Source organism: Onychostruthus taczanowskii, unplaced genomic scaffold (genome assembly GCF_017590055.1).
Source record: "Onychostruthus taczanowskii isolate IOZ18803 unplaced genomic scaffold, ASM1759005v1 scaffold5, whole genome shotgun sequence".
NCBI lineage: Eukaryota > Metazoa > Chordata > Aves > Passeriformes > Passeridae > Onychostruthus > Onychostruthus taczanowskii.
Genome location: NW_024502568.1, coordinates 2,978,859 through 3,100,754, shown reverse-complemented (window position 1 = coordinate 3,100,754; position 121,896 = coordinate 2,978,859). Strand labels below are relative to the sequence as shown.

The 121,896-nt window shown below is 39.3% G+C and overlaps 3 protein-coding genes across 4 annotated transcripts; 2 read left to right on the top strand and 1 right to left on the bottom strand.

Moving 5' to 3' along the window:
- Window positions 1–2,242: 2,242 nt before the first annotated feature.
- On the top strand, window positions 2,243–10,401 carry ANKRD1 (ankyrin repeat domain 1). Its single transcript, XM_041415664.1, has 9 exons — window positions 2,243–2,394; window positions 3,552–3,731; window positions 5,490–5,627; window positions 5,717–5,824; window positions 6,450–6,548; window positions 7,637–7,735; window positions 7,878–7,976; window positions 8,202–8,300; window positions 9,491–10,401. Exons 1-9 carry the CDS (start codon window positions 2,365–2,367, stop codon window positions 9,599–9,601), a joined length of 963 nt encoding a protein of 320 aa, XP_041271598.1. The 5' UTR covers window positions 2,243–2,364; the 3' UTR covers window positions 9,602–10,401.
- Window positions 10,132–30,334, bottom strand: RPP30 (ribonuclease P/MRP subunit p30). Its single transcript, XM_041415665.1, has 11 exons — window positions 29,826–30,334; window positions 28,817–28,872; window positions 28,442–28,498; window positions 27,666–27,740; window positions 27,060–27,131; window positions 22,428–22,517; window positions 20,217–20,333; window positions 16,709–16,738; window positions 16,260–16,297; window positions 15,050–15,129; window positions 10,132–13,703 (listed from the first exon to the last, which is right to left on the bottom strand). The coding sequence occupies exons 1-11, from the start codon at window positions 29,905–29,907 to the stop codon at window positions 13,594–13,596; spliced, it is 807 nt and encodes a 268-aa protein (XP_041271599.1). The 5' UTR covers window positions 29,908–30,334; the 3' UTR covers window positions 10,132–13,593.
- A 5,615-nt stretch (window positions 30,335–35,949) lies between these two features.
- Window positions 35,950–66,255, top strand: HTR7 (5-hydroxytryptamine receptor 7). 2 transcript variants are annotated; one of them, XM_041415663.1, is made up of 3 exons: window positions 35,950–36,864; window positions 58,315–59,061; window positions 65,271–66,255. In XM_041415663.1, exons 1-3 carry the CDS (start codon window positions 36,338–36,340, stop codon window positions 65,305–65,307), a joined length of 1,311 nt encoding a protein of 436 aa, XP_041271597.1. In that variant the 5' UTR covers window positions 35,950–36,337; the 3' UTR covers window positions 65,308–66,255. The 2 variants fall into 2 exon arrangements, 1 of the variants encoding a protein (XP_041271597.1); XR_005953466.1 differs by having other exon boundaries at window positions 35,959–36,864; window positions 58,315–59,759.
- The last annotated feature ends 55,641 nt before the right edge of the window (window positions 66,256–121,896 follow it).

Sequence of the window (121,896 nt, the reverse complement as noted above, 5' to 3'; positions counted from 1 at the left end):
AATATTAAGCAATAGTGATAAGCCAAGAGTCTTAGCTGATACAAACTGGTGCATTTCTGCTATTTCAATCGTGTTGCCTTTGTTTACATGACATATAGCTTAAAAGCATTTACTGTTAGGTTAATGTAGACCCCAGCCTTTGGTTAAAGTGGGTTTCTGGGTGCCACGATTTCAAAATAGAAAACCTGGGATAATCAAGGAATATTCTATTTTTTATTATTATTATTTTAGTCATCATGGATGGGATGCTTTAAAGATGAATAAACTGTGGTGTTTCGGTAGCACTCATGAGAATTGGTTTCTGTTTCCCCTCAAAGCACTGAGATTTCCTGTAAAACTACTCTAGCTCTTGATTTATGTACCATTTGCAGAGGAAGATCTATCTCCTTTGAACTTCCACATTAGGTTTTGCTGAGTCAGTTTTATATATCAAGCTGGTTAAAAAAAACAAAAGAGGGAAAGCAAAAAAAGGGAAAAGTAAGCTTCAAAAAAACTAGTCCAGAGGAAGTCCACAGTTCCTTAAACAGTTTTTGTTCTAAAGGCAAACCTCTACATTTGTCTTTCTGCATCAGGTCTCTGCTGTGATCTGTTTTCACTAAACTAGAAGCATTCTATGCAGCCATCCTATTAGGTTGTAGATTTCAAGACAATCTCCCAAATAAAAATCAGAGAACTGAATAGACTGAGGTAAGCTGTTAGAACGCAAGAAAACGCCTGAGCTGCCTCTTGTCACAGAGACATTTAGCAGGAGTAAAAAACTGCAGTGAAAAAAAGCCTGGCAGTGTGATTCAGAACATACCACTAGGGGGGGAATGATAGCGTTGCTGTACTTAAGTTTAGAAAAAAATGTTCTGAAAGGTTGTGTTACTAGCACATACTCTATTTTAGTTCTGGGACTCATTCTCTAATGTCATATATATTCTGAGTGGTAAAGGAACCACCTGATGTCCAGCTTCATTTCAGGGAAAGGGAGGGCATAGGTATGATGGGCACTAGAAGACAAGTTTGGATGTGCTCGGATTACTGGGGGATAGTTCAGAGGAGAGACACCTTGAAAGGTCAATGTCAGGAATGCAGCATGCTAATGATGCTGAGGTATAAACAACACCCGAGATAGGTCCGGATTTGGTGAAGCACTGGCGTACATGTCGTACTTGAAGCACCTGAGCTGCTGTATTCATTTCAGCCAGGTGACCTGCGTGCCTCACCAGGCAGGACCTCCAGGCATTGCACTGTCACAGAACTGGTGTGTCTTGGCATTTACCCACACTCTTTGAATGCAAAGATTAGTGTGTCTTCCTCCTATAAAACTGCCTTCTGCTGGTGATCATTCTCCTGATTCCAGACAACTCTGATTCATAGCACAAGAAAAGCTTTCCCAAAGGATTCGATAGCTCTTTTCCCTCAAAACACACACATAATCTATATATATTTGTGTGTATCTCATCTCATCTTATCCTAAAAAAAATAAACAAATCATTTCTGGGCCTCTATTCTCTCATATCTCATATCCAAAATATTGAGAAAACAGTATTAAGTTTTCCCCTTTTCTTTTCTTTTACAGAAACATAATATTTGTCTAATAATCATTGACAAGGGTCCAAAAAAATGCAAGTCTTACTGTTTTGATATCTTACACTGATTGTAACTCATCATGTCATAGGCCCTTTTAGCACCAGAGACATCATTCTGGTATAGTAATCCCTTCAGAGAATTCCTTCCAACAAATATAGAAGACTGTCATCATGATGAGAAAAAGCCTTTCCCCTAAAAGTGTTTATCATCCAAGAATAAATAGCAATGAAAATAATGGCTTTGTGAGACTTTAGAGGTAATAATCCATTTATCAGGAAGATATTGCTATAAAGACTGTACATAAGTCATTTAACCTTTCCAGTGTCTTACAGTCATCTGAATGTCAATTAAAAAAAAAAAGAAAGAAGAAGATGAAGTTATAATGCTGCATCAACAGACAGCTGTCCTAGTGGGCACTGGGAGCACAGAATGGCTCGCATTGCTGAGCAGTGCAGTCATTGCCACAGGAATGACGAGCTCACATTTCGTTCTGATTCCCATGGTGTGGCGCGGCTGTGGGGCTCTCACCCCTCCTGGCCCAGCTGACGCCCCTCGCTGCCTGGACACCAGATCTGGCTCGTTAACGTGTCTGGAATGAGCGTGAGCCACCTCTCAGCTGGCAAGCACAAGGGGCATACTTGGATTCCCAGGTTGGAAGATTATCTCATTCAAGCCCAGTTCTCCCAAAGATATATAAGTGCCGTGAGCGTGGTGGCCCCTGCAGAGCTGGCCCCAGCCCTGGGAGGTTTCAGCCACACAGGAGCACAGGAGCCTTGGGTCACAGCAAATATGACGATGATGATGAAAGTAGAAGAGCTGGTAGGTGCAACCTTCTTTCATTTACTCACAATGAATTATTTTCTAGACTGTCACTGGCAGAGAGAGAGGACCTTTGTGGATCGCTGATTTAGCAGGTTACCAGCACTGCTATGCTCTAGGTGAAAACCCTTAGATACTGTTTGATATATTATTATATTTTCATTGTAAGTTTTCCTTGGGAAAGGATCTTACCACAGATACAACTATACAGCTGTTTGGATTTGGCATCACAGCACAATTCACCAGGAAAAGATCAACCGAAATTTAGCTACTTATTTGACTCTGTCCTTGATTTTAATTCATATATATTTTTAGAAGCCAGTAATGTTATGATCACACTAAGTAATTCCTATATAATAACATATTACTGCTTAGAAACTACAGTATTTTATAACACTATATTAGCAGCTTAATAATAGTATTGTTTTCTAATAATAAACTAACAGTTCCTACAGCCACTGCTGTTCATGATGTAAAAGTCTTTGAAAAATTAGGTCTAGACCACGACTAATGGGACATTCCACTGCAGGATTCAGACTAAGAATGTCTGATCTGATGGAGAAACTGGGAAAACATGAATGATTCAGTAAAACACTGATTTTCCCAGATGGTTTTCTTAAGATACAACTGCCTAAGTAGTTAATGCTGTCTTAAATTCTTTGGCAAGGTTCTCACAGTTTCTTCTGCATTAGACTCTATAACAAATAGAATTTTACAAGGTAATCAAACAGAAAGGCAGTCTAGGCCACATGAACCACTCTCAAAATACACATCTGCCTCTACTAAGTTTAGCAAGTTATCTCTTCATACACACTTAACTGGGCATCAGAAATATTTCTGAAAACTATTGAAAGCTGTGCTGCTGCACAGCACCACAAAGCTTCTGCCATTCTACTATGAATGGGACTTTGGTACTGACAGCAACGGATAAAACCAGCCTTGAAATCCCTCAGCAGCCTGATTTAACTGCATGGGAGATGAGCCCCAGGCAGCTGCATCCCCAGCTAAGGCAGGCACAGGCAGAATGGCCTGTCCTGGCTGTCACACACTGAGAGAGGGCAGGAATGAGAGAGCCCTAGAGGCAATCCATGTTTCCAGCCAGTGGCTACTGCAGTCAAAAATCCACTGATTGTATTATATCATGTTTGCATTTACAGGTGACTGGGAAGAAGGTGGATGATAAAGAGACTGGCAGCTTCCTCCCTGAGGACTTCAAAAATGGAGAGTATGAAGCTGCTGTAAGGTTAGAGAAGCAGGAGGACCTAAAGACAGTCCCTGAGCACTCGTTGACCCGAGGTGATCTGGCTTATGAGAAGGATAAAAAACTAGAAGCAGAGGTAGGCTCTTGAGTTTTCTGCTTGGAATTTTATCATCATGTATGAATTTCCTGCTGCAGTCCTTGAAGTTCTGCCTTTCTCTAAGTTAGAAATGCATGGTGAGCTAGTAAAACCCTTGGGACACCACCACGAAGGGGGGCTGGTATAAAGTCCACTGCAGACCACAGAGCTCTGCACACCTGTGTAGCCTGTGGGTGCAGGCAGTGACACTTTGAGGCAGAACCTAAACCACCCCTACCCTGTGTGCCTGAAACGCTGAGAGTTCCTGTGCCCAGGGACAGCTGCTGCTGGCTGTCAGTGGGGGGAGCAACCAGAGCCAGGAGACACCTGCAGCTTGCACACCTAATGACTGCTACCAAAAATAACTAACCCACAGAAGATGCTAGAGTGCATTTCTGAAGCCAGAAGCCTTAATTAACATGAAAATGTTCTTTTTATGAAAACAAGGCATTACATTTACTAGCACATTTGGGAAGAACTAATGAAACTCATACTGGTCTACAGAAAAGTACCAATTTCAATTCCTGGAGCACGACAATTCTCCCTAGGTCCTTAAGAACAGATGGTTTTTTTCCCCCAATAACACAGTAACTATAATATTTTTTTTTTCTTTTGTGAATAAGCAATGAACTGGCCTAAAAATGTAAAGTGTTTTGGAAATTATAAAGTTTAAGTAGCAGAGGAAATAAGACTTTGTTCTAAAACATGAAGAGTGAGAAAGTCAGTCTCAGAAACATTAGAATAAAAACTACTTATTAAACTTCAACAGAGACCTTCACAGTAACTATAATATGGTGGTTTTTGTTTTTTTGTTTTTGTTTTTTTTTGTTTTGTTTTGTTTTTTTGTTTGTTTGTTTTTTTTTTTTTTTTTGGTTTGTTTTTTTTTTGGTTTTTTATTCCTTCAAAGCAGGTTCCTAAGAACTTAGTGGGTTTCCAGTTATCCACAGTCAGCATAATTATTTTCCACTATGCCAGTGACCTGTAGACCAAACCACAAATACAGAGAACAACAAAAAGAAGAGGTGGGAATAACTTGAATAAGAGCTCAGTTGACAAAACTATATACCATATACCAGTGTATTCACCTTAATCACACCCTGGGACAGAATTTGTCATCTGTGTTCAGCCTGAGTTAGTCCCTGTTTGTGAATTTCCTGAAGCCAAGGACACCTCGTGGGACACCTCAGTTCAGACAACATATCTGCCCTTGGTGTCAGCAGTGCTCCACACTCGCTTCATGCCCAGATGCTTTTTACAAGCAGGTCTGGAGAAGTCTTAAACATTTATTGAACTTCCCCGTCAAGGACACTGAGGATATTCTTTGTGGTTTCCCAGAATGTACAAACACTTGGGGACTGAAATGCTAAGATCATTCTAGACCTTGTTCTTCTCTTGAGGGTATGTTTTTAAGCAAAGATAATTAAATTCCAATAATTTAGGAGCTGCATCATTAAAAAAAAAAAAATCACTTGGTGGAAGTCAGTTGAAACTTCAGGAGCTTTCCAGCTTTCATAAGCTGCACATGAGATTTTTAAAATTGTTGTGCCAGAAGAGAATTTCTCACATAGTTAGCAACTTATTGTAATGGTCAATTAGTCCTATCTGAAAAAAAAAACAAAAAAAACCCAAACAAACTATTTCAAAGTTCATCCAGTCTCAGTTGAATTCAGCTGAATAGTATCACATTGCTGTCCTGCCACTCTGAACGTGAGAGGTGGTCACACAGCTCAACTTGCTACTTTCCCTGATTTGTTCCAGCTGAAGAAGAAGAAATTAGAGGCCAGGTCAAAACTTGAAAATTTGGAGGATCTTGAAAAAATTATTGAGCTGAAGAAGAAGAAAAGATGCAAGAAAGTGAAAGTGCCTATTTTAAAGAAACCTGAACCAGAAGTTATTGTAAGTTACTTCAAAGTAGCTTATTCTGGGAAAGTATTAATGGGGGTTTGTGCCACACACATTTATGTTCTCTGTATTCTTTCCTTCAGACAGGACCTGTGGATATTCCCACATTCTTCAAAGCTGCACTGGAGAATAAGTTGCCAGTAATTGAAAAATACCTGTCAGACAAAGGGGATCCAAATGTCTGTGATAAGGTACAGTCTTCTTGCTAATGCAAAGCCTGCTACAGAAGAGAACAAAACTAACTTTTACCATAAAGTTTTGTAGATTCCACCCTCATGAGAGGCAAAAAGGGGTGGGGCAAAGTAAATAAATGCTGGAAGTTAAGTACATCAAGTTTTCTAGTGGCCACTGAGACCCTTCAAAATCATATTACCTCAAAAGAGTCTTTATATTTAAAAGAAGGCTGTTGGTGCCCAGGAGAACCTGATTTTCTGTAAAAGGTGATCTTCCAATGCTATGAAAAAAGAGATAAGAAATTGTTCTGCAGAACAACAGAAGTAAGTGGCTTCCCTCTTACTCCATGATGCATGAGTTTCAAGACACAGTGTAGCATGTTGGATGGGGAACTCAACAGGCATAATTTTAAATCTGGATGCCATACTGCAGATACTTCTCTCATCCTTTAAAATGCTGTGTAGGCAGCTCTCAGCTATTAGGTTGCTGTTAAAATTTAGCAGATTTCAGGTCTCAAAAGCTCTTTAAAAGGAATCAGCATGGAGTGTGTATTTGCCATCATCTTAGGGAGGACGGGAGAAAAGATTTAAAGATATTTTGTGCCATATGTAATATCTAACTTTGCCCTGCTTCAATTGCCAGTACAAACGCACTGCGCTGCACAGGGCATGCTCTGAAGGACATCTGGAGGTGGTGAAGAAGCTGGTGGAAGCTGGAGCCCAGCTTGAACAGAAAGACATGGTATGCACATCCACTCACACCTCTTTCCAAAAGCTGCTCATTGTTTTATAGGTGCCAGGAGAACCATTTATAGAAGTGCTTCTTAGAGAGGAGGAGTACTAAAAGGCCTTGCAATGCCCTTGAAGTTTATCCTTAAAATAACATTGTTGAGAAGAGGTTTCAGCAGGGAGTGTCTGCCTCCCTGTGCCAAAATGGTTGTTGGAAAACAGAGAAGGGCTGTCCAGCAGAGTGCCACAAGCAGGAAAGCCTGGGGCAGGGTAGGAGAGCTGAGGTCAGGCTCCCAGCCCAGCCTGCCGGCGGGTGCTGCCAGCGCTGTCCCACGCAGGTCCCCAGGGGCAGCAGGAGCACCAGGATTTCACGGCTGCGCCCGGGAGAGCCCCCTGCTCCTCTGCAATGCTGCCCACAGGGGGTCCTGCAGCTGTTCCTGTGCTCCTCTGCCCTTTTCCCTTGGCTGAGCAGTTGGCACTGCCAGCCTTGCTCCCCCTCGCTAAGTTAGAGGGGCTCACAGAGGGTGAGGAAGAGGAGGAATGACAGGCAGAGTGCGAGCATCGAGGGACTCCTCCCAGCACAGCTCAGGGCAGAGATGCTGAACCTTGTAGAGGAGAGGGGTTTTAATTCACTTTGTGTACTTGCATAACTTGGGGATTTGTTTTTTTAAAGAGAACTATTCTTTCCCTTGAGTTTAATTTTCTATGCATTTTAGAATCCTAAAGGCATTAAATAAAAAATATTAACTAGCACATACCAGCCACAGACCTGCCTAAAGGTAACTTCTAAACTCAAGGAATAAACAAAACACATCCTCTCTCACAGCAGCATTGCCAAGATCTCTGTCTTTAGGAATAATATGCAATGAATGTGAAGAGTGAGGAATTCACAGTACTGCAGAAATTAGGGCAAAATAAGAAAAGCTGTTACTAGAAACAATTTTTTTTTTACTAGAAACTGTGATCACTGTGTGATCATAGTGAAGTGCTCTAGGTTAAATCACACAAAATTAATTTGGATTAATTTAGCAATTTGATTAAAATAGTGTTTTTAATATAATGATGTATTAAAATACTTTTAATTTCCTTTTCCTATTAAAGCTTCATTCTACAGCTCTGCACTGGGCATGTCGGGGTGGAAATCTGGACGTTCTGAAATTCTTACTGGACAAAGGGATAAACATAAATGCAAGAGACAAGGTACGTGCTGCTGGAACTCTGCAGCTTTTTAAACTGGAGACAAAAAGCTGACCATGCTCCCAGTAGGCAACTTCTGGCAGCTGTTTTTGAAGCAGCTTTCACCTGTTCCATGGCACTGACCATCTCCTGCCCTGACCCGCAGCTGCTCAGCACGCCCTTGCACGTGGCTGTGCGAACAGGTCGCTACGACTGCGGGGAGCACCTCATCGCCTGCGAGGCAGACCTCAACGCCAGGGACAGGGTAAGGACCGGCAGCTGTCCCCTGCCCCTCCGCCAGCACCCAGAGCTGCCCGGCCGGGGAGCACCCCCAGCGGGGCCGGGGAGCAGCCCCAGCAGGGCCGGGGAGCAGCCCCAGCAGGGCCGGGGAGCAGCCCCAGCAGGGCCGGGGAGCAGCCCCAGCAGGGCCGGGGAGCAGCCCCAGCGGGCCGGGCAGCGCCGGCCCTGACGCTGCGCTCTGTCTCTCCAGGAAGGGGACACGCCAATGCACGACGCCGTGAGGCTGAACCGCTACAAAATCATCCGGCTTCTGATCCTGCACGGAGCAGATCTGACTCTAAAGAACTGCGTAAGTAATAGCACAAAATCCAAGTAATTTTAAAATGCTTTAAAATAAGTTTCCCACCAGAGCAAAGTTTCAAGACCGGGAGAGACTATTTTGAACAGGGTTAATTAGAACACTTCAGAGCTAATTAAAGCAGAGCTGAGACAGGGAAAGGGTAACTTGGGGGAGGTCAGGGAAACCCAGTACCTTTTTTAAAACCAGAACCCACTATCTCCTACTTAGATAACATAACACCTTTTCATTATTTATTTTACTTACTCATATCATGAAAAGATGCAAGAGACAGGACACTTACTCTGCACAACTCCTGGGCTTCAACCACCACTGAGACAACAAGGGTCTTAGCTTGTAAGAGAAATCTTTTTGTTAAGCCCACAGCTGAGGGCCAGCCCCAGCCCCACAGCTGGCAGACTGGCTATTAGCCTTTCTGCTGGCCAGCAAATCCCTGTGGCTGAGCAGAGAGAAGTCCCACACCTGGCTGTGCTCAGAGCCACTGCAGCATTGCTCAGGCTTATTAAGTGACCACTTATTACAATACAGCACCTGACAGACCTTTTGTCCCAAATCCAAACCTAGCAGCAGTAGCACAGGTTTTACCATTGTCAGTCAGTGTTTTTGACTCACAATCAATCAAAACCCCAGGTGACGAGGAAAACAGTCACTGGAGCACTCTGTACTCCCTACTCTCTGCCCACCTCCCTGAAGTGTGGCCGCTCCTGGCATTATCCCTCATCAGAGTATAACAATTATGGAAGGCACAGCCCCAAAGGCCAGAGACTTGCCCTCTCAGATGTTGTCTGCACACAAAAGTTGGTCCTACTTAATTCCTGTGGCTCATGCTGTAATTAAATTCTTATCTGAATTCTGCATTAAATGGAAGAGTGTCTTACTGAGATGGCACCTAAATATATTTTTAATCACTTCAAATTAAAACTAAAGGAACACCTGCATGTTCTGCTGGTCACAGCATTTGCTTAAACCCACTGAAACCCAGGCAGTTTTCATCATGGGTCTGACCAGGAATGGGACTAGATCTGTAGAGCAGGAGTACTCTGACCCCAGGGGTGCAAAAATAAGTCTAAGCCTGTGTGTGCGGAAGGGATTCACATCATGCAGATGCACTGAACAAGGAAAGAACAAGGACTTGGCCATCACTGGATGAAATTAAATATTCTTCTATTTCTTTTAACCAGGAAGGGAAAACCCCTATGGATCTTGTTCTTCAGTGGCAGAATGGCACCAAAGAGATATTCAACAGCCTGAAAGACAATTCCAAAAAGAGTGCCCATCTAGGTAAATTCTGAAGAGAGAAACCAGACCACGCTCTTTTTGCTGCTTTTAAATACTTCCCACAAACCTGGATGAAAATGTCCTTGAACATCTATTGAAAATATTTATGGCACTGGATTATTTAAGGTGCCTTCACTGAAAACTGCAAGAAACCTGCACAGAAATTATTTTAAAAGACAGGTTGAGTGTTGAAATTCCACTAGCTCTAAAATCGCTTTATTTATTTATATTTATTATTTATTTATTTAAAAGTAATTTTTAATTATGTTCATTATTTAAGCTTTTTTTATAGGTGCAATTGGTCTAAACACAATTTTTGCCAGCAACATAAATCCTTTGGTCTTAAATGGCAGAATTTTCAGCTATAGTAGCAACTTTTCTCAAGCCTTCCAATAGCTCTAAATAGCAAATACTTGCAACTGTTGCCTTGTCTCACTGCAAAAATAACCTGTGAATTGAGTGGTGGAATGTGGAAGAGCACTGGAAGGAGGTATACTGAGGTGCCAAGTGGATTTAATGAAGCAGTTGAGTAATGGTGTTTACACAGGGTTTGGCAATCATGGTTGATAACGAGCTCGAGGACAGAGCTCCAATCACCATGTACCCCTTTGGACTGAAGGATTCAGATATAATGTTGTGAAGGTGAGAGGAGACTGTATCAGGGAAGTGAATTTTTTAAAAACTAGACTACTACCAAAGCATGATGATAGAAGAATGCAAAATCAGATGATGTATATTTGTAAATTTGTACTGCTTTTTCTGTACATTTTGAACTGATCCATTTCAGATTAAATTAACTGAGTGGTTCTTTTTACTTGCTGGAGTGGATGATGGAGTGGTGAGCATGCATGGGGTAATTTTATCTCTCTTTAAAGGAAGTTCACATGGTGTCTGCTGCAAAATTCTTAAAAACTTAGAAGTCTCAGCTGCCAAGAGCAGCCATCCCTTGCGCTACCTCCCTGCCACTGTTAGATAAACCCCATCTCACTTATTTTGTTAACTGGAGGCACATGTGAAAGCAGAAAGACAGTATTTCAACTAGCTAGTAAAAGAAAGTTACAGTTCCTTTACTGAGTTTGATTTAAAAAATATCATCTCTTAGTTAGTCACTACTATGTGGAGCATGAGACAGCTCCAGTTATCCAAGCCAAGAGAGATGCCAAGTTCTGTTAGGAAAGGCAGACACTTCTCCCTTTGCTTTAGCAGAAGCAGGACAAGCTTCAAGGCTGCCAGCCAGAGCATGATGTCCCATTTCATAGAATCACAGAACAGTTTGGGCTGGAAGAGACCTTTAAAGCTCATCTATTCCAACCCCTCTGCAATGAGCATGGACCTTTTCAACACGATCAGGTTGCTCAGAGCCCTGTCCCACCTGGCCTTGAATGTTTCCAGGGATAGGATATTTACCACCTCTCTGGGCAACCTGTGCTGGTGTTTCACCACCCTCATTTACCCAAGTAAAAGACTTCTTTCTTGTATCCTAACTAAATCCATCCTTTTTTAGTTTAAACCCATTATCTTTTGTCCTATCACAACAGGCTGTGATGAATATTCTGGAGTAATCTTTCTTATAAGCCCCCTTTAACCCCAGTAAGGTGATGCTGGAGCCTTCTGTTCTCCAAGCTGAACAACCCCAGCTCTCTCAGCACTTCCACACAGAAGTGCTTCACCCTTCTTCCCATCTTTGTGGCCCTCTTTGGACACACTCCAACAGCTTCATGTTCTTCCTCTGCTGAGGACTCCACAGCTGGACACAGCACTCCAGGTGGGAGAGTTGAGGGGTATTTAGATGCTGCATTCAGTTGAATTCCTGATTATCCATTGGGTGGCCTGACAGACAAATATGCCATAGGCTCTCACACTGCTTCACCAACCTGTGCCAGCTGGCTTTAGTGTCTAGCCAAAGCAATGTCCTGGGCACTATCCTGAGGTGGAGTTGGAAGTAGGCAGCAATGAATAGCTTTTCCTGGAATGCCAGTTTTGGAGTGAATTTGAACAAAACCCAGAAGAGCAAGCAGAAGAACCACCTATTGTGTCTGCAGGCAGCTCTCCTAGAGTAAGGCTGAGGACAACAGCTTCAGAGAGATGACACTTTTCTCACCCAAGGGACCATAACTCACGAGTGCCACCTTGCCAGCCACAGGCCTGATTTGTGCACACATCCTTCTCCACAGAAACTACAGCTCACCTCCACCTGCTGCCCTTCACTGCAAGCCATGACCTCCCTGCTTGTTCCTGCCCAATTGCCTGGACACTGGCAGCAAGACTGGCAGGAACAGAAATGACATCAGTGCTGGCTAACTCAGTCTGTTCATTACCTAACCAGCAGCAGTTCAATCATTCAGGCACCCAAGTGGCCACACCAATGTGCTTCAGGAAACTGGGGGAGAAGAAACTTTTCAATCAGCTCCTGAAGCATGTATCTAATAAAGGGCAATGATGAAGAGTTAAATTTTAAAAGTCAAACAAGTAGCAAGAAGGATCTCAAGCATTCAAAGCCTCCTTTCACATGTTATTTACCAAAGAACTTATATCAAGCCCAAGGTAGGTTATTCTCTGGCCAAGGCAGGACTAATGTGTCATTCAGAAAACTGCACCAAACACATTTTGCTTCTTCTCTGGTTAGAGCACCCTTTTAGACGTAAGTCCATAAATGACAAACTACATTATGCATATATATATATACATATACACACACATATATAAAAAATTCCCAATACCTATAATAAAATGGACTCAAGTCACAAAGTCAACAAGTAATAACATACAGGAAACATATTTCATATTTGTTGAATGAAGCAAAAGCTGTTGTGACTTAGACCAGCATTATATAGAACTGTTAAATCTATGAGAACTTCATGTATTCTGCCCAGTCCAGTTTCCAAGAGCTCAGAAATGACCCATTGTCAGATTTCTGCAGTGTGTTTTACATGTTACAATTTCTACTTTTCAACTTGCTGTTAGGTACCAGTAGAGAACAATCACAGTAAAAATGGCTGAACAGTATCTCAGTACAGTGTAGTGTATATGATTTTTATATTCATTTAATGAAAGGAATAACCTTCAGTCAACATTTGGAAGAGCTCTGAAAATGCTCTGCTGGTTATATCTGTTTGATTGTTTTTTTGGCAGCCAGATCGGTTTACTGAGACATTAAAAGGAACGAAAACAGAAATGCAAGAGGCAGCAAAATGACCACGTGCATAGATAACAGTTCCAGAGCAGGAAGTGAAGAAGAAAATGGTGATGTGAGGTGGAGGCTGCTCAGGCCTAGGTGAGACAGCTCCTACACTGCAACGTCCCCTGCTGAGCACTCGTTCTGTGTAACCTCAGGCTCTTCCTTCCCACCTCTGCCAAACAACTAATGGTACAGTTTGATTTTAAGTTCTGAGGACACAGATGGCCTTTGGGGATATGCATGTGGCAAGTCAGGTCAGTTACTCCCACTGTAACCAAATCCAAGATACCTCTTAGGAACTGACAAATCCTGGGATCTTCATTATACCCACTGATTGAAAAACTGAATAGCAAGCAATTTTAAAAAAATGTATTATTATTCTTCTTCACAGGCCACTTGAAAGTAAACTTCATCTACTGGCTTGCAGTTGTACAGAGATATGTTTAAAACCTGGGAAACCAGAAGAGCTAGACTATGAAGGCATGTGTTCTTAGACATGTTTTTAATAAAAAAGGAATGCACGTGTACAAGTGAAAATTTCCACATTAGAAATGTTCTGTTGAGTTTGCATTAACTCCAGGACACCTAAGGGAGGGTGAAGAATCAGTCTCCTGCCCTTGGCCAGAAGCCCAGCATGACCTTTCAGATGTGGTGAATACTATTCACAGTCTCATTCACACAGTTTTCCTCACTTGAATGCTGGAAGAGTAATTCTTCTGCAGGCAAAGCAAGGTAGTAAGCGAAAAATTAGGTTGGCTGGAGGTTGGAGGAAGACTCAACCCTGGGTAAAGAAGAGATGGAGGCTTCTGTTGACAACTTGTTCAGTCCTCAAGCTTGAGTCTTAGCTTTTTTGCAGGCTGGCACTGCTGTTTCTTCCTCCTCAACTTTGCGAGGCTTCTTCACCGTGTACACGACGCCACAGGCACTCTTTCGAGTTTCTGGAATACACAAGCAAAAGCTGCAGTACCAGTACCTCAAATACTGAAATAAAGTGCATTTAAGGCATACTCAGTTCAGGTGTCCATGCCCCAAACCACAGCTGGCTATGTTGAGCAACCAGCTAGACAGCACATACAAGCAGGGCTCCTGCAAGGACAGGAGCTTGGGATTCACTGCATTACAGAGTGGAGAAACTACCGGGGGAAATACAACAGTGGGTGTAGAATTATAGCAAACCAAGGAAAACCAAGGTCTGCAGGGGCTGAGGAGCTGCAGAGACATAAAACCATTGGAAACCAGGCTTAGTCAGTTCAGTAATCACAGAAGAACACATTCTTGAAGCACTGTCAAAAGCATTCCCGAGTCAAACATCCTGTTCTTAAAAAAACACTAAAAATGCATTCACATACCCCAGGATTCTTAGACTATGTGGGCACAATTGTATTGGCAGACGATCCCCAACATACCAAGGAAGTATTTTACGGTATTCAATAATTTTATTTACCAAACTCTCATCATGAAATACTGGTCAAATAACCTACTGAGTCCAATCCAATTTTGTAATTACTGGTGGGAAGCTTCTCTGCAAAATTTGAGTTAGAAGAGATTCTCTACAAATACTTTATTAGCAGAGAGGCTCTGCAAGATCCTTGACAAAATATATTGACTTATTCTGGGCTAGTATCCTCTCTGGGACAAGGGAAATGGCACTTGCTATTTAATTTCACAGATAAGATAGACAACAGGCTTGAGAAATCCCATATAAATTGGATAAACTCTGTATTTCTATGTAGATGAGCAGCAGGCTGGAGGAGAACCTGTTGATTTTGCCATGAGTTTGAAATGATACACTCTGAAGAGTGAGTCAGAAATAATCCACATATTAAAACATCAGAAAGGGACATGACTAAGGTTGCTTCTGCACACATGCTGCAAACAGGCAAATGCAAAACACATGCATACCCATTTTTTGACATCAGTCCCCGATGTTTTTGTCAGTGTCACCAAGATGAGAGCATTCTAACCTTTCTGAAATGTGATAGTTTCACTATGAAGCACAGCAGCAGGTTACTATTTTGGTTAAACTATTTATGACTCTTTAATGTGGTTGCACAAGTCCTCCAGCACAGACAGCACCATCAGTTCAGCCACTGATTTGCCAACATGGCAACAAGGGAAAATAAAACAGCCTCGCCACAAGAGCTTCTCTTCATGTATTGGACAAAGAAGTAAAACCCTGATCTGACTTGCTCTGTAAGGTCTCAGGCCTTTTAGAGAATATGCATCAACAAGAACTCAGTTTAACAAATGCACGCGTTACTTAGAGGAGCTCCCAAGTGCTCACCTCCATGCAGCATGGTGGCTCTGCAGTTGGTGGACACAGCTGCCTTTGCTTCACCTTCTGACAGGCCAAACAGCAAACCTCTGTCACTGCTGCTCAGGATCAAAACACACAGGAAGCAACACACACAACAGGGAAGGCTCTCTGCACGACAGGCTTGCTTACTCTACAAATAACTGGGAATTAGCGAAGCTCTAACTCAAAGTGACATTTTGCATAAGGTTACCCAGAAGCAGAGAAATGAGGCACCCAATTCTCCTGGCTGCAGTTCCCCAGCAGCCCTCCTGGAAAGCTCCTGGCAACATTGCTTCTTTCCAGACAAGAAGCTGTACTTTTGAAAATGAAAGTCTGTCAACGCAGAAACATTTTAGATATGCATAATAAAGAAAAAAAAATTACCCCCCAGAAAATTTCAGTTTTGGGGACAGGGCACTGTCTGATACAAAAACATTATGTGAAGTTTCCAGCCACCTTTAGCAGGGATGATACCACCTTAGCTATGTTAATTTGGCTTCAATCTGACTGCTCATTTTAAGAAGGAAGAAAAAACATTGAGCATAAAATCCTTCCAGGCCACACAGCCTCTCACATGATTCTCATGACTCAGAGCATGCTCCTTCCCTTCCAGGGACAGGCCAAATATGTGCCTCAGGGGTGGGGAGAATAATAAAAATGCATCTGAACTCCTAAAAGAAGGGAAGAAAAGACACTCTCCTTTGTTTCTAGAACACAACAATGTTATTTAACTTTACATGTATAACTAAGGACTGGAAAATCCAGAACAGAAGGAGTTACTGCTCAGATAGGACCTTCTAATTTTACATAAAAACAATTTTATAGCTTCTGCTACCAAAAATGTGACACTTTGGAGATACTAAGTAATAATTTCTCATTTTGTCCATTGTGCCCTTAGACTTTTATGGGTTTTATTAATTTCTCCATTTACACCCACACAACATTAATGCACATCACAACACAACATTCCTGTAGCTGAACACAAACATTATTAGTTACAGTGACTTCTCATGCCACCCCATGACCAAGATCTCTTGCTCTTTCCACACACACTCAGAGCCCTGATTCATTGAATGCGCCACCAACAAGTACCACTGTATAAAGTTCAAGGACTGTAAAGGATGAAAAGAATTTCAAAACCACTTTAAACTTTCCAGTGTCACCACTAACTGCTGCCTTTGACTTTGGGAAAGGATACAGATTAGCCACATCATAAGGACCTCGGAGCTCTAGAGGCTAAAACAAAACAAAGAAGTTTGGATGCGTGAATGCCTTTGCTGTCAGGCTGACAGTGTGAACAGGCAGGGCAAGGCTATCAGATAGGCAAGATTAAATGCTATATAATAGCAAGCTACTGAAGATAATAGTAAATCAAGCAAATACCACTATTTTGGCAAACAGAGTGTCCAACTGGGAGAAAACTGTCATGGAAAACACCACAGCAGCAGTAAAAAAAATCCCCCAAAAACCAATAAAACAAAACAACCAACCAAAAAAAAGTCCTGAAACCCAAAATACAATTCTTTGGTAATGGCAATCATATTTAACTCACAATTTTTATATGCTTAATGTGTAATTAAAGCTGTACTTTCAGCCAGACAAATATTCAAATTTTTCTGACTTAAAAAAAAATCATCTGGGACTTACCCTTTCAGCTGCACTAGATATAACAATGTTCTGGAAAACAAAAGAGTATAAACATTCATCTGTCAGACAGCACCAAGAAATGAAAAAAAAAAAAAATCAGCAAGATGCAAAAACTTTTTGAGGATTAGCTAAGTTCAAGCTCAGAGCCCAATTAAACATCAGAGTATCTGGTGCCCTCAGATGAACTCTGTCAGGGTGGGAATATTAATTTAGGGACATGATAAACTTAGTTATTGCCCTGTCCCCTACACAGACACGGGCACAGGCACAAGCCCTCCCTTGCAATTACAAAACTCTCACAGCCAGAGAGGAGATTAGTAAGTACATCTCATTTTAGAGGGATAGGCTAAGCAGTGTAAGTGTCCAGAGTGATGGCATTAAGCAATCACCTGTCAGCCTGTACCTCTCACAGTGACTTCAAAGTGCCCTTAAGGATAAAGAAAAAACGCAGAGCAGAAGGCACTGTGTTAAGAACTGTTCCCTTTATTTACAACAGCTGAAAAAGGACCCACATAAACAACAACTCACCCTGAGCTGTAACAGAAATGGATGTAGGAGTGCAGGATCCCCCAGAAGCAGCTTACAGATAGTGCCTTGAGACAGTTCGGCGCTCCCAGATTTTCAGCCTACATTGTTGCAGTACCACTCAATGGTAAGCGGTCACGTCAGCCTTGACCATATCCACACTGGTTCAGGAAATCTACACTTAGGCAGTGGCAGCCACTTTGTGCCACACACTCATTTCCCTCAACACTGACACCCCTATGAAAATCACCAGGCAGAGAAATCCTTCTCCCTTCTCTCCCAAAAGGTTTCTGCAGAACAGGTATGTGACTACACTGGGATTGGAAGATCTCATAGCTCAGCTGCCAGAGCTCTTCTGATGCTAAACTCCAAGGATGCTTACCTAGGGGGAGCCTGTTTAGCTCAGGTGGTAACTCTGCCGCAGCAAAATCTCCTTGCACCTTTTATTATACTGAATAAAAGGCTTTGGGAATTCCTGCTTGAGTGGGTGAGAATTAGAACTGTGCTGAGGCACAGACAGACTTTCCCTTTCTGACGTCAGCACCACCAACACATCACCCATCTCTGGTTTCAGGGTGAGGCTTTAGATCCCTTCCCTACACTGCTCTGCTTCCCCTGCCACCTCCCCAGCACAAAGAGCTGGCACTGGAAGAAAATGCCCTGTGTGCAGCTAGAACTCAACAGCTGAAAGACCTATGTAAAACTGACTGCATGTTCACGGTGTGCCCAAGGGTTTCCTCATGTGCTGAGGAGAAGAGGATGGGAGAGGTGACTCTGCCTCACTACTAGGAAAGTCAGAAGCAGAAGCAATATATACATCAAAGTGACTTAAAAGCACGCATCCTGATGGAGCCCAGGACACTGTTTTTTTCTGAATAGTTCACCTTTAAATCCACTGCACTATGGATCCCAAAGGTGCTTTTGAGCCTGCTGACTGCAAGAGTTTGCTCGGAAAATTCAAGTGACCTGCTCCAAACTGTAGCAACTAATAATGCCTGTCACCCAGGCTCAGAGAAGCTCCCAGAGCAGCTGTATGAGACATCTGAAGCCAGCACAGGATTGTGGATCACTGCTGTGCATTGGAGATACGCTCTGCCTGGTTCAAAGACTTTCACTAGGGGATGGGTAAGATGGAGCAGGGAGACAACAGCAGGTAAGAAAAACACTGCTGGCAAGTAAAGGAGCAGCAGGCAAAGGCAAATCTAAGGCAAGAGCTAAAGGGAAAGCTAAAAGGCAAAACACCATCTCCCCAGGTAAAGCAGACAGCAGCTGTTCAGTACACTGCTCCAGGCAGCCTCCAACTCAGTTACCAAAACACGGGAGGTGAGGGACTGAAGCTATACACACCTTCTGTCTGGCAAGGCAGGGGAGTTTCTCCTTCATTCCCTGCATTAAATGTTTTATTTAAAACATTGAAATGTTTTAAATACACTGCTCAGTGCCAGCTCTGAGAACACAAGTAAATTTCTGAAGGTTTCTCTGCCCTGCTGTAAGAGAGGAGGAATGAAAGTATCCAAAAGCTACTACAGGTTCAACAACTACCCGTTACAGAACGTGAGTGTTGCATGCCAGGTGCCAACAGAAGCAGCCTATGGACCAGCCATCCCATTTTTCATTTAAACAAGGGCCTCCACCTCACTGACAGAGGCAAGCTCTAGGAAGGGCTAATAATCATCTCTGCTGGTCCACAGCCTACTGAGTCTGGAGGCAAAGAACAAAGACAAGCTAGCAGTCCTCTTCCAGTGCCTAACAACTTGTCATGTGCAGCTCCAGCTGATTTACCTTCCAGTCACAGATGAAACCCTAGACTGAGAGATGCAGAATGAAAGGGCACCGTGCACAGACTGAGTGCCTGAACATCTCGCTTGCCCTATCCATGACATCAACTCAACTGGTGCTCTCCAGTTCAACAACCGAAGCACATCCTGAACTGCACAGAGGAAGGAGGAGCAATATCAAAAAGGAAATTCCAAAGGCAAGTGGTTTGGTGTGTACAGAAGTCATGTCCAAGTCAGTACTTCATGTCATTAATTGGCAGAGCTGGGCTTCTCAGGAGAGGCTGTGCAAATACTTACCTCCTCTGTAGCACCAAGGAAATGAATCTGTTTGACCCACCCTGCTGTTCTATAAAAGTTGCCATGCTTGAGGAGAACTGAGGTAATGATGGATCTTTTAATTTACCTTCCAAGCTCTACATCCCACTTCAGATTTTCCAAATCCAGCTTCTCTAGACTAGCTACATGTGGCAGAGGCCATTTACAATACAGAAGGGGGAGCTATAATTTCTGTTAAATTTGATATGACCCCCTATTAAAAAACATGGCCTGAGAGGACACAGCATAACAAACAGCTTAACCTGGTAGCCTGGGAGGAGGTAAGTTATGAAAGCAATGGGTTACAGGCATCTCAAAGTTACTTCTTCCTTGGGTTTCAGTAGCATGGAAGAATGCAGTTCATCTGACTGCAGCAAAGCCTTGGCTGACAGTCAGCTAGCTGTTTGGTCTATTTTGGACACAGAGAATTTACTTGTTAACAATACAAAGTTTCTACTTTTTGTCTTATTGTTTTTTAGCCTCCACATTCAAAGCAGGCAGTCAAAAGAGCTTTTGATCAATGAGAGATATGAAGTGGAGGATTTTAAAGAAATACATGGATTTCAGTTCTAGGGCAAGCCTTATATGTCTGGCACTTTAATCTCTCTCCACCCCCTCCCACCTTTGTTTTGGGAATTGCATACCATAACAACACATGGGCTGTTCTGGAAAAAGAATCTAACAGCTTGACAGTTCAAGAAGAAAGCATGCAGCAGTGCAACACTGGAAGTATCTGGAGCTACAATGACTGTGTCCTCATGTTAGTAGGCCAAGATTCAGTCACAGCTTCAGATGTCCCAGCATCTAACTCATTTAAAATGGCTCAGTCTGTACAACTCCAGAAAAATTTGAACTGATTTAATTACCTTGTTTTCACTTCGAGAGCTTACCTTTCCTTTGCAGATCTGCATCAGGCTGATGGCATTTGAAATTGTGTATCTTCTCATAGTAGAGTCTTTGATGGCAGGCGTGTAAAGAAGTTCAAAGTAAATGCCTCGATCTATTGCCTTCACATGAAAGAGAGCGATCAAAAATCAAAAGGAGAGGAGCCTAACAATCTAACAACTGCTGTCTGTTATTGATGCAGCTTATTCTCAGTTTAACTGTGTCACACACCAAAAAATTAAGGCAGAATTGTTCCAGTAAGAGCACAGCATAGCATGAAAGGAGAGTGGGGGAAGGCTTCACTGTACACCAGATACATGTGCATAAATCTTGGACGACAGATAAATGAGGTTTAACAAACAAATACTAACCACTTATTTGCTGTAATTGGCTATCACTAATATAGACACACAATCAGAGTCGAGGAGACAGAAAACCACTGCTGGTTATCTGCTGTCTTGAAACTTTGAGGACTACTCCTCTAGTCCCACACCGTGCTGTAAGAAAGATGATCACTTCCCTCAGCAGCCATGTGTTGCAGATGAAGAATTCCTCCTTGCACAAAAGCAGCAACAAGGACCCTTCTCCTGTCTCACAGCATACTCTGGTGTTTGTGACAACGTTAAACAGTGAGTCACAGAAGAGATTTCAAACAGTAATACTGGTTATATTTTCAGCTGCTCTGACATCCTTTGCTATCTGTCACAGTGCCTCACCAAAAGCCCAGTATTCTTGTTTTGGCAAACACAGAAAGGTTAAGCAACTTGCACACAGTGTGCTAGCGACAAAGACACAATGTAAGGCCCGAGTTCTTTGTTCCATGGCAATCCTGCATTTGCCTGAAATGATACTCTTACACAAACATTATTAAAATATGCTGCAATGGCAATACTGTAAGAGAGTTCAGTAACTGAATACAGCTGGAATTAATTCAGCTCCCACCTATGCATGACCTCTGTATGCAAGCACAACAGAAGGTATATATGCATCAAATGCTTTACACAGAACTGGCCTGATAGCTGCAAACAAGAGAAGCCTGAATTTATAAAAACCAAACAGCTGATGGCAATACACCAATTTCCAGTCAAGGTGATTTTTAACCTCATCCCTACCACTTCAGCTGCCTGCCAATCTGTCTGGCATTGTAACAACCAAAACTTACTGCCCCAGAATGCACAGACCAGTCCAACAGACAGACTGCCTTGATGCTGGGAATGTGGAAGATGAGAAGTAGCTTGCAAGGAAAATGCCTCCTAACACAGGTCTCTAAGAGCCACACAGCTCCTTACCTGGGCCACCTGCTGTAGTTTTAGGCAGCTAGGGTACTTTCATACAGTGTTTCATACAAAACTGTTATTCCAAGTGGAATATTGAAATCCTCAGCTTACCATAAACTCCAATGTATTATTTTTATTCTGTCTCAGAATTAATTCTAGTTCATTTTGAATTTTTATTCTAGGTCAAACTTTATAAAAAAAAGGGAAGTAGGATCACTAGCCAATTCCAAATTTAAATTTTTGAGAACGAAGTTCCACATCAGCCAAGAATGCCCATGTGGAATGAACCTTTACATATACTCAGAGGAGAAAACAAGTTCCCATAAGAGCATGTTTAGATTAAATTTTCTAGCAAACTACCAACAGCAGGCAGAACTATATTTCATCCACACTGATAGCCATCTTGGGTCCCACAGCATGTATTTAGCGATGCTACATTTGGTTCATTTACTCAGACATTCTTTTCTCCAAGCATGGATTCAATACAGTTGTCTTTCAAGTAACCAGCACAACATCCTTCTCCTAAATTAACACTGCCATTCACATTTCCTGTCTTTTAAATCAAAGGGCTGTTTATCTGTTTTGACACAGCTGTACCATTTCTGGTTTGGGAAGCAGCTTTGTCAGCAATTACACCATATCTCCCTGCTTAGCAGCACAGTGGCCTTAAGGCTCTGTTTCCACTCCTTGGGAACACCACTTCTGCCTTCTTAAGTGGGGGACAGGAGAAGAAAAAGAAAGAACATACATCACTGTGTATTAAGTGCTGCAGTGGAGGCCCTGAAGTGAAGGACATTTGAAACAAAACTACACATTATGCAAGAAAATAAAAGAACCACTTGGATAGGAATGGTGGGTGGAAAGCAGTAGGGAATTCAACTCAAATTTTGTATTTAATGTCAGTCTAACAGCAAGAATACAATTTAGATGTAAATTTACCATATTCACAGGGGGCCTTCTGAAGTAGAATGGCAGCTTTTCTGTTACATTTATGCAGACCAGATCCACATCTAGTGTTGTGCAAGCAATCTACAGCAAAGAAACAGGAACAGATTATTAGATATGCCAAAAAATGCACAACCAACTTGAGATGCACTAATATTCTCCTTCATTTCTTAATGCAACAAATGTCTCTCCAGGGTGAGTTCAGTTTTAAAATTAAGAGGTACTATGCCTTGCAGGTATGCCAATACAACAGCAGCATTTGAGACTTAAAACCCAAGTCTTTCCTTTCTTACAGAACTAATTTTCCAATAAAATAATGGTCAACCCCAAAGCAGTACCTACTTCTTTGTTTTTATCTGACAGAGGACACACAGAAGCAATGCTGGCTTTTGACAAAAGAACTCACAGATAATAGAGGACAACCCCAGTTTAGAAAGGGAAGAGCCCCCAGGAACTGCCCCTTGTCCCATCATGCTCTGCTTCCAGTACAGCACCTGTTTGTTTTCAGGATTAGTTACTTTTACCAGAAGCAATAGAGAAGAGAATGAAAAAAAGCAGAATGTGACTGTTGGTGCTGCATGCCATATACTGGAGACCAATGCTCAGAGCCTCCCTTTCCTGGCTGGGTGCAGCTCCTCCTGACAGCCAGACCTCTGGCAGTCTGGACACAGCACTGAAGGCTACAGCTTAAGAATTTAGCTTTGAATTCACACCACAATTTACAGGTTGCATTAAGAGATGGAGGAAGTAAACAAGGGGCAGAGGCTCCTCACACTGAGATACAGGGAAAATGAAGGGAACCTAAAAGGGAGTCCTTTAATCCACAAGTCCACATTAATCTCATGCACCCAAATTAGGAATTATATATGCCTACTCTGTAAGGATGATTACACATGGCCAGACTAATGTCTGCAAGCAGTGCTGTAACAAAGAAGGTAAGACAGGATGAAGAGGCTGAAAAGGAATTTTCTGTGTGTAGGGGAACTCTCTGCACTCAGCAACCTGGCAGCAACTGCTCCAAATACACCTGGGCCAGGTGCCAACCATTCATCCCTCCTCCCACCGGCACAAAAGCAGTGGGGGCTGTGAGGAGCCCCTGGGGAAAGGGCTGCTCTAACACAAGGCACACTGCTGCTTGGCAAACTGGTCTTCTACCAGTTTGTTCACATGGAATTTGGACGGAGATGAGAGCAGAGGCCCAGCTTTAGGAATGTTTCCTAGCTGTTGATAGCACTCTCTTCTAGACAAGACAGCCACAAGTACACATGCAGGCAAACCACAAGGTTTTTGAAGTTGAAATGTCTCTGCCAGGACATTCAGACTAAACCATTTCTTCATGCCCTATCTTTATCCTCCATTAGGCAGGACATGGGCTGCCTGTGGAATCTATTGCATAGATTTAGATTTGCAAGAGGAAGTTCAGCCCTGCTACAGTCACCTTCCCTCCTTTTCTTACATGAGGTACAAACTACTACATAGAGGTGATTTATGGGAACATGCACAGAACAAATAGCTCCAAATCATGTCCTAGAAAATATGTCAGTGAAGTCACAAAAAATTCAGGAAGATATTATGGCAAAAATTAAGGAAGCAAGAATAGAAATCAGACACATGCAAGTTGTCCTATTTGATGAGACATCAAGCCTTCCTAATCAGCTCCAGAAACACTGGAAAACTCTAGACCATTTTGTAAATTAAGCACAGTGGGACAAGGAGTGACTCAAAAGCCAGGATATCTGCAGGATTCCAGTGACATGAACATTTCAGAAAATACCACCAAGTAAAAACAAACTGCGAGTCATATTCCTCGCATATGAGGAATTCCTGTACTGTACTGGAGAGCAGATTTCTCCAAGAACTCTAATGCTCAGCCTAGTTCTGGCTCCCAGACAAATCAAATATCCAGTCAAGCTAAGGTTACCCCTGCCTGCTGAAAAGATCTAAAGTGCAACAACTTCATCCAGAAAATGACACGCAGAAAGTTGCACAGCCCAGCAGCTGCCTGGCAGCACTGTGGGCAAGAGCCCCATCTGCTGGGAAAACTCCAGCCAGCCATTGATAAATACATCTGCCACTGTCTGGATGCCCTGAAGCAAGCTTTGGCAAACATTTTAGGAACAAACATTGAAATCTGACTTTGCACTACATCTTCAGCTGTACATACATAGGGTTTTTTAGATACTAGTGATGTGCTAAGTGCTTACAAACAGCAGACAGAACTAACTAATATTATTAAAACAATCAGAAATCTTAGAAAGCAAAGCTTTTGAAAAGCAGCAAGTACAGACCCCATTACCTGCATGGAGTGGGCATTCCTGTTGCAGGCCAAAACAATCTTTTTGGGAGACTTGAACAAAGAGCCCATTCTACAACTGGTGAATGTGGCTTCCTCATCCCCTTAAGGATATAAATTATTTGAAGAATTTAAGAACATTTTTCAGTACATATCACTGACACACTCAGCCACAAAAGAGCTTCCCTGGCTTTTGACAAGAGGGCACAGACTAGTTTTGGGCCATGCTAAAACTGGAGTACATCTCCAGTGGTCATGTAATTTTTTCACAAAAACATACAAAATCTTGTTCTGTGGAGAAAATGTAAGTGCCAAATTGTTGGTAAGAAAGATGATGCTCTTGAGCTAATGCTGAGTTACCAAAAGCCAATAGGAAGTTAATTTGTCATGCAAGGCCCACTCTTGAAGGCTTTATTCTTAATAATGAAATATCCATGAGTTGTAAGAGGCAAACTGTACATGCTGAAACCCCCTGAGTAAAGTCCCTTTCACCTGTGTGATACCTCTGTGAAACTGAATCAGCTCTCCACAGCAAGACATTCTAAAATCTCTAAAGAAAAGACAACCATACAAAGCTCCCTGAATGTGACAGATGAATGAAGTCTTTCACCTCATGCACTTTGCAAGAAACACACCTGGGTTCCATCCCCAGCTCAAAGTGCTGCCAGCATGGAAGCAATGGAGATAATCTCACTGACAATCCTGCTTCTTTCCTCACACCCTGTCCATCACCTGCCAGAGTGTCAGCTTAACCAGGCACTGTCTGCACTGGCCTGCCAGAGCACAGCCACCCGCCCTGCGCTGGCACAACTCTCCGCGTGGCTGGCTGCTGAATCACTCTGGGAAAGGGGATCTGCCTGGAAAATAACTTGGCAAAACCTCTGGTTACTGCTCAGCCAAAAGCAGGCTCCTCAAAGCAAAGTGCCATACAGCTGAACAAGCAAGCAGCCTCAGCAGCAAAGCAGACAGGGACCTGCAGAAATTAGTGGCTGTTTATGCCAATTTGAATGTAGTATCATAAAATAATAAATTAGCCTTCTGAGAACATGGAGTCAGATTCATCATTCCTTCCTGCCACGAGGGACCCTGCAAATACAATACATGACAAACTGATTGAGCTCACTGGAGAAATGAGATTTTACACTATTGCCAGAGATCAAAAGAAAGAAGTGGAGAGTGGCCTGCAAAAAATATTTTAAACCATTTGCCTCTGTCACACCCCGAAGAGTCTTAAAGTCTTTCAAGGGAAATAAATTCAGAAATTAGTTTCATTTTGCCATAACTCTTATATTTAATGCTTGAATTCTGCTGAAAAATTCTTTAAGGCTCATATTCTTTGACAGCCTCTTGCTTTGTAGTTTACTTGGACAAGTCGTGAAATAGGAGGGGAAATAATGTAGAAAAGCAAAACAGAATAATGCAATTCAAATGTGGCAAAACAGGTACTCAGCAGTACTAGGAAGTGGCTTTAGCTTATTTAAAAAAAACAACCACCAGACTCAGTTTTAAACTGAGAAGCTCCCTTTGAAAGTCATTTCTTCAAACAAACTCGCTTTTTTTTTTGCTGTCCCTCCTTCATGCTGCTTTAAACTGCATGCCTGCCTCCTGCCTGCCAAGGCTAACAGAGATGGAACATTTCCACCTACTCACCCAATTCAGACTTAATGTTAAGATTTACAAACTTAGTCAGACATCACAATTTTGGGTTTTGTAAGAAAAATTCTGACAAAAACACGACTTGTTTCAAGGTGCTCCACCCAATCAGAACATCAACATCAGCTGTTATCAAGTATCAAGAGAACAATTTAAATAAAATATGAAGGAAATGGAGGTGAACAGCCATTAGTGAACCACATTAGTTCCACTTTAAAATCCTCCCTACCATTTTTGAGACCATTAATAATTAGTTCTAACAGAAGATCATAAGTACATTTTTGGGAAGTTGTCAAGAGTTTGAGAAGTTAAAGCTGAAGACAGAACTTTTCTACATGATGATAGCACACATACACTGGGGGAAAAAAAGGATGTTTTCTCTCCTCACTAGAGTACAAGGCACAAAAAGGCAACCACAGTGCAAGGCATACAAGTCCCTTCATCAGGCAAATGAGGTAGATGTTTCAGACTTTAACCTGTCACCTCAAGGTCCTGCAGCCTCCTGCAAATCCTCCCAAACCCCTCAGCCTATCAACTGCCCAGGCAGCCTATAATGTTTGATTAACTCCATGAGATCTTTATAAAATGGGAAATAAAATCAAAACAAAGCATGTACTTAAATTAGCACAAAGCACTGGATGCTACTGAATGAGCATTACTGATGAGATTATTGTACTTACATGGAACAGTTTCTCAGTTTTTGGAAATACTGCTATGATGTCATATAACCTTATGTTTGCAGATGTTGATCTCTATAAAAGGAGGAAACAATTACTACTTTGAATTCTGACAGATGATGAAGACATGCACAATGATTACAACCAAAACAATGAGAAGAAAAATCCTTTTTCCTTGTCAAGTACTAAAACAAAGCCAATAATCTTCTAATTACACAGCAGGTTTCTACAGTGAAGTCATTTATTCTCAGTTTGAGGCTTGTCCCACCAATTTACTAAGACACACTTTTTGCTTTGATCTTGTAGCACGCATAAAAACATAACCAGATGCAAGGGTTGCTCATGGTCTTCTAGTTTATACACAGAAGTCCAGAAACCAAGGAACAGAACTGTTGTTCCATATTGACAAATGACCAACAGAAGCCATATACAGTCTTGTAAGTCTGCATCTCCTCATGATCACACTGCTCATCAGAGATGCAATCTCAGAAATCACTGCTGAGTGCCCTGTAAATTCCAGGATGTTGTCCCCATAGAATTTCCAAAGTTTCATTTATTCATTGAGAAAAAGAAATAAAAGTTGCAAAATTGATTGCTGAGTATACTTACCAAGAGGTTACAGTGGGAAGGATCAGAAACAACAAGTGTTAGCCGGGTCAAGACTTTAATTCTTTTAGATGTCCCCTACAGAAAAAAGAATAATATAAAAAAAATTTATTAACCTACATCAAAAATTTGTGGTAATTTCCACCCAATTTGCTAAAAAAAGAAAATTGGTGTCATCCTTATAGTCTTGTTATACTAATTTTCTTAAGTCTGTAGTTACACTTCCCTAATTTACATTATCCCTTTGATATTATACCTGTCTTTACAAAGAATGACTTACTGCATTTCCCTGGAAAAGGATCAATAGAAAGAAGAAAAAAAAAAGAAAAACAACCATGCAGAAAAATTGAATATGTTTTACTACTGCTATGATTGCCCAGGCAGGCCACAACTGCAAGGAAAAGCAGTACTTGAATTAATCAATGTCAGCGACCCAAAGCACATTATTGTATTTCTTTACATCCAAATTTTGCTCCATCAAAACCACAAAGTTATTTCCAAAACTTAAATTTCAAGAATTGTACTGTAATTATTCAACTACAAGCAAATTCAAAATTCACACAAAGCAATTTCTTTAATAATTTCTAAAATAATGAATAGAGCCTACCCTGATGTGAATTTACTATTCTTCCACTGCTTGGAGTTTTAACCATGAAATAATGGACAAATTTTTGTTTTTTGATTAACACCTCATACATGAAATCACATATACAAACACACAAAGGGAAAAAAGGGTAACTCAGAATAACAGTATATATATAGAATGTAACTAGACATACTTGTACAATAGGTAAAGATGGAAACAACTCTGAAGGGGATACTGGCTTGCTGATTTCCTTGAAAGAGAACAGAACAAAGTTATTAAAAATGTCATGGGTTATGTCTACATGTAAACAAAAACTGTGTTCCAATCTTAAGAAGAAATTCACCACACTAAGAAAGCTATTTTTGTGGGACAGTACATGAACCATATTAAAAATTAATCCGAAGGCAGTTCTAATGAAATATAAAATGGGAGTTTTGTTACAAATAGAGAGATTTGTACTTGTGTCTAGATGTGCATTCTGCAGCTAAAGCTATCTGGAAACATGCAATAAGGCAACAGGTTTACTAAAGAAAACACAGTAAGAACAAATAACTCCAAGAAAAATTACCTGTTTCTTTTCTTTAAAGTCGATGACATGATTAAGTGCAACTGCAGAATATCCCACTGAAAAACACACAGTAGGAATATTTTGTCCAGTAAACAAAAAGGAAACAAATCCAATGAGAAAACTGTAAAATGTTCATTAAATGTCTTGAAGTTAATAATCACGTGCATGTTTAGATTTCACAGTTTTTTAAGAAGACTTGTTCACCTGAAAAGTGCCTTAAAATAGAAAAAAAAAAAGTGTTTGGCTTTTGACATAGCCCAGGCCTGACAACTCTTACTCAAGGGCAGAGCTTCACGAACACAAATACATGGGTTGGTGTCCCCAAAGGTCTGGCCTAGCTTGGCCCTGCTTATGACTTTATGTAAAACTGCTAAGTGTACTCAGGACAGCTGTTCACACTGCAGACACGGCAGCGCTGGCAGAGACACAGCTGTGGGAGAAGGCAAAGCGAGCAATCCAAAGCCCTGCCGACCAAAGGGAGGAGAAGGTACGGTTCAAAGGGCCCTGAGGAAGGTGACAGACCTGCCGGGGCATTTAAACCACCCGCCCCAAACTCCGCACAGGCAGCACGTGGCTGAACAGCAGCTCTGCAGGAGAAGAGCCGGGCCCTACGAAAACTGCAGCCGGAAAAACTTGTGCACGTCGGGAAAAAAAACAACTGTTACACTGGGATAGGCAGGCAGAGCCAGAGCTGGAAGGCGCATCAGGAGCTCCCCTGACGTGCGGCCCGTCCCGGGCAGACCCAGCCCCGGGCAGACCCAGCCCCGGGCACTGGGCTAGAGAGGGCTGCGGGCTGAGCCACACAGCGGGGAAACGCGGCGGGGCGGGGGCGAGGGCCGGCCTGCCCGCAGGGAACGGAAGGCTCATCCCGGGGAGTCCGGCTATGCCCACCCCAGCCCGCAGGCTCCGGCTCTGCCTCCCGAGCCCGGTGAGCCACCGCTTCCTGCCCTGCCTGCCCTCCCCAGCTCAGCCCACCGAGCTCCGGGCCGGCCCCGCTCGCAGGACTCACGGTGCGCCGCGGCCTCCAGCAGGCTCTGCAGGGACTTCTTGTCCGTTCCCTGCGGCAGGTTCAGGTCGGCGAAGCCGGCCATGCTCACGGCGCGGCGGGCGGGCCGAGCCCCGGCACGGCGGCGGCGCACGGCGGCGGCACCGCCCTCCCGCCCGCGGCAGCCTGGGCCCTGTAGTCCCGCCCGTCCCGGCCGGCGGCTCCCGCAGCCCCGCGGCGGGGCGGGCTCCACGTGGGCCGGGGAGAAGCTGTGGGCTGATGGCTCAGGTCTCAGGCGGGGCCCTGAAGGAGATCCCCCGTGGTTGGTTCCCAGGCAGCGCACCCCGGGCTCTGAGGGACATCCCCCGACCCAGGGGATCCCCGGCTCGGCCGCTCTCCGCAGCCGCAGCGCCGGCGAGGCTCGCCGCGCCCCTCGGAGCCGCCGGGTGTCCAGCAGGTGGAGCGGTAGCCCTGCTCCAGTGGTGTGCTAGTGCCCTGTGAAACTCGTTCAGCTCTGTCTGAACGTGGCCAATAAAAATCAAAATCAATCTCTTCTATTTATAGTGTTGTAGTTATTCTCTTCCCTACAATGCCCCCAGCTGCCATGTCAAAGATATCCCCTGGCACGGAAAAGGACTGAGGAATTCTCACAGGCTGATAATCCAATACATGTTCGTTGTGTAGCATTGCCACAAAAAGTACTAATATTGTTCTACTGCTGGTAAATAGCACAGAATATGTAAAATACAAATGGAAATTCTCAGCAGGTGGTTTTTGGTGACTTAGAGTGGCTGCTGAAGACAGCAAGTCTGCAATTCCTGTCCAACTTCAGCTGGCCAGACCAGGGAGTCCTTCGCCTTTTCCATCTTCAAATTGGGCTACATGCTCACCAGAGGAAGTCTGCGGAGTATCTGGAGCCCTAAATTCTTAATAAGTCAAAAATGCTTCTAACCAAGGCCAAGGCTGCTGCCAAACCCTGAACATCCCTCCTTACAGGGTCTGACCTTGATGCAGCTTGTGCCAGCTGTGTGCACAGGACTTGTGGGGAGCTGGGACTCATATCTACCAGAGATCACTTGGTTAACAAAGTATGGCTGAGAAACAACAGTGCTTTCTTGGCGTGTTTCTGGACATCCTGCCTGATGAGTTACAAATACCTGGGATGGTGGTAGCAGAGAAGCTACTTGCAGGTTGCAGACACTGCACTAGGAGTTGAAGCAGTTTTGAGGGTCAGTAGAAAATAGCTCCCACATCTGTATGGCAGGAAAAATCCACATCACTCTGAAAGGGGTAAAACCCCCCCAGCTAGTAAACCATTGTCGTTCATGCCACATCTATGGCAGCATTTTTTTCTTGACAGTATTAGATCAAGATACTTCAATAAAGAAGCTCTGTTTGAGCCCATCTGCACCTGTAAGGTGCTTGCCTGTTACATTACATCAGCCAGTACTGCTTCTCTGCCAGCCATTTGAACAAGCAGCACAGCCTGAATGGTATTGCCAAGGTTTTTCTTCAGTGTGTGTGAAAATGGAACAGCTCGAGATATTATTCCAGGTTTTCTTTGGCTCAGTGTTTGATGTAACTTGATTTGTCTTAATGAATGTAAAAAGCGATCCAGAAGCATGTATCAGTTATTTCTGAATGGCCCTACTGCAACAGTGTTCAGAGATACCAAAGAAGATTAAGCAGCCTTTGTGTTTGGCAATATACAAGCAAAAGAAACCTTTCACTGATGTGCTTAAAATGGAGGACATTTAAACAGATCTTCATGTATAAGATCTGCAGAACCCTGTTTGCTGTAATGGTGTAAGAATCTCCATACAAAGCACTTTTAGCACCAGGTATCACAAATCATGTACTCAGAACCGTGCACAGCTTTATTTCCTAGTTATTCTTTAGTTATTACTGCTTTTATTTACACCAGCCCCAGTGGTCTGGGGAGAGCTTCCTTATGGTTCTCACTGTTAAGCTGCAAGCTTCTAACTTGCTTTGTTTCATTACTGTCCTGAAGTTCTCCTTGGTGAAAACAGATCTCCTCACTCCAAGTGCTTCTTGATGCACTTAGACCTCAAGACAGGCCTTTCAGTAAATTTTAATGCAGAAACTGTCACAATTCTTCTAATATGTTTTCAATGGGAAGCCCATGGTAGCAACTGTTAAGGTTTTTTTCCTTTGGTTCTGCATTTGGCACTTTTTGGGCGCTAAGATTTTATTTATTATTATCTGCCTCAGCAACTCAGTAACATGTCACAGTCACTTTTATCATAACCTCATAACCTCCATAAACTCCAATGTAAAGGTACAGGTGGAATTTTCAGAGTTGGGAGCTCTCATTTTGAGTGATACAGAATTTTAAGCATAAATGTCACCTTAATTGTCCACTTTCTTTTCAGATGCAAGCTTGCTGTTGTTAGTATTTGCTGGTTCCAAAAAAGGGAAGACATAATTTCATATTTAAGTTGCACAGATGAAAGTATTTATTTTGACAATGGTAAGAAATGGCCAAATATGGAAATAGTTACCTCTCTGTTTTACTGCCACAGAATGATGATGATTTATCTTCACAAAGGCAAGAAAAGGCAGAAAAGAACAGTGCAGCTGCAACATATTTGCTAGAAATTAGACAAGTGTTATTTGCTAAAGAGTACATGCTGGGAATAAAAATCAAGGTTTCAGTAATAAAGCAAAGCAAAGCAAAAAAAGGAAAGGAAAAAAAGAAAAGAAAAGAAAAGATGACAGACAAATGAAAACAACCATTTAAGGAGATAAGCTCTCTTAGGCAAGGAAGGACAAAAGAGGGGGTGATAAGAAAGAACAAAAGAATAAGAAAAATTTCTGATCTGATTGTTTATTGCATTGCATACTCATGTTACCTTCCTGCCATGTGTACAATATTGAATGGTTTATGGGGAATGTAGCAGTGTCTTCAACTTTTTCAGCTAAGAGCAGGGCTATTGTTTTCTAGAGGCAGCTGTGTGAGGGGAGGTGTTGCCGTGCTGGGCTGTCAGCGTTTTCTCCTCTGCTGCTGATGCTCTTGCACTGTGTTCCTTGACCCATTTCAGTCAGGATCCTTCAAGTTAGCACAGACCTGCTGTCTTGCAAGCATCAAGTCCTCCAGAGAGGGATGAAGGATCCAGGATTTAATGCAAGGTTTTTCAACATAAACACTTTGATAGATACAGTCTGGCCCCACTAAATCAAAATTTGCTTGGGAAACTGTATTTCCTTGGCTATCCTTAATGACCTGTCTTACCTTATCTCACTAACGTGACAGCAAAGAATTGATAGCGATAGTCACTGCTATAGTATGCACTTAGTATCAATAGCAAATGCTGAAGATGTTATGTGATTAGCACTGTTTCTGGAGGAGGGGAAAAAATTAAACATAGGAGTTAACTACTTAGGGAGAGGGAAAAAAAATCAAAGTAAAAAGTTCTCTTGCATTTTTTTATCTTTTTATAATCTGAATTTTTTCTATACAATAATAATAAAATACCAAAGGTGAGATTTGCAAATAAAGTTCATTATCAAATATTAACAAAATAGTTTAGCTTCACTAAGTGCAGAAAGAATGGGGAACAAAGGACTTAGCACAGAATTGGAGGTATATGGAAATATTAAGAGGCTTTTATGCATAGAGAGCCTAAATTACTCAAAGGACGGGATTTTACTAAACCCAGACAGAAAAATGATTTGATTCTATTTTTTGAAGCCTAATGAGAGGTGAAAAAGTAATTTCTTGGGTAGAGAACAAATGTCAGCTTGTTATTCTTGACACCTAATTGGACATTTGTTTCAATTCTGTATTCTGTCTGGAACAACATGTTAGAATTTTTAAATAGGATCACTGAAGACAAAAGTGGGATGTACCCTTGGAAAGATGGAGTCCTACTTTCCTTTGCTGTTATTTTAAGTGCCTAGAATAGATGTCATCTCATGGAGTGATGGACTCTCTATGCTTTTCCAGACACTGGCCATGTGAAACCCTCTAAACCCTCGTGGAAAGCAGCTCACCAATTCAGCCCAGCATGGGAAACTGGAAGTTATTTTAGGTGTGTCCTAGTAAAAACCTTTCAAGGAGCATATTTTAGAGAGGTGTCAGCTGCTTTGTCTTGCCAGGGTTTTTCACATCTTCTCTGCAATAGTACATAAATCCCTCTCTATAATGGCACCTAAATTGATTTAAATTGTTTTGTTTCTTCAAAGGTAAGATTACAACAGCAAATTTAAAGAGTGGTAACATGGCCTTTGAGAAGGAAAGAAATCAGGTGATTAACTTGGAATGAACTGTAAGGGAATTTAAGATACAGAACAAAAGGTTCAGTCCTACTTTTGGGTTGGAATGGGTAGGAGTGATCCCTACCCTACCAAATGATCCTGTGTATCATCCACTGAGAACATTTAGAGCCACATCCCAGAAGTGTATTGAAAAGCTGTCAAGAAGAATGACTGATTTAATGAACTGTGTTAATGCATTTGCAGGAAGCACCAGATTATAATTTGCTCTGCCTTAGTGACATTTTAAGCAACTGAAAAATTGGTTTTACTGGGAGTATTAAACTGTACAATTTTATCAGCTTTTGTGATAAGAATCTATTTTGAACAAAATTTACTAAGTTTCTAACTCCTTAGCTGTGCTTCAGACACTACTTTTGAAAAATATGTCTAACCAATAAGGAAACATTCTGTCTCCAAGTTTTGCATTAATGTTTTAACTTAGATATATCCTTGCAATTTCTAAAGACCTTTTTCTTCCTAATATTTGCTTAACTGAAGAGGACAAAATACTTCATTTATCACCTGGTGGGCTAACTCACCTGAAGCTCAACATATTTTGGGTGGTTAAACAGGGATTTTTATTTTGTGATTTTGTTTTTTTTTTTGTTGTGATTGGACGCAATAAAGCAACTAACAAAGTGTGGGGAAACACTTGACTGAACAGGAAATGGTTTCAACTTGGTAATGGTCAAAGAGCTGCCCAACAAGATCTCATCCTTATCATTGCTTATTTTATTATCTTAGTCAAATCAAGATGTGGGGTGGTAGGGAAGGGCAGCAATTGAACTACCAAACCCTCCATTTCTGACCACAGGAGGCATTGCCTGTGCTCAGTCTGTGTTCTGTGAATCAAGTATGCAAGCCTCAGTTGCTATGGATTTGTGTTTCACTAGTCTGTAGGGACTGTTAGTTGAGGTTTTTGGTTTTGTTTTTTTTCCCCCCAATAACTGGATATTAATTAGGTTTGTCTTCAAAGCAGATTTTAAAGTCAGTATAATGTGCAACCATCCTAGAGCCTTTCTTACTACTGAGCCACACAAACAGTTCTTCCCTGTCCTGCACATACTTAAATAAAACTTTCTTTCTTTCAAGATCTCCCCTCATTTAAACCTCATGGTAATTGATACATCTGGGACCAATGCTTTCCATTCCCTCTCCTTCTCTAGTTCACCTGGCTTCTGTCTCATGTTGACAATGTGAGGGACACTCAGGAACAAGTGTTTCTTGGTTTTAGTCCTTACTGTCTGGCATCATGTTGCTATATCACGGGGTGTGATCTTCTGCTGGCATCCCATGGGTAACACACAATTCAAACAGTTAATTTTTACCCCACTTGGAGGCAAGAATAGAACTTAAAGAACTGAGAAAGCTAGTGAATCCCAAAAATTGGCTTGTATCTAAGAGTCCAGGGAGCCTACAAGAAAAGCAGGTAATTCAAGCAATAGGAGTTTGTTGGTTTTAGCTTTACAGAAGGAATTACACACGGAGCACCGAGTAAATTCAAAATCAGGGTACAAAAATGTGAATAAAAGAGAAAATATAGGCGATGGTATTCACATCAGCTTATTATGAAGAAGAATCTGCAAGCTTGGATACACAGAGAAGAGCTTACATAGCCGGGACGCGCCGCAGGGCTGTGCCGGAGCCGGCAAACCGAGAGGCTGGAACCCCGCTCCGGCCGGAGCGCCTCCGCCTGCGGCCGCCTCTGCGCCGGCCGCGGCACCCGCCCGCAGCCTCCCGGCGAGACCTGTGTACACACACACACACACACAAATATATATATATACAGGGGGTTCCCAGAGCGCCCCTCGCTTGGGGCGGCCGCGAAGGAGAAGCCTCGGGAGGAGCCGGCTCTCCGGACTGCGGGGAAGGGGCGCACCGCCACCTGCAGCTCAGAGGGCAGGAGGGAGAGAGAGGCGGAGCGGTTCCCATCCCGTCGCCTGTCGCCTTCGGGAAGCAGCCGCGGGTGGCAGCGGGCGATGGGCGCGGGTGGGAGGGAGGGAGCGGCCGCCACCCCCGCCCGCCCCTCTGCCCGCGGGCTGGGGGCGATAGCGCCGTGCCCACCCCGCGGCCACCCGGGATGCGCCGCGGGCGAGCCCGGCTGCCCCGGGGCAAGTTGAAGGCTGGGTCCCCACGGGCCGCTCGGCCGGCTGCGAGGGGGCGGGCGGCGCCGGGCGCCCGAGGAGGAGCCCGAGCATCCCGGCGCCGGGGACAGCCGGAGAACGGGCGGAGAGGCTTCATGGGCTGCTCACGCCAACATGGTGCTCGCCCTCAACGGCAGCCACCTCTACGGTAACCTGCGGCCCCTGGTCCTGGAGGAGCCGCGGGCGCTGAGCGGCGGCAGGATGATCGCCGGCTCCTGGCCCCCGCGCAGCCTGGCGAAGCTCGGCCCGTCGCCCCCCCCGTCGGCGCTGCCCACGGCGAGCCCCCTCCCCGCCAACGACTCGCAGTGCGGGGAGCAGATCCTCAGCTACGGCAGCGCGGAGAAAGTTCTCATCGGGGCCGTGCTCTGCCTCATCACCCTGCTGACCATCGCCGGCAACTGCCTGGTGGTGATCTCCGTCTGCTTCGTGAAGAAGCTGCGGCAGCCCTCCAACTATCTCATCGTCTCGCTGGCCCTGGCCGATCTCTCGGTGGCCCTGGCCGTCATGCCCTTCGTCAGCGTCACCGACCTTATCGGCGGGGAGTGGATCTTCGGGCGCCTCTTCTGCAACGTCTTCATCGCCATGGATGTCATGTGCTGCACGGCCTCCATCATGACCCTCTGTGTGATAAGTATCGACAGGTGAGAGCGCCCGGCGCCCCGAGCCCTGCCCCGGCCTCCCGCCGCTCCGGGGGACCGGCCCGCGCCGCTGCCCGCAGCCCCGGGCGGGGGACCCGCACTGAGCGGTCCCACCAGCGCTCTCCTGCCTCCTCCTCCGGGTCCCTTGGAAATGAGCCGTGCTCAGAGCAGGGAGCGAGGCGAGTGCCGGCCCGCAGCCTCTCTGTTCGAAGGAGCCCGCCGGAGCACGGTGAGCTGCCGCCCGGACGCCAGCCCGGGTGCCTGGCTGTCCCCCTGGGTAACTTCCTTGCTGCCACTCGGGAGCCAGGCTGTCAAAGCCAAACCGGACCTAAACTGTCAGCGTTTACCATGGCTCTATGCAAGTAAATAGGGCATTTCCAGCTGCTTTAAAATTTGGAACATATGTCTTTAAATTGCTTTATACCACAGGTAGATTTGAGCTGATTCTTTCAAAGTGGCAGTGCAGCCTCACTGGGTTCAGCAGAGTTTTACCAGACCAGAGAAGATGCAGTAATTATAGCTTCCTAAGTTTTATCTTTATTCTAGGACAATCCCAGAATAGCTCAATTTAATTTCTGACAAATAATGTTTTGCTTGAAGGAAAAATTGCTTTCAAACGTTTGCTTTTTAAAAATTTGCATCTGTTGTCTTAAAATCCAAGTTATGCTCACTGGCATTTAGCTTCTTGCAAAAGATACAGTCACTGGAGCAACAAGGAGGTGTGTACACACTGCAGAAGAGTATCTTAGATGTTCAGTTCTGATGGAAAGCCATACTAAAGAGCCCACGTTTGCCTGTGTCAGTGCTCTGCAGAGGAAGGCTGACAGATCCTTTTTTCCATGCAGGTTCTATTCTAAAGTAAGTTGCAGCCTGTAGCTTCCCTTTTCCACAGCCTAAATTCTATGACAATAGTTTTAACAGCTAGAAGGTAATTTTTTCATTAAAACTTCACACAATTGGCTGAAATTGAAAAACCTTGTAACTAGATTTTATAAGTAGTTTACCAACTCTATATCCAACAGCAGCCTTGACTATTTACTTCAGAAAGTTTTAAGAAAAACTCTGCATTAGGTTTCTGCAAAGCAAGAATCTTTCGAAAGATATTCCTACAGTAAATGGAAGTTGTTTCGTATAAGGAAGCATCACAGTTTGTGTTAATTTCAGAACTTTAATTTCTGTACAAGCATCCTCTACTTTCGTACTCCTTATTTTGTGACCTCTGTATTGGCCAGCAGTTATCTGAATGCCTCAAAGCATCTTGTGGCAATGAAATCCATATTCAGACTTTGTCAGTATCAAATGATCTGTGTTCTTGGTGTTGCTTTGATTTTTAAAATTGCTGTTACATTGACATTTGCTTAATTTTAATTTATCTAAGTTGATTTTAAGCTTAATTCCTGTATTGCAAGAGAATATGGATAGGTTTATCTACCTTCCCAATGTTATTCTCTGCTTTTCTATTCTATTAGTAAGATAGGTGATTTCATTTTTACACTCTCTCCCCATTAAGTATTTCTATTCTTTTATTGTTCTTGTGTCCATCTCTGAGCTCTCCATCTCCATTTCTACCAACCTTTTGAAAACAGGTTAACAAAATTAATCTTTCTTAAGGATGTGTGATGATTCACACTGTAGCACTGGGCTTTTGCTCTTTTCTATTTCTTAATTTAACATTGGAGGTCACTGCTGTGTGCTGAACAGGGGCTTTGACTGAACTGGTCACGTTGATGACTGCATCTCTTGTTCTCTCAGTTCTCTCACCACTCCCCTCTCCTCCTAAAATACTAACAATAGATATATCTTTGTATTGAGAAAGAACATAACCTCTTGTAAATGGCTGATTTTCACCAGCTAGTGCTGATTTAAACTAGAATTATTTTCTCATCTTTGTGTTCTCGGTTCTTTCACTGAATGTTTGTTGAACACCATCTCTTCATAATTCATTATACTGTTGTCTACTACCTACTTGAAATTAAAATTCTGTGACTTATGATGCTTAACCTCTGTCACCCAAATCCATTATATAGTTGAGATAGTAGGTATCACAAATAAAAGGAGACAAGCCAGCAATTCATTAACAAAATGTCTCTACTACTCAGCAGTAAAGAATTAAAAAATCTCCATGATTTGTAATCGTATTTAAAAATAATTAATCTTATATTGCTGTAACACTGCTAAGCCAGGCCAAATATTAGTTTTGGATATTAAGAAATCTTTGAATAGTGCATATCTACAAAATATGCAAAGCAGGGAGGCAGTATGAAAAGCAAATGTGAATGATGAAATGTTGCCAGTGTAGCTTTGATGGTAATGGTGCTGTCATATTGGCAGCTGTTCTTACACATGTGTAGATAGAAAATCCTTGAATGATCGCTGAGGAAAATTTATCTCTGAAAACACATACCTCCAGTTTAAGTTTTGTTTGTGGTACAGGAGCTGCAAATCACAATGTATACAGTGCATAAGAGGTTCAGACCATTTTCACGAGGTCCATTTTTCCAAGGCTTTGGTGAAACAACTTCCATGTTTTCTATTATGTAGGAGAAGAAGATTACCAGTGATACCTCCCTTACTAGACTTACTATCTCAGGGCAACTAATACAAATACAGGATTAGGAAATTTCAATCAGAAATTCAGAAGCAGAGAATGTGAATGAAATTCACTGTCCTTCAAGTTGGCCACTTTCCTCAGAGGCATTTAGATGTACTTAAATCTTGAATATCCTGGGGTTACATGGGGGACATTTCTTTAGGAAGCAGGGTTAAGACAGGACAAAGAAGGATTTTTGAAATATAATTAGAAATTGTGCTGTCACCTGTCTCTTTAGGGCACTATAGGAACCTTTTGTTGTGATCCAGTAACATCTCTCCTGAAGTAAAAGATGAGGCTGTTGCAAGCAGTGCAGAGAGAACAAATAAATTGACTATTTAAAAATTTGTTGAATCTCTAGATTCTTCCTGAAGCAGATACGAGAATCAGGTATATAGTTGATAGTTGAAAGAATATTACTATTGAAATAATCTTAAAGAATCAAATTTGTTGCAAACCGCTAGGCAGGGTTTGTGAAGAGAAATAATACCTTCCATTAAACAAACAAGTTAGGAAAACAGAGGCTTTGAGGAGCTACCAAGGATAAAATGAGTAAATTGAAAAGGCTTTTTGATTTGTTTCCCTTGCACAAATATGTGCTACTCATCTTATGCCACTGAGAGCACTGAAATGCCAGCAGCTGGCAAGCCTATTGCTCACAGAGAGATTTTGCTGCACAGCCCTTAGTGCTGGATGTGGTTTTTAGCTGAATATATCAGCTTCTGAAAGAAGCATATTAGCATAGGGTATACAAATGGGCTGGTTTCATCCTGTTGGAAAACCTTTTTTTTTCCTAGTTAGACACACCAAACACTTCTTGTATGTTTTAAGTTGCTTCTATTCTAAGTTGTGCAAACTATAAGGGTGCAAAGTAGATGTTAGTGTGATATTATGTGCATATCTAACTGTGCACAGGGTGCACAAGGAAGCAGCTAGGTTGGAAAGGTTCTTTGATTATCCACAAAGATCTAAATTTGTGGAGATTTGGACTATTGTGCTTTTCTTCAGATAATATCTTCCCATTTGTTCCACAACATAAAAACCTTCACAGATCTTTGTCAGGGGGACATGAGATGAACATATATTTTAGATATCTCTATCTTATTGAAGCCCTCACTTTGGAGGAAGGCTGTCTGCTTGCAGGCAGGTCTGTCAGAACTAAAACAGATGTAATGGAGAGACAAGGGTATTTATGCCTTTTCAAATTTTTTGAGGATTAAACAGGCAATGATACTCAGCCAATGATTACCTTTGCTATTCCCTCCATCTGTGATACGAGTATTAGCTCTGTAGTACGAGCTACAGAGACTTTTGCAGGAAAATGGAACAGAATTGAATTCTTCTTTAGGAATTTCCTATTAGTGTGTTGGGATATTTTTTTCTTTTGCTCTTAAGGCTCCGCTTTTCTGGTTCTGAATTAAATAGATTATATCACATCACAATTCCTTTATGTTCTTTATATTTAAGAGTGAGAAAACATTAGGAGTAAATTATGAGGGGTGGATACAAACCACATATTAGTGGGGAATGAAAAAATAAAGGGAATTAATTGTGTTTGAACTGGTGGTGTTTTCATGCTGATTCATCATGCTGTTCTGACCCAAGATAGCTACAGAAATGCTGTTTTGGAGGGTATCCACAAGATAACTGCATAAGTAGCAATTTTTAATTCAATTTAAAAATAGTTTTTTGGCTTAGAAAGTGATAAAGAAACGTAACTACTCAGATGCAGTTGAAGAATTATAACACTTTCTCCACACCCACACAAGTAATGAAGCACTTTTTTGGGAACTTTTCCAAATCTATCTTGGCCAACAATTCACGAGTATTCCAGGCTTCCATTAAATTGATGAGGATTTAGAATTTCTATGCAAATAAATGTGCCTTTTTGTTGATCTTGAGATTTTTTTCTACAAGGATCAGCTCTCTTTCTCTGCCTGTGTTCTCACAATCCAAGTATGAGTACTTATGCTTCTCCTTAGAATGTGTCAGTCCCAAAAGTTCACTGGCTTATTGAGTCCTCATTCCATGTCTAGGAACTGTGCAGATCTCAAATTTCCTTAGAGGAAGAATTTGGAACAAAATTTAAATAAAGATTTAAGCACTTTCAATAGAATCCAGATGTCTAAATTCTACCTACATCCCAAGCTGACAATATGACCTGAAAACTGTTAGCAATTTGCTAAATCTAATGGCATGGCTTCCTATTTGCTATGAAGACTTTTTCTGCCTCAGTGCCATGGGTGGAAAAGTCAGCAGTCTGTTGTGCCAATCCTGCTCAGATCACTCACAAAATCCATGCAATATATATGCAGAAATAGCTATGAAAAAAACCTCTCTGTAATATATTTTGGATCTAGAATAAGCGTAGACAGCCACCAGTAGTGCCACTCATGAGATTTTGTTTAAAATATATATATATTTACTCAGAAATAACTGAGAAATGAGGAAAAACCTAAAAGGAACTATAGGAAAAGTGTGTGATGAAGTTATTGCAGTTAAAGTCTATACTGCAGAAAAAAGTTTTGAGACCAGTAGAGCAGCTAATTGCTAACAACAGCCACCCTCACAAGAGCCATTTTCTTCATTGTTTAGCCTGATGAACAACAGTACTCTTTTTGTGCCTATAAATAACTTGCCTAGCTTATGAAAGACACAGCATTGATAAACTAAACTGAAGTGAAAAAGAACAGATTTGGTCTTACTCCTTTCCATGTAGTTTTTCTAATGCAATCTGTTTAAAGAATGTTCCTTAAGCTGATGTAGTTTCTTTTTTGCAGAGAATTTATTGCTGAACACTTAGCAGTCTCCATTTCATTATTTATGTGTAAAAAACCATACGACATAAATTTTTGGTCCAAAATTCAGAGATGAAGGAGTTCAATTGGAAGTTGGATGCATTAAGCAGTATAAGGCTGTTCAATGTTTATCTGTCACTGAGAGCCCACTCCAAAAGCATAAATTAATCTGGGGGGTTTTGTTGCATTACCATTACCCCATTTCTTTAGGTACCATTCTGTGACATCCTTGGGTATTGTTTCCCACGTCACAGGAAAGAGATGCAGTTACTTACAGAGTAACCAGATTTTAGCCACAAGTATTGCTTTATTATGTCTATGCAGAGAAATTATGCTTCACGAGCACACTGCCAGATGCACAATAAGCAGGTGGGAATCAACAAATAAAATATATTTTCTAAAGCAGATGGGCTATTTTTTGAAAGCTTGACAGAGGAGAAAGGTTTTGACATCAAAACGAGTGGAAGTTTTGTCCTTTTGCAGAGGAAAAAGGCATAAATCTGAAGTTTGCTGGATGTGTCTTGTGTCTGCAGAGTAGAGGCTGACAAAGTTTGGGAAGCTAAAAGATGCTATAGAAAAAAACCCTATGGATTGGTTATTCTCTTGCTGTTTTACACTGGATGCATTTAAGCAGTGTTACTGCAAGGGAGTAACAAAGTGTGGAGGTGCCAGATAACCCAGAGGTGGCAGTGCAGAGGGGACTGCAACTGGTAATTTTTGAGGTGCATGAATGGGAACTTATAGCTCAGTGAATTTCAGGAGGTTTGAGAGTAAACCACATTTATCTGAATGCCTTTTCTTGAAACTGGATGTTGCATTTCCCCCCCACATTTGAAACTATCTTCTGTTTGCTCCTACCAGGGTTTAAGACTGGATGAGTTTTCAGAAGTGATTTTGGGGTCTCTAATTCTTGGGGGTTCATCCAGACATTTCAAAGGAGCCTGATAAGTCAGAGGTAAGGGAACATTAATTCACATTTTTGCCAAGCAGGGCACTCTGGAGACATTTAAAAAGTGATTTCTTTCCTATCAAGGTAACAAAAATAGTTTCTGTAAGGTTGGATTTGCTTCAAGATTCACAACAAAAATGCAATTCCAGAAACACTTCTCTTTGTTTGTGAAGGGAGCTCTCAAAAACATATCCAAATATAGTAAAAAAAAAATGCAAATGCTTATCATACTGGCATGATGTGTCATGTAACCTGATTACACTGGTATCAAAATATATTTTCTTAGTGTTTTTCTTGAACTGGATGAGTATCACAGAATGAAACATCAAAGCTTTTGTAGTTTTGTACACTGAAACAAGATTACTATATCAGTAGTAGCATGCTCACACAAGAGTCTAGAATAACAGAAATTAATCAGGGGATGTTTTCACTTTCCTGAATTAATTTTCTGTGAAAATTATTTCTAAACCTCCCTGAAAATTATATAAAGTATCTTATTCCTTTTAGTGAGACACAGTGTTATATTTGATATTGTTGTTGAGTTTGAAATATTTAATCAGAAATATTTGTGTCAAATTTTGAAACTTTCTTCATCTGCAGTTGATAAGTACATATGGCACTGTCTGTCAGCTACAAACACCTCTTTTTTTTTTTTTTTTTTCTCTCAATATATAACACACAGATCTGGTCCTTCCTCTGTGGATCAGAAAGTCTGAAGAAAGCTGGCCTTAGTAGGTCTTGTATGAAAATAAAGAGCTTTAGAAATCGTTGAGTCTGCTGAGGTGCAGCTGTCAGAAGAAAGACTGGGCAGCAAAATCACAAGTTCTGGTATCTGCATGCCCAAAGCACAAGTATCAGAAAACAGTGCTCACTGCAGTTCTGGTCTAATGGTCACTGCTGTCTGTAAGGTGAGGATAATTTCTTTCACCTGGAAAGCTTACAAGTTTTAGTTTTTCTTATTGTCCTGGACAGCCAACTATTTCTAAAGGATTGAATAGTATATATATATATATATATTCATATATATACTGGAAAGAGGCAAAAAACAGCTACATTTTTTTAAACAATCTCTTACTGCAAATTTTCATTTTCAAACATCCCAGGATTAAATATGTCATAGTGAAAATTTGTTTTTATTCTGTTTGAATAGAGCAAAATTAGACAGTGAGCGTCATTGATTTTCTTTTTGTACCTTGCTGTTTATTCAAGGCTTTGTATAGAAATCTAGATTATCTGATACATCTGCGTGGTTCTGTACATATTAGCATGTATGCAAATCTGGTGGTGATTCACTTCTAGCAACAAACATGGCTTTTGGGTAGTGCACAGACAAGAATGAATTCTCTAGTAGTGCAGAACAGAGATGTGCATGGAAATCAAATCAGTACTGAGCATATTCTTTCTGTCTATCGTGGCCTTTGTTATCAAATGGGAGCTAGCACAAGACACCGCTGAAGGGGCTTTATTTCATCACTGATAGCTATTTCACTGCTAATTGTCATAATTCTTTAAAAACCAAACCAAAACACAAAGCCAAGAGGGATATTACAAAAATAACTTTTTAAAGTTAAGGAAAACCGAGGTGAAGTCTATTCTTAGAGGTACATTGTGTCTTGAAGAGAAAATTGGCAGCAGAGCTTTTTCCTGAGATATATCGAGGAGAAGGGTGGGATTTTGGTACAGTTAAAAACCTAAACCCAAGTTTTTTTAGCTTGTAGAAGTTTAAAGTGTAACCACAAGGAAGGTTTGTAATCTGACAAAAATCCATTTTTGTGTACAGTTCTTATGTCTCTTAAGGAGATTATGGGAAGGGCAGGCAGACCCATATGAAAGGTAACGTTTTTCTCACACTGGAAATTATTTGTCCTGCAGAGTGTGACAGCTTGAGAGGCAAGCAGCAGCTTGCCACATATTAGTAGTGGTGGAAAAACTGGTCAGGGACCAAGGGAGAATGGACAGAGCTTGTTGTATCTCAGGGTAAAATCAGAACTGGCAGCAAAGGCTTGCCTGCAAGAACAGTATTTTTGAGGCAGACTTATGTACAAAATTTTGCCTTTTTTTTTTTTTTTTTTTTTTCTGAAAACTCTCCAGTCTTTTAGGAAGAGATTGTAATTGGAGATCCAGGCAAACACATCATGAGGATGTGGTCTCTTCCCAATAACCTGGCATGGAGCTGTGCCACCTTCACTGCCACTGAATAATACTGATGCCTTGGTGGCATTCAAATAATAATTTCTTGTCAACCATATAAGTATCTGTAATCAGAAATATGGCCTATTGCTGCTGCAAGTGAAATTGGGCCACCAATAAAGAAGTTTAAGTGCCTTATTTATAAACTGTTTGCTTTTCATGAGATGTTTTGGAGACTGGGGACAATGTATTTCAACATATGGTTTGCAGATCTCTAGAGAGGGGCACAAAAGGTAACTGCAAAAATTCCAAGTCTGTAGCAGCAGTGTCTGTTCACTAGAGGACTGTTCCCATGAGAGAAAATACAGGAATTTTTAAATCAAAGTAAAGAATAGTGCCCTAGAAGATTTACTCTGATAACAGGTGTTCATTCAGAAATTGTCAATCAGTATAAATATGAGAAGGTAAAAATGGAAGGCATAAGTACAGATAACAGAGGTGTATGCTATTATCTAAACTTATTGCAGAATTTACAACCTGTCATCTTGAATATAAGCCATGAAAAGATGTTGTGATTGTCACGAAATATTTCAGATATACAGTACAATTTGCCAGAATAGTTTTCTGTAAGCAGTTCTCCATCTGTGTTGTTAAATTTTGTTTATTTTCCACAGAAGTGGACATTTAGCAAATCATTGAAATATTAAATTGCTGAACAAAGAATTTGTTGTCTGGCCATAAATTAGTTGGAAATATTTATACCCATGGCCCAAAAGAGCTGCTGACAAGATGCAAAGCTTTCCTTGAATAGTCTAATAAGATGTTTTGATGCTAAAAGTGGTACAGCTTTGGCTCAAAAGACTTAACTTTTGAATTGTTATGTACTGCAGTTTTCTTTTTACCCTAAATATCTGCACTTGAAGATCCACTTCTTATCACAAGCAGTTTCAGCAACAATAGTGATTGTTGTGTCTCAAGAGTGTATTGTCCCATATGAAAAAGCTATTTTTGCAAAATGAATATGGTCATTAACAGAACACAATATTGTTTTCTTAAAAAAATAACTGAAAATAAAATAGCATTGTGGACCATTTGTCTATGAATTAAACAACACAAGGAACTTAAAATTTCCAAAGCCTGTTATTTAACACAAAGCTTCTGCACTGCTACTGTTGAAATAAAGGGAGGACCTTGTCAAATGTCTCAAACACCTGCAGCTGCAGTGAGCTACCTGAGATGTCCAGCTGTGGTGATTCAGCCCACACTGATGCCAACGTTCTGCTCCTAAATTAAAATGAATGTTTGAGGTTTTCTGCCTGGCAATGAAGCAGTTATCATTGGAGGCTGTAGTCACAGAAATAAACCTTAGGTTTATCCACACAGAGTTGATGCCACCATATCTCAAAAGAACCTTAGAGTTGCCAACTTGTTGCTGAGGAAAAAAAAAGCAAAGGAAAGATATACTCACTGGGAGCTGGGAAGAGGGGCTGCATGCTTTCTGCTGATCCCACTTTTGTGGTGTAGCATCCTGTGTGGTGTAGCATCTGTAAAATGAATACAAAAGAGAGTTCTGGGATCATTGATAATCTTTACATCCTGCTAGCTTTAAAGATTTGGAGGAGGACATGATCTATCGTCAGCTGTGTTTCTGTTTTAGCACAAATGTGTAATTTTAAATTCTGAGGAATGTGAAAAGGTGTTGTGAAGGTATTGAGACCACACAATCACACACTGAGCTGGAAAAATGGGTATTTGTGAAAAATCAATACCTGAATCTGTCCTCAAATTTTGTCATTCTATATAGAAAGCCCAGGGGAAGAGAGCCAGAAACTCCTTTTTTGACAAGAAAAAAGCAAGAGGTTAATTTTGTAGATTGGATGTACTATATTTTCATGTCTGTGAAGTTGGTGGTAGCAGTTTGTGTTGAGCTGTGTTCTATATTTTAAAAATATTTAGTGTTGCAGATTTCACATGATTTTAAAAAGAAACAAAAACATGAAGGATGTTGCTGATAAAAAGAATACTCTGTAGTGGAAATTTGTTGTAGACAGGCCTGTGTTCATCTAGACAGAGAGGACACACTGTCCTGGCTAATCTTTCCCCAGGTTTCCTGTCTAGTGAGCTGTGAGCTTACTCGCAGCTGCCTTTACAAAGGTAGACCTGGTGACATCTTCAATGGGCAGTATGGACTCTTGGGGCTGGACTAAATGTTACTGTGCCAGCTGAAAACAGCCACACGTGTGGAACCTCAGCCTGGCACGTCTGAGCAAGACCCAGGAGATTCAAAGGTCGCTAGAGTGGAGCTGGATTTGTCAGCTAGAAAGAAATAGTGTCCAATTGGCCATTACTTTCTTCATTCCAAAGGCTGCTGGCAAAAATGAATAAATATTATGACAAATGAAGGACTAAATACTGAGGTTGGGAAAGGCTGAACACAGTTTTGTTGACTGCAGTTTGGGTTTTGCTGCAGTTACTTCTCACTTTCTTCATTCCAAAGGCTGCTGGCAAAAATGAATAAATATTATGACAAATGAAGGACTAAATACTGAGGTTGGGAAAGGCTGAACATAGAGTTTTATTGACTGCATTTTGGGTTTTGCTGCAGTTACTTCTTATCACTACATCTTTCTCTCCTTCTCCTTCAGTTAAAGGGCACCTGGGGCTCTGTATTTAGGGATTCTGAATGACTGCAAAGGGAAGAAATAATCATAAAGTAATATTAAATTCCTGAAAATGTTCTATTTCCCATTTATATAGAATAGCTCAACCTGACCAATTTATTTATTGATACTAAATTCCAAAATATTACTTAATGAGACATTTTGTGAGGAAAATGACAGCAGGCAAGAGAATTACACATGAAGGGAGAACTTGAGACTGGGTGTTTAAGCATGCTGTAAGGGAATATGTTACCTAAAATGAGTGCTAAGAAAATAAATGACATAGGGTTGAGAAGTGTGGTAGCTACAGTAAACTTTACATTCATTGGCATGAAAGATGATAAGACATGATAACCTCATTCTGTACCACATACTGGGCAGAAAATATACTGCTAAAATAGCGAGCTATTACACAAAATCACTGTTTATATAAGTTACAGGGGAGGAATCACCTTATTAATGATAGGTCACTGAAGCAAAAGGTTCTGCTGAAAAGGACTGTGAGCAGCAGTTTTCTAAAAGGTTCTTGAACTGTAGACACAATTTGATCTAACCTCCTGCCTTCCTTCCTTGATAGCTTCCCCTCATGCTGTGCTCTCTCCAGCCCACAACCTCTGTTCCAAAACTGGATATGATTTTTCCTGTGTTAAGACTTATTCATACTAGGAAGAGAGAAATTATTTTCTAACTGTAGGGGAAGCACCTCCAGTGTGCGTCTTTAAAAACCAGCCAGATAAACACTATACAAGATGTTTCATATGTCCCAAAGGTTTTGAAAGAATATTCTTGATGAAACCTGCTTTAGACTTGGGTTTTCCTCTGAATCTAAAACACTTTATTGATACAGTTTGTTTTTTGTCTGGCCAAGCTTGGGCAAACAAATAAAGCTTGAGGTCAACATTTATAATTTTCACATACCTGATCCAGTGGAACACAACAAAACTTTTGTGTGATTTACAAAAAAAAAAAAATCAGATCTGCCTTCAGGCCAATACAACTATGGATAAAGCCAAAAATGTCCAAGTAGTTTAGGTCTGTACTGAGACTCACCCATAATTGTACCAGTATTCCTTAGGGCTCTTGCAGAATTACTGTCATGAAGAAGCAAAGAGGAGAATTTGGACCTGGTCTTTCCAGCATTTTTCCTGTCTATTCAGAGAGAGGAAAAGAAAGAAGGGAGAGGGGGGAAGAAGTATTCTAGAGGGGGTTGTTCCTTAAGTTCTTTATCTGGAGACATTATGTTTAAACTGTTTGTATTCAAGGAAGGAAGAGAAGGGACGTAATATCAGCACACTGAAATAGCTATTCCCTGAGGATACTTTGTTTTAATATACTGGTATTAGCAGCTCAGTGGGCTGTGGTTTTTCATTTCATTCATCACTTATACTATGGAAATTTCTGAAATGTTTAATTTAATTGTATTGAAGACATCAGTCATGATTTTCTAGTTAAAGTTGTGGGAGGCTTTCATTTTGAAACACTATTATAACTTTCAAAATAATTCCTTTTAAGCTGATGTTTAGTATCAATCCAAGCGTGACTCATGTAGTGAAGTTGGAGAAAATCACCTTAGCCATTTCTGCTTTATGGTAGTCATTGATTAAGAAACAAAAGACGGTTTTTCATAGCTCTGAAATCGAGCTTCCACACATTCTCTGACAATTCCCCTGGGTGTGGGGGACAAGAGAGTTGAGATGGGGAGAACACAAAAGGAAAATGAGGATTTTCCAGTTCCTACCTGCAAAACATATTCTTTTCCATTTTTATTTTTGTTTATTCAGAAACTGCCTCTGTTGAAAAGAGTACTTCTCTTGAAGCACCAGCTCACTTCATCTGAGCTGGTGCTTCAGGAGACCAGACCTTTAAAGGGATCTTTAAGTCCCCTGTAACACTATTGAGCAAAATTTCAAGTCAAGCCTGATCCTCCCCCTGTAGCTTTCGGCCTCTGCTGCTCCTCAGGCTCACTGACAGCACCACCTCCCTCCAGTCATGCCACATCATTTACAGATTCATTTTCCCTTTTCAGAGTTACCCAGTTCTCCTCTAACATACAAAAGGCCACATGAGATAAAACCTCTTTCCTAGCTTTTTCCAACCTATTTTCCTGCGTGTTCAATTGCTAATGAACTCTGCATCACAACCAGACAAAAATAAACAAGAATGCAATTCCTCTTTAATTCATTTTCTAGAAGGGAGTTTTTCCTATGTTAGTCTCCCAGTGAGTACCAGAAGGTTAAACATCTTCTCTGCCCTCTCAAAAAGAGGCCAGGCATGTTAATAAAATGAAATACTGCATCATACACACATAAAAATGCATGTAAAAAACCCATGTAATTAGATGCTCAGGTATAACAGTTGACACGCTGTTGACAGATGCAAATGCACTGCATTTGTTTCTATGGGTCTACAATATTTTGGGATAATAAAAAGGGTCTCAATGTAGAATAAGCTGAAATGTGAATTGTGATAGAAATAGTGTTTTCTGATATAAATCCCCTTATTGAAGATAGCAAAAAACTGCCACCTTTGAAGATGTTTCAATTTTCCTTTTTCTCCTTGATAAAATGACTTAACAACTATTCTGAATGATACCACAGGGTATGAACCTGGATTCACAAACTTCTGCACTTGTGAAGCAGCTTGTGTATATATATATGATTAATTTAATGAAGAAATTTTCAGTAAATTAGATATTTCTTAAAAAGCCTGAGAAGTCTTTCTATAGGGGATATTCCTAAAATGTTACTAGTATGTGTTGTAAATCATACTTTGTTCTATATTTTGATTAATATAACTTTTTACTTAGGAAAAAAATTAGGAAAAACATTTTGACTTTCTTCTCACTCATTCCACAAAAATAAACATATCTGCATTAAATAAAGGATCTTGCAAACCTGGGAGCGGGTGTGTTGTGTGTGTGAAAAGGCAGAAGTGGGTAGTATGTCCCTGACACAGTTACACATTTTCTTTTAGAAAAGCATGAAAATATTTTTTATTTTCCCTCATCATTCCACATTGTTGAATAGTGTAAAGAAAAATGATTCTTCCATTGTGTGACTTGCCTGGATTGGAGAGCTTTTGAAGTGTTACAGATTATTTTCAAGAAGTGGAGTGAAAAGCACTTTTGAGCTCTGTATATAATTAATCCTGTGGCACTCAGTAAGCAAACCACACTTGTATACAGGAAACAAGCCATGATGAAACCCACAAAGCTGGAGTTCAGACATTTTTTAAAAATTTAAAAATAGTAAGTCTTCCATTACAGAATGCAACTTAATTCTAAATAATTTGTGTCCAAAACCTTTTCAGTTTTCAAATGTATCTGGTTTCTAGGAGGCTGGTGAGGGATTAAACAGGCTGAAATCCACCTCCTTCCTTATATCTCCTACATTAATGTCACTGGTGATGGTAGAAAAAGGAAAATATACAGGTACAATTCTCTTCAAAGAGTGTTAATAAAAGCATTTAGTCTATAATTTAGAATATTTATAAGGGTAGTTGCAAAATATTGGGTAGGAAATACATATTATCTAACATTCAGGCAGCGCTGCAAGGTAAACATCAGCAACTACATTTTGGGACTTTTTCTTCCAAGCAATGTATAATTTGCAGTGGAAAATGAAAGGCTAAAGAACTGGTTTGTCATGGAGCTGAGAACAAGATGTGACAGGTGATAAATGCTTTGACAGGCATGCAGGGTGAAAATGAAAGGCAAAGGGTGAGGGCAGGTAGAAGAAATTTGCCAAGGTCTGAAAGTAAAGAGTAACATGGTTTCAGAATTACAAGTAAGGTAAGAGAAGTTGAGTGGAAGGATGTTACATGCATTCTGGCAGGATGGGTGTTGTGTATTTCTTAGAAAGAGAGCAGAATGCATCCCCCTGTCTGTGGGGTGGATATCTAAGATTAGTAGGCGAAAATGAGGAAGGAAAAATACAGAGCTAACAGAGAAAGAGAAATAAGACAGCAAGAAGAGGAAATAAAAATGAGTAAAATAAAAATGAGCAAAAATAAATAAGAAAAATATGAAGCTGTAGAGTTATACAATATGAAAGGAAGAAAGCCCAGGAAAGCACAGAGAAACTAAAAGAAATGTATGAGAGGAGAAAGCAGCCTTCTACTATGCAAATTGCATTCCTTTAGAATGAAGTTATTTAATTTTGATTGACTTAATCCTCCCCCACTGCCAGGAAAGCCTACACTTCTTGAATTAATCAAAAATAACCCCCTACAACGATTTTTGAGAAAAAGAAAAATCAAGTCAGAACATTTACTATGTAGAATAAATTAAATATGTGCCCACTATAGCAGTGGAAATGAAGGTCATTCTATTATAAAAATAATTTAAGAAAATACATTTCATTAAGAAGAAATTAAGAAGAAAAAGGGGAATAATTTAAGGTGTTACCCTTAAGAAGCAAAAGAAGAATAATGTAAGAAGGGAGAAGAAAGAGGGGAATTAAGAAGAAAAAGAGGAATAATGTAAAGTGTTAACCTTACTGAAAGCAAAACAAGTGTTTTATTCTCATTTTTTCAAATAACAAAATTAACACATCACCATTTCAATTACAATAATGTTGAGATTTTATGAAATGTGAAGCATAAGCATCTAGAAGAATAGATATCAAAACATACATTTGAGATCTATATTTGTTGATTCACCATCAGCTGAGAAGGATGAAGCAGAGCTTTCTAGGATTTCTAGCAATTAAGATGTGGAAGCTGACCACTGTGCTAAGAATTTATAAATTGTGTACTAATTCACAGCAGAGGAACAATGCAACATTTAACTACAAAGAACATAGAGCTAATCAAAGTATTTTTCTCTCCACTGTGTTTTGATTTTGTCAGTTCTGCTGTCTCACTCTACCATTGCCTGATGTTTTGTTTAGGTTTTAAAGTGACCCAATTAATATTCTGAGTGGTTTCATATATGCATATAAATTAGTAAATTTGAGCATTTCTGCTAAGGAGAAAAGTATTTTACTGCCTCTGAAATATCCTCCTCTTCCCAGGAAATGAACTGGCAGTGATCATGATGTGATTTTGAGCCAGTCTGTATTGCAGAAAAGTAAAGTACTGTTGTAGAATAATGAACAAGGTAATTGTCACCTTACAGCACCATAGCTGTGCACTGCAATACTCATGTCCCCCATTTAGACCTTTCCATGCTTCTGTTCTTTTACCTCTGTCTCAATTACTTAAGTATATGGTGGGAATAGTATTTCCCTGATCAATTTGTATGTTTGTATACCTTGTTTTATTTAAAAGAAAGTCCGAGGGACAGGGCATCTCTTGCATTGTGTAAATATATTTGAAAAGAAAACAGTATTTGCTAGGTGTTTTGACACAGCCATAACAGAAATAATAGATTTGGTATTTGTTTCAACTTGTTACATTTATATTTGAAGGAAAGGAAAAAAGTTATCTAGATATATTACTATACTAGAGAGAATATTTTGCAATGCTGGATAGATTTTAGGAATGGCATTTTGCTCCTATTCTTGTGAAGAGTCTCTCAATGTTGAGCTGAACCAAATAGAAAAATAAATTATGAAAAATGATGAGAGAATCATAGCCAATGAAGAAAAGCCAGTAGATCAGCACAATTCTTCAGAATAAGTTATTATTGCAGGTGAAATACAGGATGGGAGTCTATAGATGTGGGTTTGCAAAGAATTCCTGCAAGGAGATACATATTGAAGACAGAAAGCTTCTGTGCTAGAGAAACAGAGCAGCAAAGGAGGAAGCATTGTTGTGTCTTTGGAATAAAGCAGTTTTATGCCTCTTAAAATACAATGATAGGAGAACTGACAGAACCTCATATTAAGCACAACTTCTAATCAAATGGTAAGTGATAAAATATGTTGTGATTCCTGGCAGAAATAGCTGTAATACTCATCTGTATCATCTCCAGTATAATGTTTCTAGCGTTATTCCATTGCAATCCAATCTGCTTCATAAAGCATAGTCAGACAGTGAAAGATCTAATTTGATTCTGGAATCTGTTAGATCAAGTCTGTGAATTCTGAGACATAAATGTGGGCTAACTAGACTGGAATTCTACCTGTCTATAAAGTACATGGAGACCAGAAACAAAGGATTTACATGTGTGTACAACATTTGCATAAGTGATGCTGATGTCAGAATGCATTCAGTTTATTATTGAATTGGGCAGGAAGCTTCAAAATTGTATTAATTCTTTTAACTGTACACTTTTCTATTGCTCTATGACTTTGCTCATAGTGACAGGCAAGTCCTTGTGCTCTTTATATTTTAGCCATATAATGGAGCTAGGAAAGAAAGATTTAGGACACATGATCACAAATTGGACCATCCTGTTACTCTTTTCTTTCTGTTGTTTAAGTCAATATAGCTGTTAAGTCTCAGATTGTTTCCTGGATATTTCAAAAGGTGTGGGGACTAGACCCATCTGCCTATGTGATCATAGGAGTTTTTTTAGCCCTGTAGGACAAAAACTATTCTCTGTGGTCTTTGTAATGGATTGATAGCAGAAAAGGCAGAATGGAAAAGCTCACAAACTGAATTGTCTCAGGAACAGACCTATATAGTTGTAATGGTTTTACATTAAATTGTCTGTGACAATTTTTTGTCATTAAATGCTAACCATTTAGAGATTCCAGGGAAGAATTCCATATCACAGGGAATCACATTTTTGTAAAGCAAAAGGAAAGGATTTGTTCATTTACCTTTTACATTGTTGGTGTTCATCGTGTGTGGCAAATGGCAATTGTGTGCAGTGGCTGAAAGGAAGGAATTTTTGTCTACCCCTTTCCAGGTTTGAACAGAGCTCCAGAAAGAGGATGGGGTAATTTCTCCTCCCCAGAGCTGGGCACACTGTGTATGCCTCACACCTGAATGGGGCTGCAGCAGAACCCCCAGTGGGGAAGAAGAGACACTGAAGAAATCATGAGAGCAACCCAGGGCAGGGATGTGCCCATGTGTTTATACACATACACTTAACAAAAAGTTTACTCTGCCCTTCACCATTTGCTGTCTTTTTTGGTCTCTGCTGTTTACTATGAGCTCCCCAAGCAAGGGTCTGTTTTCCATGTACGTGATGCAGCAGAAAAGTGTTCGCATCACCCTTTTTTGCTGTATCAATTAGACAGCAGTGCCATCTTCTTCCTTCTCAGTGTTTTCCACTCACCCAGCACCTTTGGAGTGGCAGCAGAACGTGACTGCTGTGCGTGTTGTGCCTCTTGTAGGGCTGAAACAGCATCCTGCACTTCAGTGTTCTGCATGCAGCAGCAGGCAGTGCTGAATGGAAAATGCCATGACCAATTTAGAAGAAATAAAGGCCATTCATCTGCCTTTGGGGAGTAACCCAGATACAGACCTCACTGTGCTGGGTGTAACATGGAGAGATGCCCTGTCTGGCAGAACCACTGAGTCAAGAAATTCAGAGCAGGAAGAATACAAAATAGCATTGCCCTTCTTTTAAAAGTGAGAACCCAGGCACAGTTTCTTCTCCACCAAGATCAAAATGAACATCTGTGGCATGTGAAAGAAGCAAATCTCAGAATAACAAGTCTGAGACACTTCTTTCATGTGGGGGATAGTTGAGACACATTAAATGGGCTTTTTAGGGACTCTGACTTCAATCTTTCCCAGTAATAAGACCTCAAGGTGTTACATACACTTGAATATATTAAGTTCAGCTGATTAAGTATTTTTTATTAAAGTACCAGTTTAAGATTAAGCATTAAAAAGCATATTTTCCCACTGAATTTGACAATATTTTTGAAGTTCATGAATCTATTAAGCCCTGAACACTCTCTAGTGTATTAGACAACAGTAGTGATTTACATTATTTTGACGTTGCAAATGAGTTTTCAAGGGTAATGGATTTCATATAGAGAGATTAAAAGATAACATTCCTTCATTTGTGCCTGCTGACTTCTTTCCCCCTATCATACTACATTTAGCAAAATGAATAAGGCAGAAGAGATGCTGGTGTATTTTTATGCTAATTAACATATTTTAATTTCAAATAGCATTTCTGAAGAAAAGATACACTCCAAAAAAAGTGATGCCAGGGCAAAACTAATGAATTTTCATTCTTTTCAGTGTACTTATGCTTTCATGAATTCTTTTTGTTATATTCTGGTGCATGAGAATGCATCACTAGGCACTCAGAATATGCAGCCCACAGATCTGATTTTTACAGAAATCTAGCTTAACGTTTTTAGCTACATAATAAAGTTCACCCCAAAAGTGTTATTTTTAGTGACCAGTTGGGTAATAGCTATAGGAGTACATACTTCAGGAAGGAAGATAAGGATTTTTTTGACAACAACACACAGTAAATGATAAGAAGCCTTTGCACACAAAGGATGTGTTTAGCTGTTTTGTACCTAAACTGGGCTATTCTTAGATGAATTTTAAGGGTAGGCCACTCTTGTCCCTGAAAGTCTGCAGCTGGGAGCTCACCCTTGCTGCAGTTGCATTGCTTAAAGCAGTGTGATGTATACTTTAATTAGTTAAACTGAAGTTTCACTGCACTAATTCCTCTCTTCCATATCTTGGAGCACCTTGGAAAACCCTTGGCTCCTTGGGAGTGAGGATGGTTTTGGCCATGGTGCTATAACACAGAAATCTCCATGGTCTCTGCACGATGCCCATGGCTGCTGAGCCAGTGGTTGATGCTGATGGGCACAAGAAGCAGCCCTTTTTAGCAGCAAGGTCCATGGACTGCACTGCTCTGATCCCAGACAATTCCAACAAGAATTCCTTGATCATGGCCCCTCCAGGCACAGATTCACTGGCAAAATACTGACCTGCTGTAATTTACTTGTGCACCCTGTCAAGAATAGGGCACAATAAACCAGTCTGTCCTTTGTGTAACACTTGTCACAACAGCGATATCAAACCAATGACATGGTTGAACAGGATTGTTGATACTCATCAGAACAGATCAATAAATGATGTTTCTTTTACTTCCATAACTCTAGCATATCCATGTGCTTGTATAAAGCAAGAGCACTGGCCATGATCTACTGCACTGCAGTAAAATTAACAATGCATTCCACAGAGCCAGGCAAATCTCGTGTTTGTTCTGCAAAGTGAATAGACAGAGAAAACATGCTCCTCAAAAATATTTTAAATCACATTGCTATAGTTCTTGTTTGTAGCAATCCACAGCTTTCACTATATGAGTAAACACTGGTAGCTCTTGAAACCAAAGCATTATTCAGGAACTTGATTTGAAATAATTTCTATTACAAATAATAAAACAAATCACACTGATTTTCTCTAAATCCTTATGGAAGAAGAGAAAAAGAACAATTTGAAAAGTTAACAATAACTGATAGGTAAGTTCCAGTTGAGCAGAAGCCAAAATTGAAATTAAACATCTTTGGTCTAAATAAAGACATATGATTCCATCTAAGAGAAAATTCCCATTGTTAGAGAGGAAATACAGAAATTTTCTATAGTTGAAAGTAAATTCAAACTTAGGATGTTCTTACCCAGCTATATAGAGCCATAGTAATACTTTTGTACTTAGATAAAGATACTTAGTTTAAAATACCACAAATTAGGAAATAGAAAAGTTGCCAAGAGATGTAATTTTTTTTTTCCATGAGAAATTGACCTATTATAAACATTTTTAATGTCTGTAAAACTGTGTTTTCTTCCCCGGTCTCCTTGAACTGGGACAGATTTTTACTTTGTTCAGGAAAAGTTTGGACCTTGAATAAATATATTTTCTTTCTAATTAAGTGATGATAAAAAGAATTATTTTAGTACTGAAATAGTCTACTCTTGGTATAAGTTCACAGTTTGCTGTTCCTGCCTGAAACGTGAAGGAAAGAAAGACAGCTCATCATCTCAGCTTAGTGGCAGGGCTTTTCCTAATTTTTGAATACATAAGAAGAGTGAAGATGAATGCTTGCTTGTTATAACCATCCACTCAATACAAAAAGTGATAGACTTCATGGAATGAGCACTCTTCAATACTCCAAGATTTCTTAAGGTAGCAAAATAAAATTTAGGTTTCAGAATTTCTTTAAAAGCCGAAATGTGCTTTATGTGCATGAAAATTGAACAGATTCATAGAAATCACAGCCTGTTAAGGCCAATGGGAGTTTCCCTTCTGGAATAAAAGATCTCTTATATAGAATACTAACATTATAAACCTCAACATGAAAGACACATGAATTTACACGTTGGAAGTACATGCAAAGAGAAGATTGAAAATTATGAAATGGAAAACTTAGCCAAAGATTTTGGTCTAGGGCAGAATAAGTGAATAACTTTTGATAGTTAACCCCTGCCCTCTGTAGTAACTCTGTGTTATCCTTCCAGGTACCTGGGAATAACAAGACCCCTTACGTACCCTGTAAGGCAGAATGGGAGGTGTATGGCCAAAATGATCCTGTGTGTCTGGCTTCTGTCTGCCTCCATCACCTTACCCCCGCTCTTCGGCTGGGCCCAGAACGTGAATGACGAAAAGGTTTGTCTCATCAGTCAAGACTTTGGCTACACCATTTACTCCACAGCAGTTGCGTTTTATATTCCAATGTCAGTGATGCTTTTCATGTACTATCAGATTTATAAAGCTGCCAGGAGGAGTGCTGCTAAACACAAGTTTACTGGTTTTCCCCGTCTGGAAGAAATGGAAGGGATTTCTGTGAATGGACTTGTAAAAATGCACAAGGAATCTGAAGAATGTACTAATTTTTCACGACTCCTAAAGCACGACAAGAGAAACATTTCCATCTTTAAAAGAGAACAGAAAGCTGCCACCACCCTTGGGATTATTGTTGGGGCATTCACAGTCTGCTGGCTGCCCTTTTTCCTCCTCTCAACTGCAAGGCCCTTCATCTGTGGTACAGCGTGCAGTTGCATCCCACTCTGGGTGGAGAGAACATTTCTGTGGCTGGGCTATGCAAACTCTCTCATTAACCCTTTTATCTATGCCTTCTTCAACCGGGACCTGAGGACAACCTATCGCAACCTGCTGCAATGCAGATACAGGAACATCAACCGCAAGCTCTCGGCCGCAGGCATGCACGAGGCTCTGAAGCTTGCAGAAAAGCCAGAATTCGTTCTGTAAGGTCACTCATCCTCTACTGTCATCATTTGTTGTTTTATCACATTGGCTTTTCCCCCACAGGTTCGAAAGAAGTGTTGTAGGAAGAACCAGTTGAGCACAGTTAATGCAGTCATCGGGAAACAAGGTAGAGCCCACCAGACCTAATCAGCCTGGAAAAACAAGACCACCTTCTAAAGAATTTGGGTGTAAGAGGTATATAAAAAAGGATGGAAGTGAAATGTAGCACAGGATGTTTGACCTGTAAGTGAGGAAAAAGCAAAGTTGGCCTAACCTATTTGTTTGGCCCAAAAAATGTTTAGTAGGTCTGAATGTTGGATGCGCCTTGTGTCCCAGAGATTCTTTGCTGTAATAAAGACCTGAGAATGGTGGAAAGTTAATTTCCTTCTACTTCAGTATGACAAAAATAAATCATTAAAGAAGAAGCTGAATCAAAGAACTTCTATTCCTTAGAAATATTCTTTATTATAAAACCCCATATGTTCATTAAACATTAATTTACTGGATTGCCTGGAAATGAACTATGTTGTGAAATTTGTGAATATTGCCTTTGCACAGCAACTCTGGCACTGAAAGAAAATATTACATTTCCAATGTGATTAAAAAAGTTTGAGTAAAGTCACATGGACCAGCATCTGCTGCTGCATACAGCCCTGCAGCACAGTTAGCTGCAGTGCTGCTGTGCAAACCACACCAGGTAATCTTGTACTGTAATTCTAACATAAAAAATATGTCTGATTGCAGTTTATTTCAGGATCTGTCTGATCTTTGTCCATCTCTTCATTCTTTAATTCTCTTGGCTTTCTCAGCTGAGTACTTCTCTAATCTAGATGGAGACTGTCTGTGCACAAGTAATTTCTGTGATGTACGGCTAGTCCTTGTTCCACTTCAGTAGTTAATTTATTGTCTATTTGAGAGCTATTCTACTTTCTGGGACTTCTTTCTCTTCTGAAGTCAGTAAAGAAAAAACAAACATAAGACCTTATAACTTCAGAGACATCTGGACTTTATCCTTAAAAACTGATTTTAATCATCACTTGTGCTTAAAGTGATTTAAAGCCTTGCCGTGTGTACAAATAAAGATAATTTACTTTTCTGGTTCTAGCTTTTTCTACCATCATTGCAGTTTGTCCAAGTATGTGATCTTACTACTCCTGACTTTGCTAAGATCTCTTCTGTCAGTGTAGCAGGGCCAAATAGTTCAACAATTTTTTATTAAAAATTAATATTAATCATATTGGTTATATTAATATATTACTCATAATGTATTAATATAACATGCAGTGATTTTGTAGGATCTATTATAAGATAGATATAAGATATAAGATATAATAAGATAATATCTCTATTATTTTAAGAGCTATTATAATAGTTTAAAATAATAATAAAACAACTCATAAGATCAAGATGAGTTCTTTGGCCCAAGTTTGCACTGCACACCATGTTCCAACTGAAGCAGAGGACAAGGGTATATAACTGAACAAAGACTTCAAGCTGCAGAGCTTTGTCTACTTTTTCAGGTATTGGAACATCAGTGAGGAGATGATGTGTTCATTATCAAATTGCCTCAAGTCCCACTTTGGGCTGACTTCTGTCCCTGCTTTCTCAAGTCTGAAGGCAAAGTGACTTCAATGAGGTCAGGGATGCTCGTTTGGGCCAAGCAGGGGGCACTCAGTGCCAGACCCCTTGTTCCAAGCACAACGATGTAACTGCAAACCCTTGAGCCTCTAGCTGGCACATGGCCAGGGCTGATGTGCTGAGCCATGTGTACTGAAACACGCTAAAGCAATTTTAGATGCATTCCTACACTGCAGAAGGGAGTACATTTTGGCCTCATTTTCAGAACAGAATTGTAGAGTAAGAGGCTGTATTCCATTTTCAAAAGGGTTTTCTGAAGAAGTTTCAAACTGATTTGGGACAGTCTAATTTCTTTTAAATGTTCCAGTATTATTCACAGGGACAAGAAGAGATTTGGGCCCAGAAGATCCACAAGCTCTGGAGTACAGAGTTAACTCAAGCATATTTTCCATATTAAACATGAAACAATTGTTATTTCTTTATTACTTATCAGAGTAGCTTTTTTGTTCCTTTGTTTGTTTCCAGCATAAATGAGAAGTTTCCATGGCCTTCTGTACGTTTTTTTTTTCCTATATGAGGACATACATAGGAATATACAAATGTATCTGGGAAGACTCCAAGTGGGACTGTAAAACTCTGAAGGTGATTTTAGAATCTGCACAGAAGTTTCAGCATTTTTATTCTGAAGGAATGCCTGAGAAGCTGTGTTTCCTCCAAACACAGCTCCTTTTTTTCCTTTTCCTCTTTTTTTATTTTTAATGGAATATGTGCCTTGTGAGTCAGAAATTGACATTTGCCCAGCTGTCACTAAATACAAATGTTTTCCTCTGGGAAAACATCCTGCAGGAGTCCAGCTTTCCTCTACCATCTGTTTCAGGTATTGAAAGCCCAGGAAGGAATAAGAGTTGTTAGGGTGTTTATACCAATCCTTGAAGTTTTTGGAAATAAACATCCATATTTGGTCTCTGGATGTGTTTGGAAAGAAAAGAAAAACCAAAGAAAAAATACTCCAAACCCCAAAACACTACAAAGTTTCTTCATACACCCAAATCAAAATATAGACAAATGGAAGGTGTTTCTAGATGGAGCTGTATTTGAGGGGAAAAGTAAAGTTGAGAAGATTAGAAGAATGCCCCACTGCCCAAGCACACAAAGAAGCTGAGAAGAAGAGAAAGTTTGCAGGCAGAATTCTAAAGGAAAGAGGCTTTAAGAAGAACAAGAAGGATGTAATTGTTTGGGTTTGTGAACAAGACATTTTCCTTTTTTAAAAGATAAATAAATTGAACTGCATCACAATATCTAACCTTAGCAATAGCATTTTTTCACTTAGATAATTCACTACAGATCTGACAAGGGGGTAATACAAAAATGGGTGAATGAGAAGTCTGTGTCAACATGTGCTTGTAGCAAATCCAAGAAGAGACGGCGCTCTTGGTCTGTGTGTTCCTCCGTGTGTTTCCAGAGGAAAGCCAGAAGGGTGAATCAAATAGATGGGGTTATGAAAAAAATGGAAATAAAAGACTCCAGAAGCCAGCCAGAGCACAGGCAGGCCAGCATAACACTGCCCAAGGGAAGAGAAAGTGAGAATTGTACCCCCCTGCCTGCTTAGCACAGTTTTTGAGAGGGAGCCTCGCTCCTGACACTTTTCCCAGCTCCCACCAGCTCCCAGCCTGCACATCTCACACTGTAACACACTATTTCTCACACTGTAACACATTACTGGCACTTGAAAAACTCCTCTGTTCAGCAGCAACTGTACTGGGGAGTAATAGAAACAGCAGAGTAGTAAAACATGTGACTTGATGATAATATCTTATTGTGCCTCTATTGCTTCACATTTCAGTTTCATAAAAAGCAAAACAATGTTTTTCATGCTCTGTTCAGAGCTAGCACCACCTGCACAAAGATGTGTCAAAGAGTGGCAAATAAATCTACTGCAATGAGACAAAGAAGGGAATTATGTATCAAATTAATACTGTAAATAATGCAGACAAAATCCACTCTTTTGCCCCTTCTCCCTGGCAGGAAAACAGATTTCCAGGCAGCCATTGCTCCAAATAGTGCAATGTTATTTAAAGAACATTATTGAGTGAAGGTTTTGGATTACTGACCAAGATGCTGCAGTTGCAGAACTGGAAGGCGTTGGAAGAAATGCCATTGGTTTTTCTGCTTTCCCTAGCTATTAAATTTTCATATTATTTTTCTCATCTTTCAGGAAAAAAACCCTGTTTAAATTACAGTATTCTCAAAGAAAGTGCAAGATCAATGTGTCATCAAATCCTCCTCACAATTTGCTTAAGAAGTAATTATTGTCTTTTAAAATGTTTCTCAGGAAGACACAGAGAAAGAGAAAGGAGAAGATTAAGAGAATTGGGGAATGGTTTTAATATGCAAAATTATTCATATCTTGGAATAGAAGACACCTCTTGTTTCAAATGCTGATGAGGTAGGGATTGTGAGGACAAGTTTTTTTTTTTAAGATAAGGACTAAAGCAAATAAATTTAAAAATAGCTTAAGAAAAATTGAATCAGAAGAGTAATCTTTAAAATTTGCAAGAAATGCAAACTTAGGTCCCTCGTCATGGTTTTAAATCTTCTAAGGTTGTTATCACCACTAAAGAGTGGGTTCAGCATGAGTCTGAAGTGAATTATATTTTCTATATCCACTTACTAAACTTTTGCCAAATGGGCCTGTCATTGTCCACACCCAAAATTCAGCTGCTCTGCTCTTTCACTGAATCCCTTCTCACATTGGGATAGTTCCAAAAGGACAGAATGGCTTTTATTTGCTGAAAACTGAAAAGATGCTTATGATTCCCAGATTCATTTCTCAGTGCTGCAAGCTAAAAATCCCCCATTGAGCTACTTCTAAAAGATATTAATATATGGTGATTGCTGAGAGTAATATTTTGATGATTTGTGTAACACTGTCACTTTACTGATTGAAATTATAATTTCTCTCTCTCGCAATCTTTCGGATACAGCTAGTCGAGTTACTTCAGAAAAAAAAGCATACAAATGTGTCAAAGTTTCCAGAAGAGTTCATCCAGTTTTAGAAACCAACATACCAGACTGAATAAATATTTTGCCTTTATTTTTCTATCTAGTCAGTCAAAATCAACGATATTTCTTTAATTCAGTAGTTGTGTGGTCTTGCTAGTTCCAGGAAATTGTGTTTACAGTATACTTATTTTTACCTTTTGCAAGAGAAGAGAAAGCAAGCCACTGAAGTATTCTTAGTTCAACCCTTTTGAAAAATCTCTTTTGAAGCATGGAAAAACATAACAGAATGCATCTGGATAAACTCATTTTGGCCTCAGAAAACTTGGCATCTTTGGCTAAACTAACCAGGTCTGTGTAAAAGCAACAGGGATTCCTCAGTAAAATCTACCATCCTGAAGATGGTTGCAACACAAAATAAGGCAAATTAAATGAACATTTAGTTCCCAAAACTAGTTGCAAAAGCTGACAAATCCATGAATTTTTTTTCTGTCTTCAAAGAAAGCAGCAAATGCAGCAAGTGAAAATCATGCTAAGGACCTTTCGCTTGTCATTACAAGAAAAAAAAAATATCAGAAGTTCAATTATGCACATAAAGCTAATGCTGCAAAATAACATTTTTTTTTTTAATATTAGTATGCTCTTTCTGAAATAGTCTCCTGTCAGCCCACAAAAGAGAGAAACAACAATCTCTAGGGAAAATTATATAAAATCCAGAATTTTATAATGGCATTAAAAGAAAATCTACAATTGCCTGAAGCATAGAATTTAAAATGTCTTTGTCTTTATATCTAGTTTTGAACTTGGATATGATTACCAGCCTTCCTTTAATTTGGATATTTTTTTACTAGAATGTCTTTTAAGGTAATAAAACATTTGAAATAAGTGAGAATGCGGGTTTGTCTGTAAAAATGCCTGCTCCTGAAACAATTAGAGGTGTGAATAATTCCATGGTTTGAAGAGGGAGGCTATAGCAAGACAGAAGAGCACCTTGCTGCAGGACTGGGGATGGATGCCCTGAAACCCTGCCTTGTAACCTTGCAGATGTTTGTGTTCTTTCAGCCAGCTGCTGTACAAGAGTGGTTCTCCCCTTCACCCACCTTGAGGAGAGAGGCAGGAATCTGTAAATTCCATGAAAAGGTTTTGCAGAAATGCTTTGTCTACAGACAGTTTTATGGAAGCCAGGCAGAATTCTTCGTTACTGCTCTGGCTCCTTTCTCTGTCTCTGTCTCTCTCTCGCGCGAGGTCCCCATGAGCGGTGGCAAGTGGAGCTTTGTGCTGCCACCAGAGGCTGGAAGGCTGCACCAGATGCAGGGCTCTCAACAAACTCACCTGTATTTAGTGAAGGGATTTAGGGGTTTTGCCACTAAACTGTGTAAAACAGACTGAGAACTTCCTCACTTCTCACAACAACCCGAAATACGATGAGTACAAGGAACTGAAAGCCCCCAGAATGCTCCGGTTTCCCCCAGCTTCCTCATTTGTGTGGGATTTTGGAGAATTATCTCAATAGATGTGATCTAATTGCCTCTTGAGAAATGTTTCCATTTATTTCAGTGGTATATTTGGTCAGAGCTTTCAGTTGCTCCAGGATATTTCTCATCTAATTCATCCACTTTTTTAACAACAGGAGAAGTTCTGATTTCTCCAGGGAAAAAGAGTCATGACCAAATGTGCTTCAAAGCAGCCAGAAAAAGTCAAGCCAGACCAGGGAGAAGAAAAATGAAGAATTGGCTTCTGAAGAACTGGATAGATTTATAAAATGTACTTCATCTTCCTTTGATGGGAGTGTGCTAAAAATATTCCGTGAGCTCAATAGATTACATTGGATACAATTCTATTGGAAGTACTCACATCTTGTTTGTTATGGAGGAAAATGCTGTTACATACAAATGAAAATAGCTTTCTGCCTGAGAAAGCCAAATAATTTCAGCAATAAGTTTGACATGGGGTGGAGGGAATGACACTAAAACTTAAAAATAAAGACTTGTACAGATTTCCACCACATTTAACTATGTAGAAGAACATTTGTATGTTTACCATGCTTGTGGATCCCAGTAATGGTATTCATATTCAGGGACTGTCAGTGATACTGAATGTATTTTGCTGTACTAAAAAAGAGAGGTTTTCAGGCAAATGCTGTCTCTGTGGATGCTTTCAGAGCTTGTGTTAAAGAGATGCTGTACACCTGCAATGGGATTGAGAATGACAACAATAAAAAACCAATTTTTGTTAAAGATTTTTGTTGCATTAAGTAAATGTCTGTTACTTGTTACATACATGTGGTTGGTTCTCCCAAACTTTTTTAAAAAGCTGCTTTCAGTTATGCAGTGAGGAAAGTTAAGGGACAAAATTAGAATGCACATGTATTACACCACAGCTAATTTACAAATATGATTGCTTTGCTTTAATGTAATTTTCATGACCTGCCAATTTATAAATTTCTGTCACTTCAATTCAAATATGTATAAAAGGCTGGAGAATTTCCACAGCACTTTGCTTTTTGTCTTACTGGCTAGCTAGAGAGAGAATTAATTTTTTTTCTGAAAATGTGTTTAAGAAATGTTATTTCTGCCAGTGGTTTGTTATAATTAAAACAGATCCCTTTGGCTTGACAAAAAATAAATAGGTGAGTATAAATAACCATTTTTCCCAGAGAAAATGGATTCAAGGCATCATTCCTTAAGCATAGCTTTTAACATTTTTTTTTGTTTAGTTTGTTGGGGTTTTTTTTGAGCTTCTCATATTCATCTCCCTTCAGAGTTTCTAAACTATGCACGGTTATACAATGCACAATGCAGGAGCCGATCCCACTCCCAAAGTCTGTCTTCTTTAAAGGTACACCTCAATGAGCACTTGCCTTATTTCCATAGCTGTGGGATTTGTGATAATTTAATCCTTGCAGTTTAACCAAAAAGCTGCTGGTAAATCATCCAGTGGCTACGTGTTCCATTGGGGCTTCAATTTCCTTTGTTTATTTCAATACAAAAGTTCACCATAGCTGCCTAAATGAGGAGTCAGACATCCCTGAACAGGCCAATTAATTTCTTATTGGCAAGGAATCAGCATAGGAAGCAAAGCAAATATATGTGAAGCCTATGTAAAACCTAGAACAGAGAGCCTAATCCTTATTCTCCACACGATCCTGACACCCTGAGATGACTCCTGTGGTTACAGGAGAGCACCAGAGGGGCAGATTTTCATTTCACTCAGTCAGCAAGGCTCATTTCAGTATCTTAATGATAGAACTGCTCACAGTGAGCTCTGCATCTGAAACAAAATGAGTTAAACAGTTTATTTTCTTTTCCAAAGGGAATGGCACAGAAATGCTTTTTTACTTGGTCAGCCTGAAGGATTTAACAGGAAAAGGGGCAGTTATTGGCAATGGCCAGTGGACCAGTTCTGGCTGCATTTCATGAGAATACATTCAGAGGAACTCAGCTGCAGGCAAAACTACATTGACAGATAATATTATAACTCAACCTAGTGAGAAAGGGAGATAATAGTTTCACAAATGTGACAAGAAAAAAGAGGAAAAAAGTGAGGGAGGGGTTTACTTTTTAACAAAAAACAAACCAAGCCTTAAAATGAAGGGCCGTGGCCATACTCTGAAACTCATTTTCAATCTTTCTGGTCTCAGCTGCATGTCCATTTCACAAAGGCAATGAAACAATTTTACTTTGATGAATTAGACTGTCATTTTCCTTGTTCATGATGCTGCGTCAAGACCTTAACTTGAAGTGAAATGGAAAAATTATATGTTATATGAATATTTTAAAGGATTTAAAAAATACCCAAATAAAAAATAGCTACCCATAAAATTTTTCTGTGAAAATTTGAGGTTTTTAATGTCATTATTTTAAGCATAAAGGAAAATGTGTGTTTTAAGAGGAACTTAATAGAAAGCAAATGAGTCAGAGCTTTTGGCTGCTAGGGAGCTATAACTCTAGGCAGATGTATCTATATATATATATATATATATATATATATATATATATAAAACACACGCACTTATGTCCCTTGTATTTTAGGGTGGCACTTGCTCATGAAAAGAAGGTAGTGAATCTATTATTACCTGATAAACATTTGTTTATTTCACTACCTATTACATTCCCAGAATCTCACAGAAATTATGAGGCTATCTTAGGACAGGTTGTGGCATCACAGAACTATAAAGTTGCAGTTCTACCTGTTCTACCACAAAAAGTTTTTCACCCAGGGTCTTTCAGATACACAAACAATGCAGAGAACAAGAGGGACCACACAGTTCTAATACTTTGCCATAGGAGATGAGGCTCATTTTTTTTCCTGCTGTAACTGTCAGGTCTGTACATTGGTTTGAGAGGTGACAAACTCACACAGCAGCCAGGACAGAGACCCAAGGCTGAGTGCAAATACCACCAAATAATGCACACAATATTTTAGAGGATTAGGAAAGAAATAGAGCTGATCAAAAGAGGTCAGGAGATGAGGCAGCCTGGTGGGATAAGGAGCTGAGCTTTCAGCAGTCCCTGTAGCCCCCACGACAAGGGCAGCACAGGGACTTGCCTCACCCTGGGACGATCCAGGTGCCCAGGCTGTGGATACAATGGCAGCAGAGTGGATGATGCCAGCAGCAAGGCTCAGAACCACTATTCTGGGTCTGCAGAGAATGCCTCTCTAGCCCTGCCACTAAAACCTGCTCTGGGATGTGGCAGTGAGCAGTTTGCATCTTCACAGGGCTGCCCTATTATTACCATTGCATTTATCAGTTACCATTGTCATTTAATAAAATAAATTACTTTACTTGCATACCTCTTGATCTTTCACTACCCACCTGACCCTGACTTTTCCCCATATACTCTTGTGATTAACAGACCACTGACATATTTAGTGGACAAGCCTACTACACCTTTATTATATTTCTCCTGCACTTCCCTTATCATCTGGTTTTTTTCCAGATTAATCTTTTTTTATTCTACAAACTTAAAGCCTTTTCCTAGCTTTCCCCTTGACTATACTGTAAAGTTCTTATTGAATTATGATTAATTTAGTGATTAACTTGCTTCAGACCTGAGCAAAAAATAAATTCAGTGACAAAAGAAGAAAGTTTCTTTTTATTATCACAACATACACTGATTAAAAAGTTACATGGAAGCACAAAAATAATATCTACATATACTAGGTAAACAGTCAGATGAGCTCAATTTTAAAAGATAAAAGTGAATTCTATGTATTATTTCAGCCAGCTGGACTTTTAATATGCAAAACTCACTGGAGGACTGAGATGGAACTCCATTTTAGGTCATATATTTTACCTTGACAAGGTCTGGTAAAACATAAAGATGGGTAACATAAGAGACTTTTTTCCCCAAATACCTTACCAAGAAATACAAATATGATGAAATTAAGCTCTTCACAGTCTAATTAATCTGTGCTGAAAACATAGAGTATCTTTTGTTGTAATATGAGTTTATTTGTAAGAAAAAGAATTGCTGCCACTTACATTGCAAATTATTCAAATTTATACAGCAGACTAATTTAGCAGAAAAGGAAATAGGGTTCTTCTGTATTAGGTACCAAGTTATATTATGCTTTTAAAATGTATAAGCCTAGAGGAATATTAAAATGTTAATTTGGATAGTATTTAAAAGGTAATTACTTTTATACAATAAAATAAGAAGTCTACTGAATACTAATCCCTGTTTCGTGTGCTTTTTTGAACTAATGCTACATTAAATACAGAATCCATTTGTTTAAGTGATTTTAATTTAGATACATGGAAGACATTATCATCTACAAAAATGTCTGGGTTCTTTCAGCTCAGCTAATGGAAAATCTTCACTGTATTAAATTCAATGCTAAAGAAAGTACCTATACTTGTTGGAGAGCACTGAACTGAAAGAATGAGAGCTTTTTAATGACTCTCCTGAAGAAAGCGTGGTTTGGTTGCTCAGCACAAGTGCTGCTACAAAGAGCACTGGCAGGGGCCGTATGGAGCAGGTTGAGACTGATGGCTCCTAAACAAAAGCTGATTTCATCTATTCCAGCCTTTTCAGGGAAGGTTGAATGTGGAAAAAAATTTACAGGCATTTCAGTCCAGAGAAGACTGCTCAAACTAGCCAGCATATTTTGCCCAACTACTTGAATTATATAATATAAACCCTTGCCTATAATAATCTTCTCAATGCATGAGGGCATCTATCTTGGGACATCCTCAGAAAATTATATTCAGGTGTTTTATAATGTACTTCATTCTTGCTAGTGGGTTTTTAATTTTATTTTTAAATTTGTCAAATCAATGCTTATTTCTTTAGCCAGGGTCTTTTCCTGTGGTTGACAGAAATACCTATATGAATTGTTTTGTTAAAAATACCACTTATCTAAGTTAGATATTTAGCCAAATAAATATTAATTATTTCTAGCTGAATCGAAAAAGCCAATAATGCTCTTTAATTTGTAAGAAAGGCAGAGATGATATTTTGATTTTTTTTCCACATATTATAAAAAAGATTTTTAGAAGACAGCGTGTTTTGAAACTGCTCTCAAAAAATCAGTTTCCCATGTAACATCTGAGTTGTTCCGAGCAAATCTCATCTCTTATAGTTTCAGTTACCAGATTCAGGAAAGGTGAAAGACACAAACAGCAGCAGGAGCCGTGGTGGGAAATGCCACCAGAGAAAAGCTGTACTTGAGACGCTGAGCGTGTTGGCGCAGCTCTCCGGAGCAGAGGCGAAGCAAGCAGGTGACAGCTGTGTCCTCAGCCCGTGCCCCTGCCCAGGCCTGAACGCGGGGTGTGCCCAAGGCAGGATCCCCCCCAGCAGCTCCCCTGAGCCCGTGGGGAGGAGCAGAGGGCCAGGTGAGGCTGGCACACAGCGGCGCATCCCTGCCCTGGGCACGGCGCGGGCACGGCCGCCCCGGAGCTCGGTAGCTTTACTCCTCTCAAGCTGCATTTCCACTGAGCAGGACTTAATTTTCAGCAAGAATATGAAGCCCTTTTAAAAATTACTTCTGATCAAGTTACAGCCAGTGCAGATGAAACACATAAGAGTCTTTCACACAGTGAAACTCAGGTTGATCTATGTTTAAAATGAGAAATGTTAAGAACCTCTCTGTTCCCCTAGGTCATTTACATATGCCCACTCTATATTCATTAGTTTGACATTTACTGCTTTTATTCTGTCAGCAGAAAGATGACTTGATTTTCACTGTTGTTATTACAATGTCACAGGTATAATAGCACTATGAACAGTGCAATAGATTTACAGAGTGAATAAAATACGATTTCTGAAGAGTAATTGCTGGTAGGAAACTAAATTTTAATAACAACTTACAACAGGTTGGCAATTAACTAAATGGAATTATTTTTATTATCATGATTTATAGATGAATCATTAGAGACAAACCCCCAACAAAAAACTTATCTCTCATCTAAAACATTATGAAAATAAAGATATGGTAAGTGATCACTTTCTTGGAAATGACAGCAAAAGCAAGATGCAAGCCAAGGGAAAAATGGTAGAAAATTTGCTGCCTGTTTCAAATCACTAAGAGCTTTGATACTGGTAAAGCTTGTTTTCAAATTTGTATGTGATAACAAAGTGAAACAAAACTCTTGTTTTGATGCATATATGACCAAAATATAGTAATTTTTGAGCAGAAATACTATATATCTAATAAAAAACTTACCCTGTGGCAAAAGTTTTGTGGGATTGAATGAAATATTTCTGGAACTGTTATTCAATAAAGCCCTACCCAGCTGCAACCACAGTGTGGGTACCTCTGAGCTGTCCCTTCTCTGAGCTGCTGCAGGGCACAGAGGCGTGCAGAGGCAGAGCCAGCCACACCATCAGCTGTGCCTTGCCAGGCCAGCTCAGCCTGGGAACAGGGACCGTGCATCCAGCAGAGCCAGAGCTCGGCATGTCACTCACCACCTCCTTGGGAACATGCTTGTGGCAGCATCTAGGTTTCCTATGAAGTGCTCAGAGCACTTACTCAGCACGTGGACAAGCTGTGACCGAGGCTGACAGCAGATCCACAAGCCCTTCCTCACCTGGAGACTGAGAGCAGCAGCAGGCTGTTCCGAGGGACAGAAACACTGCCTGGCCCTGCTGGGGAACACCTTGCAGAAAGCAATTCAACAATAATTGGACCAAAATGGAGCTGAAGGAATGCATGACTCCACAGTCTACTACTTCAGATGCTAATTTACATTTAAGGAGTTCTTTAAGCAGTGAATTTATTGTAGTACAGCCAAAGTTGTGGATAAAATTCTGGGAGCAGAAAACAGGACTCAAGTTAACTGTTTCCCAGATGAGCTTTATATCATCCTACAGAATCATTAAGCACATCCTCAAAAATATAACTTTTTTCTCCCCCTAGGGAGGGCTTCAGACCAGAGGCACTTCTTCAGCCATAACATACTGGTGATATCACACCAGCCTCAGTGAGGCCTTATGAAGGATGTGTGACATCCTAACACCCGGCAGCTGGAATTAGTGAGAAATTGGGCAAGCTCCGTTATTTGGATTTGTCATAATGAATTTATCCCTGACTCCCAGCTATCCACAAAAGTTTAGATGGCATAAATACTTTCACTTTTACAGCTTAAGCTAAAAAAGTACCTGTTGCATATAATAAACGAATATTTTACATACTACGAGCTTGGATTTTGCAGGGGAAGCCTATGTAAGACTCAAAATGCAACAGTGAAAACCTGAGAAATTAAAATTACTTTTATAATGTACAGTCTCTTATTCTTCTGCTCCAATATGACTTTTCTGAGTGAAAGATTTTCAAACAATTGAGCATAAAAGCTTTTGTATAAGGCAAGTTTTAAAATGTTATTCAAAATTACTCTGTTACCACAAAGGTACATTCTAGTCTTTATGATGCTCCCTTTAGAATGATCCCAGATAATTGGCAGGACAAAATTGTTTGTTAAATTATCACCTAGAAGTGGTGGTGAATAGATTATAATTTCCTCTATTTCCAGGAACTGGCCTACCTAATTTACTAGTTAAGCAGCACAGCAGATTGCAGAAGAAAAATAACCTGAATGAGCACCAAAAATATATTTCTCTTTATCTGCTATAGTTCTATAAACAGCAGCTCACACAGATAAATCTTTTTCCATTTAAACTTCAAACTCTTATCTTCATGTTCCAGTCTGTAGAGCCTCAACTGTGGTTTAGTGAACAAAGTAGTAGAAAAGACTGACTAGTTCTGATAAAACACAGAGAAAGATTAAGGCTTTATTGCAGAAAATGGTCCTGAGATTACTTGGGACACAAACTCATATGGGTATCTCTGTCCTCCAAGTGACATTTGATAATATTTCAGCCTTTCTAATTTGTAGTACAGATTTTGCTTCTTGGCTAGCAAAGGCTTTGAAAGGCACTGGAAGACATTGACCCTTTGTGGAGCAAGCAGCTCTGCCTCTTGCTGGTGCCAAACAAAGATCATCACTGACTGCCTAATTTGGATCCATGAGCATCCATGAAGCAATTTTTTTCCAGTTGTTGCTTATTAAAAGATGAAAGATTAATTTTTTCCCTATAGGAAGATAAGCCAGAGCATAATTATTTTTTTAATATGGATTTTCTCCCAGCCCACAACCAGCTTAAGTTGATGAGCCTGTGATTAATAAAACATTCTGTAGGTTGCATAGTTGAATCTGGTGCACCACCCTGCTTCTCTGTATACCAGGCCAGTAGTTAGTAAATTTTAGTGTATTCTTACAGAAAGGTTACAGAGGTCAGAAAAGTTTATTTCCTATACTTTCTTGGTCTTCCATGATGATTATTCAGCTCAAAAAAAATTTGTACTTTCATAAGTTCACTTTTTTGAGTTATTTTAAAAATCAGCAGTTAGACCAATTCTTAGCTATGGTGCAATAGAGGTAAACTGAAAGTTTCAAACAGTCTTTTTGCTCAAGATTTAAGCCAGCAAAAAATAAACCCAAAGTCAACAGATCAGTTTTAGTCTTTACATTTTTACTTCCTGCTGTCTTTGAAAAGGACTAATTCTCATTAATTAGAAATTATTGATATCTACAGATTCACAGATAAATTTACTTTAAGTAAGCCTTTACAGTAAATTTGATACTTGCCTTTGCCAACCAAAAGGATATGATGCAGGTGTTCAAGAAGTTATATAATTTAATGTTCTCAGAATCTTAAAATTGAAGTGTTGTAACTGGTGAATGACATCTCTAATTAAATATTAGCAGATCCAAGCTACAGATTAAAGCTGTTTTTAACTGGTGGTATGCATCCAGCTGTTTTTAGATTGGAAACTGAAATTTAATGGATTTGAAGAAAAACAACATTTTATAATTGATTTGTTGAGTAACACAAAGGAAAAGGGATTTGGCGTGTTTTGCACTTCAAAAACTTTTATTCAACAATAAAACATTTAATTACCTATGGTAAAAGGACCAGTATTTGAATGAGCTGAATGAAAATTTTCTCAGTCCCTCTGTTCCTCAGTGTTTCAGAAGTGATTAGTAACAAATAATTGCACATTTTATCTATGGATTCAAAGAAGAAAAGAAGCTTTTTTAGCTTTACAGAGAATTCAGCTGAGAACACTAAAACCAAAGCATCTTATCTGAGATCATATTTATTAAAAGCTGGCCTGGCAGTTAAAGCCACAGTGGAGTCAGATTTGTAGTTTGATACTTCAACCTACTCAATAATATCACCCTTTGAGCTTTGATCCTAGATCAATGCATTTTTAAGGAGCAACTTTGAAAAGAAATGTCAGCAAATATTTTGTCTTTAGTTTTTTTCACTATTTTTCTTTCTCTGTAACATTTTTGCATGTATCAGTTCACTCCACTCACTTGTAGTTTAATGTGTTATTCAGGTTTTTCATTTAACCTGCAGTGTAACAACAAAAGCAGGGAGGCAACATTTTATGTATAATCCATATGCAGCACATCTAAAATTAATCAGGAACAAAAAAGTACAGATGGAAAGGGCCCAACTGTTGCTATTCTGATGCTGACAGCTTTCAGAAGAATATCAGCAATTTTTGAAAATCATCCTGGCTCTTTTGATTGGAAAACATTTTCAGGCACCATCTGAACCTGCTGCAATGTGGTTAAGGTGGATAAGCCATGGTTTTTCAGTGCAGAACATTGCTGGCATCCACCTGAAGGTGCACTATTAAAACAGCAAGCATACAACATTCTACAGCTTTGGTTTAGAAAGCAGAGGAATTTTTCTGCTTCCAGCTCAATTTTTTCCAGTATAGATTAAAATGTTGGGAAATTTGAGACATACTAAGCACTATTTCTGTCCTGCTCTGCTCAGCCAACCTTACTAACTGATGCTTTGGAAAGTAAAAAAAATATGAGTGGTTGGCAGAGCCAGTGACAGAGAATTACATGATTGTCTCTGTCTTAAATCCAAGCAAGACATGGTTGGTTTTTTGTCAGGCACTCACATCAAATTCACACAATGCTTAGAGCATACATTTGTTTAATACATTAGAGCTTCACTGCAAAGCCAGGATAGATCATGCAAAGAAACACAACTGGAAAAAAACCCCAACCAGTGGTAAAATAATTGTACTCCTGGAAAGGAGAGGCAAAAATTGAGAGAATGGCTCATGCAGAAAGTTACAGAGGTAAGAGTAACTAACTTTGCGCTTACTGTTTATTCCATGAGGCAAAATTAGGGAACATACATAAATTTGAGAATGTCACAAAGTCATAATGGTCTACAAGTGCAAAAATTTCTCTTTTACACCCTTTTCCCAGAAGCTCATTCTGAAAACCAGGCCAAATGCTCCAATGCCCCAAGCCTCTCTCAGCCCAGCAGAGGACAGAGCAAACCATCCCTCCTTTCTGGCCAGCCCAGCTCCAGACTGGGCTGGTGCAAAGCAGCAGGGCCCCCAGACCCACCAAGCACAGCAGTACAGGCAGGCTCTGCTCCATGTATCTCCTGAATCCCTCTCCATCACTGAGTGTAAGGAGAACTTGTATGTGCTAAGCCTGACAGGAAGGAACAAGAGCGACCTTTGGCTCCTCTCCACGATTCCTTAACATAACTGCTGCTTGTTCAAACATTTGAATTCAGCAGTGTTGCTGTGGTACCTCCTGGGTAATACAGCTGGCTGCCTTCTGATCTTGTCCTGACTGTGCCAGGTCTTTATGCATGTTATATTTCCATGCACATTATGTTTCCATGCACATGGCAAAGGAAGCGAGACACATCTGGGAATGCCTCTCTGAGCATTTGTCAGCTACGTGGGCCACCAAAACCCCCGAGATGTGAAGCAAGTAAAATACAACTCCTCCAAAGCGTTACCTCAGCACACTCCACTTGCAGAATCACAGGAGCCTTTTGCATGCACAAGAAGCAGCAGTTGCTGGGGGGAAAAAATTGCCAGAAAAATATAGTTTGTCCAGCACTACACAGAAAGAACTGCCCCTTTACTGGTGGTCCCCTGCCTCCCATGCAGGAATCTGCAGCAAGGGAGATGCAGCTGGTTTTTCCCTTGCTTGGAAAGGGCAGAGTCAGATTCTGCTGTCTTCTAGGGAGGCTGCCATCCACTCTGTGTCGTGATGTGTTTGACCAAGAACTCCTGGACTTGAGAGGAGCTGAATCATTTGGACTGTACTTCACCTCCTTCATGCTTGGGAAATTCAGCTGAAGTCCAATTCCTTAAGCAAGAATAGTCCTTCTCAATACGTGTGTTCCTAAATCCCCCCTCTATTTGCATATATATTGCTAGGCTGGATAATTTGTTAACAGTAGCAACCGAAGTTAATATGAAAAGGCTGCAATTGAATAATCTGTTTTGCTTTTGTGCTTGGTTATTACGACTAGTACTTGTATATAAATCATGAATCACTCCATGGCCTGCAGATACCATTCACACCCACAGTGAGCCATACATACTTTGAACATATTTTTTCACAGGCAACAGCCTGCTTATCTTAGAGACCTCTGTTCTCCACAGAAAGTCTGACCTCAAATATTGCTTGTAAATCACTGAACTTTCAAAACAAAGCTCATTTACAGTGATCTGCGCTATTAAGTTAGAGATACTCCAGTAGTAAGAAGCTGCATTCATATTTTTACAATCGGCAAAAGAAAATTATTCTAGCAAAATTATTTGTTTTACTATATTTTATTATCTGGGAATTATTCCAAGTGAATAAATGTTAAGGAGCTTAATTAATTTATCATTCTGCAATTAGTTTGATTTTGTAAAGATTTCTAAATCATCCCCAGGGTGATTTGCCCAGGCAATAGTAATTCAACTTTAGTCTCAGGGCAAACCAAAATAACAGACATTATCAGGATAAAATATTCATGGTCAAAATGAGAGTTAGAAGCTTCAGGAATGTCTGGACAAAATATAAAAGCTTATTTAAGGGATTGTCATCCTAATTTTGCAGATCTGCTCTTCATCTTTTTGCCTCCAAACAGAGAAATGTGAAACACATTCTACCAAATGGTTCTGTTTATAAATGGTTGCAAAAAATTGTTTATCAACCACCATTCTTTGGGTAAAAATGTCTTAATTTCAGCAAATAATAATTTTATTAGTTTTTTAAAAATCATGTATTCTGGTCAAAATATATGATCACTTCTTTAGATTGACAGAAAAAAGCTACATTTTTCTATTTGGTCTATCAAGTCCAGAACTTTAACTGAAAATTGCAGCGTCTCCAAATGCCTTTAAAGCCCTCAAAATACCCAGACCCCATGCAAGACAATTAAGAAATGTTATTACCTAAACCCTGATTTGTTAAATCTGAGAAGTTGGCATTAAAACCAAATTACTTTCAAAATAAGCTCTTTCAAAAAGAGTCAACAATCTGCAATAAAACAACTTCTTTGCCTGCAAAATGTAGTTATACAAAAAAAAAGTTCTGATATCATAGTGGTATTTCCAGCTTAAAACCTGTCTCCATAGAATACAAACATGGCAACAATTCTTGAAAAGAATTTAGACTGCCTTAATGCAAACCCACGTGCATTATGTAAAGAGAGCTTTCACCTGTTCATCCAACACCATTTAATTTTTTTCCAGTTACAGCAACACAGATATCCTTTTTTGTGTGTCTGTGTGGAACCAGAAAGGGATGGCAGGCATGAGCATGGCTCAGAGCTCACTGACTAGGGCACTCCTCTAGAAGCAGAGTGCTGGTTTATGGTTTATGTTCCAGGAACGTTTAATTTCATTTCCAAACAGGTACTCAAAGAAGGAACTAGAACCAGTGACTCTTGTCTCCAAGGTTAATGCCCTGCTGCTTATAATGCTTGGATCTGACCTGACTGCACTTCCAGGCCACTGAATGATTTTCTGCTCAAGAGAACTCAAAGTGGGCAAGGCGGGGTGTTCCCCCCTTGCTGTGTGACCTGGTGCTCTCAGAGATTGAAAGAGGGGATTTTAATTATCTCAGACTTATTTAAAAAATGAGCTTTTCTTTTCTATGTGAAAGTTCTGTAATGCCACATCAATGGATTTTGTGACAGGGAGGCAAGCAGGGGGTGCTCTTCCATACTGTTTTGAGAGAAGCCCAGTTCTGTCAGCAGACTTTAAAGCATTTTCTGAGAATGATGCATGGAGAGATTTGCAAGACCTGAAAACCACACTATACATTTAAAACACTTTTAGAAAATCAAGTAAATATGTTAATGACTTTCAAGGCAATTTGATTTAGGAAGGGGGAGCTCGATGAGACATGCATGGAATTGCTGTTAATGAATCAAAACGCTGTGCTAGAAAAGTTTCACTTACAGAGAAGCTCTGAGGCATTAAATTAGCACTCAGAGGCACTTGTTGATGTCCCTGAGTCGGCTTTCCATGAAATACAATGTCCTTTGCAATATACTGAGCTGTCAAATAAAAGTCAGTGTATCACTTTTCCCTAAGGTTCAGAACTCCTCTTCCTAAAATATTAAGTAGATAAATGTGATTAAACTACATTTGAGAGACATATCAGAGATAAGAGATGCTTTAACAAACAGCTGTTGTAAATGTGAGCTCTGCTGAAGGTTTATAGCTCAGAGCTCAAAGATGAGCTATTCTTTTTCTCACTTCATCAGCTGTACTGAGTATTTCTGTCAATCCTGCAGTCCTCAGGAGAGACTAGTAGATCTGGCCCTGACATTTTTCTAATTTCTTTTGTATGGTTTTATTGTTAAAGGCTCATTTGCAATCAGAAGTCAAAGACGGCAATCAAGAGAGTGAACTCAGCCAGAGCACAACGCTGGCTGTGATTTTATTCCCACAGAGATTGCAGTGAACACTGGTAATCAGATATTCTTGGGGGAGCAACGAAAGAGAAAACTATAAATTTATGTGAGAAATGACAAAAGTGTTATTTTAAGCTGAACTTAAAGAACTATGTGCAAGAATAAGCTCAAGCAATCAATCCACACGTGAGACAACCGCAGAAAGGCTGAACTGTAACTATATTACACATCATCCCCAGCCAAGTCCTTCAAAATAATCCTAAATCACACAATTCTCTCTGTTTGCTATGTTAACTCACCCAAAACTCCCCGAAGTTCTCTCAGCTCACCTGTGCTGCCTGTGGCTGCCAGGGAGCCTGCACGTCACACCACTCAGGGTGACCATCCCTGCAGCAGCCTCTACACGCCAGTGCCCACAGGACCAGAAAACAGGAGTGCCCTCATGCCACAGCAACCCAGGGAAATAAACAGAGCTGCTCCAGAGTGAGACAATTTAACCTGCTTGAATTCCATGTGCACTGTTTTACAACAGGAATTCATGAGACCTCGTGAACTCAGAAAAAGACTTGGAGCTTATTTGTGTGTCCTGAATGCCTCTGTTTCTGGGGGAATGGAGATTAGCAGCCTTGAGTTTCAGAAAACACAATATGTTTTATTATCTCTGTTTATTCTGGGGCTGGGGGTGTGGAAAGTAGGTTACATACCTAAGCTTTACTTCCTACAAACTATAGAAATGTTGCAATTAAATTATGCATATTTCTTCCAAAACCACAAGCTAGGTCAGTCCCTAGACAAAGGCTTATGCAGACAGCCAATAAGGAAAACATAGGGTATTGAGATTCATAGCTGAAATCATGGTTAATCATGAGTCTCAAATCTTGCTCTCATGTGAAAGACTGGACCAGAGAAAACTCCTTTTGCTTAATGCCAAGATCAGTCTGGGCAACTTGAGGTGATCAAGCAGAATAAAGTCTTGCTCTGGAATGTGCCACATGGTTGAACTGGATATTGTTTTCTGCTTATTGGGAAGGAACGAGCACATATTCATAAAAAACAAAACAGCAGCCAAACAAATGCAACCCTCTGAAATCCTAGAAGAAGCTCTGGCTTTTCCCAAGATCTGAACTCTTCAAAGACCTGTGAATCAGCAGAGCCCTAACACAGCTCTTGAGAACCAACCAGAATATATTGCCAAATCTGAAGTAACTGTTTGACAGCTCTACATCCAAAGGGTATCCAGCTCTTGGGAAAAAAGTTACAAAAAAAGTCATAAACCAGGTGTTACTGACTGTTATCTTGGGTATATAATTCACAGGTCTTGAAGCCGTACATATAAATAGGTGACTAAATAATTCCCACAATGTGGAAGTATTACAAGAGAAAGTTAAAAAATTATTAGAAAAGGATATTTAAAAAATATAGAAGGGCTGGAAAAAAAATCTTATCCTGGTTTACCTTTATGAAAGAATATACTAGCTGTAGAATTCCTTTCAATAACTTGAAGCTTCAACTAAACAAACACATAGTTACTGTTTTCTCTTTCTGTTCTCTTAGGGGTTTTTTTAGTAAAAATACCCAAGCAACCACCCAGAATGCCCACATAATTTGGGAACAAAAACTCAAACCCCAAGGCACAGTTGGCAATATGCAGTCCTCTAATGCTTTTGTTTATCAGTGAAAAATCAGAGAGGTGCAGTATGATTTATGCTTATTCTATACAACAGTTTCCTAGCAAGCCAGATACACTAACATGTGGAAAATGTACCTATAGGGGTCTTAGATGCAGTCTTTCCTTCCATAGCCATGATTTAAAATATTTAGGTTTTGCAAGTGCACGTATGTTTAAGTGTCTTTATATTAACAAACTAGTGCAGAAGGCTTTTCTGCACATCTTAAGCACTGTGCCAAATACCTTCTCTGCTCCTTCTTTCAGTCCTGCTCACTTTGGGAATGAGGAGTGAGCTTCACTCTCTACTAATCAGCAAATGACTTGCATCCTTTAAACTGTTGGTGATAACCATCATTCATTCAGCCCACAGATAAAAGAGAAGAGATTTCTAAAATACCAGTAAATCTGGCAACATCTCACCCATTGATCCAAAAAAGCAAGCAAGAAGAAATAGGAAATTTAGAGCAAGTGTTCTTGCAGGAGGTTTCAAAACATTCTCCACATATATTCCTGTAATAGAAAAACCCATCTGCTCCATACAAAGCTAATGAAATCACTTGGCATAATGTGTCTTTACTGCCCTCCTCATTGCCCAAGAATTCCTTCTCAAATGATAAAGAGATATTTCTACTGTAAAGTTGGCATCTATTTCAAATAAATTACCTTAACAGATAAATTCTATTAAGATCTTAAATATTTCAAAAATTTTCTCATTTGAAATATTAGCAAAGAAGGGAAGATAATACTTATTTATCACGAGATCCAGGTCATTATGAAATCAGATCCATTAACAAGGATAATAGTTTCTTTTTTAGTCTAGATGAAGGCAAATTATGAGTGCTAGGAAATTTTGCAGATTGCCTGTGGGTAGAGCTTGGCATCTATGTAATTATGTGGGATCTCTGAAGGCATTTAAAGGCCAATTGACTGCTTTTAAATCATCTCTTTAAACTGGTGACAACTAGGATATAAAGATTTTGTGGCCAAATGAAAGAACATCATTTCAGTGTTGCCAATTCTGGCCCAGCAATTCACGAGCCTTGAAAGTTCATACCCAGATATATTTTATTTGGTATATACTAAAAATTAATCATAAAATTGATGTTGGAAAAGACTAATTTTTAAAGAAATTAAAATATTCCAGAGCCATTGGAGAAAAATTAGAATTGGTGGATTCTTTAATTACAGGAACTAACTCACAAAGCTTGCATGGTTACAGGGATCAGATCCAGGAAAAGAACATTTTCTTGGCCCATTCTTCATGTATTTCTTCGTGCATGCCTGCCACTATTAGCATTCTGGCTATCTGTCAGAAGGGAATTACTGTGCATACAACTGTCAATCTGCTCATAATTTCAGACTTCCCACACACACTCCCTAACACATGCACTGAATCATTCCCAGCATACAGGTTTACTGCCTATTGTATTTTAAAAGACAGTAGAAGCCATTTCCTTCCTTCCTCCCTCTATAGGGTTCATATTACATATAATAGAGAGATTATCTCCCTGTCACCTCTGGATTACAATAAGGTTATATATTATAAGGTTCCTACATTGGTTCAGTTCTTCTCTATTCCTACATAACAACTGAGCTGTGCATTTTTATGTGGTTGCTAGCAATACCTTTGGTTACATACATTAATTAAAGGGAATTAAGGTATGACTCCAATAGATTTTCAGTAAATGCTGTTCTCAATGAGTGGTTCAGTGCACCAACAAGTAGAGTTGCTAATTTCCTCACCTAAGAGACGCTGAGGGAGACCATTTCTGACTGACCATTTCTCCTGGCTTTTGCATAGCAGGAGTCACAGCATTTAGCATTTAGCATTGCATAGCACAGGGACACTGAAGGGCAGGGTTTAACTGCTAAACAAGCACATTGCTCAGACCTTCTGCATCCACTCATGAAATTCTCCTGCTTTTCACAGCAGTCCCAGGCTGTGAGCAGCCACTAAACCACAGACCCTCCTGAGCGAGCTGGTCTAAGCACAAACCAGAACACCAGGACAGCTCTGCATGATGCCAAAAGGGAGAGGAAAAAACAATCCCTTGAGGACACTCCCAAAAAGGCTCTCATTAACTGTATCAGACGTTGCTCTTTCCTGGAGCTTTCTGTGCTCTCTGTTATGAGCTGCATCAATTCACGTCTTTCATGCATTACAAATCTGATGAAGCCAGAACATTTTCCACCAAAATGTCAGCAGAACAGACTATTATAGAAGAGATTTTTCTTCACAGGAAACTGCAAATGCCTCTATTAGTTCTGATTAGAGCATAAAACCTAGGGCTCAGCGTGTGCAGAAATTAAGAACTACTCTTTGCAGTAGGAAGAAAAAAACATAGTTACTAATACTGCAAGTATAGTTTATTTCACTATGATTTATAGAAAAAAAAAGTATCCTTGTCTTTATACAATGCAAAAACTTTTACTTGTATTGAAGAGCTAGGTTTTCAGTTACTCCCATTGATCTATTAGTTATTTAATCACATAATTACAGAATTGCAGGCAACAGTAAGAAACTGTTGCATGAATTCTACTTGCCTTGTTCCCAACAGATTTTTTGTGCATCTTGTTTTTTAAAGCCCCTAATTATGAGGTTTCTCTATCTCTCTTAGGCAAGGTATCCCTATGCCTAATTGCACCCAAAGCCATAGAAACAACAGGTTATGTTTACATTGTCATTTCTGTCTGGTTCCCTTCATCAGTTATTTAGCAAGGTGATGGTTATTACAAAGAATCTGATCTCAAAAATTCAGGTAATCAGTTTGTTTCTCTCCTAAGAAACAAAACCCCTCCCATTACCAAAGTGGCAATTTTTTACCATTACACATTATAATTTGCAAAAACAAACTGACTGCAAACAAGCTGGGGTTTATAAGATGTGCAAGTTGCTAAATGGCACTGTAGCTACCTAGCAGGTATTTACAGAAGTCAAGAGCATAAATCAAGGAAATGCATAATTAAACAGAACTCCAAGGTAAGAGAATTCACTCGAGCTCAGAAGTACACATTGATTTAAAACACTTCAACAACTCAGATTATTCCTTCAGCAGTGATATTAAAACAGCAGTTATATTAAAACGTCTTTTAAAGGAAATGAATTGGAGATTATATCTGCCCACTGTGGCAGATACCATCGGATCTGCTAATGCACCTTTTGTTTCTAATCTACCTATTTATGTCATGTTCCCAATTCCTGCTGGAAATTCTTGGACAAAATATTGGTCAGTTGAAAAATTGTGTAAGAGTTGATTAAAAAATAAAGATACCTAGGTTCCAAAATGAAGTTAAAATTTCTCTCCCTAGCAGTTAGAAAGGTTTACTGAATCATTGCCCTAGATGAAGCAGATGTTGAACAGTGTCAGTATTCATTTACTTGGAAAGTGATGCAAGTTTTCAAATAAGCAAGTATTTCCCCTCCTCCAGTTCAGTTTCAGTACCCAGGATAGGCTCTCCAGAGGTACTGGTTTTACAGGTGAGGTCAAATTTCTGATCTTATGACATCATCTGTAGAAACAATCTTAGAATAGCATACAATTTAAAAATGTTCTACAGATTTTGAGTCTCTTCATATACTCAGGACAATTTCCTGGCATGAACTGACCACAAATCATTTTGAGGCACAGACATTCTTTACTGGGAAACTGGCAAGAGCAGGTTAATGTCTCTAAACAAACAAGAAGTTTGACTATTGAGTTTTAACTGGGAAAAAAAATAATGCTTAGATGACAGGTATTTTCTACTGTATGCCATGGCATGGTCCTGAATTATTCAGAACTATGATTTCTTTCAAAAAAATGGAAAGGGGGTCCTCAAATTTAGCTGTATTTTCCCCCTCTATAGCTACAAATTATATCTGAGCTTTTTTATTTAGCAGGTAAAGGATAAAAATAATTATTCAGAAGGTTTTTTGGTTTTAGTGAATACCTTTTGAGAAATTGTGTTAAATACTTATATCATTAACACAGTTCTACAGCAGCAAGTAATCCACTGTCCCTAGAAAATGTTGTTACATATCTGATATTAAATAAAGTTGAAAAAGTTGGTTTTGTATTGTATACTGAGAAACATTAATATCTTGCTTGGTAATGTTTCTTGCATGTAAATCTTAGAGTTCTCAGACACATGGCTTTTCTGAATACTCTAAGATTTATATGCAAGAAACACCAGTGAACACAAATCAGAAAGGTTGTTACACGGGCTAAACATCCTGCCCAGCAAACCTTAACAAGAATTTCTTTGGCTCCTTTCAGATATTTCTCTGCTATTTCTGCCTGAAGCTTCCCAAGAAATTTAGAGTGCTGCCTGTTTAAAAACTTCCTACCATAGCTAAGGTTTCTATCTGTAGGATCCCTGGGTTAAACTGTGGCCACGTAGAAAAGCTGCTCTGAGGGTTCCATCACTAACTGGGACTAACCAGGAGAATGCTTTGGGCAGCAGGAAGGCAGCTGTGGTGGATGAGGACACGCAGAGTCTGCCCTGTATCAGAAGGTGTTCTGAGAGATGTCAGGTGCCGTGACTGGCCGCTGTTTGCTAAGCTGAGGACTGGTCCCAACGTGGGAATTTGCAATAAATAACAAAGAGAAAACGGCACATAAAGAACTTTAAAAACTAATGGCGTGACAAAAACGCTACTTAAAAAGCTCATGCTGGAGAGTTCTGCTTTCTTCTTAAACTTTGAATGAAACTTCAAGGAGCTTTGGTGAATCTGGATCTTCTGAACTAAATGAACAGTGCAAAGACATCAATCATTTGCCACCTGCCCCAGAAAAGACCAAGCATGGAAAAACAGAGTAAATAAAAGATGCTTAATAACAATTGACAGATCTGCTCTGGGCGTTTACTGCTATTTTATTGTAAACACAAATCCTACAGAGCAACCTAGGCTTGTTGCTGCATTTCTGATGTCAATTTTTTCCCCACTTGCTCTGTAGTAGCACATTCAATTCAGTAATGTTTTGCATACCCTGAAACAGAGGTAGCAAAAATGCCCATTGTGCCAGAATATTCCTTGTTTTTGCTGTTCCATATCTGCCTGAAAACCAGAAAAGTGGAAACTGGGAGTAATAGCACCTATAGCTAGCTTAGGATATTTTCTTCCTGGAAACAGTCATGGTATAGTTGTAGATGAGTATTCCTGCTTTTTATAGCAATAGTATTTCTGTGGGTATGGTAATGTTCTGTTTATTTTTTTTCTATAGAAGTAGAAATCTTTTCTATTTAAATCAGAATTCAAAGCCTGTTCAGATTTTTTAAACACAAATGAAACTACTGAAAATGACAGAGGGATGAATTAAAAGCAGATCATTCTGCCAAATGCCTAGATATAGAGCTACTCTTACTGCAGAATGCAAGCTCAGTAGGGAAAAATTACTTAATTGTGAATAAATTTGAGTGTTAGAGATGCTGAAACACAAGAAAGAATGTTACAAAGCAGCTACCATGAAGTTATGACAGCAGGAACTTATGGGCAGCAAACAGGAGTTTATTCCCTCACCACTGCTATAAAAGTTTCACAAGAGTCAAACATTATTCAACTACTTCCTAAATGTGGTTTTAACAAGCATTTTCTTCTGAAGTTATGCACAGTGCAATGAATTGATGCTCTTCAGTAACTACACTGAACCAAATATCTCTCACTAAAACACTGTCTTAAATCAGATCTTGAGGAGAATAGATCATGCTAGGTTCGCTTGCTAGGAATTGTAATTGATCACAACTGACTCTGAAAAAAATTCAACCATCTCACTTCTTATTTTCCACATGCACTTTGCACATGCTGACTGCTATGGTGCTTCTCTTAGAAGCATGGGTGGGAAAAGCTTTGCCTTTGAAGGGTCATTATCTGCCTGAAGATGTAGACAGCTAACTAGGGGGATTTTCAGGTGCTTGAGTGTCTTTAGGCAAGTAATGAGCTCTGAAAAGCTTACCTAAACATTTTACTTACTGCTTGCTTTTTTATTCCAGAGGGTCAGCTTCATCTACATTTCAAATTCATTTTCATCTCCTTTTCCCTTTCCACAGCTTTTTCCCTTCTAGTTTTATATGCAGATTTCTCTGGAAAAGCCCAGAACAAATGCCACATTGGTAGAATAACTCACTTCAGGATTAGTCACTCATGTTCCCAACAGTATTTTCCAAAACAATATTTATAGCCACTGAAACCACCAAAGACATAGAAACTGTCAGCTTTAGATGCTTTGGATTTTTTATTATTTTATAAATATATATAGAAATTCAGCTCTGATGCAATTATAGCACCTGATAGTCAAAAAAGATGGCCAGCTATTAACATTCCCATTCTCATGAGGCAGTGCCTTAGAGAACCTTCCCTCTGATTTCAGCATTTCCCAGCAGAGTGCTCTAAGAAGCCTGGGGGTAGGATTCACACACTGCAACAGAGGAATCAGCATCCTTTTCAGAGCTGTTCTTGCTGATTTGAGAAAAGCTTTGAGAGGAGAAAAGCTTGGTCTTAGGACCAAAACATCCACAAAGCCTTCCTTCTCCACTGACTCCTCTTAGGAGTTGGTTCTTTGCATTGTTTCTACACTGCCAATCCAGGCATTTATGCCAGGCTTCTCTTGTAGAGTTCAATTACGTTAATTTTTTCCCTTGAAACCTGTTTTTTCCTAAGTAAGCTATAATTTCTCTGCTGCAGCTTCAGCAGCTTCTTTTCCTGGCCTTCTATCTGAAAGAGATCTAATAACTTGTACTAAAATCTGTCTCTGGTTGCCTTTGGAAAACTACTGAGGAAGTTTAATGGCAGTAGGAGAGAAAACTGCACATGGGGACATGAAGAGAAATTCTCTGCTGCTCTTACACGTGAAACTTGGCACACAGCTTCTGGGCCAGCTCAGCAGCTCCACCAAACAAAGGAAACTGAGCCCTCAGTGACATGCTGCAGCAAAGTTGTACATCCTAGGGAGCAAATAGGATATTCAGAAAATTCCTCCCTCTCCTTTTAGCTTTGCAGGGAGACCCACCATGTAAAATATTCCTATTTCCAGAGTCAAAATAGAAAAGTGCAGAAACGTTTTAAGATGTGTGACAGAAATCTGATCTACTCTGCAGGCAATCTTCAAAGCTCACAGCTTGGATTCATGCTGAAAGAACTCCTCTGGTGGAGAAACAGCCTGAATTACTGCAATTAGACTCCTTCTGGAAATTAAGCTTGCTTTAAGTATTTCCATATCACTCTACAGCTCATAGAGCAGTGTCACAGAATTTCATTGAAGCCCAAGCAGATGGAAGAAGAAATATTTCTATCAAAACCAGTTAGCTGTTGATAATAATTTTTAAATACTATGAACATTTAATATTACTTTCTGTTTACTATTCTTGTTACTGACTCATGATAATACAGTACAGCAGCCTGGTTTTTGGTTACCTCTCCTTCAACAGTTTCTTCCTGCACTCCTGGGCTACATGAAGGTGCTGATATGAATGCCAGTCTGTGTAATATGCATTTTGTGGTAAATCATTGATAAGGATGCACAAAACCATTTTTGTGTGAATATATTACTTTAAAAAAGCTCACAGTGCAAAGTGAAGGAAAAAGATCTCTCACTAAATAGCTTACAGCAATTTTTTCTGCATTTTACTAACAGAGCAACACTAGCAGAGTAGCAGCACAATCTAGCTGTAATAGAAAATTTATCCATCAGAAATTTTCTGAAAACCCCATAGTCTTCCATGTAACACCCTATTTCTAGTTGAAAATACCAGAAAACAAGAAACCTCAGAAATCTGTGGTTATCTCTTGCTATCAACCTTTACAGGGTAAAAAGGCATCACTCAGGATTTGGTAGAAACACAGAGCGGACCAAGAGGGTGCTGCTGTCTCAGACATGCCAAACACAAACCTCTGGTTGGTGCTAAAGGCTGCAGAGACTTTCAGTGTCAGCCAGTGTTTGAGGCAAAATTAGGATGTAATCAACAAAATAAGATAAATTACAAATATACTAAATTCTATGAGAATAAACACAAAACTGTTGAAATTAAAGCATATGTAAAAAAAAGTTCTTGCTTTTAAAGCATTGAGAGAGGAATCCTTTTAACTTCTGTTCAGCTGGTTCCTCTTTCTACAATACAGCATGAGCAGTTTCTTAGTTTCCTAAGCATTACATGAAATGCACACACTGGAAATTTGGGTGAAGGTAAAAACTGAAAGAAATACTAAATATATACCAGGCAAATACAAAAATACTCTGTTCCTGAGAGTATAGGCAGAACTGTAAGAAAAATAAAAGACAGAATTAGTAATGAAATGGGCAGAGAATGTTTCAAAGAACTTTGCTCTTTGTAGTCAGATAAAACTTCCTGTGAGCCCCAGAACTGCTAATATCACATTATCTGGTATAACTAAAATTTTGATAAGTGTCAAGTCACAGTCTCTTGAAATTTCTCTCTTCCACATTAAACATAGATTATATTAGGTGAACATTTCAGCCATTTTTGGCAAGTTACTGGAAATTTTCAATAACATTTTCTAGGCAAAACAAAACAAAGGCTTCTAAAAACAATAAAAAAGTATTGTGTCAGTTATATGAGAAGCAACAAATGCAACAAGCATCACTGTTCCACAGATGCTTTAAGTGTAAACCAAACCGTGGTTTTGAAGCAGGGCTCAGGGGGCACACAGCATTCCGCGTGCCAGGACGACAGCCTCTTTGCTTTCCAGTCACAATGTCACTGAATATTGAGCTGGGACAGAGGAACAGATCAAATGTAATGAGAGACAATGTTTACTTACTGAATTTGTAAATATTATTCTATTACCCGGCTCAGCTGCCTGTTAAAATTTCAGGGACCGTGTTAAATGACCTGGGGGTTTGCAAACAAAACAAAATGCTATTTATCCACATAACACAGGCTGCAGCTGCATCAGGAAATCTATTTGCCAGAGGTATTACTGCAAGCAATTCTGAATAATAATAGGATGCCAGTACAGATGATACTGGGCCCATAGGGAAGAATAATTTATTTAGTTTCATATATCTCTTACAAAACTCTCTCAGTCTTTCATAAATCCTGTTCAAGGTGTACATTGTCTGATTGCTCCACTGTACCTCATCAGACACCTTATGTTTGAAATCCCACTTATGCCTCTGGATAGGTAATTTTTGAGGAAAATGATTGATTTTTTTTCCATTTCATTTTTCCATGAGCACATGTCACATTATTCCAATAATATGCATGGAAGACACATAAGTCTATATAATTTTTAAATTAAGAAGAACATCTAGCTCAGAAACACTGAACAGTTTGAAAAACAACTGAAAATCTGTCAGGGTATAACAATTTTATTGATTTTTTTTTATTTGGTATCATTAAAATGTTTAAATTTTTCTTTAATGCAAGCCACTCCCTTATCATATTGAAAAAAACCTAGAGGGTAAATCTGGTAGAAAATAGCTGCACAACTCAATGATTACAAGTAACTTTACAGAATTTACAAGATGTATGGGAAGAATGTCTGAATCTCACAATCAAAGGAAAAGGAACCACAAGGTTTAATTTTGCAAATTCATGTAGGATTTTAGCAGAGTTAGAATTCATTATCATTAGAAATCAAATAATTTGAATTTTACTGTGTTTTTAATAACTGGAAGTAAAATGACAGTTTAGAAACATACATCTGTCTTTAAAGACGTGTACTGAATTAAGAGTGACGACTTCTACTGTGGAATTCTTCTGCCTAAGAGCCATTTCCAGGATTTAAGAGTTGGAGTTGTCCTTTGCATCTTTCAAAGGATGAAAAGCATCTCCCACCTAATTTCTGCACTTCTTGATAACTGTGGTATAGCGGCCCACAAGCACACAGCCAGTTCCTTTCCACTGCAGGTAGATACAGACTGCAGCCACCACGAGTCATCCAGCTGGGAGTGCCCTTGGGACTCCAGTGCCAACATAAAGCCAATAAAAGGGGGTCAGGGCACTCTCCATCCCTACTGTGAAAACGAGATGCTTTTTTGTTTCTGAATTAATGGATCTTGGTCCTTAACCTGAAAAACAGTGCAAGCAAGAGTTTCCTTTTATTAGAGGAAATACTAACAGGATGAAACCCCTTCCCTTATCAACGTGAAATTTCAATTTTGAGAAAACGCTCCACAACTTATGTTTTTTGGCAGGTTTGAGCAAGAATTCTCTTGAAATCTAGACAATTTTCACAGATCATGACAAAACCCATGTTAATTATTTGGATGAGTAGATACCAAGATTCAGAGATGGGTCAGGACTGTTCGATAGCATAGGCATCCTACATCTTTTGCCGTGTCAAGCATTATGTTGTCATCTCCACAGCAAAAACATCTTTGGGGTTTTGCAGTAGTGCCAGAGCAGGCACTAGGAAAATAAGGCTTTGCAAATCTCCAAGGTTACTAGTTGCAATAGTAAACAGAAAATTTTGCTGCTTTACGTTCATATTCAGGTAAAGAGCAAAGTGGGAAGAATACACAACATCTGCAGAGGAGCTTGAACAAATGGTCTTGGTGGATTTCCAACACTGCTTTAGGAAAAATGAGAAGGGAAAACAATGCATTCACAATTGCTGTTCAAGTATCTTTCCATTTGATTTATTAGTATCATTGTTGATAATAATAAATGCTGAGGATTTGTTGCAATGATGGCTCTTAGACACACACTTTGTAGCACACACTTCATGCAGTCAGCACTGCTTTGAGTGTTACCTCTGCTCCTGAGTTAATCAGCAGGGATCCAAATAAGAAAACCTTCAGAAATATCATTTAAAGGTCTAAATTAAGCTGTTGGTGCCTTACAAACTGCATTGTAATAATGGACAGATACTTAAGGACTTTAGTTGAAAGAAATGTATCATGGCAGCATATTTGGGTTCCTTTTCTTTCTTTTAGCTAGATCTGTCACATTGTCACATTTTGGATTTGCTTCATGAAACATTCAAAGTGAAATAGATAGGCTACATCTTCCCTGGTCATACTCTGAATAAGAATTACATAGTTTCAAATCAGATGTCTAATGGACTCCTTAATGTACTCCAATATTTCACTGTCAAAATTATAGTGGAAAGAGGAGAAACAAAGCACCATCAATCTTTTTTTGACAGAAAATTGCGTGAGAAAGATTAAAATTAATTGTGTTTTGAAGAGTATCATGTCAAAATTCTCTCTGAATGCATAATTTGTGATATGCAGCTGTTTTAATTTAGCTTGAAATACACAGAAATAGCTTTGTGAAGAGAAAAGAAAGGGTCTTATAATCTACAGCCTCAGTTCTTCAGCAAGATTGATAGATTTTCAACCTAAGGTGAAAATTGACTGTCTACTGCCATAGGTTGAACAAGTGCTGAAGCATTCAGTAATTTTTTCCACTAAAAAATATTGTTTTCTGCTGAAGAATGAAAAAGTCAATTTGTGGTAGAGGCAGATAGACTTCTAAAAATTTAAGTTTAGAGTATTTCTGCTGAACCCTTCTATTGCAGAGCACGCAGAACTGTCATTTCTGCTGTTATTTTGCAGTGGACAGAGTGCAGATGGAGATGAGGCAGTCTCCCAGTCAGGGGTCAGGGCAGGGTGGTCCCTTTCCTGTCCCTGCCATTCTCTGCGCCTTCTCCACCTCCAGGGAATTCTGAGGCCTTACATGGGCAGTTTTACAACATCTAGAGGCTGAAGGGGATAAGTAAATGAGGGGAAGGCCACTGGGAGACATTTACAGCATCCACCACATTAATGAAAGCTGATTGTATGGAGTAACATAAAGATGAAGTTGTGTAATTTGACATTTGTGCTTACTCCCCTGCCAGCACTCTTCAAATATGTGCCATACATGACAGAGACATACATTGACTCAAACTCACAACTAGTGGGTTCACACAGAGAAACTTGAATTTTAGCTATATAATAATATATATTACACAACTACACATTAATCCCACACACAATTACATTATGCACTCAGTATGGCTTCTGATAAGGGTTTTAGTAAGGATTAAGTTTACTCACCAATCAAAAATCCAGCAATGCCTGTGTTATGGGGAGATAAGAGTAATGATTGCTTATCATGCACTGGAAATATTTTTTACACAGTATTTGAATAAATTCAATAAACTTCTAAAAGCCAAAGCTAATTTGCATATAAGCTTGTTGTCTTATCTGTGCTCATCAATACAAATAAAATTGTAATGGCACACTGAAGATGTAAGGATACTGGCAAAAAAGTGAGTGCATATGCACACCTAAACAGAAAAACACATACAGACTATGTATGCTTGCACAGATTTTATATAGTGTATATATGCTTGCATATATACAACAGAGTTATGTCTATTTTTACACAGACATTCAGCCAGATCAGAGGCAAAGGATTTCACCATTTTGTTTCCTATTTGAGCAATTAGATTCCAATGGAATCCAATTTATATTCCATTTAAAGGTTTTATCAAATCTCTTCTAATTCTAGGAGACTGTTCATGAAAGCTGGCAACATCAACAAGTACCACTAGCAGATACAAAGCTGTATTTTCTCAAACACCAATTAAGATTTTAAAAGGAAAAGGTAAATATTTTATATTTTCACTAGAAGTTATCAACAGGCTCAAAGCAAAACAGACATTTTCTTGGCAGATTTCCAGGCTGGAGGGGATGACCCATCACCAAAATGGCCAGGATTTGAAGGCTCTGGTTTGAGCAGGAGCTGGGAGGTGACGCTGCTCAGGGTTAGTAACAGAGTGGAGTTTCAAAGGCTCAGCTCCTTTCTCATCCATCTCTGCCAAGCAGGGCAAAAGCACATGGTGTTCCACTCCTCCTGAGCTGCCAGGTGCATCCTTGGCTGGCAAACATGTAAACTGCCTAATACACAGCTCCTCTGCAGTTTGTAAACACGGACAACCAATGCTGCTAGCAACTCTGATCACCATTTAAAAATACCTATAAAAGACTTGTTAAAATGCCCAGATGGAAATATACAACCTGTGACCAACACAGACATAACTGATAATGATTTAATAAACAATAGCCAAACACCCACACCACCACTGCCAACTCATCCCCCAAGATAAAAGGGAAAGTGGAATATTAGCTAAAATAAAAACAATTGGCCCAGCTGTTCTGGCTATTCAATTCTTAATGCCATAAAAATAGAATTGTGGTGATGTAGTATTCGTTATGGAAGTAATTTTTAACTTCTTTTTTTCAATAAAATTTTGCATCAAACATTTCAAAAGCCAACACATAGTTGTTTTCTAAATGGGCATATTTTATCTTAGTTAAATTAATGAAACCCTTACCACTGGAAGATCTAGACCAATATGCTGAAAACTTTTATTACAGAAGAATTCACACAAAATACTGGGCTTTGCATAATGTATTATACCCAGATGGAAGGCTACTGGGAAAATATCAGGAAAATTCTAACACTGGAAAACACAACTACTTAAAAACAATTATAAAAGTGGGGTCAATTTCAGTAAATGTTACATTGATTCTGCTATACCTCAATTTCAATTATTTAACTAAATTAAATTAGTTAAAGTCTAATTAGTAACTAAATTCTGCTTATACAGAATATTCAATTTGCACCTTCATTTACTAGGTTTAAAAAGAGATATTAAGCAGATATTAACTTTGCATTAAGTCAAGGCTTTCAGTAGAAATGTCACTGGCACAGCAGAGTAAATTTTCCTCTTTAGCATTGCTAGACAAAATCTCCACAGAGTAAAAGATATTAATGTCAACAAATATCTGCCTGAGATTTCCTCCTTAGTTTTGTGACTCTCACCAAAGCAAACAAGCAAAACCCAAAGCTAAATCAACCATACTTTTATGTACTGTATGCAATTATTAATGTGTGTGTATATTTTTTATTGGTAATCCAAAAACAGGAGAGAAAAGTAAATTAATGCCTTACATTCGTTGTCAGATGATTAAGGCAAGACTTGCATATCTGCAAGTCCAAATACTGCCCATTTAACCTACCATGTTCCATCTGTGAATTGAGTTTAATCAATTTGTTGCCATCTATTTAACCACCTCATTTTCAAGATGAAATTATGTCATTCTTCTTAAACAGAACATTAAACAGCTTTTGGAAAACTACTGCTTTCTAAAATGAACATACAAAAAAGAAAATTCACTATGAGTTGGGAACCTAGACTCATTTAATCACCAGTTTCATGGGGTTATACACCATTTTAAGTTTACTGGTGATGGGAGACTTTTTACTTCTTGATCTTTGGCTTTCACACCACTGCTCTGTTTATTCACAGTATGGGCACAGGCAGTCTGGATAACATGCAGGACCCAGGCACACAATCAAATTGAAAAGAATATCACTAGTGGCCATATATTTATTTTATAGAGAAACTCACATTGAAGAGTCATTAATATACTGAACATCTGTGGAAGATTTAATCCACTTGTCCTGTTATTCTAAAGGGAGCTTTATTCCTGATTTATGATTTCTTTTTTAACAAGGCTTATAAATATGCATAATAAAGCGAAGAAGAATTTAGTGTCTTTATAGCAGAAGTACAATTAGAAATAGATTTATCATTCAGAGATTGAATGAGACTTTTATAAATATTTTCCAAATTTCAGGGCTTTCATGGCTGTGCAGAGAACAGCTTTGCTTCAAAACAGATTCCCAGGACCTTCAAGAACTGTAGATGTTTTTATAGTTACAGCTGCTTTAAAAAGCTAAGAGATATCCTTCTTAAATAGATACTACATAATTCAACTTAATCTTAAAAATAGTTTGAAACTTTTTAGAAAAAAAAAAAAGCCAAAAAAACAAGCGTGTACTCCTTTCAGGAATTAGTAAGAAGAAAAAAAAAGAAAAACCACAAAAAACAAGCCACCAACCAAACAATGACACTCTAAATGTTGAAAATTTCAAGATGAAATGTGCTCTGCACCATTGTAAATCTAACTTATATTAAGTTTTGATCTCCAGAAGAAACAATTATTTTGCTGAGTCACATAGCATGAAAAAAATTCTCATCCTAGCATGTCAATAATGAAATCAGATCAATAAATTATCTGAAATAGGTATTAGCACTCAGCAGTAGATAATAGTCTATTTTAATAATGATATAAAAAAAAGCAAAATCCAGTGTTTTAATGCCTTCAGCATTGGTCAGCCCAACTCTGAGTACACAGAACCCCTCATTGCTAAGCTCTAGTTGAAGATTTCTACATGCATAACAGTATTTTAAGATTTATTAAAATAGCAAACTAAATTATATTTTCTTTTTAAAAAATCAAGACAAATTAAAGTTTGTTTTATGTCTTTAATGACTAATGGAATAAGACTGTGAGTACTTCACTGTGTTCACAGTTATTTATAGATCTGCTTTTGCTTGAGCAGAGACACACATCAGGAAGGGGCAAGGCTCTCAACTTGGCCCAGAAAGAACCATATCCTATAAACCTGAAGAATCAGGTAGAACCAGTCTTCTGAATTAACTATTCCCTTTGACTTTCCAAGGGCTGCTCTTGATAAAAACCCTGCAATTTCATGCAAGGAATGGGCCATGGTTTGACCCAAAATCCTACTTATGGCATCATTTTGACATCAGCTTTCAAACTGAAAGATAAGAATAGGTGGTATTTTCCTAGTTAAAAATAAGTTCTTTTAAGGATTTAAGTCCCTTAAAGTCGCAATGGCTAAAACTTTGGGAATGAAAAATATTTTATTAGAAATGGTTCTTGCTATTGCCACCAACTAAAACAGGAGACAGTACTTTCTGAGAGCCACTGGGAATGATGGCTGTCCCCAAAACTGCCTGTAAACATAAATATAAACTACACAGCTACACATGGTAAACACACTCGTGGGTAACTTATGAAACACACTGAATAATAACTATTAACAAGCATTTTAAGCCTCACTCTAGAAACGCTGTAATGACAACTCATGTGAGTGAAACTGACATTACATCTTTGACCTTGGAAATTTTGTTTCAGCAAGCTATTTAAAATGCAGATTACCTGAGGCCAGATTGCATCATTAATTTTAACCTGACCACAGATATCAGCAGGGCTAAGCTTAAATCCATGTGTTCATGATTAAATTACTTTCCCTCAGGCATATATAAGATTTTACATACTTCATATTTTTGTAACTGCTGATAAATTCCTGGAACAAGAACAGCAGATGCAAATGCATCTGAACATTTTTGAGTGAGATGAAGATCTCATCCTGTGTGGACATTCATCTTTTTATTCTGCACTTTTCTAATAACTGATTAACTATGTAAATTAATAACACAAACCAATCAAATTGGGAAAAAACCACCACTTTCTTCCCTCAACACACAAAACAGTATTTACCAGGACAATAGAATACCTTCCATGAGCTTAAAAAACCTGACAGCATTCTAGGAGAAATTAATGACTTTCACGACTAAGCAAATATTTTGAATTTGAGTTGCTGACTCTCAGATCACTTCACATAGCTCCAAAGATACCTCCCATTAATTTTCTCCAAGTGAGAGTAGATAAGCAGGCAGACTGGAAGCCAAGAGAATCAGCTTTACCTGAGACACTGAAGAATAAGCAGCAAAATAATTAAATAAAAACCCAGAGGTTATGCTGTTAGAATAAAGTAGAGTCTCTTTTGCCCCCACCCCAGCTTGTAAATAATGTTAGATAAAGGGCAGGAATTCTTTTTCCTAAAGCAAGGCAGAGGAGCCTTGCTGAGAAGGCAGCATTGCTCACAAGACAGACCTTCAGCACTGTAACTGTGTTGCTTTAGAAGATGCTGCTGGTAAAGTCTGACAGCAGCATTTCATGCAGAACGCACTGCTGTAACATGTGGGGTTCTGCTCACTGTCCAGATCTTACATTCAAAAAAAAAAAAAAAAAAATTAAAAAAAATCCTTTTCCATTTCTCGTGCTCTATAAATCCAGTATGGTCCAGTCACATTCTGCGTGACAGCAGCTACCCTGTCAGCAATAATGTCACCCAATTCAGGCACTGGCCTTTTCTCCAGAAGGGATTCAGGCTGGAAAGGGGTAGGTTATCATCAGCACTGCTGTTCCGTGCCAGCAAACTGCAGCTCTGCCTTGCAGGGTTAGGAGGGAAGCTGGCCAGAGCGTGCTCTACAAACATGATGATCAGCCCACAGCCCGTCCTCCCGTGTTTCATGGGCTTCTCACTCAGCTCCTCAGGGCTTCAGTCCTCCTCTTCTGCTAGATAAGAAAGTAAAAGCACTTCACAGCTCCCAGCTAAGCCAGCACAAGGACACCTACTTCGTAAAAGATTCGGTAACATCATGTATAGCTGAATTCACGCCACTGTTTCAAAAGTAGGCAAACACATTGAGTACATCCATTCCTGAAGCACCTCTGGAGTAATTGGCAGTATTTCTCTTTAGTGCTCCAGGATCAAGACTTGATGCCTGTGTTCTCCAGGTACTTGTTTCCTGGGTTTGCTGCTGTGCACCTGCAATAGCTTTTGGACCACTAAATCAGATATTTTTTTCACTTTATTTCTTTCCTCAATTAAGCTAATAGCAAGTTTTGCTTAGAACTGCTGGCACAAGGTATAATTACAATGACAAAACAATTTTAGAAAGTTGCTGTAGCTGTATTGTGTGTGGTTAGCAAATTAGTTATCTCACAAATCAGAGTGCCCATCAAGTATAAGCATTTCTGGATTTTCTGCAGTAACTACCATTTTCGTCTTGCAGCAATTTTTTCCAAATATAAGAACTTGTCACTGGCATTGCAATTATCAACAGGGGGTTACTTGAGTGCATTTCCTCCTGATTTATCATAGGAAATGAGTAGTGAAAGTGTGAAAAAAATTAACTACTGATAATGGCAACTATATAGACATAACATCTCTCGCTGTCTGTTTTAAGTAAGGACTTAAAGATTATTTGAGACATTCTTAATTCTGTCTTGTGAACATTGTATGTTAACTGATCAATAATACTTGCATGAAAGTACAATAATTCCAGGGAAAAAACTGTGTTGCAAATCTTCACAGACCAAATCTCAGCTGGAGCAAAGTAAACATTAGCAGCTTTCCTAGTCTAATCTGTATTTTGGCCTTTTAATATCTGAAATTCTGCAGACTGTGCTGCTCAGGCCTTCCCCACCAGTTCCAGATACAGCTCCATTGCCAAGTAGGTTCCCTTATGAAAGGCTGTCCTTATCCAAAATCTAAACACCTTGATTTTGTTACTGACAGCATGAAATCCTTGTTAGAATGTTTAAACCTGTTCAGCATTTTTGAGCAGATGATTTAGAGAAAGATTCTTTTTTGATATTCATCCTGTAGTATACAGATAAACAGATTCTGTTTTTATCTCAAGATGCAGCAAATATACATGGCTAAAATGTTATGCTATGGAAGTCCCTTTTCAACAGCATATGCAGGATTTAATCAACAGGGAGAATGCTAAAATCTGAGCCAATTTTAAGGCCCATTTTTGCCAAAGCAGTTGATCTTTCTTAGAAGAATTTAGCCATTAAAAGTTGAGAATTCATTTGCTTTTTGAATAATAGTGGAATGAAATCCTGAAAATGGAGCTGGTTTCCTTCTGTCTTTAGGGAAGAGCCTGCATGCAGAGGATATCCCTGTGAATGTCCATCACTGTAGCAGTAAAGGCAACTGTGGCCATCCTCAGCCAGCTCCCCTCTGGCTGCTGCACCAGGGTCTGGGTGTCTGAGCCTTTTTTTCCCCACAGCTCTGGTGCTAAGATACTAATTGATGCAGCTCTGCAGCAGATTATCAAACTGGTACCTTTCCAGCATTCCAGTTTTCAGGCATCTGACAGAATGAGCAAGGTTTTTTCTAAAACACAAATCCAGGGTGTGTGCTATACTTGGCATAACTGCAACATCTGGGGGACTTGGACCTGGGTTCATTGTGCATGTCCACAGGAATACTCTGTTCACTGCTCTGTTGCCTCGATATCAGAACTGGTGCATGGTTTACAAAGAACAGATGCTACAAGTGCTTGCTGATTTAACACATGACACATTTGCAGATTTACCCATTTCTTCATAACTGCTTTCTTCCCCTTTCACCATACTGCAGCTATTTTCACTCTGAAATTTGAACCTGCCTAGTTTTTTCCACCTCCATAGGAGACAGAAGATAACTGTCTCTCTGTCATAAAGCAGAAATCAATACCATCATGCCATTCCAGATGGATGCACAATGATGATCTTCAAGACATCATGATTTAGCAGTCTCCCTTGGCTGGTAAATGAAGCACTTTCCTTTCGTTCCTTAGAGCTTTTCTCAGGGCCTAATAAAATTACTCCTGTTCTAATTCAAGCACCTGCTCATTATTTGTACACAGAGAGGTTTCATCCCTTCTTACCTTTCACTTGTCTGAAAAATGTAGTGCCATAGATCAAAATTGTCTTCTTGTCTCAGGACAAATTTGGCATCCATCCCTGCAACCTTTCTTCATAAGATATTTTCTAGAAGTTCTGTGTAGCCTTTGCTTTTCTCAGCAGCACAGCATTGTAGGTTCCTCTTCAGCCCTTCATCCTCTGTACATCTCAGTGCCTCTGCACAAGTCCCATCAACCAGATAACCCCTGCTTCAGCTCAGGGAGGTGAAACAAAAGAAGCTAAGCAGAACACTTTTTGAAATCAATTTCCTATGAAAACAGCTGCACATGTATGGATTTTTGCAGCATATTAGGCGACCTCTCCAGACTGTGCTCTTAGCACAGCTCTGCTTAAACAGTTTGTAGTCAGCATTCTCCAGGAGACACATCTTCATTTTAAGGTATCGATAGTATGGGGCAGTCAAAGTACACATCTATAGACTGCAAAGACAGGTGGGTGTTCTAAACAATATACAGTTCACTTTGTACACACACTAAAAAAATCAATGATATTGAAGTGAAAAACAGAAAACATTGAGATATTTTCACTTAGAAAAGAATATGTCATAATAAACACTTTTTTTTGGAAAATGCTTGTTGTAAGTATGATTTCAGAAACAGACTAAAGGGTAATGCAATTATTGATATTAATTAAAGAGACTGAAATCTTCAGAGTCCCTGACTACAAGATGACTTCACCTGTGGAAAAAAATACAATTGCAACTTCCCTGTCAAGGTCTGTCATGGGCATCTAGGCTTTTCTAAATGAAACGTGTATCACTTCCTTCTCCACAATCAAAAGATTGGTATGAAGAATGACTTGGTCAAGAAAGCATGGAAAAGTTTACAGATCAGTTTAGAAGTGAACCAGGTCTGAAATCCAGAGAACACAGCTTCCTTATAAAATGGTAAATAATGAAGACCTTGGAAAAGATCATGCACTTACAGTTTTAACAGACATTAAGCATCTGGAAAAATCTAACTCCAGATAAGTTTGGCCAACAAGCATTTCTAGAAGATGCATCCTGGAAAAAAAATTTTTTTTTACTCCTTATCTGACAGCACACTGAATCATAGTTTCCCTTAAGTCTGATGAAAAACAGTTTCTGAGAACATATCTGTGCTTCATGTTATTGAAATCAACAGTTTCTTAGTATTTTCATATGAAAACCCAGCTTAATGGAAAATTCACTGGTTGATGGAAAAAAAAAAAATCTCTAACTACTTCAAGATGAAAATTTTGCCCACTGCAGGCCTTGGAAAAAGGAAAGAGATTTCTGGAGCTTTAGGTCTGCACTTTTACAGTTAATGCCCTTCTTACCCTTTGAAATTGATTGCACATTCAGCTTTCTCTGAAACACCACACTTTGCAGCAGCATCTGATGGAAGTCCTGCTACCCACTAAGCTCACATTCTGTTATGATTGAACTCCCCAAACATCTGAGGTGGAACAGGGTCTTTTCTACAAAGAGAACATGGAATATCATGGAAATATCTGTGCCGCTTTTTACAGCAGTCAGTCAGCATGGGACCCAGTGCAAAGTTGTAGGCTGACTGGCTCTTTGAACTAGACCTCAAAATATGTTAGCAATAGATGTTATTATTACATTCAAGGGCATATTCTGCACCCTGCATACTGTGCCTGCCGTGGCTGTGTCTGCCTGTCAGCTACTAGGGCAATCATTGGGGTCACTGCTGTTTGCAGAACATCATTTCCCCTTGTCTCTGGCAATGTCTATATGTGTTTATTTCAATAAGAGTCATCAAGGATGAAAGTAAACAGCATTTTCTCTTTTATGTAGGGAAAACAGAGCCATTATGAGACTGTCATAAATCAGAGGATTTAGTAGCAAAGCAGCAGCTGGGGGAAAATGCATATACATAAACACACAAATATTCAATTCCAAATAAAAATTAGGTGGTTCTCTCATGAGTAAGGAAATGCTGATTTGTATTGAACAGATCAGCAGCAGTTTCTATTGAATTGATCTGAATAGGAGTTTTGTAGAAATTGGAAATACTGAAAATGTTGAATTAAATGTATTGAGGTGAGTCTGCAGAAATATCTCAGTATAATTAAGCAAAATGTATAAATAACTTTTGTAGATCTTACTACATGGAGCTCGAGGACATAACGGAGAAACATTCTAAAGAGATTATTTTTCTGGCCTAAGAAAACAATGATCTTTATTTCTCCCTATTTTATAGGCACACAGTCAGGATAGATCTTGACAAACGAACATCCCAAATGAATTTGGTCAAGTGTAGTAGAGCTAAGGAAACAGAGCATGGTTTAAATGTATTGCACTAAGTAGCACAGGCATCCTTTTCAGGTTTGTTTTTCTGTCAACTGCAGAAGCTATGTTAAAAGCAAATGATGCCCAAGCCTGTCAGATGTCACCCAGAGGAGAGAAGAGCAAGAGAAAAGTCACTAATGCCTGTAAGCCTTTTGTTTAGTCAAACACTGAATTACCCTGAGATACACATCAGTGAGCCAGGCTTTGGCACTTTATCCTTTACATTCTCATATTGTGCTAGAAACTGTGCTAAAAATTAGGTAAAAGTTAAAACCCCCCTTTGTACAGGACTCAGCCTTGCACTGATAATAGTTATTAACTCCTGGGGCTGTGCAGCATTTGCCAGAGTGATGCTGCCACTGCCTCAGTGCTGGAGATATTCAATACATGCTTCATAAGGCAACATCTGTTCTGCCCCATGGATATGCCATAAATGCTTTTATATTGAGGTTTCAAGATTTATAGCCTGGCTTTAAAATGAAATTCATTTCCTACTTAAAGCACAAGTATGTCTTCTTACTTCAGACCTCCTAAGTGCAGCCCCTAATACTTTTTCTTCTGAGAGAAGGACAAGGGAAAAAAATTACATGGATGAATGCAAACTTATCTGTTTGATCAACTAAAAAGGATTATAAAGTGTTTTTAACCACACTAGTTATTAAATATTTCTGTGATTATTGATGTTTATTTCTGCAACATAAACTAGTCCTTTCATACCAAAGCCTAGATACTTCTAGATAGTTACTTAGAAACTTCTATACAAACTCACTACTTTTAGATTTCTTTTTTTTTTTTTTTTTTTTCTGGATGTATTTCAGATTATGGTCTGTTTGAAAGGCCACTAGGAGGAAAAAGAGAGTAATGACAAAAGGAGGAAATGTTTTCACATACCAAGCATGTTCAAAGTTTAAACTAATCAGTGTTTCCCCAACAGGGATACATCAGGCTGCTCATATTAGGTTACTCTAGATATGCCAAGCTCACACTCATTGCATTTCAAAATAATAATTTTAAATAAGTATCCTCTTCATACACACATTGTTAATGATTCATGAATATCCACTGGGTTGCTTTACAGCTCACTACTTTTTATGCATCTACAGGCAGTGGTAAGTTCAGATAATAGACAATATTCTGAGGCATAGAGCTCCTGGCACTGAGCAGCTACTGTTCAAAATTGGCCACAAAACTCTACCAGACATAAAATATTCAAAATTGTTTTATGTTTTTTCTTATTCTGCCATTTCAACTTCAGAATAATTTCCAAAAGCATTTCCAAAACCCATATGAAAAAGTAAAGTGCTGTAAAAATATCTGGTAAGCTGAAGGTCAATTGTGCTCAACACCTCCTGCCCAGAATTTCACTTCTGTCTACTCAGTTTACCCTGCACACTGAATAGTGACAGTTTTGGAAGGTGCTGCAGTGAGAAAAAAATCAGACATCCAACACAACTCTATAAAACTGAGGAGCAGTAAGAAGAGGATCTTAAGGATATTCCTGAAAACAGGTAGCTTTCTGCTCTGCATTTCACTACAAGCACACATGATGCACTGAAAGATAAACATATCTGACCAACAAGGTCTAGTTGAAGACAGGTTTATAATCATGAGAGGAATAGTTCCCATAAGTCAGTGTAAAGAATTTATGTACTTGAAAATACAATTGTGGCAAAGATTCATTACTTACCATTTACACCAAGTAGTATTTCAGGAACAAAACAGTGCAGCCAATTTCAGATGCCTGAAGGCAAAACAAGAGAAGCATCAATTTGACCCTGGTTATTCATGTGGTTCAGTCATTTTCAAAATCTGTGTCTTCTGGACTCCAGGACAGGTAGTCCAAGAAGGACCAGGACTTGGAAGAACGAGTCCACAAAGTTTGCAAAACCACCACACATCTGGAAATGTAACTTCAGTATAACACAGTTTGGTGCTGGCTGTCAGGCATCAGCCTGCGTGCACCTGTAGGCACCCAACTGCTCCTGTTTCCAGGAGCAAGTACAGATGAACACATGAACCAGGCTGAGTCCTGACTATTGAAACCCACCTCCATAACCATGTTCATCATCACTGTCATTATTAATGTAGTAAACATGCCACATTAACTTAGCATACATTTGCATTAGTTAGGAGCTTTCAGTACCTAGGTGAAATTCAAATTATTGCCCATCTTCCTTCTACTTCAGTAAATTCAAAGGCACCTGCCTGCCTTTTTCTGTAGAGGAGGAATATAAAAATGCATCCACAGCTTTTCTAATAGGCAACAAGAGGTAGCAAATTTATAACTATGAATAGCTTGGGCTACACATTCCCATTAGCACTGAAGAGACGTTGCCATCTGAGGTTCTGTCCAATATTGTCTTCATTAAGCTGTAGTCACTACTACCTTAGACAATTATTATTTTCAATACTTATCCCATTTAAGCCCTAAAATCACAATATGTAGACATGATGTCATAAACCAAGAGGCTTCCCCAAATACATTTGTTTTTCTTTATGCACTTCACTGAAATTTAAGACTTCAAAATCCAAGCAATCAAATGTAGTTCTTACTTTCAGAAACCTTGCTAAACTTTTCCAGTGAGGATACTCTTAACACACAATGATTTGAAAACTGTCTTGGAGGAACATTTAGGTTTTTTATGAAACAGGTCCATGAGATTTAGAAATTTATATGTATTTATATATGTGTGCTCATCATATGCACATATAAGATAGAAATTAGAGTAATAAGTAAGTTATATAGTTTAGATTTTTATTATAGATAAATAGTTGTAAAATACTGCACTATCTTAGCAATGCATTGCTTCATAACATGCAAATACTTAAATTGCTGAGGAGATTAGAAAATAATTTAGAAATTCCTTGGGTGACCTAAGCTAGTAGTAGTCATAGGTCACCTTTGCAGTCTTGGGTCATTCTGCCAGTACCTCACAATGGTTTAAAGTGGTTTTGGATGTGTCTCATCTGGAACCATGTTTCGCATTCCCCTGCCACCTTCCTTCCTTCAGCGGCCATTCAGATGGCTGTGTGCAAAACTGACACTTAAAACAGGTAATGAAAAAGTCGGAGAATTGATGAGAATCTGCTTCTGTTCATTGGGCATGATTGCTTGTGCTGATGGATAGGAAGTAAGAAGAAAATACACTTTTGGAAACTTTTAAAGTTTTTAAGGATGACAGTGAAGCCGTTCTCCCTGCATTAAAAACTCGCCTTTCCTTGAGAGAGATTTTAGCGAAGTATAATTCCCCTTCCCATGCTTTAGCACCGACAGTAAATCCAACATTATGCATTGTTAACACCGCAATTACACTTTCCACTTCATGAGGCAGGCTGTCATCATCTGGAGCTCTGTGCCATCTGCGGGGCCAGCTGACAGCGGGGTCGCCTGGGACCGGCAGAGCGAGCCCAGCCGCAGCCGAGACCAAGCACCAACTCTGTCAAGCCATTCTTAGTGCCTTGTACTGAAACCAAATCCTGCCAATTAAAATAGAATGATGAATGCTCCTTCATTTAAAACAGGAAAATGAATTATTCATGCTTCCAACATTCCTTTTTCCAGACACTTTGTCTCTTCTCATCTCGAATGGTTAGAAGCAGCCTCAACTCCCAAGTGAAACACGGCCCTGTATGTAGTTATTCTTTTGGTATTCCTCGTGGAAAATAAGATTTTTTTTAAATTACTTGCATGATTTAGTAACAGAAACCACATCTGAAATTGAAATAGGCACACAGAGCCTGGAACGACTATATACTCTGGGTTATGATGTTCCTTGTCAAGAACAGTTCTGGGAAAGAATAATGCATCAAAAAAGTTATGCCCTACCTTGAATCCCTCCCCAACTTGGCAATCTTCATGTCAATAACCAAAAATTAACATACTGAGAAGTTTTGAATCCTGCTGTAAGACAGTTTGACATTTCTGTATTTTTAATAACCGCAAGAAAAATTATCATCATAGCTACCTCCCAGTAGGATAAATCAATTAGTAACTAAAAATACAAAATCAGATTCAGAATTTATCAACTGATGCCTCTGTGGAACCCACACACTCTGCAGCATCAGCTGTTATTATGCATGTTCTGGTAAAGCAACTAGATTTCTCTGCATATGCTTCAGCTGACAACATACCTTCTTTTTTATGTCCTCCTATACAAGTCCTGCATAAGACTAAAATAAAATTACACTGTGAATAGGTTTCAACTGGCAAATTCTCTGATGTGTGAAGAAAACATTGTTCAACCTTAGGTTGCCCCTAGTTCACAAAAAAATTTATACTTCAGATTTTTAAAAAATGATGCTATGACTGCATCTCATCAGAGCAAGCTGAGAAATCTGTTATGACACTCTTGGGCAATGCCCAAATGGAGATTTATGCTTTATCTAAAAGCCATTACAGCATAGGAACAACCACCTTCTTAAACACTGAAGATTGAATACTGTAATAAATTCATCTTGGAGCCACCAAAGTGACTTAGTTCAAGCCATAACTGCTTCTATACCTTTACAATTTCTATCTGTACGGAAGAAGTACTTTTTGTACTTGTAAAATAGTTGTGCACAATGATTCTTTGCCCCAGACTTCTTCCAACTGATTAACATCAGTAAAACTACTCTTACTTTTCAAGCTTTACTGCAGACTAATTATTTTATTCATCCCAGTAAGTTCTGGGGTCTTCTAAAAGTCTGCAAAACATCTCAATTCTGACTGTGTAGCTTACACAAATACCAGGAACTATAACTGCAAATTAAGTGCTTGCAAAAGTAATACTTCAGAACCAGGAAGGTTGGAATTACATTACAGGGAGAGTTCTATACTGGGACAGGAATGGTGCAATATTAAATTGAGGAGAACACAAAAGAAGTGGCAGAGGCTTACTTAGTAAAAATAAACCACCAAGAAGAAGACAAGCTATGGTAATAAGAGTTTTGTCTGCATACTTGCAGCTTCATTAGGAGTTCTGTGAGCATGACAATATTGCTGATGATGTAGTGTTTCCCTTAGGGAGCAGAAATTAAAGATTAGAGCATCATTGCTCTCCCAGTGTCATTCACATGTGCAGATAACTTTCTTGGCTGAAGATATAACTGTTGCTGCAGAACCCCCTGCAGCAGTTCCATGTAAGGATGCCTGCTAACCTCTTGACTACCCTTTGATTCTCAACAAGATGTCCCAAGTACAACTTTTTCAGCCCTGAGCTCTAAGACCCCAAGGCCAAGCAAGAGATGAAACCTACAACTTACACACAACAGCCCTGCAAAACAGAGCTTGCACTGTTTTCAAGGAAGAATATTTCAACCTTTACAAAGCTGTGTGAATAAAGTTTCTGCAAAATGACTTAATTTCTTAGCATATGGATTTCCTTTCCCAGCACACTACTGTGGTTCAAGTTCCTTAAAAAACCCAACAAAAAAACACCACCCCCAAAAGATCCAAACAAATAAACCCACATTATATAAAAGCAGTGAGTTGTGTCAAGGGAGGTTTAGATTAGATGCTATGACAAATTTCTTTTCCCAGAGGGTGATCCCAGGGACACTGGAACAGGGTCCAGAGGGAAGAGCAGCACCAAGTCTGCCAGAGCTGAAGGAGCTTTAGGACAGCACTCAGGTGTATGGTGTGATTCTGGGGGCTGTCCTGTGCAGGGCAGGAGCTGGACTCCTCTGATCTCTGCCGCTCCTTCCAACTCAGGACTGGATTCATCTCACCACCAGTCTCATTTTTCAGTCTGCCCTCTATCACATACTCAAATCATAACTTTTATAACCTACTGGAAGTGAGCTGATGACTGCTGTACACTCTGCCTGACACATCCATGGATGACTGCTCCAGGAGACAGCCTTAGGGAGCTGCAGGGTCCTCTGCCCCAGGCCCACAGTGGTGCACCAAGAGCTTATTTTAAGTGCAAGAAGTTTTCATTTGAGCAGTTATTATCCCAGAAATCTTTCTGGTTAATGACTCCCCTGCAAACTAGAGGTGCTAGCTGAAACTTTTTAACCTGAAGTTTTCACTCCAAGAAAAAATTGTTCAGTCTATAACGTAGCGGTAAAAAGGACCACTATAATGGATGAAGAGATGGTTATTATTCTTTGTGTTTTTTTTTTTTTTTTGTTTGTTTGGTGTTTTTTTTTTTTTTGTTTTTTGTTTTTTTTTTTTTTTTTAATTAAGGGGTTTATAGAAGTGTGGGATGGATACTTTGGAAAGTGGGGAATGTAAAGGCAATCTAATGATGTTGCCAAATACCAACCTCTTGATTGCAGACTTACTCTGTGTATTACCAAGAGTCTCAACCATAAGGCAATGCTCAAAAAGCACCCGGTTACAGTGTGATAGGAAATAAACAGCAAGTAAAATTTAGAGACCTCAGTCTTCCAACATATTCACTAAATTTTCCATATTTGTTCCACCAGCACAGGGCTTACTTTCCCAATAAATGGCTGTTGTGTTCCTAATCTTTCTTTGGCATCATATTCAGACAAGCAAGGGTGCTCAGTTATTATAAACAGAGAGGACTGCAGTCTTTGGCAGCAAGTAATCACTATATTAAACACTTGCTCAATATTCAAATCAAGAATAAGGTATATAACAAGGCAAGTGTCAAAGAAGCATGAAATACCAATGAAGTTTTAAAAAAATTCCTTCAAAGTCATTGATATCTGGCCTCTTACTGTGTAACTGAAAAATCTAAATTGTTCATTGACCTTGATTGGCCTGGACACAGTTAGATTAAGAATATCCACGCAAGTTAGGTTTGGTCAATTTTTATCACTGACAGCTGTGGTGAGGAGAGATTACTGGGGAGATTTAGAAAGAAGTGGGGAGATGCTCTGAAAACAACAGGAAGCCATTAGATCTTTCCATAGATTACCTTTTACACTGTAAATAAAGTCTTCCCAATGCAGAGTACCACAGGAAAATCACATTACAGCCACTTCCACAAATTCCATTAATTAAGACAATCATTACTTTACATTAGTAGTCTTTCTTCAGAGAAATAAGCACTTGGATAATGGATGAGAACAGCCTTAAATTACATTGAAGGTTTTTTATAGGGCTGTGATTTGCAATAGTAATTAAATTTTAAAGAAAACCACGCTACATTTTACAACAACTAGATGGCACTGTCCAAATAAACTGTTCTGTTCATGCTCATTTATCTGCTCATTAGTCTGAGTTTTCTGTTTAAGCAATTAATTATATTTAGAATAACAATTGCCAGTCTTCACAAGAAGAATTTAAAATAGGGTTTGGTGTTTTTTTTTTTTTTTGTTTTTTTTTTTTTTTTTTTGTTGTAAAATGAGATCCTTTGCTAAAACAAAGCTCAAACAAATTTTCTCTAATTTCAAGTATTGACAGAAATTCCAGCCTGACAGAACTCAATGGCAAAATTCCCAGGTGACTCAGGCAAATGTGGGGTTTGGTTCATGATGCCAGCATTCATTAGTGGGATTATATAAGTTTCCTCAAACTTTGGCTTCTTTTAGTGCCTCTCCCCACCATACTAACACAAATAAATAATTATAATATGTAGAGCAAGGAAATCATTGATATTGCCCACAGTACAGGGGAGTCTGATCATGTTCTCTTTCCAGCAGAAGTAGGGAAGGGTTTCAGGCACTTTACTGGCAGTAATTCCCAGCAATATGGGAACTGATTGTTAGTAAGAGAGAAGACAACATAATGAATGAACCACCAGAGTCAATTTTCAAAAACCTTCAAGCAGTGATCTGTACAATAGGATGGAATAAGGAAAAGCTGAAGTTAGCTCATGTTAGAGGTATTTTTGAAGAAGGATTTTCTATTATTTTTCATGCTTTGCTTCTGTTTTATATACATATGCACTTATGCATCATTTCAATTATTGCCTAGTGAGTAGTGCAGCTGATATAAAGGAGAGCATTTGGTGCCTACGCAGAGGATTTGGGAGAGCATTCAAGAGTAGATGGTGCTCCTCAGAGGCAGGCTGGCTGGCTTGTTTAGTGTCCATCCTGTTAAACTGGCAACTTGTGCCCTTTATTAGCTTCCAGCTTATGTGCTTCAAACCACAAAATGCACATGAGATAACTTGTCTCATGTATTACAACTACTGACATGCAGAAAAAGTTAAACTCCAGTTTAAATATTAAAAAAAAAAAAAATCAGCGCAAAGCCTATACAGGTAAATAATGGCCTCAATCCAGTCTGTGCTGCTTGCTTAACTTCATCTCCTGCCACAAGGCTGCTGCAAGGATGCACAAAGCAGGTTCCCAGAACAAGAGACAAACAAATGGGCTTTGTTGACATCCCAGACTTTCAGGCACAGGGAGAAGCCCCTGCAGGAGCAGGGAAGTGCCCATTGCACACAGTCACTGCCCTGGCAGGAGAGCACAGGGACAAAGTGCACCGAATTCAGTGAGAGAGCAAGCAGGGAAAAACACACAAGGGGTTATACTGGTACTGTTGTAATGGTATGATGAATTCATTTGCTCCACAGGCAAATATTTTGAAGTCATTTTGAAGCAGGCAGTGGTCAATTTTGAGCAGACAACCCTTGCTCACCATAATCCTGCACTGACCACAGCCTTCCAAACACATGGGGCTGCTTTTTCCAAGGAGGACACCAGGAAGAGTGCTATCCCCAGGTACAATGGAGGTCCATTGGGAGAGGCAGTCATGCATTATTGATAGAGGTACAAGCTCAGTTCCTTCCTGCATTTGGCTGGATTTTGTCCCACACCTTGCTTATCCTAGCAATGCCCTGAAAGCAGGAATGCAGTGAGGCATCCTGGCAAAGTATCCTTTCAGTATCAATGCTTTGCCTTTATGCTTGCTTACCTTCTCCAAACATACACAGCATAGTTTAATGAGAAATGTTTCTCCTGTACACAAGCCAAGGTCTGTAGAGAAAATAGGAAATAAGTAATAAAATTACTGGAGCAGAGAATAAAAGCTCTGTGTCCTAGCTGAAGAGCACATCCTTGCCGCCAGGCTGCAAAGCTATTCTTTTTTTGTTCCATCTGATTGCATATTTAATTTTATTTGTACAAGATAGGACAGGTCTAACAGGAAGGTAGGGCATCCTCCCAGGCAGTGGAAGAAGAGGATTTCAAATCTCCCACTTGTCAGGTAGTCACCTTCACTACCAGATGATTATAGAACAGAGCAGCCTGTTCCTCCAGCATAACACAGATTTTAGTTGTCTTTTCTTGCAAATACAACAATATAAATTGTCCCACATGCTATAAAATGTGTTTTTCACATCAGCTCTGGACACATGCATAGATTGATTAAAATCTATTTTGAGTGACTGCCTTTGATTCCTTTTTCATCACTCCACAATGGACCTAGGGGTGGTGACAGGATTGGAAAAGAAATTAATTTATTCCCATGGATGCACTCACAGGACCTAAAGAGATTTCCCAGCTGGGTCTGCTGAGGTCTCACAGGAGTGCTGTGAGCCAAGGACTCCAAGCACAGAGAGCACAATTTTATGTGAAAGAACAGGCACAAGCCTGTGAGCTGAAAAGTTCTGTCCACATTGAGGATACACAAAGGCTCAAAGAAGCAGCTTGCCCTGGACCAGACAAATCACGTCACTCTGCTTTGGTTCACTAATCCTTTTACAAACCACATGCTTTCAAATGCAAACAGTGAATGGTTTAGGGGAACTTTGCTACAAGTATCCATAAACTGAATACTTCAAAATATTATGCAGATTGCAAATTACTTGCATTTTGATTGACTAATCAGTTTCCTGAAAAAGAGCCCTCTCTATACCATGATTACTGTCTTGATTGGAATTCAGCTTTGCCAACCTCCCCTATTTTAGCAAATCCATACGTTTCTCTTCATTAACAAAGATTCTGGTGCTTTTTCTTTTGTCGTCATTGCTGTGAATTTTCTTCCTTTAAACTCTGTTTAAAAAAACCCCAAATGTTGTCCAAGATCAGTAAAACTTTTATGTGATTGTGTTTAAAAAGAAACATGGTCATATTGAGACTGACAACTCCCTCAACACATTCACAGTTTGGAAAGCATCTGGAAGATTTCATTTAAGAAGAGTAAATTTTCACTCTGTGCTTCTGCTCACAGCCTGATTCTGAAGCTCAGCTGAGGCTCTTTGGCTCGGCTCTTCTCAGAAAGAAGAGTGTTAATCTAGAAGAACTGTTGTTTTCAAATTACTTTCTCTCTTTCTTGAAAAGCAGGCAAAGCTAACAAGAGAAATTTCAGGGTTCTCCCCCCCCCCACCCCGCTTCCTTTTTTGTGGAAAATACTGACAAACACAGGCAAATATATCAAAAATATGGATCATTATCAGATATATATATATACCCAGATCAATTCTCCCTGTGTCACCTGTTTAAAGTCACATCATAAATCCTTCATTTTCTGCACCACAGCCACACCACACTTGAGGTAGAAAGACAGCAGTTTGAAAGTTACATTCTAGGAGACAATTCAAAAGGGGAAAATACACACATGTAAAGAAGAACCATTTAAGGAAAAACTGGGAAAAATAGAAAAATGGTCCATTCTCAGCAATTTGAAATATTACACATGATACTGAACAAATTAGTCACAGAATTAAAATGACTTTTTTTTTTTTTTTCAAAAGAGCTTTTAAAAACCATCTCAACCATCTGTTGTCATTATGTGATCACTTAACCTGTAGAAAACACTTCTAAAATAGTTTTGCTACATGAAAGTTAAATTCTAGAGGGTATTTAAATTTTGAATATCTGTATTCTAACAGGAATGAAGATGCCACTGAACTCATTTGTGCTTTTTGTTTGTTTCCTTTGTTTTTAGTTTCACTATTAACATTTAAGTCTTTTCCCTTCCAAAGATTGATGAGAGTTTTCATAACATTTGCACAACAGGTCTGCAAAAGACCATGGCAAATTAAGTACAAAAAAGCCTTTTTTGATGATACCAATGACATGGAACAAAGCAGCCAAGAAGGCAAACAGAACACTGATTGTGGAAGTGTAACTTGTGCGAACAAAATGACAGACTTGTATTTATTAACACTTGTCTACACTTGGAATCTTATCAGAATAGCTATCCCAGAATAACAGCCTTGATTGAAACCAAAATGACTGCGCCAGAATAATTACCAAGAAGGTTTATTCAGCATTGGAACCAGTTTAGCATGATAAAGGAAACACACTTTTCAAATTTATTTTCTTTTTAATTCAGTGAATGTGTTTTCACATCTCCCAGTGCATGATCCCCGTTCTACCACAGCCTAATTCTGTCCTAAAATGCACCATGGACTCTGCTGAGCACAGGGTCAAAACATTGCAGCCAAGGAGGAAAGAACAACACACCTTCTGTACCATAACAGTTTATGGCAGAATCTCCAGACAAAACCAAGGGATGGACCAAGCAAGCAAAGGTTCCACGGTAAATGAATCTGACCCCTGAAAAGACAGGTGAAGAGAAAAGAGTAGCAGAAATTTGGGGTTCATCAGTCTAGTCTGGAAATCCTGGCTTCTTATCACAGAGTCAAACAAAACATATTGAAATGGCCCTTGGGGAATGTCCCCTGTGTGAGGAGTCATTGGCTCTGTCACAACTTGCCTGCAGCTCCTCTGTGTGTTCCCAGAGAGGGGTCCAGACACTGCTCTGGGATTCCATAATTGATGTCAGAAACAGCAAGAGCAGGAAGGCAAAATTTCATCAACAAATCTCAGAATATCCATTATTAATTTAGAATTTCAGAATCATTTAAGCAGAAATATAAGACTACTTAATAGATTTACAGAGCCAGCAGAGCTTCTCTTGTTTCCTCACTGAGGACACAGTTTTAATACAAATATTGACCTAGTTTTAATACAAATATTCACGTTCCAGCCTAATGGTAGTAGGCAGGCAGGTTATTTCAGGCTTCAAGGCCAGGCTGAATTTGTCTGGGGCACTGGTGAAAGCCAGCTGGCAATCTCCCTTGCCTATTGTCATGCCTCCCTTTGCAGCTCCCCTTCAGGGGGGGATATAAAAACAACAAAAGGCATACTCATAGTCTAATCAAATGTCTTGCCTTTGCCTCCCTCTGAAGCAGTGAATTACAAAACATTCAAGATCATAGTCCCTGGAACAGACCAACACTCACTCAGCAAACAGTGCCCTGAGTAACTGGGGCCACGGCTGCTTATAGCAGAAAGAAACTCAGGCAAGGTGCACATAAGTGCTTGAGCATCTCTGGTTTTGTGTGCATATTTGTTTTGTTCACACCTGAGGCTGCTCTTGCTCTTAGAAAATTTTCTCCAGGTTGAACCTACACATTTTAGAGCTGCTGCCTTGGAGAGGTGTGAAGCACTGTGCAGTTGGGGTAGAAAAACAGAAACAAATCTCCCAGCAATAAAAGGAGAAATAATCTGCAGTTACATCAGGCCAAAGTTCAAAATGGAAAAGCAACAAGAGATGCTTTATTTTTGCAGTCTCAATGGAAGAATTTAAACACTACCATAGAAAATACATTCTCAGAAAAGTAACAAATACATTAGAAAACTGAAAAGCTCATAAGAAAACATTTATCTCATAAAGCATAGCTATGAAAAGTAGTTTAAAAATTTAGAACTAAGACAAGTGAAAGTAATTTGGAAGAGTCTGGTGTGTTTTGTTTAGAGGGAAAGGGCATGATTGGGGTCAGCGCAGCAAAGATACACATTTCACCTCATTTTTCCCCTCTCACATCCACTTAACTACATTGTTTCTGTAGTTCTCTTTAAAGGTAAACTTCTATTCAAGTCCAACTACATTTTTGCTGCCTCTTACTGTTATTTTTCATTTCTACTCCAAGAGTGGCAAGATATCAACCACAAACAGAATTCCATTGTGCAAGGCATCACAGACAGAGCAGCAGGTAATATTTAAGTGCTCCCAGTACAAGCATATGGGAGGAATAGGATGGAAAGAAAGGAACCCAGGACAACAAATACAATGAAAAATGACACATGCAAGACTGGAGTTTGCTAGGGGCTAGATGTGGCTGAGAGGTATGATAGTCATGGGAAATGAATACAACTGGGTGGAAATGGGGAGCCAGGGAAACACAAAGTGAAGCCAAGGTGAGATGTCCAACTCCTGCCAATTCTTCAGCTCATAAACATACAGGCTGTAAAACTGCAAATAGTGGCTATAAAACTTGATTGCATGCAGAAGCTAAATCTCAGTTGATCCAGAGCTCATACTGATCTCACCTCACCCCACATCTGTGTGAGCCCACCTCTGCTGAGCTGCCGCTGATGTGTTTATTCACAGCATTCATGTCTGCTTGGTAAATTTGTTCAAACTAGGAATCTTTGAGAACCCATTTAAACACCAATCTAGCAATTATTTTTGCTAGTTTCCCCAGATTTTTCCCTTATGAAGACTGTTTTGTTATCTGAACTGCTGGCCTCTCAGTGTTACAGCTGTAGAACTGTAAACAGGTTATAGCCTGTAGTACTAAATAGAGACAAACAATCATCTTTGCCTAAATTCTGAAACCCCAAACATTGTTTTGCTGTCTTTGCTGAGAAATGTACAAAATAAAATAAAGAATGAAAATTAAAAACCCTACACATGCACAAGAGCTAGAGAATGGAAATGGTGATTAAAGTATTTTCTATGCCAATTTTAAAGCTTGAATGAGAATGGTAAAAAATTCTTCCTGCAATCAACCTGCTATTCTACAGCTCCCGGTGGAGGGACTGGAATAATCCAACTAGTTTCACATCTGTGAGCAAGACCTGCTTGCCTGCATTAGCCTTTCCTCAGAAATACCAGTAATCAGACAAGTCAGGAAAAAGTCATCTAAGGACATAAGTTTTGCTCTGCCTACTTGGTACATGAATTATTCTGTTTGGTGCCTCCTGTTTCAATGGAATGTCATCTGCATGAAGTTACTGTCCACCTTTTCAAAGGAGGGAAGTTTTATAACTTATCAGGGTTAACTGCTCTTCATACACATGCACAAAAATGAGTAAGGGGAAAAGACCAGATCATTCTCATGCAGAACACACTAAAGCTGGAATATAAATCAAGGAAGCTAAAGAGAAAGCAAAGCAACAAGCTACTTTTTGAACCAAAGAAATAATTTAAAAGGCCAGATTTGCATCAGCTAACTCTGAAACTTGTTTCTCTTGCTTTTAACAAAGTAGACTTGCCCAGGTTTACCTTACTAAGGTGCACAAACTCAGCTGAAGCCTTCAGAGTTACTATTTTGCTGTTTGCTTTGGTATGGGGTTGTTTTGTTTGATTGGTTTAGGTTTTATTGCTGCTCTTGTTTTTATATATGCATTATTTATGTAACATTAAAATACCAAAGATATATATCCGTGCCGAAATCCTCTAAGACTACAACCACAAAAAGTCAATTTCTTCACAATCAAAAGCATGAACAAATGGTGTTCCAAATGCCTCAGCTGAATCTGAATTAATCAAAAAACTCACTCAATAATAGCCCTATGTAATAGAGTTTGAGATTATCAATTAATTTCACCATGAGGCTCAGTAGAAAACTCGAACCAGAAAAGGAAGAATAATTTTCCAGTGAGCTGAGTAGAAGAGTGCAAATCCTGACCAGACATACAGGCGTGACAGCAAGCGATATTTGCTATTACAATCCCATCTCCTTAGAGACAATCCCAATAGAGCAGAAAATAACTTATCCTAAGTGAATCTTATTTAGGCAACACAGGTTAACTTCAACTACTAATTAATCCCCCAAGAACCTTCCTTCTTCTGCTCCATGAATTGATAATCCATCATCATTTATGATTTTTCACTCGAACAAATGAAAGGCTTATTATAAACCAGGGTGAAATACTTCATGCCAGATTTTTCCAGGACTGTATGACTGAAAAAGTTGATTATGAAGTTAAAACTTCTCATTCTATTTTTCAGCTCTGTAATATTTTCTGAGGTTTTCTTGATGATTTTATGAAATTTAAAGTCAGCCATTTTACAGTTTGCCATACTCTTGCCTTGTCACAGAACAATTGCTTAGAAAGGATTTAAAAATTGATAATATTCTAAAATTATATAATAATTATGATATAATACATTCAAATTAATTGTTTTGTTTGTTTTTTAAACAGTATTACTACTGATTATATCTATTTTTAGATCCTCTGGTGTTCAACTCAAAGCTTTCCTTAACATAATTTTGTCTTGATGAACACCTGTTATTACTTTTTATATATATTCATTTTGCAAATTGCAAAAATTGCCTTATTTACATGGACAGCTTTTGTCACAAAGGCCACATCCCGCCCCACACAGTCTTTTTTGTCAGGAAGCACAATTGTAGACTTTTTTTTTTTTTTTTTAAATAAAAACAAAGTGAAGAAAAATAAAAAAACCACCACAACTAAAACACACACACTGACCAGAAAAGCCAACAAAATCATTCCAAAACTAACCATAAAATGTCTACCCAGGACAAACGCATAATTATTCTTCACATACAAAGGTACAGAATACACCCCTGCATAGATCGAAGATTTCTGTTCATCAGTGAATCAGGTCCTAGAAAAAAAAATGGTCCATAGGTTATAATCCCCCTTTTTTTCTTTTCTTCAAATTAATTATCTAGATTTGACTCATTTTCCCAATATATTTCCAAAGCACTTTCTCCTACATTATTGGAAGGGATATAATTTTGAAACCATTTGTTCAGCTCAGCTGTGTGCAAGTCTATTGTATTTCACTGGTTATTTTCAGCAAAGAAATATTCTGTGTTTGTCTTCATACCCCCAGATAAGAGGCTGGGAAGTGTTTGGCAAAGAATATTTGTCAAGATGATGACAAGCACAGCATGATCTTTTTCTACCTCCCAACTCTTGAGCGTTCAGCTTTCATCCGATATCACAGATAACAAAGGAAAAACTTTATTTGCTAAAACATTCTGAGCCGTCAAGTTTAACTAATCAGAGGGCACATCCTGACACTGGGATAGCTGAGGTAAATGTTTCTGCACAAATTGTTTAGAAAATTCAGAGTTAAAGACAAAAGAGATACCTATGTCCAAACAGCTATTAAAAGCAGGATAGCACCGCAGTAGCTTTAAAAATTATTTCAGTGGGCAATAGGTTATAATTTTCTATATTCATAAAGCTGCAAACTTCTCCCTTACAGCATTGAGAGCCCGCTCTCCAGCAGCCATGGGTTCCACTGTGACAGAGGTGATATTACTGCTGCCATCCACAGCAGTGCACATTTATTCTCTGGCCCAGCAGACCTCAGAACAAGTGACATCTCACCTGTAGACTACAAACTACAGACACCAGCCCACACTGACAGAAGGCCCAATTTTCTATACCCCATGGGGTACAGATGGCATCACACTCTATTCCTGAATGACTGATGGGAGAGAAAGCCAACAGTAAAAATGCTAAACCAGAAATCACCACAAAAACCTCACACTACCACAAGCCAGGAAGAAAGATGTACTTTCTTTTTTGTCTTAAAAGAGGAGTTCATTGTAGGCAACCTACAACAACAGTCACAACCTTCTCTATATTTTTTCATGAACAATATTTTCAGAGACCTTTGATCTCTTGTTATATTGGTCACAGAGGATGAAGGCAGAAAGATTCAAGGCAAGGCTTAAGCTTTCTGCTTTTAACACTCACTCTGAGGAGGGTCTCTGGGAAAGGCCCTGTTACTGGGTTCTTAATACAGCCAACAAAAAATCAGGAGATTAGAGCAGAAATAATTTAAATTTCACTGCTTCCTGAAAAGGTCTATTTCCAGGCCTACTTTAAATATAAATACTGAAAAACTAGTAAGTTTGTCACATTCTTCTGTGCTTTCAGCTATTGTTTCCAAGGAAACATAAAACTTACTGTCCAGGTAAATAATGTCTCACTCAGAACTACCAAAATGCAACAAGAGACAGTTAGAAATGGCAAAAACAAAAGCAGCTTGTTTCATAGAATCACAGAATATTCTGGGTGGGAGACAAGCCTCACCAAGAGACAAAGGGAGGAGAACAGATGACAGAACCCAACAACTGAGAAGGCAAAGGCAATGACACAAAGTGAAAAATAGGACTGGCACAGAGGGGAAACAAGTGCCAGTCCTATTTGGGAGCAAGTCTGCTCCCAAATGGCAATTGTATGACCATGCCCACCTTACAGGAGCTCCACAAATTTGCTGAAGGCAGGCAGGAGAATATTAGCAGACCCTCTATTTTAAGATGGAATATATCTGATGATGAGACATTCAGTACTGCCTGTTGTATATGGAGCTCCATTGGTTGAATGTTTTCTTTCTCATGTTTAACTTCTCCATTTATCATGTGATTTTTAAAATGTAGTCTCTGTAACTAGAAAACTTAATAAAAGCTCAGCCCTAATGTCTGTGTTATATGCTTGGGAAAAAGGGTCTATTTTCCCCACAACAGAGACATCACTTCCCTGATTCAAGCAGCACAGAAAGATACACCATTCCCTTTAATTTCTCAGGGGAATCAGAGAGTTAGGGATTTGACCACTACACCAGAAAGCTTTTTTCCCCTGTTATTATTAGTATTAGTTCTCACCTATTTACATTACAATTCTCCCAGACAGAGACAGCAGAAAAAAATTCTGTAGTAGCTTCCTATTATCTCAAACTGATTACTCACACAAGTTTTGGCCCTATTACTTTACTCGTCTTTGATAGTATTCTTCTACCTAATTATTTTGCACTCATTTTCCAGTTTTCATGGATGTGGTCTGTTTGTCCTTGTAATGATAGAGCTGTACCAAAGAGTTAACTCTCACTGCCAGGATTTAAGACTTAAAATAATGAGATGTGTAGGAGGGAGCTGAAAAAAAAGGGAGTCTGGAACAGCAATATGACAAATGCTTTAGAAGATCTTGGTGCAATTGATACTTAAAAATTATTAAAAAATAGGTAACACAACAACTTCTTTTCATTTCTCCTTTTTATAGGTACGTACAAAAATGGAAGTTTTTGGGTTATGATTTTATGACTTATTTATTGAGTCACAGAGCCCCTTTAATAAGTGCTTTAGAACAAGCTGAAAGAACAAAATAAATGAGTATTCACATTTAATGGTAATTATGCAAGTTGGCTCTTTGTGCTATTATCTCCTACACAAAGATGAAGCAGAGGTGGTGGAAATTTCTGTTAAGGTTAAGAATGGAAAACATTGACAAAGTGGCAAAATGTTGAAATCCCTGCATGCTGAGTGTCACATCTCTGTGCCAACAACGTCACATCCCCGCAGTCTCTTGGCAGGGCACTGGCAGCACAGGAGCAGCATGCCCCATTCAAGTGGGGCAGTGTGCTGGATCAAATTACTCTGAGGTGAAAGAGCTTTGAACAGGATATTTTTAGGCTGTCCCCCTCCTGTTCCTTTCTTTCTCAGAGGAGTTGAAAACAAAGCTCAGCAAGAAATGTACAAACCTACCAGCCTGCTGAAAATGGACACAAAGCCACAGGCTGAGTCAGAACTATGTTTGCAGTGCTGCTTTTTCAGCTTATGGGTCTTGCAGAGTAAAGTAAACAGCAATAATTTTATTGGCATGACAAAGGCACGAGTCATTACAGGGCTAAAGAAAAAAAAACCCAGGACTTCATCTTACGGTGGTACAAATTGCTGCATTTTCTAGCTGAATAGCATAAAATTTACATGCAGTAGTAAGTAGTAACTCATCATTTACAGTCTCCTGGCTGGGGCTAACGTTCCCACCCCTTGCTGTGGCATTGGAGCAATGGATTAAAAGGTGAGTTTCAGACTGAAACACAGGATTGTGAGTAATGTTCAATACAGCAAAGATTGGTATAAATTGGAGAAGACAGAATAGAAATTCCAGGCCAAAAGAAAGCTGAACCACCATGTTATAAATTGGTATTACTTGGCTGACAGAGCTGCTCTTACTCAACAGGGCTAACATCCAGAGCTATGATAGGAAATTACTTCATTGAAAGCTTGACATGATTCAAGTTAATATGTTACACAATTATACAGAGCACCCTTCACAGGAAGAGGAGATGAATATCACTGCAGAGTCCCTTGGTATGACATGTCTGGAGCCCAAAGGACTGCAAGAAAACACTTGCTACTGGCAGGCAAAGCAGCACTTCCTCACACATGCAGGGTCCTAAGTTTAAGAACGCCTGAAATAGCAGAGCAGAATGTTGGTGAGACAAACATCCAAGGAAGTGAGCTCTGGACACTGATAGGTGACAGGGGGTCATCATTTTACCTAACTCCACAGCCTCAGCCCTTCAGCTTCTGCCCTTTTCACCACCTCATCACTTTCTCCTGATATGCACAGGATCTTAAGCAGAAGTCCCTAAGGATATGGGGTAAAGCTATTCCGGGTATGAAACAAGAAGGAAGTATCTTATTTCATCACTCACTTTAATAAGACCAAATTTCCACTTTGTTTAATAAAAATTAATAAAAAACTAATAAAGTAAGACCCAGTTGAAAAAACTGTGGTGATTGAGTTTAATGCTAGAGTATTCATTGCATAATCTACTCTTGTGCAAAATCGGCAGCTATTTTAGTCATGCTCCGAATTTCATTGGGGTCTTTTATTTTTACTTCAGCAGTTTTCATGACATACCCCAAATTATTATTTTTTTCATAACCAGTTAAATTATTATACATTGAGTACAAGGTAGTTACATTTTATTTTATATTACATTTTATTAATGTAAATGAAGACCAGATGTGCTGCTAACACCAGATTCATTAGGAACATAACATTACTTAGGAGGAAGAGAACAACTGAACAACTGACCTCTAGACCAGAAATACCTCAAGCTGATTAAA

What these genes read in the sequence shown, in the direction of transcription:
- ANKRD1 (XM_041415664.1), top strand. Translation starts at nt 2,365, where the DNA reads ATGACGATGATGATGAAAGTAGAAGAGCTG. An exon ending in AACCTGAACCAGAAGTTATT is followed by an intron (nt 5,628 to 5,716) that starts GTAAGTTACTTC and finishes TCTTTCCTTCAG; the next exon opens with ACAGGACCTGTGGATATTCC. An exon ending in ATCTGACTCTAAAGAACTGC is followed by an intron (nt 8,301 to 9,490) that starts GTAAGTAATAGC and finishes TCTTTTAACCAG; the next exon opens with GAAGGGAAAACCCCTATGGA.
- HTR7 (XM_041415663.1), top strand. Translation starts at nt 36,338, where the DNA reads ATGGTGCTCGCCCTCAACGGCAGCCACCTCTACGGTAACCTGCGGCCC. An exon ending in TGTGTGATAAGTATCGACAG is followed by an intron (nt 36,865 to 58,314) that starts GTGAGAGCGCCC and finishes TTATCCTTCCAG; the next exon opens with GTACCTGGGAATAACAAGAC. An exon ending in GAAAAGCCAGAATTCGTTCT is followed by an intron (nt 59,062 to 65,270) that starts GTAAGGTCACTC and finishes TTTTAACAACAG; the next exon opens with GAGAAGTTCTGATTTCTCCA.
- RPP30 (XM_041415665.1), bottom strand. Translation starts at nt 29,907, where the DNA reads ATGGCCGGCTTCGCCGACCTGAACCTGCCGCAGGGAACGGACAAGAAG. An exon ending in ACTTTAAAGAAAAGAAACAG is followed by an intron (nt 28,499 to 28,816) that starts GTAATTTTTCTT and finishes TTCTCTTTCAAG; the next exon opens with GAAATCAGCAAGCCAGTATC. An exon ending in TATCTAGTGCAGCTGAAAGG is followed by an intron (nt 16,298 to 16,708) that starts GTAAGTCCCAGA and finishes GTTTTGTTTTAG; the next exon opens with CCTCTAGAGCTCCGAGGTCC.